The sequence below is a fragment of the Juglans microcarpa x Juglans regia genome, chromosome 5D (assembly GCF_004785595.1).
Source record: "Juglans microcarpa x Juglans regia isolate MS1-56 chromosome 5D, Jm3101_v1.0, whole genome shotgun sequence".
NCBI lineage: Eukaryota > Viridiplantae > Streptophyta > Magnoliopsida > Fagales > Juglandaceae > Juglans > Juglans microcarpa x Juglans regia.
In genome coordinates this window covers 5,388,001-5,529,345 of record NC_054602.1, presented here as the reverse complement: position 1 = coordinate 5,529,345, position 141,345 = coordinate 5,388,001, and the positions used below count along the sequence as shown (strand labels likewise).

The following is a 141,345-nucleotide window of genomic DNA, read 5'->3' as shown; positions in this document are numbered from 1 at the left end:
ACTTAATGGAGTATTAATGGAGTAACCGAGAACAGAGGAAGGTACGGGTTTAGTGGAGGAGAGTGGGGATGGAGAAGACGAAGAGCAAACTTTTGTCTTCGTGGGAATGGGCTTCGTGGGGATGGACGACGTCGTTTCTATTTTGCCATGTCGGACGAGATGCCGCGGGAGTTCTCCAGGTTGGTTGCAAAAAGTATTTTTCATAGATATATATACTATATATAGTATTTTTATATATATAATATATATATATACTGTGCTCTTCAAGAGCAGAGACTTCAGTCCACATAGCACAGTATATATATACTATATATGTACACGTACGTGGGTTGTAGTACTTGATGAGGCAGTGAGGCACAAGCCAATGCCGCAATATCAACATCGAAAGATGTTATATATATATATATATATATATATATATATATATGCATGTGTTCTGTTGCCTGCCAACTGGTCTAACTTACTTTGTTATATGGATCACAACCTTAGAATGGTTCTGGTTGTCGTTGACAGGTATATAAGTGCAGAAAACTTCAAGAACACTGCATCAAAAACATAGATAATAAAAAGGGAGCGAGGCTAGCTCTCTAGCTACATGAGACAATAATCTCATCCTTGAGAGGAGGAACTAGATGGGCCATCTCACTTTAGAATTTGAGACACATCCTCTTGCTTCTAAATTAAAACAACCTGAATGCTGTTCCAGCTTGTGGCCACCGGGTCTTCTTTCTGTTTTTTTTTTTTTTTTGAAACAAAAAGTTGAAAAGTTACAAGATACATCATTATTTCAGAGAATTGGGATCTGATGCAGCACTATTCCACTAGATAGATAATTGGTGTACTAATTGGGCGGCCACGTTGTAAACATTATATAATGATCATCGCATGTCTTATGCCTATCGGCAATTCCTTGGAAGCTTGTCTCGGGTCTTCATAGACTTTCAGGAACCGACTTTGACGGTCGAATATATATATATAGTTGATACAACAACTTTTAAGGTCGAGATGATGGCTGACCACGAGAGCCCTCTTCCTCCTTTCTAATGAAATACCCTTTATTTGTTTATTTTATTTTATTATACACGTACGTCCGGTACTAGTCCAGTCACGACCATATAAGTTTTAGAACAGCAATAAAATAGTTTATTTTTGCTCTGATATTAATCTCGTACTAACCTTATAAACCTTGTTTTTCTTTTTGGGTCCAAATAAGAAATAAAATACCTTTTCATTCCAATTAGAAAAACAAAAAGTGACAATATTCCAACACATTCTCACAGATTATTGTCAGGCGGATTAATTGTTTTTTGTATTATTTTTTTTATTCGAAAGCATAATGATCACTTGCGTACGTGGCAACATATGTGCCATATTGAGTTCGGGAAGTTTTTTTTGGACTTAATCTATCTTCCTTGTTTGGAGATTAAGCAAAAGCACGATCGGGCCCTCATCTTTTTGCTCTAAAAGTTGATTGGATTAGGGTAGTCATTAGTCAACTCCAATACCAATAAAAGGACCCCAAGACTAATTAATACATAAAGAAAAAACACATATAAAGCTTACCTCAATTACTCAAAATTCGATGTCCCTATTAAGTTGTCAAGATCATTTGGTAGGTACGTAGGCAATTTATCATAATTGAGTACAAAAAATAGAAAACAACAATCGTCTAAGAAAAAATCTATACAATTTTTCTATTATTCATACGATCTTGGCACACCATACTTTTTTTAATTTTTATTTTTTTTATTTGATCAAATATTTAATATATAAATAATAAATAAAAGAAATGAATTAATTTAAAAAGAATAAACTCAAAAAAAATTTAAAAAAAAATATTAAAAAATTTAAAAATTTAAAAAAATGTGATGTGTGGAGGTTGGAGAAGTTGTGTAACATTGTTCATCGTCTAAACTTTCAAAAAGATCATAAAGAAATCAAGATGCCCAACTCAACTCCATCACATAGCCCCTACAGCCTCAACACGCGATAGCAAAACTTCATGACAACAAGAAGGGAATTGGCAAGGACGTGTGTAAAGAATCTTCGTTAGGATTTTGTTACCTTAGCAACTCCACCTCAGCGCTGTTAGTTAGGATTTTGTTTCTTCCTTTCCCTTCTATAGTGTATACGTGCATACCTTTCATAGAATTGTACAGAGCAAATGTAGGTTTGTTACCCATTCCTTGATTTCATTTGTTGTGTGATTTTTTGGTTAATTGTATATAAGTCACGCAGCTGTGTACATAATTTGGTGAATGAAAATAGTATCTTCAAATCATTCATCTTCTCTCTCTCTTTCTTTTAACATGGTATCAAAGCGAGTTTTGTGACTTGTGAAACAATCATTCTTGGTTTCCTTTTCAGGCTTTTCATCATACACCTTCTCTGCTTCAGCTTTTTCTTCTTCTTTTTTTCCCCTCTTCAATTACTTTCATACCAATGTCAAACAAAAGTTCTTCTAATGTTGCCCCTACAACCATCTCACCCTCAGAGGACCCAAAGAGCTACTTTACCTTCACCACAGTGACAACACCAACACTGTGGTTGTCACCCCTCCTCTCACTAGTCCAAATTACTTGTCCTGGCATCAATCTTTCACCTTGGCCATTTCTGTTAAGAACAAGCTTGGGTTCCTAGATGGTAGTATATCAACACGAGATTTGATAGATTCTCTCTACATTCCCTAGTTATGATGCAACAATCTTATATTCTCATGGTTGCTCAACTCCATATCAAAAGAAATAGCCTCCAATGTTCTTTACATAAGTTCAGCAAAGGATGTATGGGAGAAATTGAAGACCCGGTTTGCTTAGCCTGATAATGTGAGGATTTACCATCTTTAGCAGCAACTCAGTACAATCATGCAAGGCAATTAAACAGTAAGTGAACTGTACTCAACTTAATGGAATTGGGGAAGAATTGCATAATTATCAACCTGTGCTTTCTTGTTCATGTGGTTTATGTACCTGTAAGGCTCTTAAATCTATTGGTAAAGTTCAAGAGTTAGATTACGTTTTCAAATTTCTTATGGGATTAAATGATACGTATGAGCATGTTAGGGGACATATTATACTAATGAGTCATATGCCATCTTTGGACAAGACTTTCTTTCTAGTCTTGCAAGAGGAAAGGTAGAGGCAGATTAGGACCTTGGTCATGGCTACTCCTGAACCATCAGCCTTGGCTGTTTTTAGTAGTGATTCTAGAAGGAAAGAGAGGTCTAAGCTTACCTACAACCATTGTGGGAAACCTGGTCACCTTCGGGAGAAGTGTTATAGACTGACAGGCTTTCTCCCTAACTTAAAATTTACTAAGTCCAAGCCAGGTTAGAGTGGTAGAAATGCATTTATCTCACACTCTACAAATCAAGTTAGCTCTCAAGGCCAAGAAAAAGGGATGCTGAAGAATACGCAATTGGCTCTCACTCAGCCTCAAATTTAACAGCTCATGGCTCTCATCAATGGCGAGATGTCACAACTGAATCAAAAGGACACATCTTCTGCCCAAGTCACCAATTAATCTCAAACACTAACCACTAAAAATAGTTCCTCCACTACATCCTACTCGAACATGGCTGGTATTCTTCCTTCTTCTTCTGTTTTCTTTACTTCTCATCAGCATGATTTTCTGTCACTCATACACAAAAGTCACAAAATGCTACCGATGTCCCTTGGATAGTTGACACTAGTTTAAAAAATAAAATTCATTGATTGATTCAGAACATCTGTTCCTTGATAGTATCTGTCGATACTTTCAAAGTTCAAAGAAAGAAAAAATCACTCGACCCCCCCCCCCCTTTTTTTCTGGAGGACGCACTCACAATATACTAATGATATATATTTCTGTTGATCAGATATCATCCAAATTCTTTCTGTACTAATCGAACCTTACTCTATGTATTTTAGTATTTAATCCAAATTTACCAGATTTAAATTTTTTTTATAAATTCATTGAAGAAGTTCTATTTGCTCAATAAATTTACCTCTATTTATTTGTTTGTCCATTACTTACGTAATAAATTTGAAAAAGGTTCTGATAAATTTGAAAAAATTTGAAACTAAAAATAAAACAAGACATTACATTATTATTTCGATACAAGAAAGGACTATGGAAAATGACTTCTTATGTTATTGTGTTGAAGGCTGGTAAGACGAATAAAACACCCTCCTAGAATCCCTTGTTCCATTCATTTCTTTATATTCTTCACTTACTTATCTTATGTTGAGTATCTAGTCGAATTTGATTCTATTCGAATACAAAACTATTAATACATTCTATGACATTTCAATATGACAATAATCACATAATCATACTGCTCGAATCTAATTTGGATTGAAAAAAAATAAAGAAAAGTTAAATTAAATTCAAGTAGTCTTTTTCACAATATAGATAGGCAGTACAAGGAATTACCGAACTCTGGTCGAAAAGGAAAAAATAATATAAAAAAGCAAAAGGCTTTTCATAATTTTTTTTTATTATATATAATTATATAAATATAATAGAATTTATATTGAATTTATATATAAATATAATGGAATTGCCAACAAATATTTGGTTCTTTTTACAAACTTTATATAAACTTCTTGGTTCCCGTGCTGTTGTTACACACATTGCACAGTTCAACTCTCAAAAACCATCACTCTTATTGATGTTCTTTGTGTGCCTTCGTTCTCCTTTAATCTTCTTTCGGTTAGTAAGCTCACTCGTGAATCCTCTCTTTGCCTTGTCTTCTTAAATGATTTTTACTTCATACAGGTCCTATCTTCACTGATGACGATTGGACTTGCTAAAGTTCATCATGACCTTTACTTCATTCTCACAAGTTCTCAAGAAGACAAAGCTATCAGCCAATCCACTCTTGTCAATTTCAAAGATACCTCCCTTTCCTTCAATCCTTGAATCTACAATGTTGTGACACAACAAGATTTCAAGCTTTGGCAAATTAGGACATCTATCAGATCAGCATTTGAAGTTAATTCAATCTATTTCTTTGGATGCTAATTGTAATCTTCCCTCAAATTGTATTGTTTTTCACTTAGCAAAACAAAAATGAGTTCCTTTTCAATTGAGCACTTCTTGTACCTCTTCTAACTTTGATTTAATGTATTGTAATATTTTGGGACTTTACTCTCAACCATCTATGCAAGGACACTATTATTTTCTCACTATTGTTGATGACCAAAGTCGGGTTACCTAAGTTTACCTTATGAAATTTAAATCTGAGGTCAGACAACTTTTGTAGAATTTCATCCTCATGGTACAAACTCAGTTCAGCTGCAAAATAAAACAAATCAGAACTGATAATGGCCTAGAATTCTATATGCCTAACTTTTACAATTCTCATGGAATTCAACATCTAAAAATGTGTGTTTACACACCCCCAACAAAATGGGATTGTGGAAAGGAAGCATCAGCACCTCCTTAATGTTGCTAGAGCACTCCATTTTCAGGCCTCTCTCCCACTCAAATTCTGGGGAGATGCCATTTTAACTACAACTTATCCTATAAATCGAACACCAACACCTATTATGAACAATAAGACTCCATATAAAGTTCTCTTCTCCTCACCACCTTCCTACACTCATTTAAAGGTCTTCGAATGCCTATGTTATGTTTCTAATCTTAAACATAGTAGAACTAAACTTGATCCTAGGACTGCTAGGTGCATCTTTATTGGTTATCCTGTTGGCACCAAAGGATATAAAGTCCATAATTTGGATACCAACACCACCATCATTTCTAGAGATGTTGTCTTCATTGAGTTGGGTTTTCCTTTCAAAATGTCTTCTTCCAATCACTCACATTCTCCTCACTCTGATTTAGTCATTCCACCATCTTTACCCGATTTCACTACTCCTTTTGTCTTAGCTAACTTGTTCTCTTCAGCTGATCTTTCTTCCTCTTCACCAACTCCTCTCACAAATTCTGATCACTCCATGTCTCAGGAACTATCTCTTGCTTCCTCTGGTTCTTCACCCATTAATTCTAAACATGAACAAGCTTCCCCTGTTGTCCCTGTCCAAGATAGCAGTCCACTCCATCTCAGAAGATCAGAACGTGAGAGACATATTCCTTCTTACCTCCAGGACTATCATTACTCTCTTGCCTCTCAAACCTTATTCCTGGTCCTCCTCCTACTTCTTACCCCCTTCAGAACCACATTTCATATGATCATATATCCTCATATCACAAAGCATATAGTTTGTCTCTCTCCCTCACACATGAACCCAAGTCTTATGAAGAAGTTGTGGTTTCTGGTCCATGGAGGGATGCCATGAAATATGAAATTGAGGCTCTTAAGGCCAATAGTACTTGGTCTATTACTCCTTTGCCTCCTGGAAAGCAAGTTGTGGGTTGCAAATATGTGTATAAAGTTAAGTTGAAATCTGATGGCATCCTTAACAAAAATAAAGCTCAAGTGGTAGCCAAGGGAAGGTTTTGACTACCAGGTGACTTTTAGTCCAGTGGCCAAGATGACAACAGTTAGGCTTTTCCTTACTTTGGCAGCAATCAACAATTGTCATCTAGCCCAACTTGATGTACACAATGTTTTTCTTCATGGCGATCTGGATAAGGAGATCTACATGGATTTACCACCAGGTTATATGGCTCCAGGGGAGTTTCCTACAAGGGAAAGGTTGGTTTGTAGGTTATATAAGTCTCTCTATGGTTTGAAACAAGCCTTTAGATAATGGAATTCAAAATTTACTACTTATTTACTGTCTATTTGTTTTCATCAATCAAAGTCTAATTATTCATTGTTTACTAAGATTGATCAGCAAGGTTTCATAGCTCTCTTGGTCTATGTGTATGATGTAATTGTGGGAAGTAGCAATTTGAATGTCATTGAATCTGTTAAGCAATTTCTACACACTCAATTCAAGAATAAGGATCTAGGGCTTTTGAAATTTTTCTTGGGAGTAGAGGTTGCAAGAACTGCAACTGGTCTTCATACTTGCCAGAGAAAATAAAATCTTGAGATTTTAGAAGAAGTTGGGTTACTTGATTGCAAGCCCATCAATACCCCGATTGAGTCAAATCACAGATGCAAGCCCATCAATACCCCGATTGAGTCAAATCACAGATTATCACACTCTTCTACTTATGTGCTAACATGTGAGATTCCTAATTTTCATGTGTTTTAAATCTCTAGTTTTTATTTAATTTTTTTTGTTTTATTTGTGTTATTTATTTATGTTTATATTGGTGTATTTTCGGTTTGGGCTTTTGTTTTTGTTGTGTTTTTATTTTTGGTGGGTTGTGTGTGTGTTTTTATTTGTGTTGTGTGTGAGGAGAGGCCCAACCCGTGTGATTTGAATCCAGCCCATGCATTTTATTAAAGCCCAACCCGTGTGCAGGGAAGACCCAGCCCGTGTAGCATCCAAAGCCCAACCCTTGCGCCATGCAGAGCCTAGCCCGTGCGGAAGTGTCAACCCAGCCCCTCACTCTTCAAACATCGTCGTTTTGGATGGAACTTAGGGCTCCATCTCTTTTCTCCTTTGCGCCACACTGCACTCCTTCTTCCTTCTTCTTATGTTCTTCTTCTTTCTTCTACATTCTTCTTCTTCCTTCGAGCTTCTTCCTCCACGCAACTGCTACCATCATCGGTTGGACCTTAGTCATGCCTTTCAGCCGCAAGCCGCCACCTCCTCCTTCCTTTTTCTTCTCAGTGTCGTTCGGCTAGGGATCTCAAATGCTTGTTGTCACGACGTCGCTCCATGGCCACCACCTCTTTCTTCCGTGAGCATCTTTGTAGCGTTGGGCATGGGCTCCATGTTACACTGTTCAGCTGTCGTGCCACACGTCGGCGCCTTAACCTCCTTCTCCTCCACGACTTGTGCTGCCGTTTTACCCTTCTTCTACCCGTGCAACACACGGCGCTTCAAACCACCACACTTGGCCTATAAATAGGCCACGGCTTCTGCAATTTAATTCTTCCGAGTTCCTCTTCCTTCCTCTCTTGTCTAAACCATCTTCATTTCTTGTTGATTTGAGTTTTTTTCTGTGTTTTTGTTGGTGAATCCAAGAGCTTGAAGTTTGGCCGTGCTTTGTTTTATTTTAAAATTGTGGAATTTCAATCGGTTTATTTTGGTGAATTGTGGGAACTTGCCGTGAGTTGAGTTTCTCATCATTTTTCTTAGATCGAATTCCTTTAAGAGAAAACCCACTAGAAAAGCCACTGTTTTATTCTTGAAATCATTGTTGCCGCCGTTGTGCCACCACCTTGAGAAACACCCATTTCGCTTGATCTTCCAAATTTATTTCCCTTTTCGTGTATGTAATTTTCCATCGCAACTCAAGTGATTTAAATTGGCTTTATAACTGTTGTTTAATTGTAAACTATTGGTTTGTTGGAAATTGGGCCTTGGGCCGTTAAAGTGTTGGGTTGTGATTGTAGTTGGTTTTGGTGTTGGGCCTTACGCCAGATTGGAGGTTGGGATTACGCGTGTAGTTGTGAAACTGTATAATTGTAATTGGAGGGTTATTTTATGTAAATGAGTTATTTAATATTTCATCCAATAAATTGTTGTCATGCACATTTATCGTCTTAATTAATTGTGTTGTGATGTCACGTTGTCTGTTTAGAAATGAGACTGAATTATGTGGGTGCGTGTGTATCACGACCCCAAGCCGAGATGGGGCATTATCTCGGTGGAGCTCCTCTAGTCACTCGGGAGCGTAACAGACTGACGTGACTTCCCCTAAGTTGTCGCAGGGCGACGACGGGAACGGACAAGACGGTAACGCTCTCGTACCAATTCCGTGATCTTTTGGCTGGCGAGGTTAGAGGATGCTTGGCCATGTACGCGCTGGGCGCAGAACTGGGCATCACTCGTTACGAAGTCTCATGCACGGACGTTACCCGTGGTGTGACGATGAGAGTCAGGGCTTGCAGATGGTTCATAAGGAAGACCGTGGTGCATGCATAATAAAATAATGGTTATGATTGGGTCAAAATGGAATTTTTGGCATGAGTAGTAAAAATGGTATTTTTGGGAAAAAAGAATGTGGTTTTGTTTTCTGTAATATTTGTCCGTATGGGGACGCGTGAATATATTAATATGTTTTAAATCTCCTGGATGTTGTTTTGATTAATTACTTGCTAAGATGTCATAATCTCATTGTGGTGTTTTACCATACGGTTCCGTCTTATGGTATCGTAGAGTCTGACGTAGAGCCCGAGTATGAACCCGAGGGATCAGCTCCGCCAAAGGTCTGAGTTGCTGAGATATTGTTCAACGTTATGGGATTTGGTTCCCTTATGTTATTTCTTATTTTTAAATTATCTGTCGGATGACTGTATAATTCTTGTAAAGTTATTTTATTGTTTTTGAACAAATTCTGGTACTTAATAAAGAAAGACCTTTTATTTCTTCGCTGCAAATATTATTTTGTACACTTATTGCATTTTGTACACACTCTGAGTACTGGTCGTTTGGGGTGCGTGATCCGTGTGGTCAACATCTCGGTGTCACGATCTCTATAAAAATAACACATGGGGGTCGAGGGCGCCACATAACAGATATTACTTCTTATCGAATATTGATTGGCAGGCTCATTTATTTGACCATCACAAGGCTAGACATCACCTATACTGATAGTGTACTTAGCCAATTCATAGATAAACCAGCTTTGGTTCATCTCCTTTATGCTTACAGAGTTATGAGGTATTTGAAAGGCTCAATTGGTCAGGGACTCTTCTTCTCTTCCAATGCTTCTTTGCATCTTAAGGCATATAGCGATTCAGATTGAGCAGCATGCCTCGAAACTAGAAGATTTGTTATTGGGTTTTGTATTTTTCTTGGAGATTCATTGGTGAGCTGGAAATCCAAGAAACAGCCAATTGTATCTCGATCATCTGCTAAAGCAGAATATCGAGTCTTAGCTTTTACATACTACTTGACTAAGAATCTTATTTTTTACGAGAGAACAAAGCATATAGAGCTAGATTGTCACTTTGTTTGAGAAAAAGTGGCTGCTGGGGTGGTTGTTCCTATACATGTTGGTTCAAGGTTTCAATTAGCATATGTTTTTACTAAGGCACTGCCAACTACAAGTTTTTATTTTTTATTGTCCAAGATGGGCATTCAAAAAGATCATAAAGAAATCAAGATGCCCAGCTCAACTCCATTGCATAGCCCTACAACCTAGCACACGATAGCAAAACTTCATGACAGCAGCAAGGGAATTGGCAAGGACGTGTGAAGAATCTTCTATACAGCTCAGCAACTCCACCTAAGCACTGTTAGTTAGGATTTTGTTTCTTCCTTTCCCTTCTACAGAGTGTATACGTGCATACCTTTCATGCAATTGTACAGAGTAGCTGTAGGTTTGTTACCCATTCCTTTATTTCATTGGTTATATGATTTTTTGGTTAATTGTATATAAGTCACGAAGCTGTGTACAGAATTTGGTGAATGAAAATATCTTCAAATCATTCCTCTTTCTCTCTCTCTCTTTTTTTTTTTTTTAAACATAAACTCTTGTGAATTCGTGAATCCCACTTATATTATTGGCGTTTCGCACTTCTATGCGATTATTGTTATGCTAATGACTAAAAACTCATTATATAATATTATATGAAAGAATAATACAAACTACAAAGACTAGACCTTGGTTCTCTGTATTGGGTCGTTTTACTTTAACCATACTTTTGAATTCCATTCGCTGTATCCAATACACTATACATTCTATTTTGTTCCTAATTTCGGTCCGTTTAGGCAGCTAATTTCATACTACATCCGGTCCAGATTATTTTAATGGAGATTTTATAATTTTTTTGAGTTTAGATGACATTTTTGTAAATTTTAAATCTAGATGACATTCATGTAATTTTAAAATTTAAAAGGGATTCATATAATTTTTTTTTTGTAACTTTAATTATGTCTCCTCATTCTCTCATTCTCTTTTTTAAATCTCATTATTTTTAATAATTTATAGGCTCTTTAGTTTTTTCTTTGTTTTCCATTTTGTATCTCAACTCAAGTTTGTGATTGTTTTAATAATATCTCTTGATAATAATATCTCTATATTTTTTCAATGTATATTTATTTTAAAAATTATTAATTCTTTCACACATATATATATACACACACATACACATATGATAGACACTTATTTATATATATGTATTTTACTTTATAAATTATGAATTTATGTATATATAGTTAATCTCGAAACGGTACATCAAAATGCACCGATATCAAAATATTTAATTTTAATATTTAAAAATAGAATAATCACATGAACGAAATTTAAAAGATTGATTTTAACCTTACCTAACGACGCACCACCGCCTTCCTGCTCTTTTGTTTTTATTTTCCTCAAATAAAGAATAAAAAAGAAGAAGAAATAGTGGAGAGAAATGGGTGTTTTATGTCCCATTGCCAGATTTCATGTTACATTCTTCTTTAATGATTGCCTTTTGCAAACAGTTTTCAACCAGCCAATAGGCTCCTTAGTCCTTCCTACGAGCTTTCAATCAAATTGATCACTACCAATTGCGTTGCACAAGAAGCCTATAACTTCTGAAGGCGATGGATTTCCTCCCAACAAAACATTTTAGATTGAGTTTGTACGTTAATCTCAATTGAGACTAATTAAATTGTTTATAAATAGTAATAAGTTAAGATATTAGATTAAATTTTATAGAGTCTATTTAAGATGAGTTTAAAATTATTTAGATATTAAGATGAGTTTATATGTATGTATTTATAAAAAATTGAAAAAAAATTATGAGTTCTGCGTGTAAAGAAGTCATGAGTTGAATGATGTTTAGTGATTTGAAAGTTGTATGTTTGGATATTGAGTTAAGGTTAAATTTAAACTCAACTCAAATGAGTTCAATTACTTCCATGTTCCAAACATAGCCTTAAAGACTCGTCCTAAGATTTGGAAGCTGACTAGAATTCCATTCTATACAAAAGAAGACCTTATAGAGGAAGAAACAAATTGAAGATAGATGCACATCCATACTTATTATTGAGAATATTGAGCTCGCTTCAGAATAATTGTAGGAGTTATTCTTAATTATCTTTTGATACACAATTATGATAGGTGTGATTGTATAAAGAAAAATTATATTTATAAACTGGTATACACACTTATAAGTAAAGTGTTTATATATAAGGTATAGTTTGGTTTAGAAGATAAATTTTAAAATATAAATTTTACAATTTAAAATTTACTATTTCAACTTTGTAAATTGTGTGCTCTATATACCGATTTAAAAATAGAATAACTCTTATATAAATTTCAAAGTGATTCTGCCATGACGAGGTTTATCATAAAAAAACATTATTGTTTTAATAGAGTATTTCAGTTTTTATCACCTCTTCTATGATATAAATAATATGAAAAAGTTAAAAAAATTGAAAAAATGGTAGACACTAGACAAAGGATTATAAAAACTCTAACCATGTAATTACTTCGGGATATAGAGATGGTACTCGAATCATTTGCGCTTTTTGCGGCTTTTTTTGCGGTGAAGGTTTAGGCTACATTCAGATTTTGAGATAAGTTAAATTATGAATAGTAATATCTTGTGGGGTTTAACTTTTTTAATTGAAATAAATTTAATTTTTTAAGTTGAAATATATGAAGTATATAAAGATAAGTTTAACTTTTTTATAAAAAGTTGAAAAAGTAATAGATCTCATCAATAATTGATTTAAAAGTAATGATATATACAGTCGTAGAGTATGCAAGCGCTATACAATTACTTTGAAAAAGCGTGGAGTTTACTATTAAAAAATTAATTTTTTTTTATGTGAATCTCGTATTTATTTTTTTTTTTCAAAACACTCACAATTGTAACTATTATTTCTCTTAATTTAAAATGAATTGAATTTAGTTCGGCAATAAAACACGTCATTCGCTTTTCAATACCGTACAACTGCAGCGTTTAAAACAACCCCATCCTAGTCCACATTTGTGGGCTGCATTGAAACTGTCCAAGTTGCATTTTGCACGAGGCCCACGTAACCCTAATACAAAATAACGTACAAAATATTCCATTCGACACAATAATATAATACATCGACTGAATTTATATTTACCAGAGATTCAATGAAGCCAATCGGCCTATTAGTTACATTATTGTATCTGCACAAAATTTGATGGGCTTTTTCTTAAAACTATCCGAGGCCCAAGCAACCACTTTACGTGTCAATGCAACTTGAGAAGAAAAAGTCCAATTTGGCACCTTGATATTGACACTAAAGAAGCAACAATCAAACCAGAAACTTGCACTAAAATTCAACGTGATTTTCAGAGTCAGCTAAGCAGTTGCATTGAATCTGACACCAATTTAGGGTATGCTCCACCTGCTCAACGGGAGTTCTGGTGGTGCATTCACATTCACATTCACAGATAAAAGAAAATTGAAAGACACAGAATCAGAAACAAGAACAACTTGAACAAAAAGTAGATTGTTCTTAAATCGGCCTTCATAGTTCATGCATGCTTGGTGAGTGCATATAAATGCATGCTCACCAAACTGTAACAATTTGATGTGGGGATCTGAAAAAAACCTCATTGGGGATGATAGATCTACAATGGTTTTAGCAAGAGAAAAATCTAGGCAAAGCTGATATAGAGGAATTTCACATCACACACCTCACACCTATAACTTTCCATAAGGTGTGAGGGCCTTTTTTTATATGGGAGTAATGCTATACATTACACTCTCATCCTATTTTGATTATACTAAGTAGTATGTGACACATTCATCACCATTAGATAATAAAGAAACATGTAATAAATGATCATCTAATAGTGATAAATGTGCCACATCATACTTAGTGGAATGAAAGTGGAATAGTAGTATGGTATATAGAATTTTCCTTTTATAGGATATATAGGTGTTTTTATAATATGTGAAGTGTGAGATAGTAAATAGTGATTAATAAGAAGAATTTTTCTTAATCCAAAACATGATTGAATGAACCCTAATAATATAAAGGTTATGGAACATACACGGAGAGAACGTGAGAATGTCAACCACTCCTGCAGCCCTGCTCCTTTTCCTTTTCTGGTCATAGATCCTAGTACCCATAGGTTGATATAACCAGTATCCTAAAGAAAAGACACGGAAAGATCGTGTGTAGACCGTGCATGTGCATGTTCGTTTATGCTTTGATGCATGTATATGCATTTACGCGAAAGGTATGGCTACTTAAGACTATAGTCACATGTATAATCGTATAGGACTATGTCATCACTACCAATTTGATGACATTATTTATGGGATAGGGGTCAATCCATTTTGCTTGACCCCAAGGGCAAAAAACGTCTTAAAATGTGTCATATGAAAGTAATATACACCAGAATAACTTGTTTTCAAATAAGACTTATAAAAAAATCCCTATCGATAGAACCCAATACCCATTATGTTTTCATTTGGGGTTTAGTCTTCCCCCCCCCCCCCCCCCCCCCCCCCCCCCCCCCCCCCCCCCCCCCCCCCCTTCTTTTTTTGTAAGTTCAATTAAAGAAAATCAACAATGATTCAAGCAAAGTGGTGTGAAAATAAAATAGTAAGATGAACCAAGTGCCTCAGGAGGGGGGCACACACTAAGTTGATTGTCATCCGTTTCAAATTTAGTGTAAAAAAAAGACATTTTCACGCCAATGCATGCCTACTAATCGATTCGTTCAGCTTCGCATGAATGTAGAATAACACAATAAGAGAGGCTTAGAAAACAAACCCTCTTTTAATTACAATGACCTATTCAGCTACAAAAGCCAGGTCCTATGAAAGATTCATGTGAATTTAGGTTTAGGCATTGATGAACTATTAGGATGCACGGGACCAAGCTTTTGGATCCAATGAAGAAGCCCTTTCTTATGATCTTGGCAAGTAGGGTTTTGTACCAGATTTAGGGTTCCATCATGGGCAAGTGAAGACTCAAACTGCTCCAATACCTTCACAACCTGCCAAAAATCCGGCCTTTTCTCTGGTTGCAAGGACCAGCATTGCTCAATTAAAGCTCGCATGGCAGGTGGACAGTCCCCTGGGATAACAGGTCTCAAGTTCTGAAAATGCAAAATTTACCGGTGTTAGAATTGCTTCCATAAAAACAAATTTAATTGTGATTCACAAGAGTTAGGTAACATGGGAAGAAAACCAGAGTGCTAAACACAACGAGAATATGGTGCAGTTAAAATCGATTCTCATTTCAAGTGCAGACTCAGAGTCAATGGTCATTCTATGTCACAATCTTTTTTTTTTATCGGTAAATAAAATTTTATTAATCATAAAAATAGGCAAAGCCAAGTACATGGATCATATAAAAGAGCAATGCCTAGGAGTGAATGTCACGATCATCTAATACTAAAAAATAAGTTAACATGCTTGAGTGAATTGTCATAGTGCTAAATGAATGACACATTGATTAAACACAGTCGGTCTGCGTTTATTTTTAGCAATCTTTTTTGTTGAAACTTCAAATATGCGCAAAATAACTTCCCATCCATTTGTAAGCAATTCTGTACATATAGATCACATGGCACAACTAAAAAATTCAGAAAGATCAAGAGACTCAGGAAAGAAAGCAGGAACAAACCTTAATTACTACTGCAAAAGCAGCCTGTACGGGATTCATGTCCTCATAGGGGATCGTTCCAGCCACCATTTCCCACAGGATGAGCCCAAAACTGTACACATCAACCCTTCGCCCGTAGGCTTTATGTTTAATCATCTCGGGTGCCATCCAGCGATAAGTCCCAGGGTCATCAGCTAAAGAATCACAGTACACCTCCTCACAAGCTATACCAAAATCAGCAATTTTCACGCGGAAGTCTTGGTCAATAAGGACATTTTCTGGTTTAAGATCTCGGTGAATTACGCCTTGAGAATGAATGTATTCCATTCCACGAGCAATATCCAGAGCAATTGCGATTAGTTTGTGTAAAGGAAGTGATTTATGCTCAAGCTTATGTAAATATGCCCTCAAGGAACCTTCTGATAGATATTCTGTGATGACACAATAAACTGGTGGCTTTCTGCATGCTGCTACAAACTGTGATAAAAATAATATCGGAAATAAGGTTTAATAAAGGCGCACCACAAACCTATTAACAATAATGATAATTTTGGCCATGATTCAAGAACCAATAACGAATTAAAAACTTAAGGCTTAGCAAATATGTGATCAACACGTTAAAAAACTGAATAAGCCAGAGGACAATTTCTGTCATAAAGCATATAGGCATGACGGAATAACAGATAAGAAGGGGGGAATAGAAGAAGTTTGATAACCTTTATGACATTTTGATGGTAGAGACGAGATAGAAGAGTGACTTCCCTATTAAATTGCTTCTCTAATCGAGCCCCCAAGGCTCCATTTTCGTCATCATCAGGCACCCGAATAATTTTAACTGCAACAGGTTCGTCTTTGTATATCCCATGGTAAAGCCGACTATGAGCCCCGTGGGCAAACTTCAGACCCAGAAACAGCTTAGACAGATCAACACTCCATTCATCTGCTGTTTCCACAGCATTAACCCTCCCTCCACCGTGATCAAAATACCTTGCCCACATCAACTCCTTCCGGTACTTTGACTTTTCATTAACTTTCAGCGAGGCTAAGTGCCTAAGCGGACTAGTATTCGACCGAGATGGCGAATTGGAATCCTTATTCATAAATCCCCTTTCCGATTCCCTTCTCCTGGGAAACGGAGTGATGAATCTCTTTCGCTCAGACCTTGCTTCCTTAAACTCATCAGAGAGCACGGTTTCAGGTAAAGGGGACAACGATCTCTGCTTGTTTATAATAGGATTCCGCTGTATCTTCGAATTACTGGGAATCGATTTCTCATTAGTTGCAGTCGTTCTGGGCCTTGATTTCAATCCTGAATATCGGTCAGGCTGTACTGAAAATGGAATAGACGTCAATCTTGAAGAGTCCAACCGATGACAAACTGTATGAGAGAACTTTGTTCTCCTAATCCAGGAATTAACTTCTTCTTCCATTTTTCCGTCGTGGTAATTCGTTGAAACTCTAGAAGACCTTACACCCACAAACCTCCGTAATCTTCTTCTCCTCCTCTGGCTGAGCAGAATGGACAATCTCAAACAATACTATATGAATTTCGAAGCTCCAGAAACCAAATTTCCTAAAACCCATCAACTACCATTGACAAATTGGCTACTAAAAATCAAATCTTTCCTTCATGAAAATCAAAGAACCATTGAAATCCTTGAAGACCGATCATGGATGAGACAGCCCCTAAACCTAATTTCATCTTCATCAGAAGCAAAATCCCTCGAAGTCGAAACCCATCATAGCCCATCCAAACACAGACCTCCCAGACATCAGAATTTGCTCATCACGGCCAAACTCAACAAACCCTTTTGGCTTCAAAGTCAAATCCCACCTTCCGTAAAAGACTGGAAAATCCCAAACAAATATCCACTAAACAAATCAATAAAAAAAACTCTCAACAATAAAATAATAAAAAAAGCCTAAAACACGGAAAGGTAAACTCATGCATATTGACGACTAAGAGGAACTCATCATTGTAAACCCCATTAACCACAGAAGAAACCCAATAATTGGGTCCAAAGAATCATAAACCCAAAAAAAATATTACAAACTAAGGAATACCCATAGGCATAAATAACCCAATATACACAAAGAACAGAATAATAGGGCCTGAGGATAAACACAAGCCGCAAGCTCACCACGAGTGATGATGACAAAATCACCGAGACTTTGAAGGATATTTGACCATCAGCTTTACCAATCGATGAATAGAGGTACGGTAGAAAGATTGATAGATTTTTTTAACCTTTTTCCTCTCTAGTTACGTTGTACAATGTCTAAGCTATCATACGTATCGCATACGGAGGGAAATGGTGGCCGTAGATTCCATGGACCCGACATAATTGGAGAGGTCTGTGAAGGTGCCATAGGGTCCGGAGTTGGGTTTTGGCGGTGGGGACCGCACAGAGAGGGTCAGAAAAGACGGAGAGGAGAGACAATCGGAGAGAAGGAATTGTTAGATTAGATTAATATAAGAACCCAAGGGGAAGGAGGAAGAATCCAAGTGTCTCTATCGGAGAGAATGAGGTACGGATGATATTTCAGCTGTAGAGCCAGCCAAAGGTACGGGTTTCGCACGGGAACGTAGTGCTTGTGTGGATACGAAAGGAACAGAAATATGTGTTTATAGAGTATAAACAGCGCAATTAGAAGATTCCGTGTATTCTTTTTATATTAAATATTCTAACTAAATTATTTATATTTATAATTATCATTCTTTGAATTATATAGCATAATTTCCTTTAATACATAATTTTAAATGTTATTATCCTTAAAATATAATATTCTTAATTGTTTAATTAAAATTTTCACTTAATTATATTTCGAGTAGCTAATTCAAATAATTTGGATAAAAAGTGATGAATAATTTTATAAAAGTAGAAAGACTCTTACTTTAATGGTACTACAATTTAATGAACAATGAGAATTATATTTCTAAGTTATGGAATAATGAGTTGATATTTATCTTATTTTTAACATAAAAATTTAAAACAACAAGAAGTGAGGGAAGGGTAGACACTCTGACGACATTTGAGGCATCAGAGTCTCAGACACGGTTGGGACCACCAGAACGATGGCCCCGTCCATATCTGACAAATCGTGCAAGTGATTACTATTGTAAAAGAGAAATTGCTTCGGATCCAAAATAATGTCTCGAATGGAATTTTTTTTTTTTTTTTTTTTACATAATGATTAAAAAATTATTTTTTAATGATGTTATGAATTTCTTTTTTTAAATATTAATGATGATTAAAAAAATATATCAAAAAAAAAGAAAAAAATTATACTATTCAAAATACTTTTTACATTCAAAATTTGAGATCCGTAATAATACTCATGATAAAAGTAGTGTTTTTTTTAATTCAATTTTTTTATTCAGATTTTTTATTATTTTTAAATATTTTAAAAAATATAAAAAATATATTAATATATTAAAAATTACTTATTTAAGCATTAAATAAAGGAAAAAAAAAACAAACAAAATCCATTGAACGGTCAAATGGAATGGTTAGTATTGGGCGGCATAGAAATTTTTTTCAATCGAAAAACAACTTTATTTCTTGGTATGTAGTATATACAGACCGAGCGGAGTCTGAGAGGATGTCTGTTTAATCCACAGATACTGACCCTTTCTATAAGTTCCATAATTCTATAAAAATTAATCCCTAGAAAGCCCGTCTATCTTAAAAATTATTTTACATATTTAAGATTTTGCTTTTGATAATGCAATCTCATATATAAACAAAGATAAATGATATATATATAAACCTTATATGTATAGGTCTAGCATAAATATTTTATAAAAAAATAAATAACACCATGAAAAAGTATGAAAAACTCTTTTTTTTTTTTTTTGAGGTCCACATTTTTATACAAAATTTGTATATTTAAAATTTATATTTACCATTACTCATAAATAAATGAATTATATTACATACAATCACTTTTGTGTATTATTTCCGTATTCTACTGATGTGATTGGCTAAAGAAGTTGTTTTACATTAAAAAAAAAATGACGAACCTAATCAAATTAGTAAAGTGCACAATGAATATACAAAAAGTGACTGTACATCAAATTTTTGAAAAAGAAATACACCGTTTATTCGTCTAGTAATATACATATTGTCATAGGTAAATCCATCTAATAAATTTATGCAAATAAAATCACAAAAAATGTACAAGGAAAGTGGAGGAAGAAATTGTGAAAAAAGCCTAACTGATAACAAAAAAAATAGCAATCCCACCGTATTAAAAACGAGCTTCTTAACTGAAAATGATTAAATAAAAATTTAAATATATGATTGTATTAAATATTAAATAAATATAATTATTTTACTCGTTTTTCTTTGATGAGATTTGAGAGTTGGAGTAAGAACTGTGATCAGTAGACTATGTAATTTTTAGTGAGTAATTTTCTGTAAATACCATTATTTACACCCCTACCAAATGAATATAGATTGCTATTATACCGTGTGCAAATAAAATGCAATGACCCATGACTTTCCTCCTCTTTACTCTTTTTAACTTGTAAAATTAATTAGTGAAAATAATAATAGAAGGAAAGGAAGACAAAGTTTCATTTGTTAGGTACTTTTCCAATTATTAAAAATTCAATTAAAAGTAATGGTTGACATATACATTGCACTAATTAATTTGTAGGTTATATCCATATTTAACTTTTAATATTTTTTTAAAATGCTATAGCTACAAATAAATTTTACAAAATTAAACTTACAAATTGGTACGACTTTAACTTGTAAAATCCATGAATTAGTTAGTGAAAATGCATATAAAACTTAAAAGTAAGACCATATTATGTTGTGCTTATATACATACCTACATATATATATATATATATATAAATGCCATTTATATTTATAATTTTACTCGCATAATTATTGACGTGTAAATTATTAAAATTGTGAAAATTTTGAAATTTGAAATTCTAAGCTCGAATTAAAGACTAAAAACTAATAAAATGGGGTGGTCTCAATATGTATAATATTGTACGTAAATTGTACAAAGAAAAATTATACTTATCATCTTTTATATCATATACTAATATGTAATTTGTCATTTTTATTATTTTATTTAAACATACGGATTGATGTGTAAATATGCGTATTTAAATGAAAAGATAAAAATAATAAATTATATGCTAGTATATGATGTGAAGATGCTAAATAACATTTCTCATTTCACGAATATATAACACTGCTATATTTTTTTTAATATGAGTTTACATATAGTAATTTGAAAACAGAAAAGCAAATCATGTCAATTGGATATTTTATGGAAAAGTATCAAATGAAATAAGGTAAGTTAGGATTTTAAGGAAAAGTAGGGAATAGGGCAATCCCCCATAGCTATTGACATCATAGAATTTAAATGATCCAGATTCCACACGTCTTAGTGAAAAAATACACCCAATATATTCTTTACTCGTTCTCCCATAATTGTAAATATTCTATGTATGCTTTATTTTTAGATAAAGACAATAATCTTCTAAGATTTGTGAGCTTCTACATGGTAATAAATGGCCTCAATTTAATTAAATAGAATTTTTTTTCTAATTGCTTGTGTAGTAATTTTATGTGTTGGATCATTTAGGCTATGTTTGGATTTAGAAAATGTTTCGTCTCATCATTATAATTTTTTCAAATTCTCATATAAAATATAATAAATAATTCAATTTTTTTAAATCTTAAAATAATAATAATATTAAAAAAATATTTTTTTCGACTTTCATATTTCATTTAAAACAATTTCATCTCATCTTTAAATCTAAAGCAACCTTTAATTTGATTAAGCAATTGAAAAGAATTTAAAGTTATAAAATTCAAGAAAAAACTTCTAATAAATCATTGATCAAGAGGCAGAGGAAATGCTGTGTCAATTAACCAACACCCTTGTGAGGATATCACAGATTTATGGCAAATCAATCAAGTCAGGGAAGAAAACATTTCAAATTATGACAAGAAGAGGTGGGAGGTCGTTGTGCAAGTGCATTAATTGTCTATCAAGAACTGATCTGATCTGCATCCAACGACGTGGAAACTGCACATGATTTTTGATAGAGATTCGAATCATCCCAATGCTAAAATAAAAGCCATAAATGCCAAAATATACACTGCAGCATTACATAAGTACGTAATATATTATGTATCAATGGTCGGCCTCGCAATCAATTAATTTTGGATACTACTTTATAAGATCAAATCAAAACCATACTCTATATTCAACAAAACTATTGATTATTTGTTTCCCTATCCGTCATGTATAGTTCGTGCAATAACACTTGGGCCTTGATGACGCGAATATTTAAAATCTCTTAAATTTTTTTTTATCTGAATGCTTAGACACATGAAGATTTTTGAGAATTTTTTGTTTGCGATATTATTATATATTGTGAAGTCTATTTCTTGTGTTTATTTTTCTCCAATTTTAGAGGACTTTGGGTAAAATGCTGAAAATTTGATATAGAAAATAGATAATGTAATATTTCGTGAATATTTATTATTGTTTGAAATATTTTACGCAAATAATTATAAATGTTACAAGACTTAGTTTGATTTGTTACCTAAACTCATCTAAACTCATCATTACAATTTTTTCAAATTTCAACACAAAATATAATAAACAATTCAATTTTTTCAAATCCTAAAATAAGAATAATATTAAAAAATAATATTCTAATAATATTTTATCATCTCAACTCAACTCAGTTCAACATCTAAACGCAGCCTTAGGTTGTGTTTGGGTAGTGAGATATTATGAGTTCTTCTATAAAAAAGTAATGATAGAATATTGAATAATAGTGAATAGTAGTGAGGTATTATCAGGAGTACCCAAATTAGACCTTAATTTATATACTTATTTATTTATTTTTGGGCTTTAATATTTGGATAATTTTTAAAAATCTTAATTATGGAGATATATTTTTATATATGTCTTAAGATAAAAAGAGAGAAATATTAAGACACTCGGAAAAGGAAAATTGAAAGAGATAAATAAATGTGTCAAAAAGACAGGAAAGGAGCGCCAGCAAGCTTCATAGCCTTCATTGTGAAGGCCAAATGTCAGGCATTGTGTTTGGGTAGCACAAAGTTTTTGTACATTATTAGGTGATACATCAATATTGGGTTGTTAACATCACGCACATGGCGCAAGATAGCCTATCAGGATTTTCCATGCTTTTCATTATTTGATAATTTTTCTATAAAGTTTTTCACCCTGCGATCACAAAATTAGCAAAAACAATATACAAGAGTTTGATCCCAGGTTTGTTCGCAGCTCCTCGAATTCACAAACACCTGGATTCCTGCTAAAAACCCTACACACCAATCACAACACTTGGGTTCATCCTGTCCTAGATCAGATAATATTTTCTCAATGCTCCACTGAAATTCCAAAACACTTTTACTGGATTGGCACTTGTTTTTCAGGAGCAAAAGATTTAATTTGATTTGATTTGATCTGTTTTTGCTTTGAAAGATCAGAAAAGCAAACTTTATTGTTAATTTTTTTTTGTTAAGTGTCCAACTTTATTGTTGTTATCAAGAAGTTTGAAGCAAAATTTTGTCTGCATTTGGTTAGGAGAGCTTTGATTAAGAAATTCAGGGGTGCCCTTTAAGTCTGGGCCTAATTTGGTGAAGTGGGTGTGGATTATCAGGGCGTGTTTGGGGGGTGAGTGAGTGTGTCAATGGGAAGGAGATGAGAGGGGCATATGAGGGTTTTGGGGAACGATGACTGGAGGGTCATTGGGGATGCGTTCGGGGAGTTATGGGTCTTTGGATAAACAGCTACAGCAGAACAGCAACAACGGCAACATAAGCAGCAGCAACAGCTGTTACATCAACAACGTCAATGGATTGTCGCCAATTCCTACAACGCGGAAGCCTTCGAAAATGCAGAAGGAGAGGGAGAGGTTGTTCCATTGGATCTGCAAGTTTGCTGGACGCAAAAAGGTCGGAATGCTGCTTCTATGTGTCATCTCCGCCGCGGTTTTCGTCTGGGTTTTGTACGTAGGAAAAGGTTTGGTTTTGCACCCCCTCTCTGTCTCCTGTCCTCTTTTGATGTAGTTAGTGGATTATTGAGCTTAATGATAATGAATATAGTTGATCGAATTCAACAAGGAAGCTGGAATAGAAAAACAAGTTTTACCAGGTTAATTTTTCTGCTAAGAATAAGGACTTGGTTCTATCTACTATCTAGCACTCGCTTGGTTAACCTTCAAATTCGAAATCAGTAACAAGCCGTGGGATTTGTGGGTTACCACCTCATTTATCGAGACAGTTAAAATGAACTCTTAATTTCATGCTACACACAAAAAAAAAAAAAAAAAAGGTGAAAAGTAAGAAAAACTTATATCGGTATTGGAGTTTTATTTTAAAATTCCTCTGTTTTTCTTTTTCTTGTTTTATTTTTAATTTTAGAGAATATACTCGGTTTGATGGTTAAAGTTCCAAAGCTGCGCTCCGTTCTAAAATCCAACAGACGTCTACTTAATGGCTTAATGGACATGAGCTCCTTGCATCTGTTTCTAGTATTTGGCTCATCTTAATCCACTTGCATAGTTGCATATGCCTTTTAACCCAAACGTGTCCTCTGCAGAATCTGTGTACTTTGGTATCCTTGTTTCTGGGTTTCAGTATCAGCCACTTCTATATAATTTGTGTAAGAAAATGATGCATTTATTTTGGCAAATCTTTAGGTGAAGATGCTCAAGAAAGTGAACCTGTTCAGAACATTGGTGTAAACGGGAGCATGCCTTTAAATAACCATATCGAAAGTAACACTCTATCTTCACTGAACGTAATGGGAGTGGTTCGCAATTTGGCTTCGCCTCCACCTCCTCCTGCTGTTTTTCTAGGGTATACACTTCCTCCAGGGCACCCATGCAATAGTTTCACTCTGCCTCCTCCACCAGCTGATAAAAAAAGAACTGGACCACGGCGTAAGTTCTGCATTTAATTTTTGAATAATAAGTTATGCAATTGCTACTCCTGATTCCCATAAATGTCTTGCAAGTCCCACAATGGTCGGGGTGTTTAGGCACTAATATCTTAATAATTACAGTGAAATTAATGATGTTGCTGAGTTTCTTTCTTGTTTATGCTTCAGCGTGTCCTGTATGTTACCTTCCTGTTGAAGAAGCCATTGCCTTGATGCCAAAGATTCCCTCAGCTTCCCCAGTTCTTAAAAAATTAACATATATTTACGAGGAAAATTTATCTAGAGCTGGCGAATTTGGAGGTTCGGACTTTGGTGGATATCCTACTTTAAAGCAGAGGAGTGATTCTTTTGACATAAGAGAGTCAATGAGTGTGCACTGTGGGTATGCTCTTCTTCTTCTTGTGAAGTTTTCATTGAATATATTCTCAAATACTTAATATTGTTTCTTTTGATATTTTCTTACATTCTGTTTTCGTTGTAATATGTTTATTCCGGTAACAGTACATAATAACTATTAGGGCCCTTCGCATAAATATTTGCTGTTCCATTGATTTTTTTTATTCAATAAATCAGATTTGTCAGAGGAGTTAAACCTGGCCGCAACACAGGATACGACATGGATGATGATGACCTTCTTGAGATGGAGCAGTGTCATGGTGTGGTTGTTGCATCAGCTATATTTGGTAATATTCTGTCATTTGGTTTTCATCTGCTTCTGGTTAAAGCTGGTGGTGTGCTAACCAAATAAATCCATTCTCCATCAGGAGCTTTTGATGATATAAACCAGCCAAAAAATATCAGTGACTATTCCAAGGCGACTGTTTGCTTCTACATGTTCATAGATGAAGAGACGGAAACTTATATGAAAAATGCTGGCACTCTTGGCAGCGAAAAGAAAGTTGGGTTATGGAGAACAGTTGTTGTTCGTAACCTTCCATATGAAGATGACCGACGCACAGGAAAGGTAAGAAATCTGAATTTTAGGCGGTGTCCTTTCTGCCTCGAGATCACAGTTTGCTTTAGAGGTTGCCTAGTTGCCTGTCTTGGTGCTGTAGCATCAACAATTTGTTTGTTCATATGCATTTGTATGTACTGTTATTTTAGTCATAGCTTGGTCAATGTTCTTTAATATGAATAGGAAGGATGATGAGTATGGACAAACTGCAGGTTCCCAAAAAGCTCCAACTGAAATGTCACCTTCTCCCCTTGAAAGAGTGGGGTGAAGGTGTTCTTATGAGTTCCTGATCCATAGCTTTTGCATTTTAGTTAACAACCAAAATAGAATGCAGTTGATTTTTTTCCATGGACGTTGTTGAAACTCTAATGTCTCAATCCCTCCTCCCGCCTTGCTCCCTAAAGGGGAAAATAAAAATACAGTTGGTTAATTCCATGATACAAGTTACTGAAAGGTTACCTATAAAAATAATGTTACTGAGTTGTTTAATAGCGCCCAAGTCTCAACCCTCTTCCAAATCCCCCCAAACAGAAGAAACCTAAAGAAAACAAAGGCAATGATATTTTCGGATGCATTAAGATGTTAATAGATAGCAACACGTTTATACTTAAAGGGGCCATGTTTTCTTTTGTTGTATGTAGTGGTAATATTATGTGAACAATATGATTCATGGGGTTTGTACCTTGATTGCTGCGTTAATGTTGGCATACATGTGCTAGTACTTTTATATACCAAATAGCTCTGACCCAGACTACTCCTGTGGCAGATTCCAAAGCTTCTAGTCCATAGGATGTTTCCAAATGCCCGCTTTTCTCTTTGGATTGATGGAAAGCTTGAACTTGTTGTGGATCCTTATCAAATACTTGAAAGGTACTTTTGCTTTATGATCAACTATATTCCTCTATGTTCTTGTATTAATTAAGTTTCCCTTTTTGCTATGTATTGTATAAGCCTTTCGTACTTATTAAAAAAAAAGTTTGTATAAGTCCTTGTCTGGCATTGGATCAGAAGCTTGCTTAGTTATTTACGTTTTTTTTTTTTTTTTTTCTCCTGTTAGTGGATAAATTGATCCCCTTATTTAAATAATTCCACTTTCATAACTTCTCCTATAAGAGGGTAGACCTCCAAATATAAGAATCTTTTTCTAGACGATCCTGGCCCCATTTGTCAAGTCATACGATCTGCTTTCTTAGAAAAACAAAATCATTCCATTTGATAGACGAGCCGTGGGATTAAGTTTTAGAATGAGGGAAGGAAATTAGAGAGTTGAATTGCAGTGTGCTAGAAGTAACAGTTTTTCCCCTTCCCATGTGTAGTGGATACATTGATGGATAAATCCCCCAAATTGGATGCAACCCGGCCTTCCAGGTTCTCTTTGTATGTTTTTTTTATTGGTAAAGTAAAATTTATTGATAGAAAGAGCAAGCGTAGCCCAAGCACAAAGGAGGTATACAAAGAGAACACGTAGCTACAAGTTAGGAAGACCATCTTTTGGTGCCCCCAAATGAAGGCCATCTTTGTATATATTGAAAACAAGAATACATTTGGGCATCTTTTTTGTGCTCCCATAGGAAGGCCAAGTTATATTGTTGGTAAGCCCAATTTTGATTTTTTTAATTGGTAATTTACAGTCAAGATTAGGGGTCTTGAACCCACAATCACAACTTCCACCTTATATCTATAAAGGTAGAAAATACCATTTGAGCAAGAGCTCATTGCGATAAGTATACTTACCATCACTGTTCAGGAGCATTCTACTATCTTGATTAGAGCCTCCATGCAATGAGATAATGTACCCTGCTCCATCCCAGCTATCAAATCTTTTGACCAATTGGCAATTGCTTTACCTCCTCCTGAGTCTACTAATGTCCCCCTTGACAATACATTGGAGGTATGACTTGCATGAGTCTGCTAATGTCCTTGTTGATGAAGCTTCTTTTTAGTTTGTCTCCAATGAACTGGATGGGAGTTCTATTTGTAGCCTGTATGTTCCAACACAAACAAAAGAAGCACCAACTAGTTGATAATGTACCTTCTGCGCATCAACATTACATAATGCCTAAGTTGCAGCTTCTGATTCTAGTGCCAATGCAATTTGTTTATTAGCACACTACTAAATGGATCTTTTCTTGAAGGTGGTTGTCTATCTTCAGGACTATCATTAGTTGCCTTGTTTTCTTAGGAACAAGGATACTTGATGTGGAGTTTAGATCGTTTTGAATCACCTTGACCAGAACTATGCGCAAATACAATGGTAAAACCAACAGGACTTGTCTGCTTTATACTCTTTTATGGTCAAACCTCGCTTATTTCATTCAGCCAGGACCAAAGTCTTTTGGTGCTTAATTTAGGGATCTCCTTTTGGGTGTCTTCTCGAGGGAATGTTCTTCTAATCATTTCTCTTGTAACTTAGTATTAGCATTATATTATGTCAGACCAGTCGGATGAACTAACTTTTTTCTTCTTGCCGGCTGTAAATAGCATTTAAATACTAAGTTATTTTACTCCGGGCAGCCAGTTACACTTATTGCCTTTTCTAGTAATGTGGCACTAAAACTTTCTGAGTGGGGAAATCTTTTGTCGCCTTTTTGGCTTAATTTATATGCTCAGATCTGCTCTCTGTTCAACATGGCTTTGACTATTTTTCTTACATTGAGTGAGTAGATCCAACTAAAGCTGCAGTACACATCTAAGCGATGCAAAAATGAGGGATTATTTCATTCTTTATGAACCCTGCTGACAGAGTCTGTCTGTGAATGTACTTAATTATGGGCTGGGCTCTATGATGGTTTAGACATTGCTCCAAACATCACACTGATTTTGATTTATGATCTCTGCAATGATAGAAATCATTCCTGTTCATGATTATTTCCCTTCTGGGAGTTCTGTAATTTACTATTAAACCAAAATTTCAGGTTCTTGTGGAGGAAAAATGCTACTTTTGCAATCTCTAGACATTATAAACGCTTTGATACTTTTGTGGAAGCTGAGGCAAACAAAGCTGCTCACAAATATGACAACGCCTCTATTGATTTTCAGATTAACTTTTACAAAAATGAGGGTTTGACACCATATTCAGAGGCTAAACTTCCCATCATAAGTGGTAGGTGCAAGCTCCTTTCCTTCTTTTTGTTCAGTTGATGCCTCCTGATTTGTTTGTGAAGTCTTTTTATTTTTATGGCTGGGTCTGTAGATGTTCCTGAAGGATGCGTGATAATAAGGGAGCATGTTCCGCTCAGCAACCTCTTTACTTGTCTTTGGTTCAATGAAGTGGATCGTTTTACATCCAGGGACCAAATTAGTTTCTCCACTGTGAGGGACAAGATTTTGTCAAAGGTGAATTGGAGTATTAGTATGTTCTTGGACTGTGAAAGACGAAATTTTGTCATTCAGGTAATTTACTTTAAGCATTTATGGGGTTATCAAGGTATGTTAAATGTCTACTGGTAATTGAAGTGGAATTATTTATATCACATGAATCCTTCTGGTATGAAGCTATATCTACTTTTGAAAAGCCATGGTTGAACATAGCAGCCATAATCCCTAATGATATCAAATTGTTGCAATTAGTTTCATTTCATGATGCGCCTATCTTCCTGGTGATGTTGTCTAACTCCCCGTCTAAATGCTATTTGTAGGCACAATGCATCCTTTGTTTTTTAGGAACCACAGTTTTCAATTCCCTTTCCCCCTTTTAGTCCAGTTTACAATTCCCAATTTGATCAATTATGTCCTAACTCCCAATTTCAATTTTTTTGTATTTTTTTTTATATCTATTGTGTAGATGATATTGTCAGTTCCATTGCATCAAATTTCCTGAAAAATAAAAAAGGGATCCCCAATTACTCCCTGAATAAGATTGTATGTCTTCTGTAAAACCATGAGGTCAGTTGAATGTTATCTCAAATGGACTAATTCTCTAAAGCCATCCACCTGCAGTGTATTTTCTTGTTATTTAGATTGGTTCTCTCTGTCTGTGCCTCTCTCTCTCTCTGTCTGTCTGTCTGTCTCTCTCATTTTTACCTCACTAAAGTTGAATTTTTTGTTTGCTGCCAACAGAAATACCATAGAGATGTATTGGAACAAATTGCTCCCCCTGTTCCTGTTGCTGTTTATCCACCACCACCACCACCACCGTCATCACAGACTCTATATGATGAACCACCGATCAAATTTTACCATGAGACTTCACCAGAAGGGACGATAAGTGTTCCAATTAGAAAGGTCCAACCAAGGCGTATCAGGAGGTCCAGTTCTAGGCGTCACCGCAAAGTCTCCGCTGGTGTTAGGGACATCCATTCTAGTTGACGTTTTGGTCAAAGCAAGTTATGCATTTCTTTTTCCTTGTCCCTTTCAATGTCATCGTCCTGGGTCGGGAGGATTTGTGCAAGGTGAGTGTTGTGCTTCTACTTCCAAGATTAATGCTGTCTTTCTCATTCTTTTTCCGCTTTTGGAGTTGTCAATTTTCATTCATTTTTTGGATGTATATAATAATATTATATAGTATGGGTTGCTACCAAAGCCCGTATATGTAGTGACCCATTAGTCGTTTCCATTGTCATAGCAGCATCACTGTGGAACTCAATTATGTAAAAGTCATATTCATGTCTCTTTTGAAAGGCAATAAAAGGAGATAAAAAGTTCTCGTAAAATTGGCTGATTTTTGCTACTACTGCACATTCTCCACTTTTTTCTGTGGATGACACTTGGAGGAGCTTGGGCTTGAACCTTGGTGCTAATAGCTGTCTGGCTTTTAGCTTTGATTTATATCCTTGCATGTCTTCATCTTCTTCTGGTATGCTAGCATTTGCCCAAATCCAATAACTATACTCTGGTTTTTAACAAATCATCGCTCCTCTCTTTCTTTCTTTCTTTGCTGCACCCAAAAGTATGCAATTGACACCAATGCAGAGCTAGACGAGAGAAGCTTTTCGGCTGTTACTTTCATAATTCATAGCGCCCAAACTTCCATATATGTTCTTTTTGCCCTTTGTACAGTATCTAGGAAGGGTGGTGCTAGCGAGCCGCCCAGCACTTACCGCTAGCACAAATATATAGTTTGTATTTTTAATTATATTTTTGTAAATATTTTTTTAACATCTTTTAATTATTAAGAAAAAATTAAAAAAATATATACAATATCATTAATAATCACTTTTTTAATTATTAAGTAAAATTAAAAAAATTAAAATATTCGAACGATAACTTTGATAGGTAATATTGAGAGGATAAAATAATATTTTTCATTAAGAATCCCTTCGAGGACGCTAAATTTTACAGAAATATTTGGGGTCTGGAGACTGGGTCCCGAGAGTGCGACACTTTTTTTATTTGATTAAATAAGTATTTTTTAATGATGCGATTATTTTTAAAATGTCAAATGATATAAAATAAATGTATGAAAAAAAAAGGCATTCGGAGAATTTGCTGGGCGGTGGGTATACGATACTACGATTCTAATTTTAGAGTGCGGCATCAGCCGTACACTCTGCACACTGAATATGTATTTTTATGTATCAGTCTATAATTACAATACACTTCACAATATTTATTTTTTAAACTCAGCACATGATGTGCTGTAGCTGCAGCATACAATATTTTTTAAACTCAGCACATGATGTGCTGTAGCTGCAGCATACAATAGACTGTAATAGATCATCAGCTGCACTCTCTCTGCATATTTCATATTGAGATTTTTTTTTTTTTTTTTTTTATAAACGTACATGATGTGCTGCAGCAGCATACAATAGGCTACAATAAAAAATTATAAAAATATAAACATCATAGTCATAATACACTGTATGCTGCAGTTAAAAAAAAAAAATCATGACGTGGGTTTGCTGCGGCTAGAGACAGATGTACAGCCTCTAAAAATTTTTCCAAAATAAAAACAACGAACCGGCTGTTCTCTTCTACCTTGCTCCCTCTCTCCCTTCTCGAAGGTTCTCTCCTCCCTCTTCTCTGTCTTCATCCTCTCCTCTCTTCTGTCTTCTCGTAACCTGTTCATGGTCTTCATCAGCTCTTACCGAAGAGAAGCTCTCACGGAATAGAAGCTCTCAAAGCTGGCTCTCGTCTCTCCCTTCCTCCCTCTCTCACTTCCTCCCGTGTTACTCTCTCTCCCTCTTTACTCCTCTGTCTCGTCTCTCTTGGGTTATGGGTCATGGGTTTGTGACTTTCGTACTTGGATCTGAGGAAGAGAACCCGTCCTCGTGGAGATCTAAATGTTACTGCATGGAGATCTGGGGAATACTTTGTTTGGAAGCTGTGTTGGCTATGGTATATATTTTTCAGTTTCCATTAATAGTCTATTTTGCTTGATTACAAGATGATAGAAATCAAATGCCTTTTTTATTTTTTCCTAATTATCGTACTGTCTAGAAAAGTGATCATGGTAATGGTTTCTTTTTGGTTCTTTTAATGACGCGCGATCTGAAACGAAAATATTTTTAGAAAAATCTTTTCCGGCACCTACAAAGACGAACTATACATTTTCAGCCATTGGAAATCATCCATCAAGAAATCTGGGCATCTCCTTGCTCTCAATCAAATCATTCTGTTCGTTTTTTTTGGGGTGGGGTGGGGGGAGACGCCGGACGAAATGGGGGGTTTTCCTGAACATTTCTTAAAAAAAAAAAAAAAAAAACCCACGTGGGCTGGTGTGCGGAAGTTGTATGAATAGTGGGCGGGTGAGTAGCTTAACTCGGTAATGAATGGGTGGGAGTCGGGACCAACGAAATCCTCGACCATATACTTGTGGATTTTTTTCTTTTAAATTAATTAAATAAATTCATTGTGTATTTTATAACAAACTCTATATTTTTAAATGAAAGAAATTATATTTGTGGTAGGGTGTATAAATCTCTCATAGTTTTTTTTTTTTTTAAATGTGGATAAACTTAAAATTCACATAATTTTTTTTTAAGCAATGGACTTTACTTTTTAAAAATAAATGTACGAAATTTATATATATTACATTATTTTAACTAATTTATTTTGATGCTATACCATCACAGAGTAATTCGGACTTCGATGGAACATGAAGGATGGGTTCCAGAAATTATTCTCCTGAAATTATTAGGGTTTGACGTGACACTAGGCAAGTCTCGAATTGTGTCGATATTCCTTTGAAAATATGGCAAAGCGGATTTGTCTTATTAGTGTGCTGATTAATAGCTTCCACTCTGACTGTGAACAACAGCAACAATAATTATAATAAGAATCAACTCACAGTACCATATCAAACAATGTCTATTGTAAATTTATTTTTGTAAAATCTCTTTTAAGGCCAAAACATTTCTTGAATATTTTTACATGCGACTCAAAGGATACACGACACTTTAATAGACTGGACTCATTCCAAATCAGTTGGGAGATAATCTTCATCCCATTTTTTTTGGGTAAAATATGAAAATCTTCATCCCATTGTGGGCACCCTGATGCTACAATCTGCAGTTGTTTAGTACCAATTTTATAATGAGAAATGATAGTTGCAGTCGTGAATCTCTAAGCGTCGTGCAATTACTTTAAAAAATATAAATAAATACAGAAATCACATGAAAAGAAAATTAATTTTTTACTGATGCAAGAGTCTTGCCTAAGTAAGGGACATGAAAAGATTAGAATCTTTCTTTGATCTATATATTACTGATAGTATGGTGCACATTTTTGTTGTTTTGACAATTACACTGGTATTCTTTTATGAAAATATAAACTAACACTACCATATCATCCAAAATTGGTTTTAACGAGTCATATAGCAGCGGGCACAGCCAAATTTATATATATATATATATATATATAAAGTAAAAAAAAGAGGACCTCAGTAATTAAATAAAAAAATAAAAATCTTTGAACAAGAAGTAATATCCATGAAATAAACAATCGTTCCCCAAATCATCAAAATAAATTTCGCTCGGTTCTCCATTTCCATGCATTCGTAAAGCTTTACAATCATCACAAAGTAATGGAAGGGCAAGAATCCATTTCAGAATACAGGTATACTCGAGCTAAAGGCCCACACCCAAAATATGAAGTAAGCACCTATTTCAGAATCTGACTCTAGAGAAAATTGATGGGAGAGACCTAGTATGATGACATGGCAAGCCACTCCAAACTCTAAAGGGACTGGTAGTCAAACGTGGGAGAGGAAAGAAATAAGTAGATAAACAAAAAACAAAATCCAGTAAACGAGAGGGACGAAGTGATTTGTACCTTAAAAGGAGCTAGCGGTTATAGAAACTAGTATCGGACAATATCCTGAAGGCAATCATAGAAGTGAGAGATCTTAATCTTCTCTCTACCAGAGAATATTGCCTCTGAAGATCCACCGAGCTCGCCCTGTGCTGCCATCTCAATCAACATATAGAGCTTCTTGATAGGCATCTATGAAGAGACATTGAACACAAAAGGAGCAAGAAGTGAGTATCAAAAACAATCAAGCTCCTTCACCTTTTCCCTACTATCATTCAGTAATGCATCGTGCATAAGAAAATGAAGTTGGCAATATCTGAGGTTCAGAATTTCCACTGTTCATTTATTGTGATTAAATCGTGACTCAAACAAGTAAAATTCAGGTCACAAGCACAAGCACTAATGAACATGCCAGGCATATTACTGCAAGAGTAAAATTCAAATGAGCTTCCAGAAGGCAGAAAGGACCAGAAATGAAAACGATTTGACACCCAAGAAAAGAAAAGGATGGCTTAAGGAAAAAAAAATTAGAAACTTTTTCATCTTACGAACGTATTATTATTCCCCAGGAAACTGTATATTTAACTGGTTTAATTAATTGGCCTAAGGCCTGTTAGATTTTATTAACTTCCTTGATAGGTAAAGGCTGTGCTCTTTTTTTTTTTTTTTTTTTTTTTTTTTTTTTTTTCCTTCAAAAATTAAACCACAGATGACAAAGGCTGATCAAGATATATGCATACATCATTCAGCGCCTCTGCAGCTGCATCAATGTCTTCACCAGCAAAAACATTCAGCTGTTCTAGCACCTGAGATGAGAGCAAGGGTAGATTAAAATGTATGCAACTTTGAGTTATTGCCAGTGTAATTTAAATTTCCTTTTAGAGTTCGCAATATATATGGAATGAACTTGCAGCCAAAATATTAATCCGATTCCAGACAAACTACCAAGCAACGAAAAAGTTCAAATAAAGGTGATAATAATGACAATAATACGATGATAATGCTTAAAAACGATGGCATCCAAAGACCAAGTGATCAATCCAAACACATGTTAGCAGAGAAAGGGTTGAAATTTCGCTTTGACTCCTAACACACCTCCCAGGCGTTGCAAAGTATGAATAAATTCTTCCAACCTTCTACTTGAAAAGAATTTCGATCAATTCTTCCAAACTTCCACACCAATCCATCCCCAAAATCAAGTACCAAGAACCAGACAAAAACCAGTATTTCACATTGATATAGATCAGGTCTTCATCACTGTGACAACTTCCTTTATAATACTCTCACTTCATTTAATTTACTAGCATTGATGGAAAATTGATGCAATCCAACAAAATAAGAATACCAAAAACACTAATTTATCTGAGACAGGAACAGATTAGAAACAAATAATCACCTTCTTTGCATCGTCTGTCTTCAATATAGGAACATGGTAAGTGATAGAGAAAGCATCGCAAATACCAACTGAATCTAAGAAGCCCACTTCACTCGTCGTCCCTATAACCAGAAGTTTTTTCCCCTGACAGCAAAAGTTCCCAAAATGAACTAATAATGAGCAAGATCAGAATATCACTTATTTTTTTTAAGAGAAGAATATCAGCTATGAAAGATATAAGCAATAATGTTCAAGTTTTAGAGCATTCTGCCATTTTTGTTATATATGAGAAAGTAGTATATGTTGAACCATCTCAAGACGTACTTTGAGTATATGCCTTTTTAAGAATATATACACAAATATGTGTGTGTGTGTGTGTGTGTGTGTAACATGTATATATACATATATTGCTAGGTTGTTTCTGAATTTAACATTCTTGATATATTTAGCTTGACCATCCTTGAAGAAAAGTTCTGGCTCCACTACTCGCAAAGTTTAAAAAAAAAAGATGCACCTATTACAGTTATACAATTTGGATAAATGGTTATTCTTCAAGAAATTCCCTGCTGCTAATCAAAATAGGGAACAATTTTTTTTTTTTTTTATATATGTCAATAGGGGACAAATTTATAACACCAGTTTCTATGCAATACAGACAAAGGACAGAGAGAAACCTTTGGAGGAAGTCGCTTGAGAAGGACCAATAATGTCTGAGAAATAATGTTCGAAAAACGAGGCCCAATGGCAACATACTCCAGTAACCTGCATTAACAATTAAAGTGCAAATGATCCCAAGATACTTTTTCATTTAGATATTAAAAAGAAGAAGAAGAAGAAGAAGAAAATTAGAGCGCTGGAGGAAGGGGTGTTCTAGAGAATATAATTTTAAGACTAATTAGATCAAATCAGCAGGTCTTACCTTTCAATGTCATCAAGAATAATGATGCTCAGTGGTGACTTGTATGCATCCTCAAATACCTATTAAAGGATACGACTATAAATGAGGCTTTGGAATTTCCTTCCAGTGATTCATGGAACCAAAACCTACATTGTTCCTAGTTATCAATATTCTATAATTCACAAGCCTGGAAGTATAACATAAACATATCTTGGAGAAAAACCAAGTCTCCAGTGTACATCCTTGACTAGTTCTTCCCAACAAAGCCAAAAAACAAAAACAAAAAAACAAAAAATCTGAGAAGAATTTAAATGGTTCAACTTTAATGTTGACAAACCTTGACAATCTGTGCACATTTAGTGCTTTCATGAAGGCCAATCATTGCTTCTGCTGAGACCTACCAAGTATGAAATGCAAAAATTAAAAGTAGTTAACATATATGGACAGTACAAGAAGCTGGATTTCACTAAGTAAAAACCCATGATCCAGTATAGGACAGGGAGCTTACTATCTTAACATATGGAAAATCACTGTCAATGCCAACAGTAGCTGCTAGTGCACTTTTACCGCTGTTAAAAGGGTAAGATTAAAAAATATTCAATTAAAAAATTCATTTTTTATCGGTTCAATTAACAAAGTCATTTAAATAGAAAAGCCATGCAATACCTGCCACTTGGGCCTTCCAGAAGACAAGTAACGAGCGGACTTCCTTTACTCACTTTAACTTGCTCTACAAGCAGCATAGCTCTTTGATAAATGTGCTTATTTCGATCACCACAATCCACCATGCCATTAAGTCTGTAAATCATGTCAGTAAATAACATTTACCACCATCAGAAACAAAGTGCTGTGTGTCACCAGATGTTTTGCATAGCCAACTATATATTATGCCCATGTTTCTTACATATTGGACATTAGTTATTTTCCAGTTAGGTGTTCCTTTAGTATACTTTCTGTGTACTTGGGCTATGACTTTTGCTTATTTAATATACTTTTTGTGTAGTTGGGTTACGCATTTGTTATGAATGTCAAGCAACATAAAGAATTTAGCTCAACATCATAGGACTTCACTTTCAATGTTATCAGAATCTCAATGGGAAAACCCATCCCCAGCACAAAAACGTGATGTGAAAAGTTCTCTAATCTTTAGCTCAAAACTACCTGCACCGTTCAAGGTCGTCAGTAGAGGCTCCAAATGCAGGAATTATTTCATGGAGTGCATTCAGAAAATCATCCATAGTAACTTTAATACTCTCTTCATCCACTGGCTTAGTAAGATCATCTAGGCTTAGTTGTCTATTCAAAGCATAAGATACTGCACTTTTTACAACACCTTCGAGTTCGGCACCACTATAGTTTTTTGTACGAGCAGCTGCATACAAAAAATAAATGAATAAATAAAACTCATAAAAGTATAAAACCCTTCAAATATACACCATTACAGCCCAAAGCATTTAATGAGTAAGGGTTCAAACAATGACCACCAGTGTTTGTATAATGAAACAAAAAAACAATCTAAGAACAGCAGATAAATTTAGAACACAGTAAACCACACCCCCCCCCCCCCCCAAAAAAAAAAAAGAAAAAAGAAAAAGAAAACAGAAAAAAACATCACATGCTCAACTTTCACCACTTACCCATTGGTTGTAGCGTAGCAAGTCATAATGGTTGTGGCATTCTGGGGTGAGGTACACAGGAGGGATTACATTCCATAGAGTTAGAAATCATTTGGTGCATTTCAAGCATTCTAATGCTATTTAACTGCATGGACTGTTTCATGAGTTTAAATATCCAAACCAGCCCAAGGAATTTTCAATATAATTAAAAGAGAAGTGCTATAACCACAAAGAGATTCCACAAAAGTAAACCCGCAAACTGACATGACTTCATATGATATGTTAAATCTACTTTACAATAAAAATAATTTTACAATCTGACGTACCACATCAGGTCATACCAGTTTGTGAATTTACTTTTGTAAAATCTCTTTGTGGAAAAACAATTCTCTAGTTAAAAACATTTAGCAAATGTAATTAGCAATTATCCATCTCCAGTGCTTAGTGGTTATTAGGTGTATTCTATATATACTTCCTGTGTTCTTGGGCTATGCCTTTTACCATCAATAAAATCTATCTTACTAAAAAAATACAATTTGCAATAATAGAGTCTTCATTTAATGATCACTTAGGCCAAATAATAGATAAATGAGTAAATCTCAGAAGCATATGTCACTAATGCACATACCAAGCTCTTCAAGGTTCACATCAGGAGCAAGAAAAGAATTCTCTTTCATCTTGTTTGTGTGAATTTGAAGAATCTGTAAACGACCATTTTCATCGGGAAGACTTATCTCAATTTGAACCTCCAAGCGTCCTGGTCTATAAACCAAGAATACATAAATAAAATATATCTTCATAAAGTAATATTGTTCTAGTTACATGACTAGGAAATCTCAGTTTTCACGACATAAGACAGTACAAGGTTGCATGGACACTGTTAAATGACAAGGGAGAGAGAGAGAGAGAGACCTCAAAAGGGCTTCATCAAGCAAATCCTTTCTATTGGTCATTCCAATAAGCAAAACATTATTTAGAGACTCCACACCATCTATCTGAAACACAAGTAGTTTTCTAGTATTGATACTTGCAAAGAAAAAAGTTGTATTGATTTGCAATAGTAAAAAAAGCAACAGAACCTCTTAACTAACCTTCGTAAGAAGCTGGTTTACAATACTGTCGTGAACTCCTGTACCATCTCTGGTTGATCCTCTTGACTGCATATAGCATGCGAAAATGCATTATGGTCTTTCCATTAGTGAAAAAACTAGCATTACATAACCAAACAACATTACGGTGCATTCAAATAAAAGGTTTTTTTGAAAAAATCTGGAAGTTCTGAAAACTTTTGCCAATGGGTTTTTTGGAGTTTTGTGAAAGTGGTGGGATGCATTAAACATTTGTTTGGATTGAGAGAGTTTTTGAGAGATGGTTTTATTGGGGTTTGAAAAAGTTGCGGGGTCCAATGAAAATATGTTTTGGGAAGAACATTTTTGTGAGAATTGTGAAATTTGTTTTGGATTTTGTTTGTTGATGAATCCAGGTAAAACCTTTAAGAGGAAAATTATTTTTGAGATTGTCTTTGTATAAAGATGTTTGGATTGAGAGTGAAAAGTTTTTGGAAAGTTCTCCAAAATTTCTTCTTCACATAAATACCCCAAGTCCAGCAGTGAGCATTGTTTCTTTGACAGATTAAACCATGCAGGTCTCAGATGGAAACCTAACCATCTAGGTGTTGTCATGCGTGTTTGTGTTGAAGCTTTCAAAATCAAACTCACAATAGCATTTTTCTTTAGAGGTCAAGAAATGAACTAGGATCCAACTTGCTGTATGTTTAATACACACAAACACCCATACATTTTTTTGATAAGTCACAAACACCCATACATATACACACACAAACATATCCAAGCAATGCCACCAGATTACATCCAAATGCCAGAGTCTTTGCCCAATGCTTGAAATGGTCATTATGTCGATTGACAACATAAAAAGATATAATAATATATAGTAGCTCTAACCATACATGGAGCAGTAAGTGTGTTTATTAAATTTCCAAGACAACGATATTCCAGGAATTAGAAAACAATAGATTCATTCAAAAGGAATGCTAATTGTATGTATATCACACAAGTAGGAGAACAAACAATGTGAAAGTACTGCCAATTATACATCGTCGTCAAAAGTAAAAAAATGCTCCCATCAATATACTGCAATTAACAAGGTTAACATAGAGTTAGGGTATTACCTTACAAATGGCATCGATTTCGTCAAAAATTATGACATGCAGCTCACTTTGATCCCCTGAAAAGGAAAAGAACATATTGGCATCATTGATCATCTACAGACTAACCTAGAAATAAGCCTGGTCAGTTCTTCTCTGTTACCATGAGTTCTTTGGTCGTTTTCTGCATCAGCAAAAAGATCCCTAACATTCTTTTCAGTTTCACCAACGAATTTGCTTAAAACTTCAGGGCCATTAACGATCTATCACAATTCACCAAAAAGAGGGGAAATAAAACACTTGATCCGTCAATTGCAAGCATAGATTTTCACGATCTTAGCGCAAACACTGATAATTAATTTCTATTATAGATATCATTTAGGCATGTTTAATTAGCTTCGTAACCCAAAAGCAATGTCTAGCTTCGAAATAAGACATGAATCAGTATTGATATTGATATTTAAATCATGATGTTAGTAAATTCTCACATGCAACTTGAGCAAATAAAAGTGGTAATGGCTTTGGAATTTAAGCCATAAAATAATCGGAAGTACATGTGGTGGACATGCAATGTTGCATGTTGGAATGAAACAAAACAGAGATAATACTGCCTGTCTTCTCATATCGGACAAGTGATAAACAAAACGATGGGCAGCACATACAATAAGCTTCAGTGCCAATTGATGCCAACCGTTTATCAAAAAAAACAAACTAACAAATGAAGTTCAATAGGACAACCCTTCATGCTACAATCTAACAAACAACTATAAAATCTGTGTAAGAAAATTGTTGAAAATGACAATAAGGATGTGCAATTCTGTTGCTCACAGAAAAGTAAAAATGACAAAGCCTAATCTACTGAAAATGATAAGGCTAATTTTACAATTTCATTTTTTTTTTTTTTTTATCGATGACGTCTACAAATACTATTAATCAGTTACTATTATGGTTATAAGTAATATTTTGTTTCCATAGATTCATATACTAGAACATTCTGTCTCTAGCTCTCCCTATCATTTTAGAAATGATATAAGAAATAAAAAATAAAAATAAAACTCGCATCTCTAGATGGAAAATGATAGGAAGGTGTTTAGCCTCAAACAACCATACACTTTTACTTTTGGTGAATACAAATATATGTGTATATATATATATATATATATATATGCTTTTTTTATAAGTAAGATTAATTCAACTGAAACATATGTATGTATGTATAATAAACAAGGAAAATGCTTAGTACACCAATAAAGTGTACCGATTAGTGTTTTTTTAAAGCATTTGTATGTGTTCTTTTTGAGTTTTTTTTTTTTAAATATACACAAATGATTTTAAAAAAAAAACACTGATCAGTACACCTTTCGGTACTGATCATCAATGCATGTAGTCTTCAAACCTTTGGCTCTCTCCCATTCAACATTGTCCCAATTTGACGAGCCATAAGTGTTTTGCCAGTACCAGGAGGCCCATAAAGCAGCATGCCCTTCACGTGCTTAATCCCCAGTCTGGAAGATTATGAGATTTTCAAATAATGGCACCTTATATAAATAAAAAACAGACAGGACTTAAAATAAATGAAAAACCAATATTATTACTTAGTTGTCACATGGGGAGGGAAAACGCGAGAAGCAAAGGCTCTTCGAAATATATCTGCAAACTCTGCACTTAGACCACCTATACCGAGTGATTGAAGATTAAATTCCTTTTGCCTGAAAATGTTGCTACTCGCAGCTTCACGCTGATTGACAATCTGAAATCAAAATATGAGGCAATAGATTCAATCTTTGACATTAAACAGAACAAATGATAATTACGATTGGCAAGTGTGATTGAAAATGTCCATTATAATGGTTATTATGTTAGATAGGTTCCAGTTCAGCCGAGGACCAAGCACCAAGAACAATCAAGAAAAGATGCTGCTGAAAGAGATGTTTTGACCTATTTCTCAAGGAAGCACCTATTTTTAGCATCGGTAGAGAGTAATAGAAATGTCAGTTATACAAGCCACCAATCTAGGATGGCAATGACTAGTTTTTCATGTAAAGACATAAATCATGGAAGATTTTGCTACGACAATCACAGAAAATAACCCAAGTTAGTTTTATCAAAGACATTTGTATACTTATATGTTCTTCACATCATATTTAACTTTGGGATGGCTAAATATTACAAGTTCAATATAATTAAACCAATAAGCTAAAAAAAAGTTGACAAGCACAGTATTTATAAGGACAACTTCACAATAAGACAGAAATTTTTGTTTTGATAAGTAAAAATTTATTAATATCAATAGGCGTAGCCGAGTACACTGGATGTATACACAATAAGACAGAAATTTAACCTTTATTCCACTCGCATTTGACGTTTCAAAGACAAAGTGTGTATCACTTGCAATCATCCCTCTTTCAAGAGAATTAGAGTTTTGTTGCCCCCTACAGCAGCTTGATTTACAGTGAAAATGTAATTATTGCCATGATACTCAAACGATACTCTTTGCCCTGTTGTCATAACCTACATATCAGAACACCAATATAAATATAAGTCTCAAATGTCTCTTGATAAGGAAAAAGAGAGAGGGTGTTAGAGAGGGAGAAGGAAGAATAACAGAATAATTACTTTTCCCTTTATTCCCCCCCCCGCTACTTACTTTTTGTGGCATATTTAATCTTTTAATAGCAGACATTTAGCCAGGATACATCAGCAAATAAAAAGTCCAATTTAAAACTTCCTAGTCTTTTCCCTCTTTATTTTCATGCACACTCAAAACACCAAAAATCCAACATTCACCTTGTTATAAAGTACCTCATCAATTTGGATAAGAAAGACTTGCTTAAAACATGATGACAGTAAACCCCAAGGGGGTTGGCCTAAGTGGTAAGGTCTTGGTCTTGGGAGTATCACTCCCTTTAAGGTCCAAGGTTCAACACCTTATGGGTGCAAACAATTCTTTGGAGCCCTACTCCCTGGTAAAGAGCCAGAGATTTAACCAGTTCCGTGTAGGGAAACTTCCGAGGGTACGGTGCATTGGACCGAGGTTTACTCTGCAAGGATGGGTCTGAAGGGCCCTGCCTTGGAGAGGTTCCCCGACATATAAAAAAAAAAAAATTGTAAGACAGTAATCTATTCAAATATTCCTTGTGTTTGTTGCATCTACGGCCAGAACATAGAACTTCGAAGTAATAACCCAACAAATCTATTAACTTAAATATATCTTTTTTTTACTAATCTTAGTCAACCGCTATGGCTTTCTAAAACCATTATGTTAACTATGACCATATTAATCCATTTTCTCTTCAGTTTTCCCCTACTCCTCGTAGCTTCTTCAACTTCAGCCAAAAAATCCTCATTACTAACACAATTGGTGGTCTTCATTGCACGTGATTGAACCATCCTTAGTAGTTCTCATTCTTCCACAAAGGATGGAACCGACAACTTCTCTCCAATTAGTGTCTACATTATTCAATCTTTTCCAATATTACTTTCCAATTTCCACCCATGACAACATAATCGTTTCAGCTAGTTACATGAGGGCATATCGTTTCCTTTACTTTATAGTAAAGCCACTGAATTTTATTGAAGAGCCCAAGCAGTGCAAGCCAAGTACACTAGGAGTATAAATCGGAGAACATAGTTAAGGAGGAGATTGGGAACAAGAATTCAAGAAATCAATAAAAGCAGAAAAACTGACGTTGTGTTCATTCCAAATACTCCACATTAAGCGCAACGGAACCATCCCCCATATATCTATAGTTCTACACTCAAGTTGTCTCTTACCTCCCCAAACCACCATTAACTCCATCACCCATTTAGGCATCACCCCTTCAATCCCAAGAAGTTGGAAGATCAACACCCACAAGGCCCTGACTGCTTCACAATGAAGCAACAAATGGTCGATAATTTTCTCACTCTTCTAGCACATCACCATTATGTGCCTCCTCCACATAAAGCATTATGCATGTTGCTCCTGCCCCTGGACTATCCATTGTTCTTGTAAAAAAATATGACATCTCCTTTTTCTGATAAGTAAAAAATATGACATCTCCTAAAAGCCATTGATTAAAATCAAATTAAATGTGATTTATTAGCATTTGGTGACCACAAGACAGCATCAGAGTGCAAATTTTGATAGTAGTTAAGATACCCAAGTTCCTAAAAGTTCTATTAAAATCAATTTTTTTTTTTAATTGGTAAACAAAATTTTTATTGACCAAAAGACTAGGCAAAAGACCAAGTATACGGGACATATACAGGAGCAATGCTGTTAGTTTAGTGATACAGTTCTATTGAAATCAAATTATCGATCAATCACAGCTAATGCACAAACAATTAAATATTACCAAACATATGGAATGTCAAAAGTGCACAAATATACCTGGTCTATAAACCTGTTTCTTAGTTGGTTACTGAGGAGAACAGCATCAATCTAAAAGAGAGAGAAAATAAAAAATTTCAAACACAAAATTCTCCGTGAAGCTAAAAGAAACAAAAGTTCGACAGTTTATATAACCTGTTCATTTTTAGTTCCCTTTTTCACAAACTCCAACTCAAGTGTCAGCAATGCCAGATCGAAACCATCAGGTGGGATAAACCTAAAACAATTCCCATTAATAATTAGAAACAAGGAAAAAATGCACGACAAGAAGAATATATATTGGTATTGAATAACCTGCTAACAGATATCGTATCGCCAGCAGAAACTTTAGCATGCCGACGCTGAATCGCATTTAGGGCAATATGACCATTGCGTATGCTTTCGTGACCGGTATATCGTAGTTAAGGCCACCAAAAAAAACAAGAAACTCTTCCCAGATCCAATTGACAGTCGCTCTAAATTTCAATCTCATAATAAAGTTTTTAAGAAAATGCTCAATCAACATTTTGAATCAGCTCCAAGCACTGCATCCAAAGCAAATTCCAACGCTTCTATTGATTTTTTTTAAATAATGGTAATTTTATTAAAGAGCGAAAGGGAGTGTACAGAAGATACACCTATGTAGAATTAATTTTCTAATAAGAATGGGAGTAATATTATGGAAATTTAGAATATACAATTTGAGATTTATTAATACAATCTGCAATCAACAATGCAAATTGTGTCATAATTTAAGACCGTTACAAAAACTTTGATAACCAGAAACACAAAGGTGGAAGCACTGAAGAAAATAAAAAACATTAATAATAATAATTGAGTATTAAAAAAACTATAAATTTCCCAAACTATCTACGCTCTCCGATCACATCTAAGCAGTAAGAAAACAGACAAAAATTTCATAACCGGAATCCATATGTTTAAATTAATTGACGTAGAAGGATATGCAACGGAGAGAACGAATAAATCTCCAACGGAAGCGAGGTAGAGCTTCTTGCCAGGGACGGCAAAGCCGTGAAGATCGGAGTGGGAGCAGTAGGCGAAGTTAGTGAGTGCGAGGTCCGAAGCAGGAGTGCTGGTCACGATCATGTTCGCCGAAGAAGAAGACGAAGCGAACCGCATTTTCTGATCGGGTCCGGCAGAGATCGGCTCGTTGGTCGTTGCTTTGTCTTTAAGGAGAAATGGAGGAGCAGAAAAGGGAGTGCGTGAAGGAACTTCGAATTTGTCATCCGGGTGTGGCTCAGAAATAGAAAGGAGAAGACGAGTGATGGTACAAGGTCCAAACAGAAAGCCCATATAAAATGGTCTGAGGCCTAGAACTTAGTATTGGGCTTTAGTTTTAGCCCGTATCAGAGATCTTGCAGTCAAAACCCACGCGAACAGCCGGTGCCTCCAACTTATGTGCCGCCAAGACGGCTAGGGATGTAAATTTTAACCTGAAAATCAGACAGGGCTGGCCTGAACATGTGGAACCAGTTTCTAAAATGCAAAAATCGACCGATTGGTTCCGGTTCTATAATTTTAGAACCAGACCGGTTCATTATAATATATATTTAAATTAATTTTTTTAATATTATATATTATATTTTTAATATTATATAATATAAATTATAATTATATATAACATATTATATAATTATCATTATAACCATATATTATTATATAGTATTAATATCACTATTAATATAATATATAATATTAGTATCACTATATCATTATAATATATATATATATATATATATACACTATGTGTAGTAGTAACACTATAATAGTATAATATATAGTTTTAGTATATATAAATATATTATAAGAATTATAGCATAATATATGTATAATATTATAGTTAACTTAATATGTTAGTATTAACATCATTATTAGTAAATAGTATTAGTAATAATTTAATATCAATGTATTATTATATAATATATAAGAATAATGATAGGATTACTACCCTATTACTACTCATCTACTACTTTTTTTATTTGATTTTTTTTTAATTTTATATTTTACTTAATGATTAAGAAAGTGAATATTAGTAAAGTTATATATTTTGTTAATTTTTTTCTTAATGATTAAGGATATTTAAAAAATACTTAAAAGAAAATGATAACAAAATAAAAAAAAAACTTAAAATACACTTGAATAGTAGATGAGTAGTAATAGAGTAGTAAGCCTATCACTACCCAATATATAATATATATTCTATAATATATAACATATAATATTAGTACATTGACATACTTTAAGCTAGTGACAAATTAGCAATTAACATCATAAATAATTTTTTTTTTATTGTAGATTTTTTGTATAACATTTTTTTTACATAACAGATTTTTTTATAAAGCAGATTTTTTATAGCAGATTTTTTTTTTACATAACAGATTTTTTTCATAGAACATATTTTTATAAATAGTAACAGATTTTTAATAAAATAGATTTTCTTAAAGTAATTTTTTTAACAGATTTTTTATGATAAATTTATAAATTATTTAAATCAAAAAATTAAACCAAACCAGAAACCAGACTGAAAATTGATAAAACTGGAACTTCTTGTTTACAAGGATAACCGGTATGGGTCGTTTTGAAAAATGAAAAGATGGTGTATATCGGTTTGTTCGTAAATTTTATCTAAAATTGAACTGGACCAATTACACCCCTGTCCGCCGCGCTCCGATTCTCATCTCCTCAAAACACCACTCTCCCTTCCCTCCACCACAAATCCCTCGCCTCCAAATCCGCCTACGATTTCAACACTCTTGGACCCACTCGGTGCTCCCACCACTGGCCCCACCCTCGGCATTTCTCTTCCAACAGAGAAGAAGACTGGAGAAGACACCGAAGATACGGCAACGAAGAAATGGGCAAGAGTACCGAGGATGATATCGCTGGGAGAGCTTCCGCATTAAATTTGAAGACAGAGTTCCCGGCGGAGGAGAGAGAAGCGGAATCGAAGGCGATGGTTTACAAAGTAGTGCGCCCTCTTGAACGATCCAATCGGGTTTTCAAGCCCTACGAGCCGGTTTTCGTCGTCGTCCTTATTATTATTTGGGTCTTATATTTGACTGGACGTTTATGGCGTACTGAATGTAGGGTAATATTTGCAGATTGGATCGCAGCAGTCCCAGCTGAGCAATGGCAATAGCATTTTCCCCGAGAGATAGAAGTTCTGCGAGTTGAATGACAAGGTGGGTTGCTCTTGTTGCTTCGTCACGTATGATAATATGTTCGTACTAATGCATTCTTGATACGCTTTGGGAATGAATGGTTAGGTGTGTCATTTTCTTTTTGGCGTGCTCTTTGGTTACATATAATTGAGCATGCAACTGGGTTTGGCACAATAGGATATCATACGGCTTGATCCATCTTTGTGTGATCCCACTCACATTAACAGTTCGATTCTTGCTTCTAATCTTGTTTCACGAGCAATAATGTGGCATAAATTTTTCCTTTTCGATGTGCTTCGATTAAAAGAACTGCTGTCTCCCGAGATTAGGGCTCTTTCATGGTATTTAAAAGAAATACGGGTGAGAATTGGTCCTGATTTTGTTCGAAAATGGCTTGTCGGTTCATTTTTTTGGGTCCATCGAGTATTTCAAAATGTTATAATTTTCGAAAGCAGATATATATATAGCGAAATTATTTACGTACACCTCATGTGCTGAGTTAAAAAAAAAAAATATATATATATATATATATATATATATATGTGAGGGGTGCGGAGAGTGCGGCTATAAACTATGCCATACTTGTTTATGTGCCTTTTGCCACGGGAGGATATCGCTCATCCGTGAATAGCTCTTATCTTCTCGTCAAGAACTTACTTTTCTCACAACAAAGAAAGGGGCGAGAAAATTATACTAAAGAGAGGAAACCAATTTTATTTTCAAGTCAAAATAGATATAGCAAGTCAGCTTTTATATAAACTCATGATGATTTTCCTTGTACTACATACATTCCCGCTATAGCGAATATTCTTTGTGATATCTTTTCCATGCATGCATATGCCATTGTAGGCATTTTTTGGGAGGCGATATGGATTATGGAAATGACATTAATTTGGGATTCCCTTGATTTGAACCGCTGTGGTCTTCCGTAACTTACTGGCAAGTTATCTAGTTTACTTTCCCACAAAAATCGAAACACCTATTACTTTCAATTAACTGATTAATTTATTGATGTTTCCGTGTCTTTGTCTGTTGCAGTTAATTTTGAACAAGGTTATCTTGCTCGGCTCCAGTAGCCAGACCATTATTGCAGGCCATTGTACCAGATGCAGCTGTTCATGCAGTCTTTGAAGAGCACGTGAGTGTGAAACTAATCTTTGCTCTCTCTGACCTCTGACCTCTGTCTCTGTGTGTCTCTCTCTCTCTCACACACACACACACCGTGAAAGTCATGTCATGGCTTCTCTTATTTTTACTGGGTTACTCTTTCTCTCGGGCACTAGATGCAAAGGTAGTTATATTAATAAAAAAAGAAAAGAGAGAAGTAAGAATTGTCATCGCACTAAAGGATAACTGATATTCAAGGAATTGAGAAACCTGAAAAAGATTGTCACTGGGAAACCTTTAAAGGATGCTGAGAAGAAGCTGGAAAAAGTTGCGGTTGCTGCTTTAAGAGGGATTTAATTCCCAAGGCTATAATTCATTGACAATAATGGCTGTCCGTGCTTAAACTCCTGGGTTTTGACTTTTTGATGCCTCATGATGAGCATTCTCCCATTCCTAATTTGGACCATATACATCTTGGATGTCAAGTCAAGCAGGTAATCAACTACCAACCAATTAGGCAAATCATGTTGGGCCGTTTACATTTTGTTCTCCTTTGTATTATTGTAGTTGGTAGTTCAAATCATTAAACCTTCCGGGGATTTTTTTCCCAACTAGAGAGATGAATTCAAGATCTTAAGAGAACTAAATTTGCTCCTACCTAGATTCTGCCGAAACCTGGGAGTCAAAAGCATATATGTAGTGGCAAAATTGTGTAAGAAATCTTCCCAAATCTTTCTAAAGTGGCACTTGTTTGGTTCTTGTACCATTGCATAATGATCATAGCTGTACCTTGCAATTGATTCATTTATTTTACTTCTTCTAAAGTCAAAACTCGTGAGCTCGAGGGTGCTTCCTCCTGTCTTATACCCTAGTCAAACCATAATCGATTCTCCAGAGAAGTGGTTCTTGGATGGCAGAGATATGAGCAAATAACATTATTTACTGAGTCGCGTCTTTACGTGTCCATTGACTCTTAACTCTAAATCATTTTTTTTTTTTTTCAGTATTTAAGCTATGTCGTTGAAAGTGCTTGAAACTGCATAATTAGCTAATCAACCGGTTAGATCCGTATGTTTGCTTGGTGGATGATTATTATGCAAATGCCCGTCTTTCTGATGCCTTTTATTTTGTTTTACCTCGAAAGAAATAATTAGGTGTGAGTTGACAATATTGCTCTTAGAGATATACTATATATTTCATGTATATTTCACTCTGCATATATGTGAAGTTGATGATAATTAATTGTTGAATTTTTTCAAGTTGCATCTAAAGATTATGGATGATGGTTAGAAAAATTGCATAACAGGTCGGAAGGAGAGAAAAAGTTATTCTTGGCACACTAGTCGACTTGGGCCTTGATTAGTGTTGTTTGGAACTCTCGATAGTATTCCAGAACGACTGTACGGCATCAATGCGTACAGCCATTTGGTGATTCGTCTAGTCAAGCTTAAAATCCATCACTTCCATAAGCTTGCAATATATGATTAGGCTCACGTGCAAATTAGATTACTTCTGATTCTCATTTTGTAGATGATTCAAATAATTCTTAAAAAGAAAATGTTACGTCCTTGGATCATTCATTTTATTTCGGGAAAGAAAAGCTCAAAAATTAATAGAAAATATCACTATAATAGAATGAAAGTGTGATATATAGCATAATTCATTCTTCAATATACTTGAAAAAAATAACAAATGGAAAAGTATGGACAAATAACTTTGTTTGAAACAAAAAACAGATTTCTACACATTTTTCATGCTATATTAAAATAAATGAATAATGTTATTCATTATCTCAATTTTTATCATTTTTTCATCATCTCATTATGTGGTATTAGATGATTAGAAATTATTTATTATATTTTATTCATAAACTTATCATTTAATATCATATTATAGAACGATGAGAAGATAATGAATAGATTTTTTTTTTAAGATAATGACAGGGCAGTCCATCCCCATCACTAATAACAGTAGAGGCAGTCTAATCCACTCCAACCCCCTCCCAACTAAATGGACTTAAACAAATAAGAAATGACGGTATAAAACAAATTATATACAGTGCAGAAATAAGATTATCTTTATCTGTTAGGCTGATCTTTTGTTGGCTAAGCCCCCACAATGCTCAATTCTATGCATGCCAGGTGTGTTAAATCCTTTAAAACCCACTACCAAGTTTTAAGTTTATGCTTGAAATAGTGTTTCCTCTCTCTCTCTCAATGGGAAAGATTAGAGGGGGGTGGTATTAATAATGCCTTATGGACAGCTGGGATTTATTTACAGGTCATTTGGTGACCCCAACAATCCATCTTTATGGATCTTGCTTTTTTTCCCTCTGATGATTGCAACAAATTCAATCCCTCCTTTGATCTTTTGGGTGGTTGAAGGGCCTCTTGAGTCTATAGTAATTGGAGAATATCCCTTTCCATGAAGCAAAGTGCTTCCAAGTGGACTCGCTTTCTTGGCCACCTATCCATCTCCCCTTTCTGCAACAAACTATATATGAAGACTGGGTATTTGCTATAGCACTTTGTATGCATCCACTTTCATTTAATATATGATTATGCTAATGGAATTCTTTGCCACAATAGTCTCTCCATTACACCATATGACAATAATAATGTCGAAAACTTTACTGTTTGATTTTTATAAAAACACAACAACAAAAATAAATAAATAAATAAAAATCAGTGGATTCTGATAAGCATGCATGCTGCTCGATCCATATATCTAAAGTTTCACTACTTTGCTTCACTGTATTTTAACTAGAGATTACCTTTTCCTCTTTGTCTGATGGAACATGGTGGAGTTTCGCTTGGACTTGTATTCCCTTGTCTTTTCAACAAAGCATTAGGCGCCGGCCATGGACCTCTATAAAACTAGAGGTGAGAGTCGACCTTTCATGGGGGAGAGAGAAATTTTCTCATATATATATATATATATATATATATATATATATACACACACACACGTGGTTGCTAGATCCTATATATATATATATATATATATATATATATATATTATAATATATATAAGATGTTTTTAGGGTATTCAGTATTCTACGATGATTCACTGAAACAAGAGCATCGATTTTTTCTCAAGTGAAAAGAAAAATGATAGCTTATCTTGTTTGTTTTCATAATTCTTTTCAATTCACATCATCTAATCATTACAATTTTTTTAAATTTTTACATAAAATAAAATAATTAATTCAACTTTTTTAAATTTTAAAACAAAAATAATATTAAAAAAATATTTTTTAACAATATATTTTTTTTAATTTTTTAATTTTAATCTCAATTCATTTCATCTCATACCTCATTCTATACGTGAAAACAAACTAGTACACTACACTTCAAGTGACATGAATTTGCGGATGGAGTACAAGAAAGACAGCTTTTGGACAACTATTCATTTGGGGTCAAACTGGTTGAGCTGAAAACAGAAAAGCAATTGCGTTTTTTTTTTTTTTTTTAATCCCAAAACAGAAAGAAATTCGACGAACCAAATTCTTCATGTTTGTTTAATTTTAATATACGGTGTGCATCTAATACTGGCAATTGCTTCCTACGAGCTTTATTATAGAATAATGCATTTATAGAACTCCATATTTTTCTAAGTTTAGCCCATGTAACAAGCACTATATCAAATCCTTCTAGTGCTTTGTAGTGCGATTTTAATTATTTATTAATTAACGATTGTCAATTGTACCAACTTTTTATGCATTAAAAAAAACAGATAATGCATTGCAGTACGTGGGTTTCCTCTTCCTCTTTCTAATATTATTATTTTTTTAAATAAATTTTTCCCTTTCATTTGCAGATCATAGTGGATCTACCTATAAACAAGTTGGTGAAGAGAAATAAATAAATAAATTAGTATGATTAACAACTCCGAACTCATGCTTATATTTTCTCCATACATTATTGATTATTTCTCTCTCATTTTGTTGAAGAGAAAAAATATCCGTGACATGAAAAGGGCAAGGCAAGAGGAGACGACTGCCACATGTCATGATGAGGTGATTGAGAGAGTGAGAGAGAGAGTCTTCTCATGTTTCTCTCACCCATTCATTATGCAAGATCGATGCATGCACATATTTCCTTTGGAAATCACATCTCATTGGCGCAGGAAGAAGAAAGAGGCCAGAGGTTGAGAGAAGGGATTTTAGGGAGTGCATGCAAGTTGACCTCCAAACGGTTTATCAAGAGAAATGCTATTTTAAACATCTACATTACATATCATTTACGTAACATAATTTGATTTAAAAAATAAATGTATATATTATCAAAATTCTTGTCATAATGACTATATTCTTTTTTTTTTTTCTAAGTCACGATGAGTACGTACATTAAAAATGTATATATTGCTTAAAAAGGATAATAGATAAGTGAGTCAAGATGATCAAGACGGATGTTGAAGCCAATTAATCTAATTAAAGAAGTGATATTTCCACCATATATGCATGCGTGTCTTTCAAGGGAAGAATAATTCTGTGTCCACCTTCAACGGTTAAGTTATATATGCGAATAATAAGAGAATATATATCTTTACTACTACTGTTCCACATATATAGCTCATTTAGCCCCCCATTGACGCCAACTATCTGTGCGTGAGAGAGAGAGTATACTGAATAATATAGTATTAGGATACCAATAGTGCACTATAAGAAATCAGATCTTTTCTAACGATTTTATGATTACCGTAAAAAAAATCGCTGCAATTAACTCTCATTTACAACGACTTTTGTCTCACCGCTGAAATCTAACGCAATGTATTAAAAAAAATAGCCGCAAATAAAATTTATGCTGTAGAGGATTTTCATTTGCGACGAATATTAAAATTACAATTTATAAGAATTTTTTTAAAAAAATAATCGTTAAAAAAAGTCACTTCCCTTGTAGCAGTGGTTGCCTCTTCGCCTTAATCCAAATCAATATTCTCTGGCCTCCATAGACTGGGAATTAAGGCACTTTGTATCAACAGTAGAGACACTTCGAGTAAAATACTATTAATTTATATATATATATATATAGAGAGAGAGAGAGAGAGAGAGAGAGAGAGAGTGATCATGACCAATGTTTGCACAAGTTACCTTCCGGCTTGTTCTTGTACGTTTTTTGTTTAATTTTGACAAGTACAAATATTTTTAAGCTAGAATAAATAGTTTAATTCAAGTTTTTTAAGAACACAATCAATAAAGTGCTACAATATATAAATAAAGTGAGTAAAAATATAAGAAAGAAAAAGATAAATTTTGAAATTTCATTCTTCCAATAATTTCAGAAATTTTACATGTATGCTTGTCATATATTGCAATTAATTAAAAATAAGAGATTACACTTTCGAAATACGTTATGTATGAATTATAAAAAATAAATAAATAATTATATGTGAATGATAAACTAAGCTTTGGATTTTTTAAATAATGTATAGCAATAAATTATATTAAAAGGTTTTAAGTGGTATATGAATTACATACTGTATAGTTAGCTACCGAGCCAAACGCGAATTTTATAATTATAAATTCTAAAAGAGAAATAATATAAAATATAAAATTATAATTTTCTTTAAATTATATGCAATAAAACAAAAATTATTGAAGACCAAAAGTTCATTTAATGATGATAAAAGTGCCAATTTAAGAAATTATGGACAATACACACCCCTTAATTTTTTTATGAGAGACCGACTATATTATAAACTTATATGAGCAAATTAAATTGTCAAAAATTGCAAGCTGGAAAGATATGCAACCGATAAAATTTGTTCTTCAGAGCCGCCGGCGGCGTGGGTGGCTTCGTCCCTGGTTGTATAGATACGGAGCTTGATCACCAGAAGAATGCATGGGTGATGATCAGTTGGGTATGCTAAGCTAATTATCAAGTGTATCGTGGCCATGACATCCAGCAGGCATTCGAAAGTATCCTTTTCAAATTTCTGCAGTTGATGGTCGATCCTTTTGTGATTTCTACGGGTCACCTTGAATTTGGAGGCATATTCAGAGCATATGCATGTCACCAAGTTGATAGTCATGTCTTGGTGCTGATAGAATAAATTACTTTTTTTTTAACAACGATTGCATCTTTTTTTAAGAAGTGACTATCGATATTCTTAAATTAAAGAATGTTATGTGCCGGTGAACATAATCTAATTGAAGTGATGGGTATATGTCCCGTATTCTTGAGCTTTTGCCTACTTTTTATTAATAAATTAAAAATAAAAAAATAAAAAAAAAGAAAAAAATACATGTTCGAGATTGTGATGAAAAATATAACTTATAAATTTTGGACTTATAGCATATAACTTATATAATAAGCTTTATACTTCAAAAGTTATTTACTGTTTGATAAACATGTATCTAAATTACTTTTAAAATTAGTTATATTAATTTTTTAAAAATATACAATTATCTGCTATTGCTTTTCAATAAAAGTTTCAATTTGATAATTTTTAAAAAAGTAGATTTTCAACTTTTTTAAGTGATTAAAACATTTTTTATAAATTTATCAAACATACCATTTTTTCTTTAAAACAACTTTTAAACAGTTAAAAATACTTTTTAAATTTTTAAACTCTATCCCTAACAGGCCCGAAGAAGAAGAAGTAAGCGATGGCTTTTGTTCGGTTCTTGTTTACCTGAATATTTGAAAATTTTCAAAAAGCCCCATAATTTGATGGGGGGTGGCCCTGAACCCATAGCAAAGCTATGTGTGCCCGTACGCGTGCATGCACTTGCAGAGTTTCAGTTTCTTGCTACGGCGCCTGATCTGGCTCATATATAGAATTATAGGGAACAAAGTCGAATGGCATGTATAATTTCTCTAATGGATGATGATTACAGCGTGAATTTGCTTTGTGTGTTAGGTTTCATGTTACGTGTAAAAGCATATGAAATGACGAATGACTTCACTTGGTTTCTTTAAACACGTCCTTGCGTCACTCTAGCTGTGTAGAACTTCATTGTCACATTAATTGGTATAGGTTTGTTTATAAGAATTACACAATCATGCCATTTGATATTCGTGATCTATATTTTAAGAAAAATGCTATTGGACCATTTTAAATTTAGAGTTCATATCACCCTCTTGATATGACATCACGTGGTGCCACTTAATTTATTAAAATAATATAAACACAAAAGGGATAAAAAAAAAATATAAAGATTCAATTGTTCTCTTTTGTATTTTAGACACCCTTTTATTTTAAATATATATATATATATATTATAATAAATCACTTGGCACCTCGTGTCAAGAGATTCAAACTCTTTTTAATTCAATACATTTTTACACGCAGAATAACAATATTTTTAACTTCATATAAATATATTTAAACTCATCTTAATATCAAAATATATTTAAACTCATCTTAGATAGACTCTACAAAATTTACGCTATCATCTCAACTTACTATTATTCATAATTCAATTCATCTCAATTCAACTCACTATTATTCATGAAAAACAGCGTTACTCTTTATTTATAAATAATATTTCGCCACAAGATGTGACGTTGTAAGCTACCAATTAAGCATATTCTTTTGCCATACCGAAAAATGTTACATGTGAAGCGCTGGAAACAAAAGAAAGCCATTGCCAAAAGTTAATGTAATTAGGTATGGCAGCAGCAGGCAGCTGACGCATGCATCAAAGAAATAAATTATAATGAATAGATCACTCTTTTAGCAATGCAAGGAAGGTCATGGGTGGTGTCGTTGTAAAGGGTAATGGACAATCTAGCACCCCCCATAGATCCTATAGTTGGGTGGATGAATGACAATAAAGATCATACCACTATCCTACTACTCAATTTTATATTCTACATTTTTTTTTTATTTTCACCATTTTAGAGATATAAATGACAATATATAGATGCGTGTATTTTTATCCAACAATTAATTAGATGTTGCCAAAAAAAAAAAAAAAAAAAAAGAAACAAAGCGCATAATGGTAAGAAAAATAATAACTTTATAATTATTTATAACTTTACATGAAATGATGTGATTTTATTAATTATTAAAAAAAATTGTAAGTAAATCGTTAGAAGTAATTTAAGACGCTAACTGTTAAGTTGTATAACGACGGTACGTCTGATACTGTTGGTATATTCTTTCTTTCGTATCCATTTAATGGTCGCCCTCTCGAGTCTAATTGGATGAGAGAGACAAACGCAGCCCACACTCGGAATATTCAACGTTTCCCAGCAACAGAACAGTGAGCCACACCAACCCACAGAGAGATAGAGCGAGAGGGAGGGAGAGAGGGAGCTCTAATGGTTTGGAGGCTCGGGTATGGTTTGAAGGGCGGCGTTTGGGGAGGAGCTTGGCCTCTCTGAATTCCCATCGTTTCCCTTCTTTCAACAACAGTAAATGGTTCTAGTGGCTGAGAAAGAAAGTTAGCGAGAAAGTGCAAGAAACGGAAGAAAGAACCATAGGAGAAACTTTGTTTCTGTCAATAATTTTCTGGTTCGAATTCCTTTGATCAGCTTTTTGGAGACTTTGTGCGGTTTTCTTGGGTTTGGTGAAAAAATTTAGAGTTCCAGTGGTTAGCAGAGGTGGCAACTGCAATGGTACAGTGTTTCAGTCTGCAATTTCTGTCGGTTAATCTCTATCTTTTCCAAATGTCATTTTTATTTGTTTGAGGGGTTGATGAATTAGCTTTTATCTTTTCCATTATTAGTATCTATGTTACTTTTTTCTCGCAGTTCAGAAATATGGTGGTTAATTTTTATAGATTATGGGCAATGCTTTACTTTTGGTCATATTTTGGCTCTTAGAGCACTCGAATTTTTTAGGCGCACAAGTTTGGAGGTTTTTCTTTTTTTGTGATTTTCTGTCATGAAAGGCTGTTGTAAGATGTTTTCTGTTTTATCTCTTACGAAAAACTTCCAAAAGTTCTCTCTTTCTTAAGTTTCTTGAGGGTACAAGTTTGGTGAATAGATTATCATGAATACTTTCCGTAAGTCATTGAAGGATATGTTCTTTTTTGGTGAATAGATTATCATGAATACTTTCCGTAAGTCATTGAAGGATATGTTCTTTCGAGTGAAGGTTTGTTTGTAAAAGAAAATTATGGCTGCTACGATTTGAATATCTTTGTCTTTCATTTGCATTTGAAGATTTTGGAGCAAGGTATTTGATTTCTCATCTTAATTTCTTGAATGAGATATGAGAACTGACAGTTACAATTTTTTATGTGTTTCTTTCAGTTTTATCTCTGTGAAACTGGACCCTTGTTGATACATGAAATAGAAGTGATTAAGTTAAAGGTGTTGTCTCAGATTTATTCCTCAAAATGGCTTGGTTAAAGTAGAGTATCTGTACAATAGTTGCTCTAGTTTCCCTTAACTCTCATGTGTTGTCTAAACTACATTTCTAAGCAATGCATCCTGTAGTCTGAAATCCCGAAATTCTAATGCAACACCAAAAGTGAGGGACCAACAGTGGATTTTGTTACTCCATAGACGACTCTCTCTCTATCTGAATTGATAGTTACTTTGTGAGGTTCATTCATCGAACCAAATCTAGCATATTTTCATATCCATTGTTCTTAAAACGTATGAATGCAATATTCTCGTTATGGTCCGTTAATTCTCCTTCATGCATATGATAAAAAAAAAAAAAAAATCTCCTTCATACACACGCAAATAGTTTTTTTTTTCTTTTTTTTTCGCCTTTTAAAGACAAATTTCACATTGAATGTTAACAATTTTAAACCTCTATTTTTTTCTTCTGCATCTACTTGTGGCCCCTTTTCTGTGCCTTTCTTTATTTGAGCAGAGTCTACAAAATTTGTAAGAATAGTAGCAACAATCAGATAACCAATTCTAGATTCTCAGATTTTACTGCTTCTGTTCTGTGTTTAAAAATTACTTATTATTAACAGTCTGTGTATGCAGGTTCTCAGGAAATGTAAAATTGGTTGGAGAAGCTCTTCGGTATTTTGGCACTGAAGCTTGGTTACGCTGATAGTTTTCTCAGAGACAACATCCAGTTTGTTGCCAGGTTGCTTGTACAAAATAGTGTTGCCGCAGGTTCAACTGTTGGGTTAAGGGTTAAGCCACTTAGAGAAGCTTTTTTGAGATAGTGATTATTCAGATAGCTCTCTCAGAGACTCAATACAAAACTGAGTTTCTGTCAATCAAGCTGCTAGATATATCTAAGATTGGTGGTCAGTTAGGTGGCATGATCTCAACTGATTGTGACCTTGAGTTTCAGCTGTTCAATCGAACTCCTTACATGAGGCAATTCTCTTTTGGCAGCAGATAAACGTGACAGAAATTTTGGCTTTTTGGGGGCAAATCTCCTTTGGCAATAAGCATGTGAAGAACAAATTGCTTGCATAATTTTGTGAGGATTCTGTTCGTTTGGGCAAATCTCCTTTGGCAAAAGTTACTAAAGGTTCCTTTGGTTGGGTAACTTCTTTGGCAGCAGATATTTGAGAAGAGCTGTTTGGTTGGAAAAACATCATTTGTCATCAATCTACCTGGAACTCCACCCGCTCTATTGGGAAATCTCTTATCCGGCAGTGGTAGCTTTTGAGCTCTTCTGTGGTGGGAAAGTCTCCTTGAGAAGTTTCTTCTAGTGGGAACTTCAGTTCATTCATTGGGCAAATCTCCTTTGGCATTTGGGGTCGTAACTCGACTCCCGTTATCCCTATAGGGCAAATCTCCTTTGGCATCATATCTCCAGTGTTAGCAATCTACATATCCTATTGGAGATATAGACACACTATCAATATCCACATCTGTTGGAATATATATATTAATTTAGCATTTGTTATCATCCTTTGGTACGACTACAATCTGCATATCCTTATTGCAGTACATATTAAGAACGTGTGCTCAAACTAGGAGTGATAGAGGTGTTGGCTTCTCCAGTTCGTTTAAAAAGGTGAAACTTTTATGGTACCTTTCTCAATATCTACTGTTAGTTTTCGTTGTGGCAAATATTGTTATAGGGTTACTACCCGAAAGTACATCCTAAGTTGTTCACAGTTGCTTTAGCGAATAGAAATGTGGTTAACTGTTGGTTTCAGCTCTTATACATGTTTGAACTATGTGCTTTTGTTGTGAAGATATTGACTTTCTAAAAGAACCATGTTCTTGTGATTTCCAGTGAAGGTCAGCTGAGGAACTAGAGCAAAAGGCCACCTGAAAACATAATTCTGATTCTGTATCTTTTTCAGCTGAGGTGAGAGATCCAGAATTCGTCTGTGTCATTACCTTTCTTTTTTTATTCTCGAAATTATGTAATTTCTGCAAGACTGAGTTGTAGTAATATCTTATAATAGGCATCTGAATGATGGATGTGTTCCTTAGTGACTCTGATTGGGAGAGTTCTAGTGAAAGCAGTAGTAGTGAGGATCAGGAGGAAACAGAATGCATATATGGCGGGCAGGCCAGGAGCATCTTGTCAAGCCTTGAGGAAAGCATCGAGAAAATTGATGAGTTTCTCTCATTTGAGAGAGGATTTGTACACGGGGATTTAGTGTGCTGTGTAACAGACCGATCTGGACAGATGGGTAGAGTGATCGGCATTGATATGTTGGTGGATTTGGAGAGTGTTCAAGGAAAAACAATAAAATATGTCAATTCCAAGAAACTTCTGAAGATCCGCTCCATTACAGTTGGGGATTATGTGGTTTGTGGGCCTTGGCTTGGAAGGGTGGATAAAGTAGTTGATAAAGTCACTGTTGTCTTTGATGATGGAGCAAAGTGTGTAGTCACTGCCACAGATCAAGAGAAGCTCTTGCCAATTTATCCTGATGTATTGGAAGACTCACAGTACCCATATTACCCAGGACAGAGAGTGCGGGTTAGGCTCTCAAACGTTTCTAAATCAGCTAGCTGGTTATGTGGTTCTTGGAGGCGAAATCAAGATGAAGGGACTGTTTGTGCTGTGGAAGCAGGTTTGGTTTATGTGAATTGGCTTGCATCTGCTCCTGTGGGTTGTGATTTGAGTTTGCCTGCTCCACCATGTTTGCAGGATTCAAAAAACTTGAATCTGTTGTCATGTTTTTCATATGCAAATTGGCAACTAGGTGACTGGTGTGTACTTCCAAGTCTTGGCGGTGAGGGTACAATGGAGCTGGATTTTCTTAATGTGTCTACTGGTCAGCCAATCAAAGAAAATAAGAACTTGGCAAGAGGATTTAAGAGAAGAAACTCAAACTTAGATGAAGTCTTCGTAATTGTGAAGACAAAGACTAAAGTTGATGTTGTGTGGCAGGATGGCAGCCGCTCATTTGGACTCGATTCACAAAATTTACTCCCTGCAACTGTTATAAATGCTTATGAATTCTTTCCTGAGCAGTTTGTGTTGGAAAAGGGAACTTGTGACAGTCCACTTATGTCTATCAGCCACAGATGGGGTGTTGTGCAGTCTGTGGATGCGAAGGAACAAACTGTAAAGGTCCAATGGAAAACTGATTCTGTGAGTGAAGCAAGCAATTTGGATGGAAACAGGCTGGAGGAAATTTTGAGTGCTTATGAATTGGCCGAGCACCCGGAGTTTTCATATTCTTTTGGTGATATTGTGTTTAGGTTAGTTAAGAACCAGTTTGGGGATTCAGCGGATAGTGATCATGCCACCTCAGAAACTGGCATGGGTGTGGAGTCTGTTTTGGAAGGCAAGAACTGCAGCAAGGATCAGAATCAGTACCCCAATGAGTCTTACCTATCTTATATTGGCAATGTGACGGGCTTTAAAGACGGTGTTGTTGAGGTGAGGTGGGCTACTGGTCTCGTAACCAAGGTATGATGTAGTCATCCTAATTCTTTATTTATGCATATACATAGTCAGTAACTTGTTGACATACTAATTATATAAGATACTACTGTTTTTGGACAGGTTATGTACTCTTGTGCTTTCTTAAGGTTGAGAATTTTCTCGACCTTACTTACAGATGAGTTGTAACCATTGTTAATCCAGTTGGGTTTGCTTTAGGGTTCCCTCGTGTAGGGATATATGAGATTCCCGTCTCAAGCCTGTTGTGCATGTAGATTGATACACACTTTTGGTGAATTTGGTGGTAATTTATGCAGAACAGCCACTGAACTAGAAAACAACGCCACTGAGCTTGATGTATTATCTTCATTCCTATGAAATATGGATGAGCAGTGTTTTTCCAATGATATGCCAGTGGCCTTGGTGTATTATGTCTTCATGATTTGCTTAACTTGACAATGTAGAGGTGTCATATGATCTTTCTCCAACTTTAGTATTTTGTATGAATTACACTAGGGGAGAGAGGAAAAAGTTTGTTACTGCAGCATAAGGTTTTACTTTTAATGAAGCATCCTCCTGTAATAGATGTAATAGTTACAGTAACCAACTGGGTAATTCTGTAATGTTATAAGACCAATTTTAGCTGCACGTGTACTTATTTGGAAGATGCGTCTCTATTCTTGTTTCTCGGGGCTGTTGTTCACTAGATTTTGAGCGTCATTCCAGCTTTTAGTAAGATGCAGTGATTAGGTTATAGATGTGGTAGTGAGCCACCCATACTAAGCACGAGTGTTATGATATGCAGCCAACTTCGGCTACTTATAAAACTTGTATTTTTGTGAGTTACTATCTATTCTTGGTTCATGCATAACTGGGTAGTATCCTGTAGGGATTCAGCAACTTCTAATTCTTTGATGATCATCATTGCAGGTTGCACCTTATGAGATATTTCGGAATGATAAGTACGAAGGCTCAACTGCAACTAATGTGCTCTATGAAGAAAATGTTGAGGAATCAAATCAGGAGATAGTTGAACATAACAAATGGTCTTATAACCATAAAGGAAAGGTAAAGCCCCCCCCCCCCCCCCCCCCTCCCTCTCTGTGATTCACTAATAAGTAGTGTTAAATAACAGTGATGGTTTTGAGGCCTTGGATTAATTGGCGGCTAAAATATTTAGGAAATGGGTGATTAAGATAATTTGTGATATAGAACTGGAAGATTTGGTGGCAGTTTAGACTTGGTACTGAGTATCTTAAGAATGAGCATCATTTCGTTGGAAAAAATAATTGTCTTTCTGTACTTCTAAGTTTTTTTGGTGAGTGGGTTGTTTAGTATTTCCAGTATATTAATTCTGGAAGTTAGAAAAGAAACCTTGTATCATCTGCATTTGTCTTGGAGCAAACTTAATAGCAGCTTTAATGTTCAGGATTTGTTGGATTCTGACGGTGCTGGTGAAAATTACAAAAAGCATTCGTGGGAGTTTGGTTCCTTTCCCCTTCCTCAAGCTGCCATTGGATTTTTCATTAACATTGCAACAGGCCTATTTGGATCTATTGGTTCAACTTCAGATTCACGCCCAGTTGTAACTGGGCTTATTACTGAAGGTGGAAATGAATCTAAAATTCTCCATGAGCAAGAAGTGCTGGAAACTTGCGAACTGTTGCAAACATTTAGAAAGACAAGTTCAGATCTTGAAGTGGAAGAGTCTCTGGATGCTGAAGCTGTTCGATTTTCAACCACCAGTGAGAACTCTGATCAGTTTAGGCAGTTTGATATGGTTGGTGATTGCTCAGACCATCACTTTCTTGGCGCTGACAAACGGTTGGCGTTGTCTCAGGCAAGAAATTTGACTTATCCCTCTAAATGTAGAATATAACTTATTCAATCAGTCAGAATGATATTTTCCCCTCTTTGTATTCCGTTATAGGTGAAAAGAGTTTGGTTGAAGAAGGTTCAGCAAGAATGGAGCATTCTAGAGAAAGATCTTCCTGGTTAGCACTAATTATCCTTTTCTTTTTTATGCTGGAAATCAGAAGGGTTACTATTCAAATTTCGAAACCCTATTCAATGTACTATCGCTCATTACACCTTCGTGACCTCACAGAAACAATCTATGTCCGTGTCTTTGATGGAAGGATGGATCTATTGCGAGCAGCCATTGTTGGTGCACCTGGAACTCCATATCATGATGGGCTTTTCTTCTTTGATATTTTCCTTCCCACGGAGTATCCTTATGAACCACCTGTAAGTTATCGAACTTTTCCTGTCGATTTTGTGCTTGTAGTGTCAAAAAAAATTGCCCTCATAATTCATACATTTTTTATGAAATAGAAGTAATGTTTATTTGACTGCCCATACCCCCAAAATGAAAGAGGACCCTGTCGAAAATGAGGGTGTACAAGTTCACAGTCCATGCATGAATCTATTCTGCGTATATACATGCATGAAAATCACTCAAACAAAATCTAATGCTGGTATCGTGACATGAAATCCTATGCAGTTGGTGCACTACAATTCCGGTGGGCTCCGTGTCAACCCTAACTTGTATGAATCTGGAAAGGTCTGTCTCAGTCTTCTCAATACATGGACGGGTACAGGCTCTGAAGTATGGAGTCCAGGGCGCTCAACTATTCTTCAAGTTCTTCTCTCCCTCCAGGCCCTCGTACTTAATGAGAAGCCTTATTTCAATGAGGCAGGGTATGATAAGCAGATTGGAAGAGCTGAGGGAGAGAAAAACTCTGTAAGCTACAATGAAAATGCATTCCTTGTCACCTGCAAGTCCATGCTGTACCTACTACGAAAACCTCCTAAGGTACAATAATTAGTTCTCAAATCTCAATTCACTCTACCATTGTGGTGGTTTGTAGCAGCTATTATGATAATTACCTCTGGAGTCTTGGACAATATAGAGAAAGATGAAAGCAACAATTTGAGCGCTATATTTTTCTTGAATTACTATAATAGTATTCAACAATTTTTAGCGTATAGCCTTCAACACAAGTATCCATACATGTTCGGTATCACTGCCACGATTTCAACAAATGATGTATTGCACCATTTTCAATAGTTGTTTTTTTTAATTTTTGGATCAAGATATTTTCAATAGTTATTGTTTGCAATGACTTGAATTGTGTAAATTCCATTGTCTATAATTAATCTATTAAGAGGATTCAAATGGGATGTCCATGTTAAAGATGTCTCCATTAAATACATACTGTCTCAGGAATTGAACATCACAAAAATAAAAAATTGGCAACTTACATGACCAAACCCAATTTTATAAGAGAAAATGCTATTACATTTGAATTTATCCTTTTTCATGATTAAGCATTATTTTTTATGTTCAACTTTTTGCTGGTGCAGCACTTCGAGGCATTAGTGGAAGAACACTTCAGGCGATGCGCAGAGTCTATTCTAATGGCTTGTAAGGCATATATGGAAGGAGCTCCAGTGGGCTATGCTTTTGGATGCGGAAAGGCCGAGGTTGAAAATATAAAGGGAAGTTCTAAGGGGTTCAAAATCATGGTTGCTAAGCTCGTGCCAAAGCTTGTGGAAGCATTTTCTGACAAGGGCATGGATTACAGCCACTTTTTTGAGCCTGAAAAATGAATTTGCTGGTAACTCCTGAATTACCATACCAAGACCTTTATTTTGTTTGTAAATATGTATAATATCAACACTTGCTTGGCAAAAGATTGGTCATTTGTCAATATATGGTTGTTGTGTCATGCATGGTGGTGAAAAGTGACTTAGTAAGGCTGTGTTATATATGTATCATAGATTATGGCTTGCAGACTTTCAGGCTATGAAATAAACTTCCATGTTGGGTTGGTGTGCTTGATAATGATCTTGTGTCTGTAATTTTTGACAAGGATGTTATAGCATGGCAAAGCAAATAGATCCTATATCCAATTTTCAGAGGTTTACATCTCCTTGGCATGAAGTTAAATCCATGACATCCATCCCAACCCACCAGTCTCTCCCATAAATTCACCATATATTTCCTCCCAAGAATTCTTTCCTCGACCGAGGAAAATAAATGCGAAAGTCAGTTGCGAGTAATATTATTCATCATCCTTCAAGATGATATCAAATTATTATAAAGTTATATTTTATTTTATACTTATCTCTCAGTCTCACGTCATGAATTGCATTTTTCAAAGTTAATACATTTTTCAATGGCTTTATAATACATTTTTCAGCCGAACTCATTTGAGCATGTACAAGGAGAATACGATAACGGTTGTCATATAATTGTAATATTTTTTTGTTTTGAGTTTTGGATGTACACTTGCTGGTTTCTTCGATCTACATATTCAAAAGACCCCCAAACAAAGTTCACATCGACACTGACGAATAATGGCGATGGAAACAAAGTCATATCTTCTTGATAAAATAAACTCAATACAAGTTATGTGTAGATACTCCGAATCTAAAGGTATTGACTTGACCTCTGAGATGTTATGTTGATGGCATCATGGCATGACAAAGCATAAACTTGGTCTCATATAAAGAAGACAAAAACCCAAAAAAGAAAAAATGGTGCCTATGACAATATTATATAATTTCAAAGAAACATGATTTTGAATTTTGAATTCCTTACACACCAAACTTTTTTATTTTTTTTTAATTTTTTTTTTATTTAGTAAGAGAAAAAAAATATAAATAAATAAATAATAAATATAGTGTGTGATGTGTGAAAATAATGAATATAATTTTTCTAATTATAATCAGCTAAGGAACAGAAGGCGTTTTCCAAATGGAGTTTTTGGGGACCCCGACCAAACGAAGCCTTACAGTTACAGCTCCCCTGCTCGGAGAGGCCTATATAAGTTTGAAATCCGAAAAGCATCTCAACCTTCCCTACCAACTCCCACCAATGGACTCCGATTCTTCTTCTTCTTCTTCTTCTTCTTCTTCTTCACCTTCATTGCCCAAATTCCAAAGAAAACTCTCAAAGTCCAGCAAATCCCGCCTCGCTCCCCTCCTCTCCTTCCTCTTCTTATTCATTGCCAACATCCCCACCAACACATCTCTGGTTCAAAGCCTAACCAGTACCTCGAACTCAATACCCGAAATATCGTACACCCAGCACTGCAACGAAGTTGTTCCCGAGTCCACCAACAGCTTTCCCTTCTCCTACTCCACTAGCACCTCTCAGTTCCTCCTCTTCCGCACAGGATTCTTTTCCGGTGGCGACCGGATTTTCAACCAAACCTCTACCGATTCCCCGAAATCTCTCACGTTCATACCCTTACATTCCGAAAATACTTCCTCCGATGGCGTCTTCAAGGTCCAAGCCACCCTGAACCTCCGGAACCCGGCTAAGTACCCTGTTTTCAGCAACACGACGCACCGGCTATTACGCCAGATTCGGTTCCGAGGACCGAGACGGTTGCCTTGGCGGCCCGTAGCCCGGTTTTTGCTTGATGGGTACTGGTCTGAATCTTCTGGGAAACTCTGTATGGTCGGATCCTTCTCGACTTACGTTGATCCAGGTAAGAGAAACCGTTTTAATGCTGTTCTTAAGCTTAATTATCCGATTAATTCAAGCATTTATGGTAGTTTGATTGGTGGGACTTTAGAAAGTTCGAGTAATGATAAGGATGATTCAAACTATTTTGAGCCAATTTCAATAATGGGGTTCAAATACTCGAATCATGAATACACGTTTATTGAGAAAGAAAATGGGAGTGATTGTTTGAGTGGTTACGATGGGGGAGAGAATTTATCTCGAAACAGGACGAACCGTTTTGTTTGTCCCTTTCCCCTTGGACAGACTTTTAGTTATTCACTGGAATACGGGCGTCATTGTGGTAGTGGCAATTGTAATCCTTTTGGTGGGAGTATCCGGTATTTGCCTAATTCTATGTTTTATCGGGGAATTTGGTGTTGGGAGGGACGCAAGGTGCAGATGTTGTTGAGTTTTCGTAACTCTAGTTATACTGGTTACGAGTTTCCTTTTGATCCTAATACAACGTTGATTGCTGAGGCTGAGTGGGATGAGAAGGAGAATAGGCTTTGTGGTGTTGCATGCCGAATTTTGAATGTTACAGAATCTTGGGCAAATGCTTATGTTGGAGATTGCTCGATCGGGTTGAGTTTGATCTTTCCTCCAGTTGTCTCCTTAAGGAACCGAAGTACTATCGTGGGAGAAATTCGGAGCAGGAAACATGGGAACGATTCTGGTTACTTTGGCAAAATTGGATTTCAGAGTTCTCGGGCAAGATCAATTGACGTCCAAGGTCTTAAATATGAGTATACTGAGATTGAGAATGCAAGAAAGTATTGTGCAAAAAGGAAGATTAGGAGCAAGGGAAAGACATATCCTGATGGGTATTCATTGGACATGAGGTTTGATATGTCTATTAGCAACAGCACAGGAAAAGTAGCAACGGGTTATTTGACCCCATTATTTGTAGGTGATCAGCTTTATTTGCAACAGTATTATGGGCACACATTTGTGTTGCCAGCTCCAAAGGTTGCAGGGCCTGCTGCATTCCACATGAACTACAGCCATAGCAGCCTGCTCAATATCAGCTACAAAATGAGCTTCATACCTCGACCCGATTTCAAGTTCAGTGTTGATACTTCATCCAAAGCCATTGATATTTCTGCAGAAGGAATATATTCTAGAGATACAGGTCTTCTGTGCATGATAGGGTGTCGGCATCTTGGATTGACTAATCAAAATTTGGTTAGAAATGATTCATTAGACTGTGAAATAAGGATTAATGTTCAATTCCCTCCGTTGCATGCCGAGCATGGTGAAATTGTAAAGGGAACTATTGAAAGCAAACGAGAAAAGTTGGATCCTCTTTACTTTGAACCCCTTCAATTGTCCTCAAATTCAATAACCAATACCCAAGCTAAAGCATCTATTTGGAGAATGGACTTGGAGATTACCATGGTTCTGATTTCTAATACACTAGCATGTGTTTTTGTGGGCCTGCAGCTCTTTTACATGAAAAAGAACCCACAAGTGCTTCCCTTCATTTCCATTGTGATGGCCATTGTTCTTACGCTGGGGCATATGATTCCTCTGCTGTTGAACTTTGAAGCCTTGTTCATGGATAGCCATAACCAGACGAATGTTTTTCTTGGGAGTGGTGGATGGCTTGAAGTGAATGAAGTAATAGTAAGGGTGGTAACAATGGTAGCTTTCCTTTTGCAGTTGCGCCTTCTCCAACTGACTTGGTCTGCAAGACAAGATGATGGAAGCCAAAAGGAGTTGTGGGTTTCAGAAAGAAAGGCTCTATATGTGGCTTTACCAATGTATATAGCCGGTGGGTTGATTGCTTGGTCTGTGCACCAATGGAAGAAGCCTTACCAGAGACAGTTGGGGAAATTTCTAGTACCGCAGCGCAATGTTTACAAGCTGCATGCTCCGTTCTGGGAGGACATCAAATCTTATGCTGGTTTGCTCCTGGATGGTTTTCTACTTCCACAAATATTGTTCAACTTATTTTCTAATTCAGGAGAAAAGGCTCTTGCCTCTTCCTTTTACATTGGAACCACCATTGTTCGTCTGCTGCCTCATGCCTATGACCTTTACAGGGCTCACAGTTCTACGTGGTACCTTGATTCATCATACCTTTATGCAAATCATAGGATGGATTTTTATTCCACTGCATGGGACATCATCATCCCATGTGGTGGTCTGCTATTCACCGTGCTTGTTTACTTGCAGCAGCGATTTGGAGGCCGTTGTATTCTTCCCAAGAGATTTAGAGAGACATCTGTATATGAGAAAGTATCTGTTATTAGCAATGACGAATTGTGATACATGATTTCTGTTTCTATAAATATAGCAATCACTTTCTTTTTCTATTCACTCTTTTCCACGAATATAATGCTACTTACAGTTTTACAACATTTGCTACAGCAATGCCAATTTTATGATCCGGCAGTGATAGGACGGACCCGACCCCAAAGAAATTGGAGTTCATCGTTTGCTCCGAGTGGCTATGGCATTTGTATTTTGTACTCACTTTCGGCTCCTAGGAATGACTGTTCCAGTGAAAGCTACAAACTTACAATTTTCTTCTTTTCTTTTGTTTTTTAAGCTAAAAAAAATATTTTTTTTTTTTAGTTTTCCCTCATGGCTTATCTTATCTTAGCATATCGACTAACTATGGAATTGGTTGGTGGTTTATAAGCTCCTAGGCACCCTTTTCTTGTAAACTGGTTTTCAATAGTGAGTTGTACCTGTTCATAACAAATGATATCAGAGTCATCTCACGTATGCAGTTCATGTTGACACGGTTGCAATCGTGTGGTACAGGGATGATGCCGGCATAGCAGTATTCTTTCGGAACTAAGAAAGACCTAGCGCACAACCAACCCTTGTGAGCGCCGAAACTATTGTGGACGTCGACTGTAGAGTGTAGTGGTTGTTACGATCCCACATCAACTAAGTATGAGATTGGTTAATGATTTATAAGCCTTTAAGCACCCTTCTCTTGTAAGTAGTCGATTTTCAAGGGTGGTTACTACTTAGTGAGTTCATAACAGTCCCAGTAAACCCAGCCAATTTCAGGACTGCATACTTGCTGAAAACCCAGATTGTTTCGCTCATTACAACTTCCTTTCGGACCCATGTACCATGAGAACCAAAGTTTCATGGGTGAATAAAACATGGGCACAGGTGTTCAATATCTCATATGCAAAACATTGCAGATTTCAGGACTATAAAGCAATTAAAGTTTAAAACAAAATGGGCGTTCGCAAAAGCAGAACAATAATGCCGCCAGGATAAATTTGAGATAACCCTGCTTAAAAGGATCAACAAAATTAGTACGATTGCCGAAAACTAGCATCGAAACTACACTGTACATGGACAATCTGTACATAACCGAACCCTGAAAACATGGCTAAACTCTACGTTCACTGATTATGCGCAGTGCCATCACAAGATTACAGCAGCAAAGGCACGTATGCGTGCAATCCGATGTAACAGTGATTGGAAGATGAAGTTGAAAAGGTAAAAAATAAGAACATAATTTCCCCGGTAAGAAACAATGCCACAGCACCGTACAGAAATCAGAAAACACCTCGGTCCGTAAAAATGAAGGCCAGCTATCTACTTCATTTTCTGCTCCTAGTCCCACCTCATAACCTGAAACACAACACAAACCCAGTTAAAATTACATAAAACGACATCGGCGGTCATCAATTCATCAATTATCAGATGAAAAGGAAAACCAGAACTAATGAACAAATATGTTTCTTGTTCCAAACGAATAAAGTGACTGGAACTAATGATCTCATATGACAAATACCCCAACACATTAGTTGTGATTTAATGTATTGGGGGCATTGGTCATATAAGATGTCACTCGTGCTGGCATAAGTTATGCCTGGAAGGGTGATTGATCTTCTTGCTAGTTGGAGAAATCTTTATGGCAATCCCCAAATTGTGGGAGTTTGGAAAATGGTCCTCACATGCCTTAAATATTGCATTTCGAGAAAAAGAAATGACAGGAACTTCAAAGATAAGGAAACATCCTTAGTGGAGCCTAGATCACTCTTTTTCATTACATTATTTCTATATGCAAGATATTTTAACAGGCTTGATTTTTATGATTTCCTTGTACCTATTTATTCTTCCTAACTAGGTGTTTTCCCTTGTATATGTCCAATGTGCTAGCCTATGCTTCTATTACTATTAACAAAACTTTTTACTTGTCAAGAAAATAAAAAATCTCACTCATAAGTAATATAAAAGCCCTTGACACTCCATATTTGTGTCCATTTATCTCTTGGGGTCGAGAGTCCTTGCAATTATGTAGATGAGAGAAATTTATTCATAGGACAGTAACTTGAAAAATATGCTCTAATTAAGTCCAGTTTAACGCATTCTACACGAACTACTATACTAATAAGAGAAACCAGTCTATAATATAATAATAAATATAGCATAAATAACATTTTCACAGAGTTTATCACTAACTCTAAACTTAATTTAACAAGTTACTAGGAACTTGTTCTTTATATCTTCTATACATAATCACACTCAACACACCTAAATCAGGCACAAAAGAAGACATCAATTCATCTCATGAACTATGATTGTCAAAACAAGATTTTTTTTTTATAAGTTGTCAAAACAAGATATTACGATGACATAAAAAAATTATAAAAAAAAAAAAAAAAAAAAAAACTGATTTTAATTCCCATTCAATAACGTCAATTTTTATTATTCAATAATGTCATATTCAAAACTAGCTTTTGGGCACAAATCCCAACATTTTATTCGAGCGAAAACTGAGGGTTTGGGGAACACTTCCCCCCACCCCAAAAAACTCGCACACCCTCTCTCTCTCTCTCTTTATAGGTAAATCAGATAAAGGATTAGAAACGAAATGCTGGCTATGGGTTCATCTCGCACACCCTCTCATAGGGATGAGTGCTAAATACAATTTCCATCAAATATGAGATGTTACTAAAATAGAATCTATCTGGATAAAACAGCAGGAGAACAATACGTCTGCGTAGATGGATGTTTGTACGTTCATGTATAAAAAGAAAAAATGGTACTGCCCTCATTATTTTTTTATGACCAGGAATCCTAGAGACCTTGCAAACGTAACATGTCTTTTACCTAGTTATGTCCTGAATCCATGTAATGCGTCCCCATCACACGGATCAAGTAAATCATCAGCTTTTCACCGATAGATCGTGGTCCCTAGAGAGATGGTTTGCACCCAAGAATTCGGACCTTAAACCTAGTGGGAGCATGCCACTAAAACCAAAGCCCTCCTTATTATCAAAGAGAGCTTATGTTGAATAAATGATGGGGAAAGTGAACGTTTAAGAAAAGCTTTAGATAGAAAGTACCTCTATTCACATCTCAATTGGACCTTTTCCCAGTAAGAAGGCGAGATATCTGGAGACCCCTGCTAAATGCTTCGTTGAACAGAATCCTTGTTTGCATCGCCTGAAATCCGGGCAGCCATGACAACAACGCTACAGGAGCCATAACAATCACTCCAAAGACCAAGTCGTATAGCCGGGCCAAGGCAACCACAGTATCCCACACCACAGTGGTCTGCAGAAAAGGTCTAAGTACCTGGGCTATCAATATCATACCCCAGCCTGTTGGGATAAAGGCCAAGAGGCTTGTGACAATGTCAAGAAACTCGAAGGGAGTGAACTTCAACAACAGAACAAGTACAAGTATTGTAAGCGCAATGACAAGAAACTGAACTAGACGGTAGTAGATATGCTCTTTTGCAGCATATTTGTCCCGAGCATATGATATGACGATGTAAATCCCAACAACCACAATCATGTATATCCAGGACAGTAAATAAACAGCTATACTTGTGTTTTTAGCAGCAATCTTCAGTTGATACACAATGCCATACTGGAAGAAGAAGAATCGTAGATCTAAAATAATCTCCAACAGTTTACCCCAGAGACCAGTTGTCCTCAGATGGTCCTGCTCCTCATACCACCATGTTTCCCAGCTCTGTTCTGCTTTTGAAAACACCCCACTACTATTCCATATCCAATTCAAAAAATCTTCAAAATCATAAACAGTCTTCAGCCAATCAAATCCAGAAGGATTAAATATAAATGGCGCCATTATCCACGACACCACTAGAAACCAGGAAGATACGGTCATGGCTATATAAACAAAAGTAACGTTTCTAGACAAGGGGCTATGAGAAGCATACACAGTTAAAATAACCCCAAGCTCAATGCCCTTCACAAAATGGCTCCGAGCATAGAGTCGATAGTTCTCAGCAAAGCTCTTGTGCTCCACCACAAAACCACGACCAGTCGCTCGATACTTTGCACCCCCATGCAGAATAGTCCGGCCAAAGAAGTGGGTACGAGTGCCCATTGAGAATGTGTAAAAGAATGATGCCAGCTGAAGCTGCATTGTCAAGAAGTCCCATATTGCTGGAAGGAACCCAAGTTCAAGAGTGTTCTCCAAAATCATAGGAAGAGCAGTAAAGAGACCAAGCTGGATGACAAACTGCTGATTAAGGATTGCACCAAGGGCTTTATTGTTACTGGTACCCATGGCTGCATCTTCGAGACCACTGAGAGCAAGATAAAGGTGGCCCCACAAAAATGCATAGACAGTGAGAACCACAATCATTGAGTTGTAGTAGAATCCAACGGTTGTGTAGAAAACTGAAAGCATTCGAAAGAAGTCCAATCTATGACCCAACCGATATATATCTCTGCTCAAAACCTGCTCGCCATTGCCACTAGCAACCTTGGCCTCAAACATTGAGATCTGATTTAACCCAACATCTCTTCCCTTACCGACCTGTATATATTCATGGTGTGTCACATTGCCACCTCGCAGGGTGCAGTTGAAGCCGGCAAATATATCCTCACTAATATTTATCGCTCTAGAAGCCTTGCTGATCCCACCCCGAGTCAAAAACCAGAACCTGTCAAACACATCTGGGTGACCATAATGCATTCTCACCTTCAATGGGTTTGCCAGAACTCGCTGCCCCAAGGTCACAAAACTTGCTTCCTGAGCAGACATGAACCAAGCAAGTGAAGACACTGAACCGGTGAAAATATTCTCACGAACTCCCAAGATGGTTGGTTTCCTGATACCATAGAAGTTGTTGAATTCCTCCAATAAATTCCGCATCTTGAGTGTCTCTTCAAAATAATTGTCTTGGTTCATGTCAATGGCCTGAAGTGCATCGCCTCTGGTGAAGATTATGGCATGGTTTTGGTTTTCTGGTTTGCCTTCCCCGAGCTTCAAGGGGCCAGGCAACCTGACCCGATATATCTCCACCTCCCTGCGCAGCTCCTGATCATATTTCACAAGAACAGAGTAATACTCAACTTCATCCCTCCCCAAGTGAACCTCATCAACATAGGCAACTCGAAGAGCCTCATTGTTTTTCATCAGATATAATATCTCTTCAGCACGGGGGTCTCCCCTTGCCTTATGTTTCCCATACACCTGGCATGCGACCACATATGTAAATTTCATTAGAGCACTCCCATGCTCATGTCCCTTAAACAAAAGATTTACACTGCTAGTTACTCTGTTGAGATTACGTGAAGATAGTGGCGTACCCAAGTGTAGGCCATCCAAACCATCTTCTGGTCGCTCCTTTACGTCCATCTCAGATGCAGAATCCAGAAAGGCAAGCATCTTAAGAGCCCTATAATAATACATCATTCCTCTCACAGTGCGGGATAAGGTCTGACCTCTGTACGACGCCCAAAGACGAAGTTCTCTTGCCTTTATTGTGTAGAGTTCACTCTCTTCCTCCACGCCTTCTCTATGCATCCGCTCCAAAAAATTTCCCCACTCATCTTCATAGATCTTCTGCAGATAAAACAGGGTAGAAATGCCATCTTCATTTTCCTTTCGGAGATTCAATAGGCTATAGAGAACTTCTTCATCATAGTAAGGCGTAAGAACACTGAAAGCCATCATTTTTTCAACATCCGGAGCACGAGGCATGTTCATAAATAGTGAATTGCTAAAGAAAGCAATACGCCTTCTTGCCTCAAGATTCCTTGGGACATTGTGCATGGCATCTCTAGAAGTAAGAATAGCATACAAACGCCGTAGGTGCCTAAAGAATAAAGCATCATCAGCATCGGGGAACTCGACAGCAGTCTCAAAGAGTAGCCCTGCATTGGTGGCTGGACTATGAGGTGCCAGACCTGCATCTCTCAACATCCCAATAGACGACTTCTTCCTTGGAAACTCTCTGATTGATAGTTCATACAAGGCCTGTAGTATATTCACTGCCTCACTCAAATCTTTATTTGGTTGATTCAGAAGCTTAACAAGTGCTATTAACTTAGCATGAATTTTTGATAGCACAGACATCTTGAATTCCTGTGTCAACTTTCCATTCTTAATTTGGTAATCTATCTCCTTGAACAAATTCTCGACAATTGAGTACTCCTCATTGTCATCTTTAATGATCATAAGAAGTAAATATTTAATGCTATCATAAGCTTCTATGACAGCACACCGCCTATATTCATTCTTGCATATCTTTAACCAAAGCGACTGATCAGGCTCATCTGCCAACTCTTCTGCCTGACTGAGAGCAATCAGCAGCTCATTGCAGAGGAGGACACATGGCCATCGAATAACCCTAATATTCCAACTATTAGGAGCCAGTTCCAAGAGCTCGTGTTCTTGATCACTGATCAGATCTTCTTCCCTGAAAGTTACCATGATCTCATTCCAAATCAAGGCAAACCTGGTGGCTTCCACTTGGCTAGATTCAATCTTCTTGTACTGACCAATTCCATACCTCAGCTTCAAGAGGTGGATAGCGTCACGGAGCTTCTTCACCAGTGTCATATTAGTATTTATCTGCAGCACCTCTGGCATGAGACTAAATTGCATTGCACTAGCAAAGAACTGAAACCTTAGCCTTAGCTGCCCAATGTTCCTAATCTCACCCAGATGCGAAAACAACCCAATAGTTGCACCAACAAAGGACGAGAAAATTGCATACCAAATTTGCAAATCCATGAAATAAATCAGCAGCACAGGAATCCACAACAACACAACAGCAACTATATTGGGGCTAGCGGAAAATTCATGCCATTTGTAAGGTACATCACTAAGATTTAAAAGAGCCCTTGTTGGGCTGACCAGAGGCTTGATTTGAAGAAAGTAACTGAAAGAGAATTTCGAAGCCAATACAGCAAACCAGAACATAGCATACTTGAAATTATTGACAAGCCCTTCCCTCAAGCCACGACCCACGAAAATTCGGGTATGAAACCACCATGTCAACAAGTAGAGCACAGGCCAATCCAATTCCTCAAGTACATTCCTAATCCATGGAACAATAAACAAAGCCAATGCCAAAAACTCAGGGAACACGAAAACTAGACCAGCCTGAAGAAAACTTACAATCCTCCGATTAGCCTCATCAGACCACACTCCATCCCCATTCTTCTGAATCCAAATCCTTCCATAAAAAACCGCAAACACCACAGTCCATGTCAAGGCGACTGCGAATTTCAACGCCATCCTCACACCGAGCCAGATTGTTTCCCTCGAAACCAAGCTATACTGAGTCCCAGCATCAAGCAACGATTGCCAAACTCGCAAGCCAGCCCAGGTGATGAACACAGACAGCAGCTCCACCTGCACATCCCTACTCTCCAACGCCCGCCACGGATATTCTTTCCCCTCCAACGCAACGATAATCGAGGCCTGCAAGAACAGTATGAGCAACACCCAGAGCTTATCGAAGCTCCTAAACACGTTCCAAAACGACCTCTGCTCCACAAACCCCGTCTTCCCCACACGCTCGTCCTTGGGCGTCGTGGCGAAAAAGTTACACGAGGGATTCAGCGGCCATTTCAACCTCTGGAAGCACCTCCTACTCCAAAAATACTCGTTTATATCGTCGTAGTTCCTCCAGGCCGAGTGCGGCACCTTGCCGTTTCCACTGCTCTCAACCTCGGTTTTAATAGTCTGATAGATTGGCACGACCACACACTTCAAGAACGCACCGTCCCCGGAAATCGAAGGCAAGAACGATTGACCAGTTTCGGAGTCAATTTTACCGTCGAGAACGTGGTTCAGTTCCTTGGCCATGTGGTGAAAGATGTAGCATAAACATTCGGGAGCGAATCGGAGATTAGCGGACTCACCCCAGACCAAAAGGTAGAGCGAAACGTAGAGCAATTCGCGGCGAAGACCGTTAGATTCGTCGTTTCCAGTACCGGTTCTGAATCTTCGATTGGAGAGGTAGATTTCGGACTTCTTGCCAAGGTAGGAGCACCAGGAGGTGTAGTTGTGGAGGAGCTTGAGACGGAAGCGTCGGAGCACTGAGGGTGCAAGCGCGTCGGGTATAGTTGGAGGGGGTTGAAGCCGCATTTGGGAGTTGGCCAGGTGGAGGACCAGGTGCTCCCTTTGGTTCTTGACGTTGTCGTTTTGGAAGCCGAAGAGGAGTCCCAACCAGTCCAGCAGGTCGTTGTTCGGGTTCCAATGCACGAACGGCGGTTTCCGGAGGTCCCCCGTTGCGCGTAGAGCGGCCGCAGCGGCACGTATCTCCGGATACCGGAGTGAAGGGTGGTCTGTCAGGAGGCTGTGGATGGGGATTATATTGTAGACGTCCGCTTCCCAGAGTTCCGGCGGCGCGTGCGAATTGATACGGACTCGCCCCGGCGCAGGACGCTGCCTCAGGTTCATGACTATCGATCGATCAACTACCGTGACTGTTTCTCTCCTTCAAAAGCGCTTCCGCTTTCATTTTTTGCTTTACCAGTGCAGCAGACTTCGGTCTTTGGATAAAGCACGGAAGTGACGAACGGTATATCCTAACGTCGTACTCGAAGAGTTTTGCCCCAGTGCGGTTTCTTTTTTAAAAGCCTGGGACTGTAACTGTTGTGGTCTAAGCCACGCGCGAGGGGAAGGGTTGTAGACACGTGCGGCTTGGTCAGTAGTCTTTATGAAAATGATAAAAACATGTTACTTTTCTTAATATTTTAAATATAAAATATTTTATAAAATTAATATTAGTTTATAAAAATATTTTTATGTTTTAATATGTATTGTAAAATATGTTGTTAGCTCAGGTTTCATTTGATTATTAAATTCATCTCAATTTATTATTATAATTTTTAAAAATTTCAATACATAATATAATAAAATATAAAAATATATTATAAGACAAGTGCTTCATACTGGTCCGACTGTTAATCCTACAAAAATAGCCCTCAATTCAACTCAAGACAGGTAAAGAAAAATACTGAAAGAGAAATATGCTAGACCACAGAGAATCAAGCCCATTTCTCATTTGCACCGCCCAAGACACGAGCCCCTCGTCTGTTATTTTTTCCTCTTCCACCAAAGCCCCCAAATCCAGAAATTTCCCTACCCAACTTGTGCGATGGAGATCAACCAAGAGCCCCAATAGAGCTCGACTTCACAAGGTTACCTTCGGATTCTGGAGCCTTCATAGACTGGGCGGCTACGTCCTCTTCATCCGCAAGCCACACGCGCCATCAAACATCGGTGTCAAAGACCTTTCTCTTCCTTTATACCAACGATTCTTCATTTTTTTTTTCTTTTTTATACCAACGATTCTTCATTTTTTTTTTTCTTTTTTATACCAACGATTCTTCATTCTTCATCTTCGGTTCGTTCAATCCACTTTTATAAGCTTTTATCTCAAACGATTCGATTATTCTCAACAACAATGAAAAATTATTTTCTTAAAATCAAATACATTTGACAGATTGTGACCTGAGGAGAAGGATCAACGTCGGTGGACTGGTGAATGGGCTCTGGGTTTCGTGGGGGCATGGGGAGAAGATTTGGAAGTTGAGATTTAGGGGTTCTAGATTTCTTTCGAGTTGAGCTTCGACAGAGGAGGTGCGATTCATGATTCGTGGGGAGTTCTCCTTCGGGTTGAGATTCGAGAAAGCCAATGCGATTCGTGGAGAGTTCCTTCAGTTGTGATTCGACGAAGGGGGTGTGCGAATGGGAGTTCCTTCAGGTTGAAATCACGTATAAGAGAGATTGCCCTTTCTGATGTTTGCTGGTTTATGATAAATGTGGTGGAAGTTATACATGTAACTATGTGATTGGCAGACTTTTATTTGGCTAATAACAGCCGGACCGGTCCTAAGGAATTCTCATTATAAAATGTGTTGTTAACATGTGCTTCATTTGGTTATTAAATCCTTCTCAATTCATCATTACAATTTTTTAAAATTTCAATACATAATATAATAAATAATTTAATTTTTTTAAATCATAAAATAATATTAATATTAAAAAATAATATTAATATTTTATCATCTCAATTCAAAATTCAAACCTAATTTCAATGTTTATAGTTGGGATTGAAAGTAGGGCTCACGTGCCACGCACCGGGGGTCAGAGATTGATCAAATGTGTCTAGGAATTCGAGAAAGCAAGGAACAGAATAATGCAAGTATTATTTTTGAACTGGCTCGTAATGTAAGTCCCATATTGGCATTTAAAGAAACATAAAATTAAAAAAATTACTTATTAATGGGATCGCAGCTGAACATGTAACAAAATATTTCCTTTTCTTTTCGATTATATTATCTTTCCCTTGTATTTATTGGTGCAAGATATTTCAAATAATTGTTTATTTAAGTGATCTAAGAGTATTTTTATTAACTTGGTCAAAATTAAAAGATAGCTAAAATTTAAATAATCTGTGTTAAAAATATCTCACATTAAATTAGACATATCTAAAATAATTTAGATTTCAACTACAGTGCTTCACCAAATATAGTTAATCATAATTACTTCATCAAATATTGAAATATTAGTTTCTCACTCCAAACAAATAAATTTAATTAATTAGAATATAATTAACATTTAACATTTAGAATATAATTATTATTAACATTTAATAATAATTTTTTGATATTAATTTAATTAGAATATAATTATTATTAACATTTAATAATAATTTTTTGATATTAATTTAATTAGAATATAATTATTATTAACATTTAATAATACTTCTTTAATATTAATTTAATTATAATATAATTATTATTAACATTTAATTGGCAGAACTAGAAAATGTAATAAAAATAAAATTAATTAATTAATTATTAAAATAATAGTATTTTATTATTATATAGAGAGTAAATGAATAATCCAATATAAGAATTGAATGTAAATGAAGTAGACAAATGTAAATTCATGTGATATTAGCTGAAATTTAAAGATGTATTTAGTCAATCCAATAAGAATGCTCTAAGAATGAGAAAATAGAGTAAAAAACAAAGATAGATTAATCATGAATATTAAGAGTAATTATAATTATAAAATAAAATAAAATAATCCATTTTGTTCATGATAAACTTTTTGATCTCCAAAAGGGTCTAAAGCGGGATTTATATGACAAATAAGAGATATTTAGTTTTTTTTTTTTTTTTTTTTTTTTTTTTTTTTTTTTTTTTTTATGAAAAGAATAATTTTTCTGATACTACATAGAAACGTTAAGAGTGTGTTAATGCCTAAATTTGATATGATGTTCTTTACATTTATCAATAAAATAGTAATAAACAAATAAATAAAAATAAATAAAGAGTGACATGAAGATTTACGTGATTCAACATAAAAGTTTACGTCCACGAGTTTTTGGGGGAGAAATCTATTATGATTAGTAATTTTACATTATCTCATGATCTCGTATATCGTTCAATACAATTGAGAAATCTAAAATTTCAAGAGGTTGAAGACAATGCCTCTCTTGAGAGAGATCTAGTGGAATCGCTATGTGTGGTAGATTCTGTACATAGCTTGTGTACATTTGTGGAGATCTCCTACTTATATAGATGTCTATTTCTTTTGAGTGATTGAGTCTCACTTGTCTTGTAAAGCCGTTTCCTTTTAGGTGTCTGGGTCTCTTTCCTTATCTCTTATTAGTTTTATCTCTTAACTTGATTTTCAGCTTTATCTCAAGACTAAATTATAGGTTGCTGATTTGAGCCCTACAGATGTCCATGATTTTTAAGATCGATTTGCTCAATAAGAAGGTCTTGAGAATCTTCAAGTCAATACTCTGTAGAATAAATTTTGAAAATTTGTCCTTGGTTTTCTGTTTGTTTTTGTGCTAAGCGGTGAAAAACTCATCTTGGAAAGATGGACAGGAGATGTGTTCGACCGCGTTAGATGCGAGCGCAGAGCTTTACTTTAGCAAGAGATGTACTTGACCGCATTAGGTGCTAGCATGTAGCTCAGCTTTGAGTTTGTTTGTTTATGTTTGCTTGATTGTCGACAAAGAGTGCATATTTTCATGATTGGATCATTTTTGCTATTGTTGGTAGTAGTAGACTTTCTGCCCCTTAGTGTAAATTTTCGTTTGATGTTCTCATTTATAGGTTCATGTTAGAGTTTGTTTGTGTGACCTGCGCTTAAGTGGTCAGGAAGTTCGTTGACTCCATGGGTCCACATAATTAGGCAGTTGCAGAGCCCGTCAACTTGTTCCTGAAAGAAACCCGCATGAGGCAGTTGTGGAGCTCGAGGGCTTGTTCCCGAAGGTAACCCACTAGCAACGGTTGTGATGTGAGTGTCATCACTTGGCATCTGCTGGAAAATGCCTTGTGCGAGGGTTGAGGGGTTTTTGACCTACGCGCCCTTTTTGATGGCGAGAGTCAGGAGATTCTTTGGCCTGATCTTCCATTTCGAGGGTCGCGGAGTTCTTTGAACTCAACTTTGGTATTTGAGGACCATTGTTTACTGCGAGTCTAGGGACTCGTCTAGGGACTCAACTTTGGTAAAAGAGATGCTTGACTGCACTGTTGTGGCAAAAGGTTGAGTTTGATCCTGATTCGTATTGTTGTAATGTGAGGTGGAGTTCGCCCGTCCTAAGAGGCTTTTACCAAAAACTAAATAGATAAGTGTAATACAAATTACAAATTTGAGATTTATAAACATGAGTCATTTCGCTGCTGATTTAACTCCTACAAAGTGCATGCAAAATCTTTCATAATAGAGATGTCAAAAGGCTAAACTCGTTGCTCTTTAAATATCTAAATAGAAATCGACAAAGAATAAAAATTATATTTTTAAGTAGAAGAAAAATAATATTTTCAGTTGTGAGTGAGTAAATGCTATATAATCATTTAAAAAAAAAGAATAAATACAAGATTTACATTAAAAAAATTAATTTTTTAAACGTAGACTCACTCTTTTTTAAAATAATTACGTAATACTTAATTATTTTATGACTATAGAGTATATCTAATAAAATATTTTCAAACCATAATTTGATTAAAATCTTATAAATTTAATTTTAATCTTAAAATAATATAAATAATACGAGCAATTTAAAATTAAAATATCCTACCAATCTAAATTTGGTATTTTGCTCCAGCTCCTCAGAATTTGAAAACAGGCAGTGAAGTGATGCATAGAGACGTTAACGGTGCCTGCGAAATGTCAGAATCATTTTCCATGATTTTAATACAAGAAGTTCGCTGTGAGGTGGGGTCTTCAAGTTTTGTGATTGTCCCATTTTTTAAAACTGAGCCACGTGCCGGAAACAACAGATTGGTGGTGTCATCTCACACATCCCCAGTGTCGTTTGCCTGTGCGTTTTGAGGGGTCTTTAACGTTTCTCTGACTATTGTCAGGGATAAATAATAATTACAGTTATTATTATATAAATATCGTTCAATTATTTTAAAAAAATAATAAATATAAAATTTATATAAAAATAAATTAATTTTTTAATAATAAATTCTATTTTTTTTTAAAACTATTTTACGATATTTACATATTTCATGACTGTATGTAACATTACTCTTTGTTATTAAAGAATCATTCCCTCATCGGATACAAAATTGTTTCATTTCATATAATCTCATTTTATTATTAAAATTTTGAGTTCCGCTTCTAAACAGTTGGGTTGTTATTAGAAGAAAAACAACCCTCATTTTATCTGATATCATGTTGAAAATTACATAATAATTTTAATAGTATGATTCATACTGAATAACTTTATTTGTAGAATACACCTCCATGAAGAAAAACTTGCTCTACTTCCGTCTCTCTGCACTACCGCCCAAGAGCAAAGTCAGTTCTACCGCCGCCATCTCAGTCCGATGCCGATCGTCCGTTGCCTACCTTAGTGTTTCCCACCTTCGTACCCCGATGGATTTCGCACCACCGTCGCCAACATATATTTCTTCCACCTGGGTCTCGCACTCTCAGCCCATTCATTTGCTTTAGCACGTCTCGCACAACTACCCATTCCGATGCAGTCACCACCGTCCTTCTATCGTCCTCTAGTCATCGTATAAATGTTTTGATTTTTTTCTATCAAAATGGTAGATTCTATGAATTTTTTTTCTATGCCGAATCTACATGTGATTTTATTTTTCTCAACCCAAATAAAATGTAAGGCATTATCTGGAACAAACAATGATGGGCTATGTGATTTTTTTTTTCACAACCCAAATAAAATGCCAAATCTGACAATGTGCATTACAAAATATGCAAAGAATTATTTGGAACCTAGACAATCAAGAACAAACCTAGCATTTCTTGTGATAAGTGGGGTGGGCGGCATCAATGGGAGTGGTGGAAGAGAGGAGAGGGGCGACGTCGATGGATTTGAGGGCGTCGATATAGATTTGATCGAGCAGAGTGATGAGTGAGCAGGTGAGGGATTTGATATCCTTCATGGTTTTTTTACTGTCTGCCGCACTCCATTATTAGTCCATAGATGGACAACATGGCACAAACTTATTGAGGGCTGTTTTCAACCTGATAACAACATGACCTTTGAAAACATATTATCTAGAATTTTACATCTTATATTCTGTCATCTCATTATTAATTTTTTTAAATGTTTACATAAAATATAATAACCAATTCAAAAATTTTAAATCTTATAATAATAATAATAATAATAAATAATAATATTTTTTCAATTTTCAATTTTCATATCAATTTATCTTATCTCAACTCACTACCCAAACGACACCTCAATCGAAAGAAGAAAATTTCTTTGGATTTATTGTTCAAGTTTGAATTTTAAGACTACGGTTAGATATTGAGATGAGTCGAGTTGTATTGTTAATAATAATATTTTGTAGATTCTATTGAGATGAATTTAACTTTTTTAGCTTAAGATGAGTCTAACTTTTTAAGTTGAAATGTATGAATTAGGTTGAAATGAGTTTAATTTTTTTTTATGAAAAATTCAAAAAGTAATGAAACTTATCAACGATTGATTTGAAATGAGTTAAATTTTTTATTATTTACCGAGATTTTGTCTTTGATATCAATACTTTTAGCTCGTGTATTTCTATTTTACTATGCTTTATTATATTTTTTTATTTTTCTTAAAACTCTTTCAATATATATATATATATATGTATATGTATATATGTGTGAGAAGGGTTATGATTATAAAAGGATTTCATAATACTTTATCTATACTTTATAATAAAAATAACTTATAATATGATGTTTCTCTAGAAAAAAACTCTCTCCCTTCTTTCTAAATTCTCCCAAACTCCAGACCCAACGATAGGGGGTGGGAGCTTCGGCTCCTCCCTCCCCCCCCCCCCCCCCCCCCCCCACTTTTTTCCTTTCCCCTCCCTTCTCTTCTTGTTCATTTTATTTTCTGTGTAGTGTTTTTTAGTTTTTTTTTAGGCCAAATAAGGGAGGATCGCTGTTCGGATCTTTCCAGCCGTTGCCCTTCTACACGCGCTCCACTGGGATGATGCCCTACCGCCGATCTTCAAGACCACCAAATTCGACGTCTATCGGAGTGGAGCGTAGCCCGCACACTCGAGACGAAGTTCCAGATCTCGTCGACATGTGACCATCACGCTCCATCAAAGAGCCATCTGCCAACGCCACGCTCAGCTTCTTTGGCATCCCTGATTCCGGAACTTTTAAGATTGACCATCAGCTTTCCTCTCAGAGTGACTAGTGTTTGTACGTGCCACTGACGACGCAGTGTGCACCGTTCATTCATTTTTTGTTTTGTTTTGTTGTTTTGTTTTAGTGTTTTTGTTGTTGTTTGTTTTTCTATTCTTTTGTTTTTTTGTTGACCAGAGTGAGGTGTTAAGCCTTTGGATCAGAAGCAATCTGAGGCAAGATTTGTTTAAGAGTGATGGGCAATGTTACGGCTGGTGATCGTACGGCCAGTGCTAGCATGTAGGTGCTGCCTGCGCAATGGAGGCTGTTTTGTTCATGTGTGAGCTGGGTGCTCGTGCCGTCAGGACTCGAGATGCCGATGCGGTGGGCGTGATGTTCGGGATCATACCAGTGCTTGTGGTTCTGTAGTTGTTAATGTGTTTATTTTGTAGTTTATTTATTATTTTAGTTATTAATAAAATAGAAATAGGCTATTGGATTTTGTGTCTATAACAGTGTCTCGTACTCTTCTCTTATGGGAGAACAGAAGAGATTTTTAAGTTCTGTTTTACAGAGTGCTTTCTCTGTTAGGAGAGAGTTTGTTGAAAATTTAAGATAATGTCCACCATAAATAAATTTGTGTGTGGGAAAGCCCCATAGCTGATGCATAGATTAGCTTATAGTTTAGATTTTTCATGTATTGATAAGTTACAATTGTAACTTCAGTTCATTAATAAAATGAGTTTGTTTCCATAAAAAAAAAAACTTATAATATGATGTATCACATCAAAATATGTTAATTTATAAATTTGTTTTAATAAAATCACTTTATAGCTAAAATATTTTTCTATATATATAAATATCTATAAATTTGTTTTCAATTTTCGTGATTATGAGAACTGGGACGATGGCTATTTCACGATAAGAGAAACTCCGATTTTCTATTTCTATTTCACCTATCAAAATTCAAACCTAATGAATGGTTTTTTTTTTTTTTTTTTTTTTTTTTAATAAGTGATAAAGTTTTCAACTTGAGCGAACAGATTTCAAAGCAAACTTCAGTAAAGTAAGTTAGTAACACCACTCTCTCTCTCTCTCTCTCTCTCTCTCAAATTCATGCATGCATTTTGCCGTGTCTCTCTCGAATGTCAAAGCAAACTTAAAGCAACAGACTACAGTACCTTTGAAGTCGAGCGTCACGCATTGTCAATACTCTATTCATCTACCATGGCGTTGCATTTTGAAATCCCCATCCTCATCTCTCGAAATCCGACTTATCCAACGTCATTGGCGTATGAGCTCTTCATAAATCGACACTGTTGTATACCATCAAAGCCAGCTCTTGTCTATCCAATCCCGACTATTTCTTTACCTTTTTTTACTTCTTTTGATAAAGTAGGTTTTAACTTCAATCACGCCATCATAGTGGATTAATTACATGCTATTGGCTATGGCTTCTAGCTCCTTTTATCTATAAATCGTCATTGTTATTAGAGGATTCAATTTTCACCCATTTTTACAGTACAATGTGATTTTTTTAGAACAGACAAAAAATGGTTTGATCAAAACTGAGGAAATTATTCTAATACAAGAAAATATATTTATAATTGTGAATTATATAACTACAGCATAATCATTTTAAAAAAAATAAATAAAATATGAGACTTATATAAAAAGATTAATTTTTTAAAAGTAGACTCTATTATTTTTCAAAAAAATTACGCGAAATTTATGCACTTCACGACTGACTGTATGAAAAATTACTCGATATGTATGTATAGATAAGATTAAATTGTTGATGATATCTTACTGAATAATTAAATATATCAACACTGACGTTCCTATAAGATCGTGAAAATAATAGCAGCATAGAATATGCTTATATGAGCTGTCCTGTAACAGAGTATGGCCCCAAATTTAAGAAGAAATTTACATGGGGCCATCTATTTTTAGTTCCTTTTTGTCTTTTACTTCTTGTTGTTTTTGGTGGAGGAGACACATGCTCATAATTGCGAAGGAGAATCCCATATGCTCATTGCATCATGGTGGGATCCTTCAATTGATTGCTTAGGAGATTATCCTCCACGTTCTTTTGATTTTGAAGTCTCTTTCCTAGATAAATTAAGAAATAATTCCTAATTTATGTGTAACAATATATGTTACTTGAATAACCAAGAGTTTTCGTCTGAGAAATGAGCTACTTAAATTTAATGACCATTTAATATAGTTTAATATATTAATTACTTAAATAATAACCACTTCATTATTAATGATTCACTTATAATAATTTTTTTTATAATTATTTATAATATATTTTACAATCAACCAATGCAAGTATGTAATTTTATTAAAAATAAATGTTAATTTTATAAAATTAACTTTAATTTAATATATAATTAGAAAATTGTTTTATGGAAATAAATGGTCGGAATACGGTTTAGATAAATTATTATAGGATTTACCAAAACAATTGTCCACCTACCAAGTAAAGACTAAAGTCATGGGCTCTACCAAAACAAGTGTCCACCTACCAGTTCTGTATTTTTTACTATTTAGTTTTGCTTTTTTACTTTTAATCCCAGCGTCACTAATTGTAATTTTCATGAATTGATTATTATTTTTTTAATTTATAGATAATAAATTAATTTCTTAGAAAAACACAAGTATCAAACCGAGGGAACCTTGGAGCCGGAAACACCACAGATGGTACTGCCAGCCAGCCAGCCCACGTGTTTATTATTTCAAAGAGAACTATTACGGATTATATAAAAATAAATTTATAAATTATTATAGTCTAGAATGATATGTTAGATATATTTTATATTAAAAATAATTATATAATTTGATATATTATATCAAATTATATTATTTTATAGATTTATTTTTATATAATCTATTTATAATTAAAGTAATTTTCTATTTTAAAACGTTTAAAGAATCACTGAGGCCACCTCGGAAGAGGCCCAAGACAACAGCAGCGAAGCATTTCCGAAAGAAACGGGAATGTGTGTCAAACCAACCCGTCTACACAGCTGGACCAAAATGAAAGAGAGCCTCGCAAATAAAAACATTTGATGACAACCAGCGAAGCAGAGAGAAGCCATTAAACAATTCGCATAGGGCAATGGCCGAGTACTCACTTTATACCATCTAAAGCCAACCGAGTCCTTTGCTCTACAACGTAACGTGAAAAACACATGTTTCCCACAGTTAACATAACATGATTTGATGGGTAAGCGATTTAGATGCCATTTAAATATTAAGTTGAGATAAAATAAATTAAAATAAAAATTAAAAGTTTAATAAAATATTATTTTTTTAATATTATTATTATTTTGAGATTTGAAAAAATTAAATTATTTATTATATTTTATATAAAAATTTAAAAAAATTATAATAATTAGATAAAATGAGTTGAGATTAATTTTATATCCAAACCGAGCCTAAATTGTTTGTATAAATCAAATCATACACAGTCAGTATGATATAAAGGATGCATCATTCGTACTGAATTGTAAAGAAATAAATATATAGACTATTTTCTCATATTGTTCGTGTTCCATTCCCAACAACGAATCATTTATTATTTGGTTTCATAGATGCTTTCAACTTATCTCATATTATTAATACATTTAAACATCATTTAAATATAAATACTTTTTAATTTCAAAATTTTCATATAATTATTACCTAATTATAACAACTTTTCTAAACTTTTAAATAAAACACAAAAAATAATTTAATTTTTTCAAATTTCAAAATAAAAACTATATTAAAAAATTATATTATAACAATATTTGGACTTTATAATATTTTTATACAACTTTTTATCTCTCATTTCTCAAAATCTCTTAAAACATCTTAATTCAAATTATTTCACTACTATTTCAGATTTATCATCTCATTTTTATATCTAAACAAGGGCTTACTTATAAATTACACATACAAGGAGGGAGGGAGGGAGGGAGAGAGAGGGAGGGTCAGTTATCCCTTAACTGCCTTTGATGAACCTTTACTCATTGATAATCAAGTTAGCAAAATTGTCAAGCCTCAACAAGCAAATGGAACTTATCACCAGTAATCAAGACAGGAACACGAACCATTATTAAAGTGGTGGAAGCGAAGCTTATCCCGGACAATAATTTCTCTGTTACAGACAGCTGATATATACTTAATTGCTGAATGACAGTCCTCGCACATTCTTAGGTTTTTAACAACCCTGATGACCATGCCAACGCTGGTCTTCAACAATCCAAATGCTATCGCAAGCTTCTCACTATGGTACCTGAGAGCATACTCCCTCTCCTCTTCTTCCAACTCGTGCATCACCGACTCGGATGCCGGTACATATCCTGCTTCTCTACACCGCAACATCAAATCGTCTAAATACCTATATATCTCATCTGTCTCGGGGTGGGACTTGTCACCCATGCTGAACAAGTGAGTCTTATGGTCAACCTCTACCGTGCTATAGCCAACTTGTTTCTTTAGGCCTCTTCTGATCATCATATTTCTAACCAATTCTACTCGATCCATCTTACCAGCCAATGCATAAATATTTGAAAGCATGACATAATGACCCGGATTTTCAGGTTCTACAGCTAAGAGATGCTCAGCAACTTGCACTCCGAGATCAAACTTCTTATGCATCTTGCATGCCCCAAGCATTGCAGTCCAAACAGCTGGAGTCAGCTCCCCAGGGTTCAAGTCTTTGACAAATTGATAAGCTTCATTGAGAAGTCCAGCCCGCCCATGCATATCAACCATGCAAACATGATGTTCAACTCCAGGCACCAAGCCATACTCTTGCTTCATGTCTGCAAAGGCACGGCGCCCTTCCTGAATGAGCCCTGCATGGGCACATGCGGACAATACAGCAACAAAAGTGATATTGTTAGGACGTGGACCCTGAATTTGCATTTGTCCAAACAGCTCCATTGCTTCTCTACCATAACCATGAATTCCATATCCGGAAATCATAGCCGTCCAAGCAATTACATTCCGTTCACTCATCAAATCAAATACGTTTCGCGCTTTGATCACATTCCCACATCTACAATACATATTAATCAAAGAAGTACCAAGAACCACATTGACATCAAAGCCATTACTGACAACATAATCATGCACCCTACATCCCAAACCAATTGCCCCCAACTGAGCACAAGCCGACAATACACTCACAAACGTTGAGGAGTCTGGCTCAACACCCAACTCTCGCATCTGATCAAACAAGCCAATCGCTTCCCTTGAGAGCCCATTTTGGTCGTACCCCGAAATCATGGAATTCCAAGTGACAATCGTTTTCTCCGGAATTCTATCAAACAGTCTGCGGGCGATACTTAATTCACTGGACTTCGCATAGAACGCAACAAGTGCAGTCTGAACATATGAATCTGAGCCGTATCCACGAACCAAAACATTAGAATGAATGCTTCTGCCAAGTCTCAATGCAGAGAGATCCGCGCACGCTTTGATCACGGACGTGAAAGTATAATTGGACGGCGAAATATCCGCAAGGAGCATTCGGCGGTAGAACCAGACGGCGTCGTATGGGAATCCAAACTTGGAGGAGCCTTTGATGAGCGAATTGAAGAGAAAGGAGTCAGGGTTTGAGACTGTGAGGAAGAGCTGGCGAGTGTAGGTTATTGAACCCGCGGCGCAAGCCAGCGTGAGAAGTTTGGTGAGAAGGGCTAGGTTGCAGTGCTTGCCTAAGACAACGATCTGGGCGTGGGCTTGTTGGAGGGGTCTGACACGTGGGCCTGCTCTGAGAACAGCTTGGTAGGCCTGAGACTGCGAGTGTGGCTCTCCGTGTTGAAGGTTGATTTGCTGATTTCCTCGTTGTTTGGCTTCCATGAAAATCTGCCATGAAAATGAGAGAAAGAGAGGGAAAGTTTTGAAGTTCAAAACTTCGAAGCAGCCAAGCTGGTACTGAAATTTCTCGCAGCAACTGCGGACAAGATACTGTTGTCATTTTCTTTTCAGGGTGATGAAGACGAAGTGTACCGTTTTGGAAGCCACGTGAAAGGTGAAAAAACGGCACTTTCATTTCCCGCCGTTACGAAGCTTCCTTCCCAATCACACAACTATAAACACGCGCTGTCACCCCCACTTTCAACACGCGCCACTTCTCCCCACCGTTCCCGAGAGAACCTAGCGTTGAACCACTAAACGATGAGTCCCACATCGACCACTTCCTCTGCCACTTCTTCTTCCTCAGGCTCCAACAGCACCACCAGTTCATGGCTCGTGCAGGGCCTACTGGCCGGAGCTGCCATTGCGGCCGCGGCTGGAGCTTACGCAGTGATTTCTGCGCGCAGATCCGCGAGATTTCGGAGTCAGGTGATTGGAATCATCCCGGCTCGTTTCGCTTCCTCCAGATTCCAAGGCAAACCACTGGTCCCAATCCTCGGAAAACCCATGATTCAGGTCTTACATTCCTACACTCCCGTTTCTTTAGTCTTTTAATCTAATTTCACTTTTTCTTCGTATATTTTTAGTTATGGCTCAACGGATCTCATTTGAACTTTGATTTTCAGAATTGCAGAAGTTTCTTTTTTCTTAATGGATCGAATTTATTCTTAGCCCGCCCAAAAGCAGAACCGAGGAAAATTTAGAAAAAAATTGATAATAACTAAATAACCAATTCAAAGTAGCTGGATGCATGCTTTAATAGATTAAAAATGGCGGAGTTGTTTCCACGCACATGCTTTATTATACGTTCTTTTTATGGAGCAATCAATTGTTTGTAGCCAAATTCTTGCTTACCAAACTAGTATATGCATTTTCGGACCTGCTGAGTAAGATGGCATTGGCTTCGTAAACTGATTCAAAGAAGAGTGAGTGAGTGGTGTAGCATCCGACAGTTCAGCGAGAGTACGTGAAGATCCTCTCGTACAGATGTGGACTTCGTGCTTGTGTAAATAGTACATGGTTGATCTCAGAAAACAGTCTGTTCAGTGTATTTGTGCATATTGATTTACTAGCATTTAAATTGAATGGGGTGCAAGTGTAGCATGTTTTTCGTAAGACACTAATATTTGTTTTAATCCATGTGAAAGCTCTTCTGTTCCTCGTTCCAACTGTTAATCTTCACATACTATTTTTCCCTGCGATGATTTTCCATGTTCTATAGATTTTTTTCAACTATTTTCTTTTGCCTTGCAGAGAACATGGGAAAGAGCCAAACTTGCAACCACATTAAACAAACTTGGTATGTCCTGTAATTGAGCTATATATTTGTTTATTTTCAAAATATTGTTGCTGTTCTAAAGATGATTGGTTCTATATATTGTTACTGGGGAGAACATCCTTTTGATGTTTTTATATTTTTATTTTTGATAAGTAATAATTTTATTTAAAGAAATAGGCATAAGTCCAAGTAGACAGGACGTATACAAAGGAAACACTTACTACTTCCAAAAACAAAAAGAAACTGACATTTAGAACTGTATGTTTTGACATTTAGGGTGCTTCAGGTTATAATCATAAAAACATTCCAATATTTTGCTGTATTTGGATACACTATAGAGAGCGAGAGAGGGGGGAGGGGGGGACTCATAAAGTGTCGCTATGAAATTCTAAGATCTCCTGGCATTTTGTTGGGGTTAAGTTTTGAGAGTCTATCTCATGGCATGTGCTGCATTCTTTATTTATGCTACGCTGAAAGATGCGGGTTTTGTGGGTCTCATAGATGCAGCTAAGGCCACTGAGTCTTGCGTTCTGTTTCTTCCTACATCATCGCCGTTCAATTCCATTCTGGAGACCAGATGACATTATCAGTGGTGTAGATCGCATCATGTGTAATCTTATACTGTGCATATAAATGGCTATGGTTACAAAATGCCATAATGTTTGCCAATTAGGTTGACAACTTAATTTCACTTTGATTCTTCTCCCTGTTGCATGGGAAGCTATGATGTTAGGAGTCATGTTGGAATTCATGCTGTCAGCATATAACAAGATGGCAAATTGGTTTAAGATAAACTTTGTAGATCTCTCTCTCTCCTCCAACTTATTATATATGATTTCTTCTGCAACAAGTTGTGGCCACCGATGATGAGAGGATTGCAGAAATCTGTCAAGGATTTGGAGCTGATGTGATAATGACATCAGAATCTTGCCAAAATGGTAAGACCAATGGATCTACCTTAGTATTTTTGCAACTTATCTTTTTAAAACACAAGGCGATTCATAAACTCGAGTTGATTGCTTGATTTTCAGGAACTGAACGATGCAACGAGGCACTTCAATATCTTCGGAAGAAATTTGACATTGTTGTTAACATTCAGGGGGATGAGCCTCTTTTAGAGCCTGAGATAATAGATGGGGTTGTTAAAGCTCTGCAGGTATCCCTCTGCATGTTTTTTCTAGATGAGATTGTACATTGTAACTTCTCTTAACTTAGAATGTAACTTGAGATTTTTTATAATTAGGGTGTACACTAAAAAATGGATGGCAGTTTAGGAGGGTAAAATATAATTTTCCCTTTTTAATTGATAGAGACAAGAATATGGTTAACTCCCGAACCCGTCTCTTATCTTTGACACCCAATATATTGTTTAGTAAATGTTATATATACAACAGCTCCGAAGTACTCTTTTGATTTGGACTCTAGTTTTTGAACCGCTGGGTCAGCAATGACTTGTTTCACCCCCTCCCCCTTTTTCTATATATTAATCAGTTTAGTTCAAGTAATGCAGGCATCCCCAGATGCTTTGTTCAGCACTGCAGTTACGTCCTTGAAACCTGAACATGCATCTGATCCAAATCGTGTGAAATGTGTGGTGGACGCTCATGGATATGCAATCTATTTTTCAAGGGGTCTGATCCCGTATAACAAGTAAGTTTACTTGTGTTTCCTATATGGATGCACTACAGAATAGAACTTCTAGCTGGCTAGTAATGTTTCACTCATATCTTCATGTAAGAAACGCAGGTCGGGGAATGTCAATCCACAATACCCATATTTGCTTCATCTTGGTATCCAGGTATTGCTTTTCCTTGTGAACTTTTACTTTTCTGTTTGGTTTTTCATCCTGATGCATTTCTTCTGTCTTTCCAGAGCTATGACGCACAGTTTTTAAAGATATATCCAGAGCTTCCACCTACTCCATTGCAACTAGAAGAAGATTTAGAGCAGCTCAAAGTCCTTGAGAATGGATATAAGATGAAGGTAACTGTCTATCTTTGGTTTGAGTTGTTGTATTCCTTCATCAATTATCCATTATTTGTATCTTATTGGATATGGCATTAAAGTTTCCTCTGTGTGTATGTGTGCTCGCACGTGTGGTGCAAGAGAGAAAGATATCACTGGCGTTTCTAAGATCTTAAGGTTTGGCATAAATTAAGCATACTTTCAAAGTAGAGTGAATTCTATCAGCCCCGCCTAGTCAGTCTACCAGGTTGACTTGTAATTTCTAGTCCTGGCTTTAAAGCTATGGAGCTCTTTTTAGTCCGGAAAAAGACCCATATTTATTATATTTCTAAGCAAAGCTATTTTTTCTATTAAATATTTATTAAACGAGAATCAGGAGGCATTTTTTTCCTTATTTCTTTCCTGAGCACGTGTCCCATTTTTACATCCTCTACGTTCCTTGCATGAATGCCACTTACAATTGAAGTCTGCAATCAGCAGCAATCTAAGACTGCCACCTAAACTATCCACAAGTTTCTACATCTTTGTGAACGACAATGTATATTGCTCGACTTGTTTTGATTGTTTAAAAATGCGAAAACATGTTTAATAACGGAGTTTACTGTAGTATATTAGCAGATGCCTCTTAGATTTATGTTTTTTTTTTTTAAATCTGCTTTGTACCCCGTCTACTATTTTGCCATTTTAGTTAATGTCTGAACCAATTGGCTTTTGTACTTATAAACTCTTAGCTTGTGACTTGTTAATCTCTCCTAGAAAATGGCCTTTGAAACTTGTCCCCGAATCAGAAAGTTGATATTTTTTTGCCGATTCTCTCACAGGTGATCAAGGTCGACCATGATGCTCATGGTGTCGACACACCAGAAGATGTGAAAAAGATAGAATCTTTGATGCGGGAACGAAATCTGTCCTAATTCTCAACCAAAAGAAGAAGAAGAAGGAAAAAAGAAAGAAAGAAAGAACTAGCTTATTATTAGCTCATCCACAACGAAAACTAGCAGGATCCAGAAGTTCTTAATGTGGCAGATTCAGTAACCCTTCGCTGTAATAACGTTTAGAATTCTATAGACTTATCCATTTGTTTCCAAATTTTGGTGGTGTATCCCCAAAGCAAGCCCGTTTGTGCTAGCTAGATCTCTTGCCGTAAGCTATATAATTTAGAGAAAGTATATTTGCAACTATGAATTGTGTAATCGTTCCGTAATTATTTTGAAAAAAGTGAATAAAACATAAAATTTATATAAAAAAAATTAATTTTTTAATAGTAAATTCTACTCTTTTATTATGTGTCGGTTAGGCACTTCACGATTATATGTAAAATTACTCATACACCTCCTAAAAAAAACACACTAATTTCTAAATTTCCGTCTTCTTGATAGAGAGCCATATGATGCCGACCGATGCAAATTGTCAACCCCTCTGGCCAATGAGATAAAAAGATTCCTCCAAGTTAGAAAAATATGTATTCGAATTTTTGCTTAAATTTGAGAATTGAAGTGGGAGAGAGATATACAATATTTATTGAAAAAAAATTACTATGTCGTCCACTACTTACCGCTCTATTTGATTGTTCATTGATTTTTTTTTTTTTACTTAATAATTAAGAAAATAATTTTTAGTGTAAGCTGCAAGCGGCACAGTGCAGCTCATATTTATTTGTCTGTAGGAACTGAACTACTTCATTTATCTATATAATCTATATTACCTTATTATAAAATGAGTTAATTGATACTTAATTAAATTTTTTGAACAAAAACGTTGAATTGATTGCATTAAATAGCCTAATCTTGAGAAGATCCTGTGTCGATTTTCTTTAAGTAATAATAGCCACAACCCACTATCATTAGAATATTTCAGAAAAAAAAATAAATAAATAAATCACGTCAAATGAGACCTTCGTTATACATTTTCCTTCTTGCAGCGAAGAAGATGATGGTTTTGGAAGCTTGCGATTCCTTGAGGAGAAAGATCAAAGCAATTTACGTACGGTCGTTCGGTCTTTATATTGGACTAGTTACAACTGCCATATATAAGAACTGCCACCAATTATTTTCAATGTAAATTACAAATTGTGATTCCCTCCCTTACCTTTGTTTTTCCTCACTGCTATTAATGTATTAGGAGTAATTAATAATAATAATAAAATGTTCTTGTTTTCTTAGGCTGGATTTTTTATTTTAGGAAAATACTAGTATGTCTACTCATTTTAACTGTTTATATATTTATTTTTCCTTAATGATTAAGACAGTTACTTTTAATACATTAATATATTTTTTATTTTTTAAAAATATTTAAATATGTTAAAAAGAAAAAGAATAAAAAAGAAAAAATCAAGTTTGTGCTTGGCTCATTTTGACCGATAGTTATTTTGTAACTTTTTTTTTTAAATTTTTTTATTCACATTTTTAATATATTTAAATATTATTAAAAAAATACATCAATATATTTAAAATTATTTTTTTAATCATTAAGTAAAAAAAAAAAAAAATTATCAAATGGCGGTCAAATTAGAAAGCAAAGGAGATTTTTCCTTGTGCTATCGGCACGTCCACCGGTCATTGTTGAGGACAGCCTAACATGACTTTTTTTTCTTTGGTCAGCTAAATTTTCCAGAAAATGACCCTTTCCATTGCATTTCTCTTTTCCATTCACTATCAACTTTGAATCTGAAAGTGTTATAATATGAGCATGCGTAGTTGTTATGATTATGACAAAAACTAGTACGAAATTGTCAAACAAAGGCCATTGTGTTTAACCTTGCTTTCCCGTAGCCAATTAACAACTACCGTAGAAAATTTCAGCGGTAGCAACAAAATCGAAAAACAAAGAAAAATTACAACACGTATATTTTTTTTTTATTTTTTATTTTCACTTACTAAATATGTATTATATGAATATGAGAAGAGAAATTCCTTTATTTTAATAAGAGTAAAACAAAATAAAAAATATGATATATAGTATAGGGATGATGAGTAGAAGAATTCAAATGATAATATCTAAAAGTTTAAAAAATTAAGATCAACATAGAAATAAGTAGGTTTGGATGTACAAAATATCTCATCTCATTTTATTATTATAATTTTTTTAAATTTTCATATAAAAATATAATAAATAATTTAATTTTTTAAAATTTTAAAATAAAAAAATATTAAAAAATTATATTTAATAATATTTTATTTAATTTTCAACGAAACATCTATCTCTTCTAAAATATCTATCCAAATCCAAATCTTATGATCTTGCCCACAATGTTCGTTCACAATAGCAGGAGAGGTACGTACGTAGGTCCTGATAATGGATTCCAACCTATGCATCACCCTTTTGGGATTCTCCTTTATGATCATCTTCCTCAGCCAAACCCGAACTAAAGTTGCTGCAACGTCTAACTACCTCCACCATTATTGTCCAAACACGACCACTTTCACCACCAACAGCACCTACCAATTCAACCTCAATCGACTCCTCGCTTCCCTCTCATCCAACGCCTCCCGCAACGAGGGATTCCACAAAGCCACCGCCTCCGATGAAACGGTCTACGGCCTCTTCCTCTGTCACGGAGATATCCCCGCCGACTCCTGCCGAGCCTGTGTTGCTGGCGCAGCCAGAGACTTAGTCGAGCGCTGCCCCGAGGAGAAAGTGGCCGTGGCCTGGTACGACGAGTGCATGCTACGCTACTCAGACCAGCGTTTCTTCTCCAGCATGGACCCCGTACCTTCCGCTTACACGTGGAGCACCCAGAATGTTTCGGAGGCAAACCTATTTGACGAGCTGGTGAGAGCAACAATGGAGGAGTTGGCAAGCGAGGTGATCAAAGATGTAGGGTCGGGGGCCAAGAAGTTTGGGACGAAAGAAGCGAATTTCACAGGGTCACAAAAGCTTTACACTCTTGCCCAATGCACGCCGGACCTCTCGCTTCATGACTGCAATAGGTGTCTGCAGATAGCCATAGCGAGTCTGCAGAGTTGTTGTGGTGGAAAGCAAGGGGGCAGAGCTCTGTTTCCAAGTTGCCATGTTAGGTTTGACGTGCACCCGTTTTACCAGGCAGTAAAAAAAAGGGCCCCAACGCCTACTGCAGCATTTCTTCCTCCATCTTCTCTTCCGGCGAGAAAACCGAAAGGTTTGTAGTTAATGGGCTTTAAAAAAAAAACCGGAAAATTGGATTGGTTGAATCGGATCATATCGGATCTAACCGGTGGTTCGGTCCAATACGGTTCTGGCTCTTAAGTCTTAAGGATTAAAATTAATCCTAAATCAATACGGTACCGGTTGAAATCCTGATATCATTATTTAAATTTATTGATCTTATAACATAAATTAATCTTATAATGTTTAATATAATATTTGATATAACATATAAATTTTAGGCTCTCTTTAGATATATAGATGGTTTTATCTCGTCTATCTTATTATTATAATTTTTTTAAATTCTCATACAAACTATAATAAACAATTCAATTTTTTCAAATTTTAAAATAATAATAATATTAAAAAATAATATTATAACAATATTTTATTCAACTCATTTAAAACCATCTCAAAAAAGCCCTTAATCTTATAATATAAAATTAATATAACATATAATTTTAATTTTAAATATAAACATTAATATTAAGTTATTATTAATATAAACTTATTTTGACATATATATCAATAATAAATACATTTTTTGCATAATAAATAATAATATATAAATATATTATTTTTTAAATATATTTTTTCACATTTGATCGTATATACTTATATAAAAATTCTAGAATTTATATAGACTATAGTTAAATTTAATACTATATTAGTATGTATTAATTATTATAAAATAATATACTTATACTATAATATAAATAGACTAATAGTTTAATATATGTAAATATTATATTATTACTAATATAGATAATTCGTAAAATTTGAAAAATCAAAAATTTCGATTTCGGCACTCGGCAATAAATCTGTCCCATATTAATTCTTAAATTTTTAAAATCATTATCTACTGGATCGGTTCTAAAAAATTTACAAAAAGGAGATCGAAACAAACCCTCTTTGTAATTTTTGCTCAATTCGAAGTAGTGGCATCTTTCTTTTCATTACGAACGACACGCTTCGCCTGATCCATCCGTCAATGAAACAGAATATTTGTATGTGTTTATGCAGGAAAAATTCAATTATCACCGCTGATAATTACTGTCATTGTTACACCAATTTTTGTCTCTCATGCGGCGCTATTCTTCATGGGGTACTACTTCCTCAGTCGGAGATCAGCAAGAAAAAAGTACAATGCCATGCAGGAAGAAAATGGTAATTAAGAAAAACTAACTGATTTTATTTTATTTTTATGCATTATTCTTATTTCTTAATGTTAAATTTGCAGTTAATTATAGTATTAATTATTTTGTTGTGCAGCTGCGAATCACATTACAACTGCAGAGTCCTTGCAATTTGATTTTGCTACAATTGAGGCTGCCACTGGCAAATTCTCAGATGATAACAAACTTGGTGAAGGAGGATTTGGTGCAGTTTACAAGGTGGTTGTGAAGGTTTTACTAGTTTTCTTTTAATTTCTTCTTTTGTGTGTGTCTGTGAATCCAAGTTTATCTCAGGGTACACTTCCTAATGGACAAAGAATAGCTGTGAAGAGGCTATCGAAAAGTTCTAGACAAGGTGCAGGAGAATTTAAAAATGAAATCGTCTTAATAGCCCGGTTTCATCACAAAAACCTTGCAAATCTTTTGGGATTTTGCTTGGAAGGACAAGAGAAGATACTCGTCTATGAATTTGTGCCCAACAAGAGCCTGGACTACTTTCTATATGGTCCGTACCTTACAAGTGTCAAGTGTGTGTGTCTAATATCCTACGTTGTCTAATTTCTTTCAAGGAGGGTTCAGTTACATGTTTGCTTAGCTAATATCTATGTTGTCTAATATCTATGTTGTGCAGTTTACATGAGATGATCACTAGATTGTCTTTCTGTTCTAATCTTTTTCATTTTTTAGTTAATTAAATTAGGTGATATATATATGAATTTAGTTTAGAGTAATATTAAATGCAGTCGTGGAGTAAGCAAGCGCTATATAGCCGTTTTGAAAAAGTGTAGGGTCTACTATTAAAAAATTAGTTTCTTTTCATATAGATCCCATATTTATTCACTTTTTTCAAAGTGATTGTACGGCGCTTATATATTCATGATTGTAACTATCATTTCTATTTAGTGTACTATTCATGTAACCAAAATTCTGAATTTTGATGAACGCGTAGATCCCAAAAGGCAAGGACAACTTGACTGGTCAACACGTTATAGAATTATCGGAGGGATCTCGCGGGGACTTCTTTATCTACACGAAGATTCTCGACTAAAAGTCGTACATCGTGATCTCAAAGCTAGTAACATTTTGTTAGGTGAAAATATGGATCCAAAAATTTCAGATTTTGGCATGGCACAGATTTTTGGAGTCGATCAAACTCAAGGAAGCACCAGGAGGATTGTTGGCACATAGTAAGTTTCGAATGTTCATCTATTTCACTTACACACCAAATTAACAACTGCTGGTTTGCATCAATGATGTTGGTTTGCAGTGGTTACATGTCCCCAGAATATGCTAAATATGGACAATTCTCTGTGAAGTCCGACGTGTATAGTTTTGGTGTTCTGATTCTGGAGATTTTAAGTGGCAAGAAGATCAGTTCTTTCTATCAATCAGATGGTGCTGGACACCTTCTAAACTATGTGAGTAAAAATCAATCTTCTGGTTTTGTTTTCATACGTTGTTTAATTAATGCCCTCATCATCACCATATATGCATGCAAACGAGGGAGGGAGAAGAGTGGCATTGTAACATTTACTTGATAAATGGGTGCAGGCCTGGAACCATTGGATGGCTGGAACGCCCTTGGAACTGTTGGATCCAACACTGGGAGATTCTTACTCGAGAAGTGAAGCAATGAGATGTCTCCATGTTGGCTTACTCTGTGTACAGCACGATCCAGCCGACAGACCCACAATAGGATCCATGTTGTCTCACTCTATTACTCTGCCATCACCAAAACAACCGGCATATTTCTTTCCTTGTCGAACAGAGCAAAAAATGCCGATAAAGGAGCTTGATTCGGATCAGTATACTAGCAAATCAACGCCGCGGTCTGTCGATGAAGCCTCAATCACTGAAGTATGCCCTCGATAGTCTCACTATCCGTTTATCAGTCATGAACCCCATATTGGGACTTGAATTAGGCGTTTAGCTTGTAGTTTTCGAAAGGGAGAAAAAAAAAAAAAAAAAATCTCTTTGGAGTTCATTTTGCTCGAATTTTTCTTAGAACACAGAGCACTGATCTTAAACGCAATAGCAGACTTAAAACCATTACTCTGATGCCAATGCAAGTAATTTTGAGACCTCAACAGTGAACACCAGAGGTGATGATGGTGAAGAAAAAGAATCATGGTAAACCAATAACAAGCCAGTTGAAGTACTAGACTTGCATGCGGCTGCCTAGTCCTTTATACCATATACACCAGTACCTATAATAACTTAAGAAGGGGTTAACAGGAAATGCAGGTTGAAGAAAAAGAAAACAGATTTTCTGAAGCCAGTCGTCCGATTAAAGTACCACACAAATGCACAGGCGCCGGCCAGCGACTTCAAGTGTAACATAATTGCAGATAAATTCATTCCAGTCGAAGGTCTCCTCAAAGTCATGTTCGAAACCATGAAATGGAATGTGCCATATAAACTTAACATTCCAAGTATTATCCAAATATGTCGGTGAAGAAGGCCTGCGTCTTTCTCATCAATGAATGTACAACATCTATAGGTTTCAGTAAAGATAGACGTGATCGTTGTACATGTGGGCTGTCATGTTTAGAGATTGTAGCATTGCTTCTCCTCTTTTGTTGAAGTTGAAGACAGATATTCCACCATTATACACATCTATTGCTCGGAACCTGAACCATTCAAAGCTTTGTTAGGGTGGACTACCAAAGGAAATTATAGTGCATAAATGTGATACCTTTTTAGCCAAATGATATTTCATGGTCAATCACAAGGTTAAAATAGTCCTAGCAGGCATTTTGACTCTGATAAAATGGCTATTTACTGATGGGGACTTATTCAGATAACAAGTTAAGAAGTGATAAAAGAATGTGTCGTTGGAGCAACAGCTCCATCTAAAATTCACAAAAGACATCACGTCAATCCACTATGGAAAAAAGTAAAAAAACAACCAAGAGCTAACATTGTCACATCGGACTTGGGGAGTTGGATGTACTAGGCGATTTTACCTATGACCATCAGAATAGGCCGATACCAGCAAAATCATTGTTTAGATTGTTATTATAAAGTAAGAGGATTTTGTTGAATGAATATACCAACTTTAATGGAATATGAAACACAATTCATGAAGTTCTCATGTCATTGGTCAAACCTTCACCACTTTTGTATGAATATCCAAATAAATTACAGAATAGTCAAGAAACTTGGTGAACAATCAAAATTTCGTTTTCAAGGATCACAAGTAACAGACCATGTCATAGCATCTATTTTAATACAATTACATACCTCTCTGGGGGTAGCCCTAAAGCTGTGCAGATCAGAGACCTCAAAATTGATTTATGAGTGACAACCAAAAAACTCTCTCCCTGGTCAATGAGGAAGATATTTACAGGGTAATTATATTGATTGCAATATGAGAATATAAAACAATGGTGTTAAGGGAAAGGCTTACAGGTGATAACAATATTTCTCTCCAAGCCTCTCTTGCTGTTCCCCACAGTTTTCGCACAGGGTAAACACCATTCACATAGAAATTAGCAGGATCTTCTCTCCATGTTGTATACTCCTTTGGATATCTCTCCTTTGCATCCACTGCCTCCAAATTCTGAATGTGATTTAGTCTTGGGCATAAAGTACGAAAGAGGACATATAAATCAAGATATTACAAGTCCACAAGTAAAGCATATTTCAAGCTAGCTAGAGAGGAGCCTTTTTACAAAATTCAACCAGGCTAACTGAATATTTGACTGAGTCATGAAGAAGTCGAGAGGATTAAAATTGACTAATTTAAAGATACCACCACGAATCATGTAAAGTAGCATCAAGTAAAGTTGGAAAGTTTTAGAACTATCTGAATAAAAAGTAGACAGACCATTTTTCATGCCTTCAAGAAAAAATAGATGGGCTTCCTTTAGTGAATCAAGGAAAATAAGTGGTTCTTCCCTCCCCTGCCATAGAACTTCAGCAGTGGACTGCATTAAACACCCACGTATCAAATTTGTGAAATGTTAAAATCAGCACACTAAATATGTACACTATAAAAATAAAAAAAACACTAAATATGTATTTTTCAAACCTTGGCACGAGATATTGGACTTGAAAAGCATTGATCAAAGTGCATATTTGCCAAGGCTTTCCTGCACCTCTCTGCTTGCCTCACTCCAGTTTCTGTTAGGATAGATAAGTTTGAGCTTCCCTGGAATGTAGATATACCAATCAAGTTAGTATACATGAAAAACTTTAAATCCTTTCAAAAATCTTACCTAACATAAATCCAAGGCAAACAAGGCATGGAGCTAATTTAGTTACGGCGCCCCATACCAGCACAATTATTTAAGGCAGTATAAAAACACAACAATTGGATTTGAGAAGCAAAGCAGTGTACACCTTCAGTTTTCACTTATGAAAACACAAGATAATTGATCCCCCCTCCCCAAAAGACAATAAACAGAACTAACAGAAGTTGGAAAACAGAGAAGAAACACACCTGTACTCTACTCTCTTCATTCCAAGAGCTAAGGCCATGCCTTACAAGAGTCACCTTCTTTGATGACGATATTGACAGACCAGTAAGTGATGTTGTTGCTCTTTCAAAATCATATGCACCACCAGTCATAGAACCATCATTTTGAAGATATTCTGCCATAATGTGTTATCAAAATCAAGACTGAATTCCAGAAAATATACCACTCTATTTTCAGTATGACCACCAAATTACCACAGTTGTCAGTTCATCCCCAATGTGAAGAATTATTCATAATCTTCCCCTTGTTAATATTTGACCATAAAAATGAAAAATACGTGACATCGCACGATCTTAACTTTGGATCTTGGGGGGGGGGGGGGGGGGAGGGACAAAAAAATTCAAAAGAAGTAGTACTTTTGGGGGGGGGGGGGGGGGTAAAGTGACAACTTTCGGTGGTCATATTGCTACAGAATTGGTAACTTGATGGGGTAGAGTATAATTTTCCATGCTGAAATTATCTTATAAGATGAAATATTTCCCATTGGACATTTTTAATTAGCAAATATTGTGCCAAATTGGCCTCAGCCAAATCATTAGATTCATACAACTGGAACTCTACAACTCTGGGGATCTTGAAATATGTATCCCAGAAGTCATTCAATACCTCTATATAAATGACACCAATAAGAAAGTCTAGGCATCTATGCTCACATACCAATGCAAGAAAACTAAAATAATATTTATATTTAGCATATGGGTTGAATTCGTTCTAATGTATCGAAACAGGTAAATACTGGTTTAACGGCCTCTATGGAACAGAGATCTTTGAACCTCCTAATTTATATTTATAACAGAGGGTAAAGTGACAAGCACTGCACACAAACCCAATTTTAAGTAAACAATGGAAGGTAAGACGAGAAAGCTGTTTCCCCACAATTCTTTCATCCTCTCTGTAGAAAGCTATATAGGCTTTCAAGAAGCTGTTTCCCTAAGCTATTTCATACCTTATCTGCCAAGCAAAAATTATGGATAAACAGGTATAAAAAAATAGCTACAGTTCAAGATAGCCAGTCACAAACCATTGAGTAAGAGGAAATATGTAATACCCAGATTGCGTATTGACAGATGTGAATGAGATCTCACATTGTTTGGAGTATATTCCAAATGTGGTTTTAGACTTTCTTGGTTGTTACAAAATATAATTATTTTCGCATTCAACTTCCAGTTTTCTTTAAATTAGGGCAAATAGCGAGCAAGTTTAGCAGAATCAGTTTCAATCTGCGAAACCAACTAATTTCTTTCAACCAAACAGGCAGCTAAATTCTACCTCTTTGGAGGATTCAAGAAGCCGGTTTTTAAGGAACCTCCATCTTAAAAAGCTCCAGTCGGTGAAAATTTCAAATGATGTTTGAATTAACACATAAAAGAATAAACTTACCAGTTGTTAGGGGCAAGTCTGGACCAGAATTTGAGCACTGAATTCTGCGTGTTGCACAAGAACGAGTTTGAATCTTAGTGGATCTTTTAGAGCCATGTATGGAGGACGTACATGGATAAATAACTGAAATCGACGACAAAAGAACTCCACAAACCATCTTCTTCGGGTGTTTGGTCCAACTGGGTTGCGTCTCACTGATTCTTAAGTTTCATATTTACTCTCCACGTCGTGGTCTTCGATGGTTTTGGTGCATTTGTGGGAGACTAGTACATGGTTGAGTGAGCATAACTGAGATTTGCCCAAGTAATCCTGATCGTAGATTGGTGTGGACGGTGTTATCTGCCAGGATGATGTGGATTGATTGGCTTAGAACATGGGCACATTTTGGGTGGCGATCCTTTGTCCTAGCATTTGTCAGCATGTATATTTGTGTAGGAAGAAGAAGATTCTGTTTGTGTACCTTACCCAATTTACCATAGATTCCCTCTACTCTAGAGTTAACCCATTTACCGTACTGTTTAATGTTTTTCTTTTCAAAAAGAACAACGTTCACCTGGGCAACGCATCTATGGCGGTGTACGGGCGATGCTTATCGCCTTAATAAAGAACTTAACGAAGTATTTTGTAGCCGTGACAAAAGTACTATTGAGGCGGTGGTTTAACTTGTAAAGGCGAAATTGTTTTGTTATCTTTTTTATAGTGGACGTACGTCCAATGGTCGTCGCTTAGAAATATCCGAAAAATTGCCAAATTTCTTAATTGAATTTGCCAGGCCATTGCAGATTATTATAGTGAAAAGGATTCACCACGTCAGAAAACTTAGAACTTCTCATGAGAGTATCCACAAGAACTATTTACAGGAGGAGTTCTATCTATCGGTGATTTTTCAGTGATGTTGGCTTGCAATTAGATAATTAACATCGCGATTGGAGATCAATGCCACGACTTCTCACAATTTTCAGCGCATGTTAAATATAAGTACTACAAAAATTCTTTTAATTTATGCACTCGATTATAAAAATTAAAAAAAGCTGTTTAGATAGTCCCCCCCCCCCCCCCCCCCCCCCCCCCAATTCACTAGACTCTTGGAAGCTTTACTTAATTACATAAAAATGCATTAAAATTGAATCCTATGTACGCGTGAAAACGTGTAAAACACGACGATCTGCCTTCAGCACGTATATACGTTTGCATCAAGTCAATCCTTCAGATACAATATCATACGAAGTTACACCAATATTTATATATATTTCTAGAAAAATGATATATAGTCTCAAATGGACAAGTTCGCATAGTACTCTTTTATAAAAGAAAAGTAGACCATACCAAGAAAAAATTTGAAAATTTTACTTTTTCTTAATGGGACACACATTTTTACAAAAAATTTGTACAAAACGTGTACATAATTTAATAGGGTATACCAACAATATTGCTCGTACTTCTATTTGTTTCTCAAAATAGTAATTAAACTCTCAAGACTATATATAATTCCCATAGTACACAATATTCAATTTTAGGTGCGATTTAGATAGTAAGATGAGATGAGATGTTTTAGATAAAAGTAAAAAGTTGAATAAAATATTGTTATAATATTATTTTTTAATATTATTATTGTCTTGATATTTGAAAAAATTGAATTGTTTATTATATTTTATGTGATAATATAAAAAAATTATAATAATAAAATAAGATGAGATGAAATATTCAAATGGTCCTTATAATACACAGCAGAAAATGTAAATAATAAGATCATATATAGGAAGGGTACGGTGCAAAAGGTAAAAAAAATAAGTTGACAAATCTCTATACCAGAGATCATCAAGTAGTAGTATCGTCTAGGGCTTGAAGGGAGGACTAAGAACACTACATGCTGTGAAGGTGTAGAGTAGAACCACCAAATATATTATTACAGCAATACAACCTGCGATTAGAGCTCCGGTGGCATGGTCGCAGAACTTAGGAACTTGTCCACAAATAGGCAGCCAACCGACATGGCTGTTCCCTTTCTTGCCCACATGAGCTATTGCCAACGCCGCCGAGACGCTCGAGGTCAGTAGCATCGTTATAACCTAAACATATAGAAAGCAATTTACTTCTTTTTATGATAAATCAAGAACATGTATTGGATAAGATTTATTTAAAGAAATCATGAAAAATTTACAAGCTTCATTACCACATCTAGGATCACAACCAAGCGCCAAAGCGAAGAGCTCTTGGAAGAAACAAATAGAACAATAAGGCTGTACCCACTTGCAATTGCTTCTGCTATCACAAAATACCTAGTATGCCATGCATGCATTTTGAATTGAAATCAATGACAAGATCGAAACTGCAAGAACATCGTACGTGAAAATCTGCAGACTGCAGACTGCAGGAAAAAGAAAAAAGAAAACTCACTTGAACGCTGACTCGTAGCTGTATTTTGCTTTGATAACAACGTTTAAGACTTCGGTCGAGTCATGGCTTGTAGCCATGACTATGGTTGCGGCAACTGTTGCACCCAATGCTAGGAGCCTTAGCAAAGGGACGAAGATCCTCATCATTGTCTTTGTCATGGAGATTAGCTTCAACGTCGTGCGAGTCAAGTGAGAAGGAACTCAAGTATAATGGCTTCTTTTGGAACTGTAAATGGCTTCTTTTGGGAACTCAAGTATACTGAGGTACTGTACTAGTGTGCTAGACTGGAAGCGCGGTGCACAATTTATTTTCCTCTTGCAACTCTCAAACCAGAACGGTTTGGTAAACTATAAATGCCTGGAACTTCTAAAGCATGAATACGTGTTACGCTGTGGACAAGTAAAAATATATACAAGTAGAAAAAGACGAAAAAATGTGAGCTTTTAAGAGCTGATTAATAATTTTTAAGTGTTTGCCAATAATAACTGGCTTTGATTGGTTCATAACTCATTCTCAATTCATTATTATAATTTTTTCAAATTTTAGTATAAAATATAATAAATAATTAAACTTTTTTAAATTTTAAAATAATAATATTATTAAAAAATAATATTCTAACAATATTTTATCATTTCAACTTAATTCAATTTAACATCAAAACACAGTGTTATCATGTGTACGTAAGCTTTTGAGAATTCTTTAGCTATTTCTTAATTTTCGATGTCTTCTCTTGATTCGTTCAACTAACCTCTCTATATATGCGGTGTGTGTATATATATACATAGCGGTATTACCGTTAGTTTCAAAAGTAATTTTTTATTTTTTTGTTCATCTTTTTTTAATATATTTAAATATTTTAAAAAATAAAAAAATATATTAATATATTTAAAATTACTTCCTTCATCATTAAGTTAAAAATAAAAAAAATTGACCAAGTGGTCACACCGACCTGCACGTTTGGGACGACAGAATAGTCTCTTTCATATACATATATATATATATATATGCAGCAGCAATATATATATATATATATATATATATATATACACATTACCTTGCTCACCTGGTAGATGATGAGTTGGGTGTTAATTAATGGTTTTTAATTTACAAAAGAGGGATAAGTGGTAGTTGAAATTGTTTCAATTGCCATAAAGAGATACCGAAGACAATCTGTGTTTCAAAATATGTCTCGATCTGGTGGTCATCACACACGATGTTTATGTGACTACAAAATGACCTACCCATTTTATGTGATCGCATGCATGTGTCACATAAACATTAATTTCTCTTATCCATAGGTGCCGCCTTGTCCTTGTCATATATATGACCGGAATTCTACTTTTCCATGGACCAAAATTGTTTGAATTGTTTGTATGTGTTGGGAATAAAGTCACTAAAGATAAGGTTAAGACTCGAGTCAGAAGTAAAATTAAATGTCTTTACAAGGTAAGTGTGATTCAACAACTGATCCAAAGAAACAAATAGACTTCTATAAAAATATGGAATCTATTTAAATTTGAGAGGACTTATCTAATCTCCTTGTAAGGGTAGCTTCTACTTCAACATCCAGATTTTATAATTTTTAAAAATGTGAGGCTACAAGTGACTGTAAAATCACTATCATAATAGATTTCTCTCTCAAGCGACCCATAGACGTAGATTTTTATAACAAATTACGTAAATCTGTATCTCTTTTTATTTATATTTTATTATTTATTGATTACTTATTTTCATGGATGTAGGTATATACGAGCACTACATCGACGCGCAAACCACATTCACGAGCTTTTCGACTGTATCATTGTTGCCCGAATCACAACCATAAATCAAATATAACTATTTCTTCTCATTCTGACAGGTTTTGCAAATTTATGCATTAGTAGTTTGAATGTTTGAAGGTGAAAGGAAGATTCCTGGGTACAAGCTGCTATAGCGTTTCATGTCATGCAGATACTACAAGTACAAATCAAGGAACATAGTGATCAATCAATGGAGAACCCAATATAAATCGGTCCGATACAAACAATACGGAGCAGGCTAGGAAACTGGGAAGAGAAAAGCGAAGTGATGAAGAGATTACAAATATTCGATCTGATCCATTTGTTTCTCGAATAGTGGCCAAGTAGTGGAAGGCGGCTCATAACCTTTGGTATAATTTAGTACCGTAGTTTCATATAAGAAGATTATTAAATCCCAAGATGAAACAACTAATTTATTAAGCACACCTATTTTCCAATGATATCAATTTGTACTACTTATTCTCTCTATCCTCTGATCTCAATTGTTTTCATGCTGGCTGGTAGGAGTGTAATCGATCCGATTCGGTCCTATTTTGAATATATTTTAAAAATGAACCAGTATATGCCGATTTTGAGATTTGAATAACTAATACCACACCGGTTACACTTCTAAACCGGTAATTTCAATTTTACCCGTTCCTATATGATTTTTCCAGTATATTATATAGTATATATAATATATTATAGTATAAATAATATAGTGATAATATATTACAGTTTGTTATAATATGTATTATAATTGTATTATAGACTATAATGATATATTATAGTATATTATAATATATAGTGGTACAGTATTTGTATAACTACTAATACAATTGACTATAGTGATAAATATATAGTTATTTATATTGGATTTTAAAATTTAATATTATTTTAATTAATAATTTATCATATAATATAAAATTATTTTATATATAATTATATGTATTATATATAAAATTATATAATATAAAAAATATTTTATACAATATAATAAATTAAAATATATATAGGTATATGAATCGGTTCGGTCCGGTGTTAGAAAATGAAAAATTGGAATTGGATCGATTTCAACTGATTTTAAGAAATATGGAATTGGTACTGAACCAGACCGATCTGAACCTGGTACTGGACCAAACCCACTGGTTCGGCTCCATCTGGTTTACCAGTTCATCGATTTTTTTTACCCCTACTAGCTAGACCGTCACAATCAATGAACTGTCTCATGCATCTTGTTAGTACATGGTTGTCTCGCGCTGACCACTTATCTATAGATCTAAAGGCCCTTCGAAACTTTTCAGCCTCCTTTTAGGAGTGTGCAACCGAGCCTATTTTTTTCCGGAACTCAGAAATTCAGGTGAATCCGGGCGACTATTCGTCCAGATTGGACTTGGATGGGTAAGATGAACTCAGATCCAGTATGAATCCGATTACAGATATAATTATGTAACCAGTTATCCGTAATTGGGTCTTATTTAAAAAAATAAAAATAAAAAATCAATTTTTTCAAATTTTAAAATAAAAATAAAATACAAAATTTATATTCTAATAATATTTTAAAGTTATAATATTTTTATACCACTTTTTATCTTTCTTCTCTCAAAACTCTATAAAAATATTTTTTAAGATAATGAAGTGTTCCAACATGTTGGAGGTCTGTAGGCACCACACGGGTGACGGGCACTTGAGTCTTCATTCTTTTATGCCACGCTTATTCTCAAATTCTACCACTTAGTAATTTACTAAAATGAAGTTGTTCCTTCTTCCTTAAGATAGCTTTATAATTTACTGTTTTTAACGCTTCATATCTTTTCAACTAATAACAACTTAGAGACCGAGAACAAAAATTACCTAACAAATATATATAGAAAAACTCTAGATGCAGGATACTTCGTGCACACTGTGCACGAACAAATGGCAGGAATCTACGTGGTAAATAATACTATGTGTTTCATCATCTGTCTGTTTCATGCTGTGAGAAACTGAAAGTTTCATCTCCCCTTCCCATTTTCCTCCCTCACCCTCCTCTATCTGAACGAAAGACACTGGCAAGACAAATGATGACGAACTGAACCCTAACCCCCACCATCTCCCTCCTTCGTTTCCTCTGTGTCATGACCCGTGCCATCTCCCTCCTCCGTCTCCTCCTTGAGTCTTTTTTTTGTAGTCTTTTTCTTTGAAGTCTGGAATTGCTCTAGAAGGGTTATATGTGAGCTATTGTGTACACAAACTTCAAATATTTCATGGGTCTTTTTCTTTTAGTCTGGAGTAGGCAGGGTGATCGAACTCATGAGTCTTTTTCTTTTAGTCTAGATTTTGTAGTTGTTGGGTTCTAAATGCTTGGTTTTTTGGCTACTTATTGTTATTTATGCTAACTAAGTCGATGTTATAGGACTCTTATTAATGTTAACTTCGAATATCTTGTAGCAGAGGAGTGAACTGTGAATTTGTTGCTTCTTTTTGGTGAAATGATGCAATTTTGGTTTGAGTAAATGTATGCAAGTTTTTTTTAACTAGTTAATGTTTTTAATTACAGAAAAAAGGAGCAAAAAATTAAGGCTTTAATGCCCAATCTTGTCATATTTCTTTGTTCTAAATTTATGATTTGTTTAAAATTAAAATTGACAGTTCTGATGGTTCCTAAGTTCCTTATACCAATTTATTGTGTTCAAAATGACATGATTTTGTTGGTTTCCCTTGTTATGAGCCCAACTCTGGATATACTTGCTTTGCCTCTTGCACATGTAAGATTTTCTAACCCTTTATTATTGGGTTGATTTGGAAGTATGGACCTTTTATCTTTACGATTTCTGAACTTTTGTCAATAATCGTTTTTCTCAATTTCTAAATTGCAAAATTATATATCAGACTAGTATACTTTCATTTTAGTTCAAGGAAGGATTTCTGTCTAAGAGTATAGAATTACTATTGTTTATGCATTTACTATTCTTCTCTTTGTATTTTCCCTGTATTTTGCCATGGTTGTGCTCATTCATGTGTTGACATGTCCGCGTGTGCTATTTCTTTTGCAGCCTTGGCATAATGAATACCTTCCTATTAACCTCTGAGTATGTAAATGAGGGCATCCCGATAAGCACTGTGATATTGCCCAGGGTGTCCATGGCCATCTCACCAAGCAGCCTGGAGAGATTGGTGCTGGTGACCAAGGTCACAGACTCACATGTTTGGATATGCAAGAGTTAAAGCCGATGCATATGACTAGCAAAGTGGAGGTTCTCTCTGAAATGTTGGGGTAAAAAAATGCTAGACGTGATGGACTACAATGTTGCAATGGATAACTACAATTGCCCTCCTGTTTTCTTTTTCATCTTTATTCGGTATGCTTTTTTTCATCTTTTATTTAGTTTTTTTATTCATGCTGATGTGGCATCCCTGCGCAGCTCTCCTACGCAAAGTCTCCTGTCCATAGCGGAATTGATATATATATCATGTTGCAAGCTATAATAATGGTAAATAGTGTATCTTACTTTCTTTTTTTCTCTTCATTTGTATGTTAAGTCTAAATTTTCAAATCTTAATATCTTATGTAGTTCAAAAAAATGAAAAGTATTATATGGAATATAATTTATTTATTTATCATCATTCTAATTTTTATTCTTATTTATCTTCTAATGTGATAGAATAAAATTATTATCCCAAACTAAAATAAAATAAAAAATAATTTTATAATAATTATTAAAAAATTATTAAAAATTAGAAAAAATGTTTTTTTATGGGAAAACAAACAAAAGGTTAAGTTGGAAAAAATTATCAAGTGCATGAAATTGTGTATGCAAAGGCAAAGCTGGAATATGATTTTAAAAAGTCTTAAAAAAAGTAAAAAAATGTAATAAACCCGGATATGGATTTACATCCAGTTATCGCTCGGATTTTTTTGGGTTTATCTGGGCGATTATCCGCCCTATTTTTAAAACCAAATCCGGATCCAGTTCTACACCTCTACTCCATTTTTTGCCCGTTGGCTTGGTTTGGATAATGAGTTTAGATGAGATGGAATAAAAGTTGAATTAATATTATTAGAATATTATTTTTATTTTGAATTTGGAAAAAAATTGAATTATTTATTACATTTTATTTTAAAGTTTGAAAAAATTGTAATGATTAGATGAGATGAGTTGAAATAGTTTCACTCTCCAAACTAGGCCTTACTTTTGCATTTTCTTTCTTTTTGATTAATAAACTGGGACCGCTGAAAAAAAAATAAATTTTTTTTATATGTATCTCATATATGTCTATTTATTAAAAAAAATTATACAACACTTGGATATTTTAACAATATTGTACAAATCATTTTCCTTGTAAAACTTTGATCTCTGCCATGAGACTTCTTACCGAAGAGAAAGGGAGGATATTCCTCTCTTTCTTTTATTTCTCTTGTTTTCTTTACTTATCTTAACTCCATTCTTACCATTTTCTTCTCTTTTTCTCTTTTATCCATCATTTTCTTATTTATCTTCCTCTCTCCCTCTTAGTTCAAAGGTTAAATACATCATTCGTCGTCCACTTTCAACCATCATCATCCATGCCATCAATAGAGTATTTCTCGTGAGATGAATCCCATCCGACTCATTTCTATCCTAAATTACCAATACATGGCAATCATGCATCGCCTTTTGCATGCCACCTTCCTCCAATTAGTTATTGACTAGTGAGAGATTATTGGCATGGAAATGACAAGAAAAAATTTCGGTTCCACACTTAGAAATAAAATTATTGAAAGCATTGAGGTTTTTCAGGAAATATTAATGATTAAAATCCTAGAATTAAGGGTGGATGGTGTGTCTCCACATCCGGCCGTTCGACCCTCGCCAAGGGTGGGTGGGGCACCTGTCTACACATGTTGAGCATGCGGGGATGCTCTCATGCATTTGGGTGTCAGGGGACCAGGCCCAAGCTCAACCAAGCTTACCCGGGTTTTCACTCCTCTGCCTGTTTATATATATATATTAAAAATAAGTTTTTAATACAAAAAATTTCATTTTGGTGTTCATTTTTATTTTAAAACCCTTACTCCTCACCACCTTGCATGTGTTTCTCTCCTTTTAGATCAGAAGTTTTAGGAGATTTGTCTCTGAATTTCAAGTTTTAAAATGAAAAATGTTAACTAAAAAATTTATCTAACCATTATAAATATTATAAAGCTAATGTTGCATGTTTACTACTTTTTTATTTTTATTATTAGGGTGAAAGAAAACAGTCCCGATTGAAAAATCCGATCGTACCGAATGGTGTGGTCCAGATCAAACTGGACTGATAAAACTACTTGTCACTTTCAATCCACTACTTTCCAAATTTTCAATTTTCGGTCCGATCTTGGGGTGTGATTTTTTTGAATCAGACCAGACCAACCGAAATATATATTTAAATTTTTTTATATAGTATTTTATATATAGTTGTATAACTTAGCTATGTAATTTTTCTTTAACCTATGATCTTTGACAATATAAAACATTAAATATACTATTAAATATGAACTAATATATTATATGAGATTATGAATACATGATAAATCATAACATTATATATTTATATGCAGTTGTACATACTCTGGTTTCTACACTCAAATAAAATAATAAGGCTTATTTTTTGTAAGATACCTAAGTTACATTGATGAAATATCCAACATACAATTATTCATTAACCATATAACAATATACATAATATAGGTCATTATGTATTAAATATCATAATCCATACACATACCATTAAGTATTGATTATTGGGTACTAAGTTAGTAACATTGTCAGTATAATTATAATTAATGATTTTATCAACAACTTGATTAGATATTTCACATTAAAGAGGTCGTCACTTAATTTTAATTTTATTATTTAATATAATTTTCATCATTTAATTAATTTGTTAAGAAAAGAAAATAGAATAAAAAAGTTTATAGGGGTAAATAGTTTATATTCAAAAGCTTAGAGCATTGACATTAGTTTTTCTATATAGATATGCAAAACCACATCTTTTAGAGATTTATTTTGCATATCAAGAAAAACGCTCACATTGAATTATGCTTCGAACTAAATAATAATAAAATATTATTTTTTTTCAAAAAAATTAATATGCTTCAAATAAGCAATTATCGAATTATTTTTTCTTGATATGCTTCAAATAAACAATTAGTAATCCCATTCGGTCCTCTTCGATTTCTTTGTTTGCGTTGCTGTTAAGAAAGAGAAAGGGTAGGAGAGAGAAAAAATAGTAAAATAATGTTTAGATAGTGAAGTATTTTTTTAAATTTGAAGAAACGTTCTTCATAATTATGTAAAATTTTAAAGATGTATAATTTAATATAGATCAATTTGAAGAGATATTATGTAAATATAAAGATGTATAAGTCATTACCAATTCTCTTATTTTTTTGTATAAATGGACCAAAAATAAACATTATAATTGATTTTAGACTTTTTATATATTTGATCTATTTTACACTGGTCCGAACCGAATGAAAATGATTAGATCGACCGAATCGATAGCTAACGATCCGATTCTATCTATGTGAATAATTGGTCTGGACAAAAGATGGATCAAAATTATTGGTCCAAAAAAAAAACCGCACCGATTAGCTTCTTAATAATTTTATTTTTAGCTGACATCTTCAGGTGAATATCTTGCGACACTTGTCCAAAGATCAAATCAGCCACGCAGTCGCACGCCACGCCAGCATAAGTGCATAACTGCCTTAGCCAAAGCGATGGAAAGTACTTTCCACGAACACCGCCAAAGCCACGGTCCCTATAAAATATAAAGCCAAACACACCTCCGGCTTTCCTTCAGCTCTAGTCGGAACTCAACTTGACCTCCGACGCTCTGCTAGGGTTTCACTTCCATTCCCACCACCACCATCACATCCTCAAGCAACAACAACACTTAGGGTTTTGAATTCGAAACACACAGACATGGAGGAGGACCAGGAGTACGACCAGCAGTTGAGCTACGATGACGACGAAGAGGAGGAAATCACCCAGGAGGACGCCTGGGCCGTCATCTCTGCATACTTCGAGGAGAAGGGTCTGGTCCGCCAGCAGCTAGACTCCTTCGACGAGTTCATCCAGAACACAATGCAGGAGATCGTGGACGAGTCCGCCGAAATCGAGATTCGCCCAGAGTCGCAGCACAACCCCGGCCATCAGTTGGACTTCGCCGAGGTCCGATTTCTCGACGCAATTCATGTTTCCCAATGCGATAGCTTTTATCTCTAGAAACAAACGGAGTTTTATGCGTCTTAGGTTTCCTTGTGAGATTCAATTTTTAATTTCCACGGAGAACGGGAGTGTTTAGGGTTTCTGGTTAGTAATCGCAGAGCTTAAGTTTCATCCTGGTGAAAATTCAATTTTAGCGGTTTCGGCTGTTCCAAATATCAAGCTCCATTTACACTAGCTTTCCGACAATAGCAAGAGGGTTTTTTCCCCCTAAATAATGGATTGCCTTGAAACTTGAAATGCTTAATTGATGGCTTAAATCTGTTATATTGCCCTGGGCTTGGATTGGTTTGCTTTAGTCGTTTCCTGGTGGAATTAAATAACGAATGGTGGAATTTGAAATACAAAGATTGTAAATATGTTCACATAAGATTTTTACAAATGGAGTCTCTAATCTTGAGATCGAGGGACTTGTCATTTTTTGTGAACTGTCGTTTTCTTATATTTTAGCTAGTTTCAGAAACCTTCAATCATTTATAGCAGGAAATCTTTTACTGCATAGAAATGAAGAAAACGTTCAGAGATAAACATAAGCACGATTAATTCGAGAACCAGATGTAGTCTTAAAATCCCAACCAAAGGCATAATTTATTGTGACAAATATGTTGTACTGTTTAGGCATTGGGGTTATTAGTTACTCAGCAATAAATTAATGAGTTATTGGAATAGATTTAACGGTTCTCCACTGCTTTTTCACAGATCTTATTCCAAGGAATGGATAAATGAAAAAAGGCATAGGTTGGTTGAGTGGAGGGTTTTTGCCCTGTTTGTCCGACTAATGAAATTTGAGAGTCTGATTTTGATTTTTTTTTTACTTTCCATTATTTCCAACCAATAAAATGAAGTTTGAGTAGTACCAAATAATTTTCATGGTTCTTTACTGGGTTCTAATACTACTCCCCTTCTATCCTCCTGCAGACCATCTATAAGATCAGCTTTGGTCAGATATACTTGAGTAAGCCCATGATGACCGAGTCTGATGGAGAAACAGCAACCTTGTTTCCAAAGGCTGCAAGGTTGAGAAATCTAACATACTCCGCCCCCTTGTACGTGGATGTCAAAAAAAGAGTTATAAAGAAAGGGCATGATGGTGAAGAAGTGACTGAGACTCATGATTTCACCAAAGTTTTCATAGGGAAGGTTCGTAGTTTGAGATTTTTATTTCTGAAAGTTGAAATCGACTCTGCAAATTTACTGCTCTGAGTTGTTTATTATTGTATGTTAATAGGTTTCCTACTCATCTTAAAAATTATTTTAATAGGTTCCTATAATGCTCCGGTCGAGTTATTGCACAGTGTTTGAGAATTCAGAGAAGGATTTAACAGAGCTTGGGGAGTGTCCATATGATCAAGGTGGATATTTTATAATAAATGGGAGCGAAAAGGTTCTGATCGCCCAAGAGAAGATGAGCACCAATCATGTCTATGTGTTCAAGAAGAGACAGCCTAACAAGTATGCCTATGTGGCAGAAGTTCGGTCTATGGCGGAATCTCAGAACAGACCTCCCAGTACCATGTTTGTGCGGATGCTTTCTCGGGCTAGTGCCAAAGGGGTAATGGGATTTCTATGGTGTTTGGGCTTTGTTTTTCTCAAAAGTTTGACTATCTAGTTATTAGTTATTGAGGTAATTTATGGTATCCACATATTTTTGTCTAATCCACTCAATGCTACTGCAGGGCTCTTCAGGGCAGTACATTCGTGCCACTCTTCCTTATATTCGAACGGAGATTCCAATAATTATTGTATTTCGAGCACTAGGGTTTGTTGCTGACAAAGACATACTAGAGCATATATGTTATGATTTCGCTGATACTCAAATGATGGAGTTACTTCGTCCCTCCCTGGAAGAAGCCTTTGTGATTCAAAATCAACAGGTGCTCTATTGCTATCAGTTGCCCCTTCCCCCCGTTCTAAGTTCTTTATTTGAGGTCTTGTTATATTGTAACCGACTTTTTAAGCAGTGTGAGACATTGTTACACATGTTTTATTTTGCAAATTAGTGTGAGGGAGAAAAAAGGTCCTTGCTTTGTGGTGATGCAGGTCTGCTTCAGCTTCTTGTAGCTGTGCAATAATCTAACAGTTCAGCTCATCCAAATTTAACCCATTTATATTTTTAATCTAGCACCGAAGTGCTGTTTTGAGTAATTTTTGAGATGTCTCATTTCCTGATAGTTTTGATCTAATGGTTGTTACATGGTTATTTTTTCCTGCTTCCGCTCCCCCTTTTTTGGGTGTTGGGGTGGGAGGTGTCTGATGTGAGTTTGTTAGTGACTGCATGTTACTCAATTTCCTAAAATGTATATGTTCTGTTATGTTTTAGCTCTTCAAGCCTGCTTCTGGGCTTTATTAACTTTCCATGTTTCTCCCTCTTTTGCCACAGGTTGCACTAGACTACATTGGAAAACGAGGAGCAACCGTTGGTGTAACTAGGGAAAAGAGGATAAAGTATATAGTACTTTGGTAATTTTAGTTGGGCATTGGGATGTTTTGTGTAAAGTTTTGAGTAATACTTTCTATGCATCCTCCTTACAGGTATGCCAAAGAAATTCTTCAAAAGGAAATGCTTCCTCATGTAGGTGTTGGAGAATTTTGTGAGACAAAGAAGGCTTACTATTTCGGGTAAATTTTGGTCTCTGTTAGATATGAGTTTGCATCATGGTGGTGATATGTATGTTAAACTTGTTGCTGCTTCTGCCAGATATATTATTCACCGGCTTCTGCTCTGTGCACTAGGCCGGAGGGCTGAAGATGATAGGGATCATTATGGAAACAAGAGGCTGGACCTTGCTGGTCCTTTACTTGGAGGCCTGTTTAGAATGGTTAGTTCCATGTGAGAATTTCGAGGTTACTTTAAATTTGGTGTCCGATAATCATTTGGATATTGATTGCTGTTCATACCATTGTTTTTAGTTTTTTGATACTTAATTGTTTATATGATTGCAGCTATTCAGAAAGTTAACTAGGGATGTGAGAGGTTATGTGCAGAAGGTGCCTTGCATGAACCCTGACATTATTTAGTTTAGTTTCTACTTTTTCTGGGTTTGTACCTATGTATTTCGTGCATGGTACAGTGTGTAGATAATGGAAAGGATGTTAACCTCCAATTTGCCATCAAAGCAAAAACAATTACCAGTGGTCTCAAATACTCACTTGCCACTGGAAACTGGGGGCAAGCAAATGCAGCTGGTACAAGAGCTGGAGTTTCACAGGTTTAAGCCTTAGTTATTATCTTACTCGTTGCGTGTTTATTCTTTGCTCTCTTAATTTATGTTACTTTCATTTTCAGTTTAAAGATTCACAATTTGTATAGGAGCTTACTCTATGGCTTTCAATTTTTTTTTTTTCCTTTTACAGGTTTTGAATCGCTTAACTTATGCCTCCACTTTGTCACATCTGAGAAGACTAAATTCTCCCATTGGACGTGAAGGTAAATTATTTGTGTTTCATGAGTAGGTTAGTCCTGTCTTCTGAATTTGTGAGCTTGCATAGAGTTGTATCATCAGTAAAACATAGTAACAATATCTTCCACCATATAGAACATTCTGGAATCATTGTGTTGCTCATTTCCATATTTGTTATTTTTTTCTTCATTTTCACTTCAATTGAGGTATACTTCACTAGGAAAATTGGCCAAACCACGCCAGTTGCACAATTCACAGTGGGGAATGATGTGTCCAGCTGAAACACCTGAAGGACAAGTGAGCTTTCTTTTCTTTTTTCTTTTTGTGGACTTCTGTTTGTTTATTTTACACTAGAAACTTATCTCCATTGCTTCCTTGGGCACTTGAGTTTATTTTGCTGTAACATCAGGCATGTGGGCTGGTAAAGAATCTTGCATTGATGGTGTACATAACTGTTGGATCAGCAGCATATCCAATTTTGGAATTTTTGGAAGAATGGGGTACTGAGAATTTTGAGGTTCGTGCTTTTGATCCTGTGTGAACAGTCAATTTTCTGTTTGTTTGTTTGTTATTTTCCTAGTTTGAAGTTTTATTTTAATTTCAGGAAATTTCTCCTGCGGTTATTCCACAAGCTACAAAAATTTTTGTTAATGGTTGCTGGGTTGGTATTCATCGAGATCCCGATATGTTGGTGAAAACATTGAGACGGCTGAGGCGAAGGGTCAGTAGATGTTTGTGTAATTTCTTATGTATATACATACAATCATGACTAGGTGTTGCCCTTGTATATGGCCCTTGCGCTTGGGCTGTGCCTATTTCTATCAATAGAACTTGTTTACTTATAAAAAGAAAATTCTTATGTATATACTTGTGATTGAGTGGAATTGCTCAGTACTTGGCCCCGTTTTCACCTGTAAATAAGTTTTCTTTCTTATGACTTATCTATTCATGTTGATTTGCGTTCATTTTTTTTTTGGGGGCCCTAACGTTACAAGTGAATCTTGTGTTCTTGTCATATGCAACGTTTTAGAATAATTGCAAATCATTTCTGCTAACATCTCAAGGGAAGGTCCCCTCCCCCACCCCCACCTAGAAACCCAGCCTCTTGTTTTTTTTTTTTTTTTTCAAAATCAGATCCTTAGGTCACATTTATGTTTGCTTGAAGAAATGTCCTGGTACTAATGTTAAATAGATCCATAAAACTAGGTCTTTGGATTGATCAATACTTTTGTGTCTTCTTTCTAGATTTCCAGGTTTAATCAATTGGTTATGGACATCTATGCTCTGAATGTTACATGTATTGAATGCTGACTAGTCTTTACATCTGTAGGTTGATGTTAATACTGAGGTTGGGGTGGTTAGAGATATCCGATTGAAAGAACTGCGGATATATACTGACTATGGCCGTTGCAGTCGTCCACTATTCATTGTGGAGAAGCAAAGGCTTCTCATAAAGAAGAAGGATATCCATTTACTGCAGCAGAGGGTGAGCTGTTGATTTTTTTAGTACCGTTCTTTCAACTAATTTATTTGGCAATAACATCAATGTAATAACTCCAATTGACAGGAAACCCCCGAGGATGCTGGTTGGGTTGATCTTGTTTCAAAGGGATTTATTGAATATATTGACACGGAAGAAGAAGAGACCACAATGATTTCCATGACCATAAATGTGAGCCATACAATTATGTTACAACACATTATGTTTTCGTTTTCCTCTTTTATCAATCATCTCAAAAGGAGCTATGAAGACTATCTAACTGCAAAAAACTGGTGACAGGATCTTGTACAAGCTAGGCTCAATCCAGAGGAGGCTTATTCTGAAACTTATACCCACTGTGAAATCCACCCATCATTGATTTTGGGTGTTTGTGCTTCAATTATTCCATTTCCAGACCATAATCAGGTGCATTTTTTGTGCATGTGCGGGCATCATCTGATTAAGAAATACCCATGTTTTCATTCCATCTTACTAATTTGTTACTGGTGTATAGTCCCCTCGTAATACTTATCAATCAGCTATGGGTAAGCAAGCCATGGGTATTTATGTCACCAACTACCAATTTCGAATGGTATACTTCCATTCCCATCTTTATGATTATTACTTTGAGTTTTTGTTGCATAGTATGCATCAGATCACCATAGGTTCTTATTTCTCTTTACTTCAACACAGGATACGTTGGCTTATGTTCTATATTATCCTCAAAAGCCACTTGTAACAACACGTGCCATGGAACATCTCCACTTTAGGCAGCTTCCTGCCGGCATTGTAAACATCTAATTCGTTATAGCTTGTTTCTTTTTCACACTTATTTTTTGGTTAAAAGTTTCTTATGATGATTTCTGCCCATTATTCTGCTTTAGAATGCCATTGTTGCCATCGCCTGCTATTCTGGTTATAACCAGGAAGATTCTGTCATAATGAACCAGTCCTCTATAGACCGTGGATTCTTTCGGTCACTATTTTTCCGATCATATCGGTAAAGCATACTAACACCTCTTTGAATAAGTAGTCCTTTAAATTTCTATACTTCATTATCTTCCTTTAGGAGGTAATTTTTATTTCTCTTTCTTTCATAGGGATGAGGAGAAGAAGATGGGAACTCTTGTCAAAGAGGATTTCGGACGGCCAGACAGGGCCAATACCATGGTGACAACTTGGTTTTGGATAACACTCACGAGTCATTGCTGCTTGAGTTAATTTTTGGTGTTCAACTCAGATATTGTTTTGCAGGGTATGAGGCATGGCTCTTATGATAAGTTGGATGATGATGGTCTTGCACCTCCTGTAAGTATATGTCAACTTGTGTTCTTCTTAGCATGTTGTGCCACAATAGTCCTAAAATTTCCATTTGCTCCCAGAAATTAACTTTTTTTCTTAAATTAGGGTACACGAGTTTCAGGTGAGGATGTGATCATTGGAAAGACCACTCCCATTGCTCAGGAGGATGCTCAGGGAATAAATGCACGATATTCACGGCGTGATCATAGCATCAGTCTTCGTCACAGTGAAACTGGAATTGTGGATCAAGTAAATAGTTGTTTTTTGGAATTGATCATCTGTTGTATATGTCTTTTGAGTTGATGGATCAGGAGCTTTAATTGAATTATTAAATTTGTACCTCTAACAGGGTGCCTTTGTAATTTAAACATGAATTTACTCATCCTTTGGTAGGTTCTACTGACAACAAATGCAGATGGGCTGAGGTTTGTGAAAGTAAGGGTGAGATCTGTTCGAATTCCTCAAATTGGGGATAAATTTAGCAGTCGGCATGGGCAAAAGGGAACAGTAGGCATGACATATACTCAAGAAGACATGCCGTGGACCATGGAAGGGATCACCCCTGATATCATTGTTAATCCACATGCTATTCCTTCACGTATGACAATTGGCCAGCTGATTGAGTGTATCATGGGAAAGGTTGCAGCTCACATGGGAAAGGAAGGAGATGCTACTCCTTTCACAGATGTTACTGTAAGTTGCATTCTCCTTCAGAACTGTAGATTCCAAAAGATGTGTCATAGAAGCATTTGCTACTTTCACACAATTTTTTTCATCAATCGTTATCCCTTCTTAAGTTTTGAAAGTGATATTGTGTTATCTAAGTTTATTTTATTTTTTTAAAAGTAATTGGGTGATAAAGTACTTCCTTTGGCATTACAGTGCGTGTTATTCAAAATTTCAAAATTTTCCCGTCTCCTGTTCTTGATTTCACTGTAGGTGGACAATATCAGCAAAGCTCTTCACAAATGTGGCTATCAAATGCGTGGCTTTGAGACTATGTACAACGGCCACACAGGTCGACGTCTCAGTGCTTTGATTTTCCTTGGCCCCACTTACTACCAAAGATTGAAACACATGGTCGATGACAAGATACATTCACGTGGGCGTGGCCCTGTTCAGATCTTGACAAGGCAGCCAGCTGAGGGACGGTCCCGTGATGGTGGTCTTCGATTTGGAGAAATGGAACGAGATTGCATGATTGCCCATGGTGCTGCTCACTTTCTCAAAGAGAGGTTGTTTGATCAGAGTGATGCATACCGAATCCATGTTTGTGAACATTGTGGGTTGATAGCCATTGCAAACTTGAAGAAGAATTCTTTTGAGTGCAGAGGTTGCAAGAACAAAACAGACATTGTTCAGGTCAGTATCTTCACATACTCTTCTATTATTATTTTTATGATTACTATTTTTGGATGGGTGGGGGTGTTGAATCCAAACTCTTCCCCAACACAACACACACAGACATGAGAAAAACGCAAGACCATCATCTCTGATCTTATTGTGTTGTGAGATTTATTTTTATTTTTACCTTTTGTCTGGGTTTTAATGCTTTTGCATATGTAGGTTCACATTCCCTATGCCTGTAAGCTGCTCTTCCAAGAACTTATGGCTATGGCTATAGCACCAAGAATGCTCACAAAGGAAGTCAAACCGTCCAAAGACCAAAAGAAGAAAGGAGCCTGATGAGAGAGACCCCCCCCCCCTCAATTACACTTAACAAATTTTCTTGAGCAGTTTTTGTAGCTAATTTATGGTATATGTCTTGGTATGGAGAAAAGGATGTTATGAGGGCTTATAGAGAGTATCGGTGAATGGAAACAAATGACCAAAGGTTTCATTAAATCACAGAGTTCTACAATGTCTTCGATGGAAGAGCCTCTACGCGCTGCCTGCTTTTCTCCTGTAATTTCCCGTCCTGACAAAGGCATATATAGTTTGGACAGAGGATCATCAGATCTTGGATCCACCCTACGCATGTGAAAATAAATGGAGTAATTGATTGTTTGCATCGGTTCCTGGGGTGTGGTTCGGGTCAACTGCATTACTACCTTGTTGGGAGAGAGGAGTTTGTAATCTATGGTAATATGATATGGAACTACCTGGTGGTAATGCCGTTTATAAACTACTGGTTCTGCTATATTACTATTTGAGTTGTGCAAAGTAATGGTACCTTTAAATGTCCTTGTTATTTATTTATTTATTTATTTTTAGTTAGGAATTTGATGAAACCTAGTTTATTGCGATGGCCCGCCCATCAATTGCCGCTTGCATCCTTCAAGATGGCGCAACTATAAACAAGAATCTCCTGTAGAAACGTATATCTTTTTCAAGTTGTCCCAAGTTAATTAACTTCATATAATGGTTGCAAAGCACTTTATTTATTTATTTTTTTATAAATCGTTCTTCTGGGTTAACCTTGGACAAGAAAGATAACGCTGCATGTTGAGCCGCAAACGAGTCAGCCCCAGCCCAAGTTGGGGTCTAACTTTACAAAAGCCTGAATTTCGAGATCTACAGTTTGGAATTGGATTCCATACTGAGTGCTTTCAGCCTTTCAGGTATTATATATAATTCAACATCATTGAGGCCCAAATGGTTAGTTGTGGCTGCAACCCGACCAAACCGTTTAGTGTTTGGGCCCGATCCGAACCGACCCAAAATTGGAAAGAACTCGACCTTACTCAATATCGGGTTGACTCGTTTAAATTTTTCTTTAAACGATTAGCGGCTTCGATCTCAAGATCAGAATTATTTTGTGTTCTTGGCATACCCAAACAAACAAAAATCAAGATCAGTGGGTTTGATTTTAGGAACCACAGCACCAACCTCAATCTCACGACGAAAGTCTAGTGGGGGCGACAACACAAAACCAAAATAAAGGAAAGATTGAATCAGAAGGAAATCTCTTTTTTTAACTTTTGAGGTAGAAACAAAAAAAGGAAGACTTGTAGTCAACGAGTCATGCCAAAAAAATGAAAAAAAAAGAAAAGTAATGAATTACTAACCACACGTTTATGTTTTTTTTTTTCTTTCCCATCATGATACAGGGTCTGTGGTCCATTTAAACACGATGATAATGATGAAGTAGTATTTTTTCGATCCTCTGGAACACTCACCTTTTAGTATTTCTCTCAAAGTTGAGGGAGATGGAGCTGGATGTCAGCGCTTCAATCTCATTGACAATGAACTCGTCAAAAAGAATGGGTTGGGAAGATAGAGGAGTTGGGTTGCTTCAGCAGTGAACTCGTCAAAGAACATGTTGCTTAGGTTGGGAAGACGGGGAATGAGGAAGAGAATGGGGAGGCTAGCTAGGGTTTCTACATTCAGATTGCTTAAAATATGACTTGCGGGTTAAAAGTGGCATTTCACAGGTTTGACTCGAAAAAAATTTTAACTCGCATTTTATCGGTCGGGTCGGATTATTCGGCCAGTTCGGATATGAAGGTTTTCTACCCAGGCCTAGCTAAGACCGGAGCTAATGTCATATTTGACAAGTGATTATTACATTGGATAATCAAATGGCGGAAGATGCAATCTAAACAAAGGTTTTTAATCCGGCTATGCATTTTGAGGGATAGATTTAACTTCGCTATAATTTGGGGAGTTACTATAGCTTTTCCTAAACTTACTTCCTTTTTTTGTCCTTTATTTTCTTCTTTGCTTCTTTTAAATGTTTTTTCCCCTAGATATGTGATAATAGTTTATTTGTCTTTTCTTAAACTATTTTATAACTTACTTTTTTTTTATTGTTATTTATATTTTTATCATTGTTATTACATTTTTATCGTCATTTAAAAATGAGTTCATCATTAATGGAAAATTATAGATGTCAAAAACAGTATCTTTTGTTAGAAATAAATAATTTCAGATTTTTAAAAAATAATAGTTTGAGATAAATAATTAAAAATATGAAGAAAACAAATAACTCTTGTTTAGAAAAAGTTTAAAAGAAATGAATTAAGATAATAATAAATAAATATTATTTTAATAGAATAGAGAAATAATAAAGAGTGGAATGTAGGGGGTTTTAGAAAATTAAGTAAAATAGAGAATAGGTATTTTTTACTAAAATTTGACAAATAATATAGGAGGTCAACGTGGATGCTCTAACAACGAATTCATTTAGCTCTAGTGATCAAAGTCATTTTTCTTTTTTTAATTCTGTATTAGTATTTGTCCCTGCCAAATTTGGACGCAATTTTTTTTTTTTTGGCCAGACTTTTATCGGTAGCTTTTTAGGTGAAGTTTGGATAATGAGTTGAAATAAAAGTTGAATAAAATATTATTAAAATATTATTTTTTAATATTATTATTATTTTAAAATTTAAAAAAATTGAAATTTTTATTATATTTTATAAAAGTTTAAAAAAATTATAATAATGAGAATAGATGAAATAATTTTAATATCTAAACAGAGCAATCTTGAAATGTATTTGAATTTTTGTTTTTTTGCTTTTTTTTTTTTTATTTTTCACGAGAGAACGGCGTCGTTCAAAGGATCAGAAGGTCAGTCTCTGGGTTAAGTACTAGAACGAGAACGACGCCACTCTGCAGGTCTAGGGAGAGACTAGATAGGGAGAGGGGGTGAGGGGAGAGAGAGAGAGAGAGAGGGGATGGAGAGCAAAGAAGTGGAATCAGAAGAAGACGAGGGCCACCACCAGGTTGGCAGTCCATCCCTCTCCCTTCTTCCCAGTCACCGCTACAACCACCACTTTCCGGTGAGTCTCTCTCTCTCAACATTATTCAGTGACTATCACTGTTCTTGGTTCTTTGTGATTTATGTATATATACAAGGGGCGTCATTAGCAGCTATCAATGAGTTTTTTTATGCTCTTGAAATTTGCCCACTCGGTGATTCGCTTTATGCTGGTTTGTCAATTGCCTTCAAATACTGTGATCTAGACAATCAGCTGGGTCATCACCCAAACTTGGTGCATCTCGAACACGTAACATCTGGATAATATGAAGACTTGGATGTACAAAAGAGTTGTATGGATGAATATCTGGGTTCTAATAGCAGCTCCTATTTCGAAAAGTAAAATGAAAGAAAAAGAAAAAAAGAAAAATTACATCTTATTACCCACGAAATTTATTGTTTGGTTTCAAAATTCCTCTTAAGTTATTTCATCTAATCATTACAATTTTTTCAAATTTTTATACAAAATAAAATAAATAATAATACTTAAAAAAATAAATAATTCAATTTTTTCAAATCTCAAAACTAAAATAATATTAAAAAAATATATTCTAACAATATTTTATTCAACTTTTAACTTTAATCTCAATACATCTCATCTATGAAAACAAACGAGACTATTGTCTCTAGCTTTAAGGGCATTTTCATTTAAACTTATCATTTGAATCTGTTGTGCCTATTAGTCCTCTCGCTTGAGCTTTCTGGCACGGATTCCTATAGTTATTCCTATCCCGAGGTTAAACCCATGGTCCGTGGATGTTTGTAAGAGAACTAGGCATCCACTTGCTACGATGGTTATAAAGACTTAAGAGTTGCGTTTGGATGTTGAAGTGAGTTGAGTTGAGATTATAAATTATTGTTAGAATATTATTTTTTAATATTATTATTATTTTGAAATTTGAAAAAGTTGAATTGTTTATTATATTTTGTGTTGGAATTTGAAAAAGTTGAATTGTTTATTATATTTTGTGTTGGAATTTGAAAAAGTTGTAATGATGAGTTGAGATGAGGTAAGAGGAGTTATGGATCCAAACGTTAGAACACTAGCATTGGACTAGCCAAAAGCTATGAGTTTAGTAGCAAGTATCATGAGTAAGACTAGGAGTTCTAGTTGCCTTAATAGGGTGTTTCAACTTGCTCTCTCTAAATGTCTTATATTAGCTTTTGCTAGGTATTTTATGCATCTTGTATTAGGATGGTATTGGTATTCCTACGATACCTCCCCTCCCCTTACGAGGGCATCCTGCCTCTCTGATTCACCACCGGTATAGGTATGGAGACTCATGTCCTTCTGAGGAGTTCTTTTTGTGAAGAGATCATGAGAGTTATATCCTTTCAATGTTGAATTTTATTGTTGAATATTTGCCGCCAGGGGGGAGAAATCAGGAGGAAATTTTTTGTTCTTTAAATCACCTTCAATTGCATTGAGTGGAATGATCAATGATGAAACCCTTACACTCTTCCTCCACCATACACAAACACTTCTTGTTTTTCATGTATTTTGTGTTAAGAACTGGTAGGATGATTTAAAACGTCCCCTTTTAGATTTGCATATGCAATTAACTTCATTATGTTAACCTAGACATGACAATGATGATGACATTAGGGCCAGGCTGTTTTCAGATACTAGCAACCGGAAGGGGTTAGAATGGACTGAATATTTTTTGCTGGGGAAGCATGTCTTTGACCTAGAACTTAATTCATCAATACATATTGATGTTTCCCAAACTATTTCTCTTAAACAATAGAAGTAGTCAATTTTAAAGTCTCTCAACTGCTGAACCATGCTATTCTGATGCAGAAATGGCTCAGATGGTTTGTGGTTCTTGCCGTCATCTGCTGAAGTATCCTCGAGGAGCCAAGCATGTCAAATGCTCGTGCTGTGACACAGTCAACTTGGTACTTGAAGGTTCCTACTCTCTCTTCCTCCTGTAATTATTCCCTGGTCATTAGCAATTATACTTCTCCTGCCGTTCTGTCAATATTTTGAAAAAAAATGGTGACAGATTTCTTTAGTTTATATTATTTTGTTTTTTTCCCAAATATGAAGGAACAAAGTTTGCACGTTATGAATTGTCGAGATGTCTGTATTTTGCTTTTTGTTTCTACCTCAATGATCCTACCAGATGCCCATCCTTAATGATTGGTTGTGAAGGAACAACCTCAATACTTGAAGGAACAAATGTTATTCTTCTTTTTTTCTTAAAATATGAAGGAACAATTTTACTGGTTATGAATTGTCTAGAGGTCTGTATTTTGCCTTCTTGCAGCTACCTCAGTGATCCTAATCCCAAGGGGTTGGCCAAAGTGGTGAAGGCCTTGGTCTTAGGGTATCACTCCCTTCAAGGTCCAAGGTTCAATACCTCATGAGTGCAAACAATCCTTTGGGGCCACACCTTCTGGTGAAAAACCAATGATTAGGCTGGGTTTGGGTAGTGAAAATACTTGAGAAGTGTTGAGAATGTTTGTGAATAGTAGTGAAAAAATAATAATAGAATATTGAATAGTAATAAAAAGTAGGTGAAAAGTAATAATAAAGTAAATAATAGTAGTGAGTGTTTGAGAGTACTTGAGGTACTCTGTATAGGGAAACTTCTGAGGGTGCAGTGCATGGGACCGAGGTTTACTCTGTAAGGGTGGGTCCAAAGGGCCCTGCCTAGGAGAGGTTCCTCGACATAAAATTAAAAAAAAAAAAAAAAAAAAAAAAAATCCTACCAGATGCCCAACCCCCTAGGAATTTTATTGAAAAAACCCATAGTGGTTGTTGCATTAAACTCCTAACTGAGGTGAAACACCCCCATAGTACTTGTTCTCTAGTCTTTACATATCCAGGTACAAACTTCACTTGGTGTGGCAAGGCTTTGCATAGATCACGAGATTGTCTTTTTGTGCCTCCCCGTCAGGCCACATGCCTATGTGTATTACCAAAGTTCTTATTGGAGATATGTCAGATACAAAGTCTCAAGATCTATCTGAAGTTGGGTCTAGTAAGTCTAAATTGCACATTGAGATTTTTGCATCCAACTAGAGAGTATAAGTTGAAACCTTGGTGTTGGGAATGACCTTCTAACTTGGGTGAAAACACTTGCAATACTTGATTTTATGATCCACATATATTGATTGCTGGATATATAATTGTGTACGAAACCAATAGTGCACCTAAGGCCAATCTACTGAGATAGGTTTCAAATGATTCTATCGAATAACTTTTCCTTTGGTCAATCAGATGGGTGCTCATGCATCAAAGTCAAGTCTCCTTCTTGTCTAGTTTCTCCTTTTAGTTTTTATATAACCTATTGTCTATCTAGTGAAAGATAATTTCTTCTTTGGAGACTGCCATATTAGTAGTTACTGTCAATTTGGCAAGACATGATTTTGAATGATTCTTCTTTTTCAGCTCATGAGGTTGGGCAAGTGAAATGTGGCAGCTGTGAAGTTTTGCTGATGTACCCATATGGAGCATCATCAGTCATGTGTTCCTCTTGCACTTTTGTGACAGAAATTACAGTATGTGAACTACTTGTCTGCAAATATGTAGATTCCCACGTATCTAGACATTTTATTTTCAATTACTTTTGGTTACTATGCCTATGCATCAATAGTTTCCTATAGGCTGGTATTCTAAACAGAACATTTGGTTATTTACTAGCAACCAAATTAATACACCATTTTGATTTATGCCCGTTAATATGCAAACTAAACCTTCTGTGAAAAGTTGCTCATAAAAGTAAAGTTGTCTCATGAAGCAGGATCAAGAAATTGTCATGGTTCTATTTTCAAGTTGTGCAATACTAGGATAAACTTTCCCGTCTTTTGCCTGGAAAAGGAGGGGGGATGTATAAAGAAAAGGACAGTTACATTAAAAATTGATGTACACTGTTACAAGCATACGAGAGTATATGCAGAAAGCCATGTTTTTAGTACTATGTGCTGAAAGTTATAACTTAAAAATCCTACAATACAAAGATTCTGTTTTCAGCAACACTTTTCAAACACAGAGATGAGAGTAATTAAGATGTCCATGGACACCTATAACATAGCAAACACTGATTGCAGATAGAACAGTGCATATAACCTCTGTAGAGTAGCCGACATTTTATGATTGATTGTGCTTAATATGTAGGGAATTAATTGGAGGTCATTCTCAACACTGATTAACGTTAATATGTTTCCTTTATAGGAGCACAACAGGCGACTTCCGTGGTCTGTACAGCAGGGGCAACCGCCCTCTCCACCAAAGCCTGTTCAGTGAACTACTTATTATCGCTGTTTGGCACATTCGCTGGTCACTAAGTTCCCCGTTTTTGGTTTATTTCCATTCTTTCTAAAAGGAGTTTCTATAATTATCCTTCAAAATATTGATGTATAGAATCACTCAATTAGTGAAACTTGTTTTACGGGAGTGCTACTAAATTACTAATTATAAGACGAATCACTCACTCAGCAGTCGGCATTCTTGTCAACCTTCTCGCCGAGACCTTTGCTGGTTTAGTTCTAACCTGTCAGATTTGCCCAAACAGTTCCAATCCAAAACACTTTTTTTGTTGCAAATAAATACACATTTTATTAAGTCCTTATATTATGAACTAATACAAATTAGAAATTGATCGGCTTGACAATATCTATTCTACAACGGTAACGGAACCACATAGTCAACGACGAGTTCACTTTCCACAAAATCCTTATCCTTCTGCTGCTCTTTCAAATATATCAGATCCTCGTTGGAATCCATCGACTCCAGCTCACTCCGTCCAGGAAAAAGGGCCAGCCACGCCAGCGAAAATCCCTTGGCTCTCCCCGGCGAGAAGTTCTCTCCAGACGTAAACTGCGTAATTTGCCCGAACCTCTCTTTAATTCCTCTAATACCCGCTAAGATCTCCGATTTTACATCGTCGCCCAGGTCTTCCTTCAGTTTCAAGAAGGTGACTCGGATAGCGGACCCCGGCGGTGGGTGGATATCATGAGCGGCGGCGGCCAACCAATCAACGGCCATGATGTCGTCGATCAGAGACTGGCCGTGATCTTTGACCACGCTAACGTGGCTGGGGTGGACCGAGTAGGCAGCTAGGTCCTGTTCTGAGCCGTAGCGGCAGTGGAGGATGTGAGTGAAGCCGAGGGAAGAGGAGGAGGATCGGATTTGGAGGGCTGGACCGGCGCTGAGGTGGAGGACTTGGTCTAAGGAGATCAGGCCGTTGAGCGCGTCGAGCCACGCGTTTATCTTGGACGGGTCAGCGTTGTCCTTAGCCTTGAAGAGGACGACGTGTTCGACGGTTTGGGATGACATCTGTGATCGAATTTAGAATTTGAATTGGGAGATGTTTGGGAGGTGGTAAAGTGAGGGGAAATGGAGGGGGAAGGGCGAAAGACTCTGCGGACTTCGTGAGTTGAGACGCAGCATCGGGTTTTAAAGTCTAGTTGATGACGTGGCCGAAAAAAAGTTAAATTAATTGAATACGTTATTTTGGAAGAAGACAATTTTTTATGAAATTTCTTATTTGCAGAAAGAAAAATTCGAAACGACTATTTTATATTTTGGTTTTTTGGATTCTGAATAAAAATAACACTGGTTCTCTCCGACCCAACCCTGGAACTTAGAATATCCGGCGGTTCAGCCCGTGGCCGATGTCAACAGTTCAACTATGCTGTCAGAAGAAGGGAGATAGCGCCTTGCCATCGTGGCCAAAAGGAAAAGAATGGTGGCAAGGACGAAAGCCGGTGTGACTACTCATGATGTTATGGCATGGAATTCTTCACTTGTAATATCATTATATACTAAATTCATGGAGAAAAATGTTAAACAGAACTAACAATCCAAGTTGGTAGGATGAGAATTAATCAAGGGAATGTAAAGAACTATAAGAGCAACCATCCAGACAAGGGCAAGTTTTTAAGAGTGTTTTTATTTCCTGCATGAAAGTGGAAGGTGTATTATAAAGGTTTCTTAGAGATAGGAAATCAAAACCTGCCCATTTTTCAACGAGGTTGAAAGAGGTTGCAGCACTCTGTTGAAGCAATCTTCAATCATCAGGTGGGAAGTCCTCATCTGAAGCATTGTCCAGAAAGGAGCCGAGGGTTTTCCTCAAAATGCTGAAAGTCTTGTCATCCTGTTTTCGAAAAAACAAGTGGGGCTCAAAACAGTGTGTACAAGAGCAGCTCTAACAATCAGGAAACTCAATTAATTAGTATACCTGCTTCTTCTTTTTTAAGGACGACTCCAATTGAGCAATTTTATCAGCACAGGATTTTTCTTGTTCTGATATCATAGTCCTTTCTCTCTTCCCTGTTACCAAACCATAACATAACAAAGTTAGCCGATAATATGTTTCAGCGTTTCTACAGGATATTATGTTTCACTAAATGGGAGGAAGGATTGCCCACTTAGTTGTTCATATCGAGTGAATAGCTTTTCCTTTTCTTCTTCAAATCTTGAAATGGTATCTGTCGAACAGAACCTGCCAATTAGCAGCTAATCCAAGTTCCAACCAAAACTAGTAGTTCAGAACGAAATTTCTTTCAGTATCATTTGAAACAGAGACATGATAAGGCACCTATCTACTGCTCTGTCCAGCAGTAGGAAGGACTAGGTCTGTCTGACAGTAAACCAAAGGTAAGATCCGATCATATTCCAACATTAAGAAGTTTACTTATACTATTAAAGAAAGAAAAATAAATCGATAATAAATGGTAATTAACCGTAGGAGTAAAATATATTTGAGCTTTAATTTTCTTCAAAATTGCTGGTGGTTGAATTGACTGCAGTTTCTAATATACATCATCATATCGTGTATCTTATGTCTGAAACTGTGTAGAGTGGACATAAAACTACCACACTTGACATATCAGCAGCCACTCTAGATTAAAAAAAAGAAGAATGTGTTTCCAATCTCTAAATTAGAGCTTGTATGACTGTATGAGTGATGCTACAAAAGATAACTTGGTTAGTACCTTTTAAGGCCTGCAGATGAGAAGCTCTCTCCTTGAAAAACTTCTCATAGAGTGATTGGAACTTTGCAGTCTCATTCTTCAAGCAGCTTTCACACTAGATATATTCAATTATAAAATTTTTAGTCAAATTCTTTGGCTAAATAAAATTTGTAAACTGAATAACAACTAACAAGTACTGAGATTGTCATTGCTGGCAATCTATTTTGAGCTCTTTGGCCACAGACCTCTTTTGAACTCTTCGAAAGTGCTTTGGCAAAACTTTGTCTGACAATGGAAGGATACAATAGCATTTAATTAGATGAAGATATCACAATATTAAGACAACTTGGATACTTCAAATTTGGTTTAAAAAGTTCATTTTTATGTATTACACTTTACCTATCCTTCTCAATTTTCGACTTCAACACATCAATTGTTGACTTTATCTCAGAGGCCACACTGTCACCAAAACACAACTAATCGTCACAAAAGTGAACGTTGTGGGAATTGGCCCAAGAGATTGCACACGGTTTAAGCTAATCAGTTTTTGTTTTGCAAGAAAAGGCAGAGTAATACCTTTAAAAAACTATTGAGAAATTTATCTGCAATTTATAACATCTAAGAACATATACTTTCACACTTCAGGATTTAAACAAAACGAACAATAGAATGTACTTTTATCGATGAAAATATACGATTGGAATAGCATCGGATCATAAAATCCTTCAGGTATGTTCAAATGCAAGTATACAGCCAATCAGGGCTCAGAGAAACTGAGTCTCGCTAAAACGTATATATAGTTTCTCGCTAATGTACATTACGTGCGAAATTATCGATAACATTAGGATTCATTATAATATTATCTTCGATTTCTATATTTGTTAGAATCATTAGAATCCTGCCAAAGTTTTTTATTATCGATGAGATCAATTCGTAGATATGAGCAAAACGATGCGTATTACCTGGAGATAGTCTCTTCGTTCTTCTTCTGACCGTCCTTCTGAGCCTTCTCTCTGATCTGGTGCAGTGCCGACACAATGCCTTTGATATCACTGCGATTCCACCATTTTTTCGGCCAAAATTTCAGTCCCGATCTCCACAAGAAAACTCAAAAAAACAAAACAAACAAACACGGAAAATGAAAGGAGAGAAAAAGAAAGAGTATTATTCATGGTAACAAACTTGGAGAAGTCGAAATCGAATTCATCATCGACTGGGTTCCGCTTGGCCGGTTTGGGGAGCTCGGACTCGGATCCTTCCTTCCTCGTGCTTCTTGCTTTGGACGTCGACATTCGTGAAATTGAGGCTCATAAACAGGGGTTTTGGGATTCACTTTTGAAATGTTAACAACTGTCAACCTCTCGACTCTTCAGTCTTTTGAGTCGATAAAAGTTTCAGAAGCCGTTTGAAAAGTGAGTGAGGTTGTTAATTGTTATGGCGCGCGCATGAAAATTTATTTCTACACACCACACGTAAAATTTTTTGTTTAATTTTTTAAAATATATTTTTTTTTATTTTATTTTTCTAAAACTAATTCTTCTACTCATATCTATATATCACACATTTAGTAAGAAAAAAATTAAAAAAAAATATTATGTATAATGTGTGAAGATGATGAATAATTTTTTTTAAAAAATAATATATTTATAAAATGAGTAGTATTACATATATTTACAATATTACTTATATTTTTATTTATAAAACTCATTTTATTAGATTTCTTTTAAATTTCAAAATTTATATTTCAAATTTCATAAATTTATTATATCAATAATTAACATTTGGTGAAGTAAATTTTTTATAAATTTTTATTAAGTACATTTATCATTTTCTTATAAAATCTGCAAGTCCATCCAAAAAAAAAGTGGGTGAAATTCCTAGCGTGCAGCCTCGTCGCACCAGAGAACACGACAACGTATCTTTTGATCTGGGCCCAATCAAAGTGAAAACCCAAGGAATTTGTTTAAGGAAAGGAAAATGCTTATAGGACGATGCATCGGACCACAGTGTATTTTGTCTTTTTAAAAAATAAAATAAATTTCGTATATGTTAAAGGTTAATAAGTGTTGGTACAAGAGGCCATACTTTTTACGGCGCTCGATACTCGCCGTAACTGGGAGCAAAACTGTGGGAAATGCCTTGAGCCACAGTTTTTACATCGCAGCCGAAACGCCAGAAAATGAGTGTAACACCTGCTCTGTTTTTCGTCATAAGGAAGCCGCCAAAAATTCCAGCTTTTCCTGTCGATCTACACACCGAAAAGGCTATGGGTGGTAACTGCCGCTATTGATTTCCATCCAAGTCGATTTGAGTACCGAAAAATGTTGGGTGCACCCTGCGAACGTCTGCTCGTCACGAAGAGGGTTCGTTCTCTGCGATTTGAGATCCGCCAGTCAAATTAGCTGCAACACTATTTTCGCTGGAAAATACAACTTGTATATGACACAAGAACTCATTTATGGCGTTCTCCCATATCGCCGATTCAACATTTATAGGTTTATAGGACGGATTATTCGGTGCTATAGGTATGAATTTATCGGCGTAACTTTTTGCCCAAAAATTACAGATTTTTCGCATATGATCATCAAATTTGGGTGTAAAATACAAGCTAAGGTAGCCGAATATATCATTTATTATTAAGCTCTCAAATTAACCATTCCATTTCTTTCATCTATGGAAATTGTCCTCCCAATCGATTCTGTAGTGCATGCATGGTGATTTATCATTAGCAAAGCTAGGGCTGGATGGATTATTACAAATTAATCAATTTATTTGGCACCATAAACATGTACATTCAAGGTTTGACACTCTCTAGAACTAATGAAGTCTATTTTCTCACATTGGGTTTGCAGAATATAGGGTTAATTTACACACACACAAACACAACGTACATGTTTATATATATACTAGTAAAGGGAAACACGTGCATTGCACGTGTGCCCAAATGTGAAAATAAGAAAAAATATTTAAAAAACAATATTTATGAAATTGGGGAATATGTAATACAAAAAAATAGCTTAATATACATATATATAATTATAAAATCTAATAGTTTATTTATATTTTAAGATTCACATTGTTTATAATTAGAAAATGTTTCATTATACATAAAAAAGTGACTATTGAAGATAATGCATTATCATCATAATTACAAATAGAAAGCAGGAGCTATCTCATAATTACATATGAATTCTTTATAATTATACATTATAATAACTGAAAGTCTAAAAGAAAATTTTTGAAATAACTACTCTGCTGTTCCAGGTATGTCATTCACAGATAATACGTTAAGTTTGTTTTGGCGCAGTTTTCCAAATTCATTCATAGATGCACTCAAAACAATCGTCCATTCTTTATCTTCGATTTTATTTGTAATGTTCTCTATGTACAAGTGATCCTCCTGTAATGATAAAAACATATAAAAAAATAATTTGTTAAATTTGTTAAATATGTCTGAAATTATAAATTTTACCTGCTCTGTATGTTGTACAATATCTGTTGTTGTACAATCAAGAATTCGTTCAACTGTAGGTTCGAAGGCCACTACTGCAATTGAGCCACTGTCATCGAATGCTTCCAAATAGACACGAGATCTATAAATAATAAATAAGTTATTACTCTTTCGTATTACGAAATAGTATATTATAATTTTAATGTAAAAATTGTTAATTTTAAAATATCACGATAAATATTTACCTTGGTTGTGCGGTTGTTAGTTCTTTGCAATTATAGCATAAGAACTCTTCATCTTTCTCGTATCCAGTAGTTTTATTACACTTTGCACATGATAAGTAAAAAAATGGTTGATGCAGATCAGATATTGTAAATTTCCCTCTAATCATAAATGTTGATCGCTGCATTAAAATAGACAATTAAATGTATCAATAAAGATGTAATAATATCATATTAATTGAAGGTAATAAACAACCAATATTTTTAGTTAAAACATAAGAATTATTTCAAATTCATAACACAAAAATTACAAGTTTTTTTCTTCTAATTTCATTTGATAAAAAGTAAGATTTAATCTCTATATTTCGAAAAATGATAAAAAGAAACAATTGTATAGAAATTATTTTGACTAATCAAATAAAACGATAAATGTAAATTATACCGTCATTGCTGGAATAGACTTTAAAGCTTCCACAATTTCTGATATTTTCACTAATGAATCGGTAGAACTGCCTGAAGTTGATGCACCTGGTCTATCCAAATTTTTGGCAATTGTTTCTTCAAGTAATGAGTTGTTTTCTGTTGCCCTGAACAATTGAATTGATAAATAGAGTAAAACATTTAAATAATAACAAATATCTACTAAATATATAGGATAATATATTGAAAGATATTAATATATTGATAAAGGTTAATATAAAATCTATATTGGATTTAAATAACAAGTATAATAAATTAATTTAGGCATATAATTTACCATGCACGTAATGAAATGGCAGATGCAAGAAAGGGCTCAATGGTGAAGACACTCGTAGGCCGCGATGATAATGATAAGCCTACATTATAAACATATATAAATAAATATATAAATGCAAGATAAACAATTAATAAGGATGTTAATAGTAAGGAAAAATACCGTTATGCGAAGAGACTCTGATTTTTGTTCTAAGGACAATTGGTTTTTCCATAATAATATTACAAATTTCAGAGCATTCATCGTGAACAAATCTATTCCACATTGCCAAACGTAGAACCTTTAAACTATAAAAGTTAAAAATAATGTTAGATTCACAATAATAAAAATATTGTAAGATATTAAAGTAAAAATATTTTTATCGATATAAAAATACATACCTTGAATCGATCACATATATGTCTTGCACCAATGATTTGCCATGGCTTGTGTTAACCTGTCTTGGTGCATTCGTGCTCATTGCTATTGCCAGAATATCTAATTTATAAATTTATTATTATTATTTTGTAACAAGAAAAACATATAAACATATTGACATATTTATATAATACGTACCTACTTCTGCATCTGTATTTTTGTAGATATCAAGTTGATTGAAAGGAATAATATTATAATCTGGCGGTTTAAGCGGCGATTCGTCGTATTCAATATTTTCGACAATGGTTCGAGAATTAATTATCCACTGAAACTCATATGCCTCCCTTCTATGTCTTGCATCTAATGGTTTGACAAAAGCATTAGCAATGTAGTAGGATTGATATACATTGAACGTGTCATCACGTAGGTCAATGTCTTTCCCAAAAATGACTGCTTGCACACGATTTCCCTATAAAAATATAAAAAAAAAATTTATTTGTTTAATCTTAAATCACAAATAAAACAACGATAAGTAATGAAATAGATTTTTTTCATACCTCAACATCCATGAGTACCAAATTCTGATACTTCGTAGGTGAATTTTGAGCCATACGTTTTGGTGACTTCTCTGCAACAATCATTTTTATTTTCCAATTTCTGGTGTTTTGAGTGATATCTTTAATAGATCTATAGATAGTCCGCATGTTTGCTGCAAATAAAGTAGAGAAAATTGATAAATGTTAATACATTACATAAAATCTATAATATTAATAAATTAAATTAGCAAGTTTATAAATAATAACGGCATTAAAAGAATCTAAACACTTACATTATATCACAATGAATTTGTTAATTTCAAACAATTTCTCTATACAATATTTTTTGTATAATCTATTTCACAAATAGTACTTGATGTTGGTCTTATAAGCAATTTTACTGAATCAGAAGTTCTAGCTCTCGATAGTGCAACATACAATTGTCCATGCGAGAAAACAGGTTCTGGTAAATATATTCCAACAAAATTTAATGTTTGTCCTTGTGATTTATTTATTGTCATTGCAAAACTCAATCTAATAGGAAATTGTGTTCTTTTAAATGGGAAGCCATTAGTTTCATTTATTTCCGGTAAGAATGGAATTCTAGGTATAAAAACTCTTTTACCACTGTAGTGGCCAGACGAAATTTGTGCTTCGATCATATTCCGACTAAAATTACAACATGTCAACCGTGTTCCATTGCATAAACCCTCTGAAGGATTAATATTTCTAATTAACATAATAGGACAGTTTTTCTTAAGTAATAATTCGTGTGGTGGTAATCCATTCGGTGTTAATGTATTTAAGAAATCTTCCATAATTCCTTGTTCAGATGCATCAATTGTCTCGTCAAAACTATAATATCGTATTATATCGCCAGGGAATCTGTCAATGAGAATAGCATTTATTTCGTCAACTGATCGATTTTTGGGAGTTAACACAGCCCGATTTGCCATCTCTGTTAAATTGTTTGAATAGTTTGACATATTCCCATAAACAACATTTAGCAAAGAATTTAGAGATTCAACTTCGTTGTTATAAGGGACAATCATTTGTTGTGGAATCTTGATATTTTCATCAATTGTTATTGGAGCACTACCATTGCCAACTTCAATCAGGTATTGAGAGAAATCAAGATCTAATCTAGCTCTCATATTTTCGGTTAATTTGATTTTTTTTAAGATTGACCATATGTAAGAAGAAGCCAAACTTGCATCGATTTGTTGTTCTTTTGTACTCTTACGAATCACAGGTAGTATTTGTCGAAAGTCTCCACCGAGAACAATAACTTTGCCACCAAAAGGGAGATCTATATCGTTTATGTCTCGTAACATTTTATCCAAAGCTTCTATGGAATATTTTGTAGACATAGGTGCCTCATCCCATATAATCAACTTTGTAAGACGTAACAATTTAGCAAGACTTCCTTGTTTGACGACATTACAAGTACTATCTTTATCAGCATTTAATGGAATCTTAAATCTTGAGTGTGCTGTTCGTCCTCCAGCTAAGATTGATGCAGCAACGCCTGATGATGCAACTGCAAGTGCTATCATATTTTTTGATCTGATTGTAGCTAGAAGCGCTTTGTATAAAAAAGTTTTACCAGTACCAGCAGGACCGTCAATGAAAAATGCATCAGATTCATTTGACAGTAAGGTTTGTAGTATCAAATTATATGCATTCTTTTGTTCCGAATTTAAGGAATTTGATGCAAGTAGGTCTTCTTCCGGAATTGTGACAGCTCGCTCGTCATCAATTTCTCTATTGATAAATTCTTCGATGTCGTAAAATGTATCAGTAGGAGCGAAATGATACATGTTTATATTCTTTCTCATAGATTCAAGTGTGGAAGCAATATTTTGCAAAACCATTCTTCTAACTGTTCCTAACGGTATGTTTCTTGCAATAAAATCTGTAGACATTTCTTTTTCAAATCGTTCCCAGAGTTCTTTTGGATTTGTAGGATTGCAATATGCTAAATTTGTTGAGAAAAGACGTCTTAAACTATTTGGTATTTGATACAGACAATCTTCTTCTAAACAATCTTCTAGACTGCTATCTTTATCTAATAAACCATGTGA

The 141,345-nt window shown here is 35.4% G+C and overlaps 15 protein-coding genes, 1 long non-coding RNA gene and 1 other non-coding gene across 24 annotated transcripts; 8 read left to right on the top strand and 9 right to left on the bottom strand.

Moving 5' to 3' along the window:
* Positions 1-14,579: 14,579 nt before the first annotated feature.
* On the bottom strand, positions 14,580-17,986 carry LOC121266357 (serine/threonine/tyrosine-protein kinase HT1-like). Its single transcript, XM_041170160.1, has 4 exons — positions 17,687-17,986; positions 16,262-17,392; positions 15,567-16,022; positions 14,580-15,036 (listed from the first exon to the last, which is right to left on the bottom strand). The coding sequence occupies exons 2-4, from the start codon at positions 16,973-16,975 to the stop codon at positions 14,764-14,766; spliced, it is 1,443 nt and encodes a 480-aa protein (XP_041026094.1). The 5' UTR covers positions 16,976-17,392; positions 17,687-17,986; the 3' UTR covers positions 14,580-14,763.
* A 4,731-nt stretch (positions 17,987-22,717) lies between these two features.
* On the top strand, positions 22,718-30,110 carry LOC121266356 (probable hexosyltransferase MUCI70). The gene is made up of 9 exons (XM_041170159.1): positions 22,718-23,582; positions 24,262-24,504; positions 24,672-24,885; positions 25,077-25,186; positions 25,268-25,467; positions 26,225-26,328; positions 28,374-28,561; positions 28,652-28,851; positions 29,518-30,110. Exons 1-9 carry the CDS (start codon positions 23,294-23,296, stop codon positions 29,764-29,766), a joined length of 1,797 nt encoding a protein of 598 aa, XP_041026093.1. The 5' UTR covers positions 22,718-23,293; the 3' UTR covers positions 29,767-30,110.
* A 3,211-nt stretch (positions 30,111-33,321) lies between these two features.
* On the bottom strand, positions 33,322-45,359 carry LOC121266355 (vesicle-fusing ATPase). Its single transcript, XM_041170158.1, is given in 23 exon segments — positions 33,322-33,582; positions 33,670-33,840; positions 34,389-34,454; positions 35,045-35,167; positions 35,698-35,785; positions 35,943-36,001; positions 36,259-36,318; positions 36,430-36,490; positions 36,588-36,719; positions 37,083-37,293; positions 38,166-38,299; positions 38,450-38,532; positions 38,629-38,694; positions 39,726-39,781; positions 39,865-39,964; positions 41,098-41,206; positions 41,297-41,451; positions 42,043-42,134; positions 42,137-42,212; positions 44,074-44,124; positions 44,209-44,290; positions 44,368-44,463; positions 45,017-45,359. Coding segments are annotated over 22 exon segments (2,220 nt in total). The 5' UTR covers positions 45,193-45,359; the 3' UTR covers positions 33,322-33,582; positions 33,670-33,696.
* Positions 45,360-46,717: 1,358 nt separating this feature from the next.
* LOC121266353 lies at positions 46,718-49,267 on the top strand. Of its 3 annotated transcripts, none has more exons than XR_005940785.1 (3): positions 46,718-47,068; positions 47,175-47,255; positions 48,315-49,267. It is a non-coding gene; the product is annotated as an uncharacterized LOC121266353 (long non-coding RNA). The 3 variants fall into 3 exon arrangements; XR_005940784.1 differs by having other exon boundaries at positions 47,161-47,255; XR_005940786.1 differs by having other exon boundaries at positions 47,161-47,255; positions 48,311-49,267.
* A 7,210-nt stretch (positions 49,268-56,477) lies between these two features.
* Positions 56,478-64,914, top strand: LOC121266352 (probable ubiquitin-conjugating enzyme E2 24). 3 transcript variants are annotated; one of them, XM_041170157.1, is made up of 11 exons: positions 56,478-56,908; positions 58,238-59,031; positions 59,163-59,231; positions 59,457-59,531; positions 59,632-61,094; positions 61,998-62,135; positions 62,497-62,907; positions 62,998-63,061; positions 63,175-63,314; positions 63,571-63,882; positions 64,434-64,914. In XM_041170157.1, exons 5-11 carry the CDS (start codon positions 59,640-59,642, stop codon positions 64,677-64,679), a joined length of 2,766 nt encoding a protein of 921 aa, XP_041026091.1. In that variant the 5' UTR covers positions 56,478-56,908; positions 58,238-59,031; positions 59,163-59,231; positions 59,457-59,531; positions 59,632-59,639; the 3' UTR covers positions 64,680-64,914. The 3 variants fall into 3 exon arrangements, with proteins under 3 accessions (XP_041026091.1, XP_041026089.1, XP_041026090.1); XM_041170155.1 differs by having other exon boundaries at positions 58,238-59,231; XM_041170156.1 differs by lacking the exon at positions 56,478-56,908 and adding an exon at positions 57,335-57,470 and having other exon boundaries at positions 58,238-59,231.
* Positions 64,915-65,874: 960 nt separating this feature from the next.
* LOC121266351 lies at positions 65,875-68,904 on the top strand. Its single transcript, XM_041170154.1, has one exon. The coding sequence runs from the start codon at positions 65,950-65,952 to the stop codon at positions 68,851-68,853; it is 2,904 nt and encodes a 967-aa protein (XP_041026088.1). The 5' UTR covers positions 65,875-65,949; the 3' UTR covers positions 68,854-68,904.
* Positions 68,905-69,845: 941 nt separating this feature from the next.
* On the bottom strand, positions 69,846-77,393 carry LOC121266350 (callose synthase 11). 2 transcript variants are annotated; one of them, XR_005940783.1, is made up of 3 exons: positions 71,910-77,393; positions 71,674-71,814; positions 69,846-70,188 (listed from the first exon to the last, which is right to left on the bottom strand). XR_005940783.1 is itself a non-coding variant. In XM_041170153.1 (2 exons), the coding sequence occupies exon 1, from the start codon at positions 77,236-77,238 to the stop codon at positions 71,923-71,925; it is 5,316 nt and encodes a 1,771-aa protein (XP_041026087.1). In that variant the 5' UTR covers positions 77,239-77,393; the 3' UTR covers positions 69,846-70,188; positions 71,910-71,922. The 2 variants fall into 2 exon arrangements, 1 of the variants encoding a protein (XP_041026087.1); XM_041170153.1 differs by lacking the exon at positions 71,674-71,814.
* LOC121266667 lies at positions 74,170-74,249 on the bottom strand. The gene has a single exon (XR_005940888.1). It is a non-coding gene; the product is annotated as a small nucleolar RNA J33 (small nucleolar RNA).
* An 11,006-nt stretch (positions 77,394-88,399) lies between the features above and the next one.
* LOC121266348 (pentatricopeptide repeat-containing protein At2g33760) lies at positions 88,400-90,276 on the bottom strand. Its single transcript, XM_041170150.1, has one exon. It carries the CDS (start codon positions 90,268-90,270, stop codon positions 88,486-88,488), a length of 1,785 nt encoding a protein of 594 aa, XP_041026084.1. The 5' UTR covers positions 90,271-90,276; the 3' UTR covers positions 88,400-88,485.
* A 312-nt stretch (positions 90,277-90,588) lies between these two features.
* On the top strand, positions 90,589-94,750 carry LOC121266349 (3-deoxy-manno-octulosonate cytidylyltransferase, mitochondrial-like). Of its 2 annotated transcripts, none has more exons than XR_005940782.1 (8): positions 90,589-90,843; positions 91,582-91,627; positions 92,458-92,544; positions 92,638-92,762; positions 93,117-93,256; positions 93,345-93,404; positions 93,479-93,589; positions 94,393-94,750. XR_005940782.1 is itself a non-coding variant. In XM_041170151.1 (8 exons), the coding sequence occupies exons 1-8, from the start codon at positions 90,589-90,591 to the stop codon at positions 94,483-94,485; spliced, it is 909 nt and encodes a 302-aa protein (XP_041026085.1). In that variant the 3' UTR covers positions 94,486-94,750. The 2 variants fall into 2 exon arrangements, 1 of the variants encoding a protein (XP_041026085.1); XM_041170151.1 differs by having other exon boundaries at positions 93,353-93,404.
* A 2,115-nt stretch (positions 94,751-96,865) lies between these two features.
* LOC121264795 (cysteine-rich receptor-like protein kinase 10) lies at positions 96,866-100,815 on the top strand. Its single transcript, XM_041168095.1, has 7 exons — positions 96,866-97,688; positions 98,717-98,860; positions 98,966-99,087; positions 99,163-99,373; positions 99,818-100,055; positions 100,136-100,286; positions 100,420-100,815. The coding sequence occupies exons 1-7, from the start codon at positions 96,866-96,868 to the stop codon at positions 100,738-100,740; spliced, it is 2,010 nt and encodes a 669-aa protein (XP_041024029.1). The 3' UTR covers positions 100,741-100,815.
* A 298-nt stretch (positions 100,816-101,113) lies between these two features.
* On the bottom strand, positions 101,114-105,153 carry LOC121266347 (probable 2-carboxy-D-arabinitol-1-phosphatase). Of its 2 annotated transcripts, XM_041170149.1 has the most exons (8): positions 104,730-104,836; positions 104,296-104,300; positions 103,313-103,464; positions 102,902-103,021; positions 102,698-102,797; positions 102,278-102,417; positions 102,112-102,191; positions 101,114-101,498 (listed from the first exon to the last, which is right to left on the bottom strand). In XM_041170149.1, the coding sequence occupies exons 3-8, from the start codon at positions 103,439-103,441 to the stop codon at positions 101,372-101,374; spliced, it is 696 nt and encodes a 231-aa protein (XP_041026083.1). In that variant the 5' UTR covers positions 103,442-103,464; positions 104,296-104,300; positions 104,730-104,836; the 3' UTR covers positions 101,114-101,371. The 2 variants fall into 2 exon arrangements, with proteins under 2 accessions (XP_041026083.1, XP_041026082.1); XM_041170148.1 differs by lacking the exon at positions 104,296-104,300 and having other exon boundaries at positions 104,730-105,153.
* Positions 105,154-106,564: 1,411 nt separating this feature from the next.
* On the bottom strand, positions 106,565-107,284 carry LOC121266344 (CASP-like protein 1C1). The gene is made up of 3 exons (XM_041170147.1): positions 107,127-107,284; positions 106,903-107,008; positions 106,565-106,798 (listed from the first exon to the last, which is right to left on the bottom strand). Exons 1-3 carry the CDS (start codon positions 107,282-107,284, stop codon positions 106,565-106,567), a joined length of 498 nt encoding a protein of 165 aa, XP_041026081.1.
* An 8,355-nt stretch (positions 107,285-115,639) lies between these two features.
* On the top strand, positions 115,640-124,499 carry LOC121266340 (DNA-directed RNA polymerase II subunit RPB2). The gene is made up of 25 exons (XM_041170143.1): positions 115,640-116,082; positions 117,055-117,276; positions 117,398-117,688; positions 117,813-118,010; positions 118,517-118,581; positions 118,669-118,755; positions 118,835-118,955; positions 119,080-119,124; positions 119,208-119,345; positions 119,491-119,563; positions 119,758-119,834; positions 119,947-120,054; positions 120,142-120,258; positions 120,868-121,023; positions 121,105-121,209; positions 121,318-121,443; positions 121,532-121,609; positions 121,711-121,806; positions 121,902-122,017; positions 122,118-122,187; positions 122,272-122,325; positions 122,425-122,568; positions 122,713-123,012; positions 123,259-123,681; positions 123,886-124,499. The coding sequence occupies exons 1-25, from the start codon at positions 115,834-115,836 to the stop codon at positions 124,003-124,005; spliced, it is 3,579 nt and encodes a 1,192-aa protein (XP_041026077.1). The 5' UTR covers positions 115,640-115,833; the 3' UTR covers positions 124,006-124,499.
* A 2,421-nt stretch (positions 124,500-126,920) lies between these two features.
* On the top strand, positions 126,921-131,481 carry LOC121266343 (protein LOL2). The gene is given in 5 exon segments (XM_041170146.1): positions 126,921-126,966; positions 126,969-127,040; positions 128,820-128,927; positions 130,416-130,525; positions 131,199-131,481. Coding segments are annotated over 5 exon segments (393 nt in total). The 5' UTR covers positions 126,921-126,935; the 3' UTR covers positions 131,271-131,481.
* Positions 131,482-131,554: 73 nt separating this feature from the next.
* On the bottom strand, positions 131,555-132,310 carry LOC121266341 (stress-response A/B barrel domain-containing protein UP3-like). The gene has a single exon (XM_041170144.1). The coding sequence runs from the start codon at positions 132,300-132,302 to the stop codon at positions 131,646-131,648; it is 657 nt and encodes a 218-aa protein (XP_041026078.1). The 5' UTR covers positions 132,303-132,310; the 3' UTR covers positions 131,555-131,645.
* On the bottom strand, positions 132,244-135,357 carry LOC121266342 (DNA ligase 1). Its single transcript, XM_041170145.1, has 8 exons — positions 135,125-135,357; positions 134,905-134,994; positions 134,342-134,401; positions 134,188-134,227; positions 133,964-134,057; positions 133,397-133,456; positions 133,207-133,298; positions 132,244-133,122 (listed from the first exon to the last, which is right to left on the bottom strand). The coding sequence occupies exons 1-8, from the start codon at positions 135,232-135,234 to the stop codon at positions 133,036-133,038; spliced, it is 633 nt and encodes a 210-aa protein (XP_041026079.1). The 5' UTR covers positions 135,235-135,357; the 3' UTR covers positions 132,244-133,035.
* Positions 135,358-141,345: the final 5,988 nt, after the last annotated feature.

Bases quoted from the DNA above. Each gene is read 5' to 3' on its own strand.
- LOC121266341 (XM_041170144.1), bottom strand. From the start codon at position 132,302: ATGTCATCCCAAACCGTCGAACACGTCGTCCTCTTCAAGGCTAAGGAC.
- LOC121266348 (XM_041170150.1), bottom strand. From the start codon at position 90,270: ATGGAAGCCAAACAACGAGGAAATCAGCAAATCAACCTTCAACACGGA.
- LOC121266351 (XM_041170154.1), top strand. From the start codon at position 65,950: ATGGACTCCGATTCTTCTTCTTCTTCTTCTTCTTCTTCTTCTTCACCT.
- LOC121266344 (XM_041170147.1), bottom strand. From the start codon at position 107,284: ATGACAAAGACAATGATGAGGATCTTCGTCCCTTTGCTAAGGCTCCTA. The intron at 107,009-107,126 runs GTGAGTTTTCTT...ATGGCATACTAG, and splicing joins AGCTACGAGTCAGCGTTCAA to GTATTTTGTGATAGCAGAAG. The intron at 106,799-106,902 runs GTAATGAAGCTT...CTATATGTTTAG, and splicing joins TGGTTGTGATCCTAGATGTG to GTTATAACGATGCTACTGAC.
- LOC121266356 (XM_041170159.1), top strand. From the start codon at position 23,294: ATGACTGGAGGGTCATTGGGGATGCGTTCGGGGAGTTATGGGTCTTTG. The intron at 23,583-24,261 runs GTTTGGTTTTGC...GCAAATCTTTAG, and splicing joins GGTTTTGTACGTAGGAAAAG to GTGAAGATGCTCAAGAAAGT. The intron at 26,329-28,373 runs GTACTTTTGCTT...CCAAAATTTCAG, and splicing joins CCTTATCAAATACTTGAAAG to GTTCTTGTGGAGGAAAAATG.
- LOC121266340 (XM_041170143.1), top strand. From the start codon at position 115,834: ATGGAGGAGGACCAGGAGTACGACCAGCAGTTGAGCTACGATGACGAC. The intron at 122,018-122,117 runs GTAAAGCATACT...TTTCTTTCATAG, and splicing joins CTATTTTTCCGATCATATCG to GGATGAGGAGAAGAAGATGG. The intron at 122,326-122,424 runs GTAAGTATATGT...TTCTTAAATTAG, and splicing joins ATGATGGTCTTGCACCTCCT to GGTACACGAGTTTCAGGTGA.
- LOC121264795 (XM_041168095.1), top strand. From the start codon at position 96,866: ATGGATTCCAACCTATGCATCACCCTTTTGGGATTCTCCTTTATGATC. The intron at 100,056-100,135 runs GTAAGTTTCGAA...GTTGGTTTGCAG, and splicing joins AGGAGGATTGTTGGCACATA to TGGTTACATGTCCCCAGAAT. The intron at 100,287-100,419 runs GTGAGTAAAAAT...AAATGGGTGCAG, and splicing joins CTGGACACCTTCTAAACTAT to GCCTGGAACCATTGGATGGC.
- LOC121266350 (XM_041170153.1), bottom strand. From the start codon at position 77,238: ATGAACCTGAGGCAGCGTCCTGCGCCGGGGCGAGTCCGTATCAATTCG.
- LOC121266357 (XM_041170160.1), bottom strand. From the start codon at position 16,975: ATGGAAGAAGAAGTTAATTCCTGGATTAGGAGAACAAAGTTCTCTCAT. The intron at 16,023-16,261 runs GTTATCAAACTT...TTTTTATCACAG, and splicing joins ACCATCAAAATGTCATAAAG to TTTGTAGCAGCATGCAGAAA. The intron at 15,037-15,566 runs GTTTGTTCCTGC...TTGCATTTTCAG, and splicing joins CTTTTGCAGTAGTAATTAAG to AACTTGAGACCTGTTATCCC.
- LOC121266347 (XM_041170148.1), bottom strand. From the start codon at position 104,886: ATGGTTTGTGGAGTTCTTTTGTCGTCGATTTCAGTTATTTATCCATGT. The intron at 103,022-103,312 runs GTGTGTTTCTTC...TCTACATTCCAG, and splicing joins ATGAAGAGAGTAGAGTACAG to GGAAGCTCAAACTTATCTAT. The intron at 102,418-102,697 runs GTCTGTCTACTT...ATTTGGAGGCAG, and splicing joins TCTTGAAGGCATGAAAAATG to TGGATGCAAAGGAGAGATAT.
- LOC121266342 (XM_041170145.1), bottom strand. From the start codon at position 135,234: ATGTCGACGTCCAAAGCAAGAAGCACGAGGAAGGAAGGATCCGAGTCC. The intron at 134,058-134,187 runs GTCTGTGGCCAA...GAATATATCTAG, and splicing joins TTTCGAAGAGTTCAAAAGAG to TGTGAAAGCTGCTTGAAGAA. The intron at 133,457-133,963 runs GTACTAACCAAG...TCTGTTCGACAG, and splicing joins TCATCTGCAGGCCTTAAAAG to ATACCATTTCAAGATTTGAA.
- LOC121266349 (XM_041170151.1), top strand. From the start codon at position 90,589: ATGAGTCCCACATCGACCACTTCCTCTGCCACTTCTTCTTCCTCAGGC. The intron at 90,844-91,581 runs GTCTTACATTCC...TTTGCCTTGCAG, and splicing joins TCGGAAAACCCATGATTCAG to AGAACATGGGAAAGAGCCAA. The intron at 92,545-92,637 runs GTAAGACCAATG...CTTGATTTTCAG, and splicing joins ATCAGAATCTTGCCAAAATG to GAACTGAACGATGCAACGAG.
- LOC121266352 (XM_041170157.1), top strand. From the start codon at position 59,640: ATGATGGATGTGTTCCTTAGTGACTCTGATTGGGAGAGTTCTAGTGAA. The intron at 62,908-62,997 runs GCAAGAAATTTG...ATTCCGTTATAG, and splicing joins AACGGTTGGCGTTGTCTCAG to GTGAAAAGAGTTTGGTTGAA. The intron at 63,315-63,570 runs GTAAGTTATCGA...AATCCTATGCAG, and splicing joins AGTATCCTTATGAACCACCT to TTGGTGCACTACAATTCCGG.